We start from the raw sequence: 121896 nt of genomic DNA, 5'->3' as shown, positions 1-121896 counted from the left end.
CAGCTGACCTGGCTCTGTCTGGAAGTCACAAATAGAGTGGTGAAGTAATGAGTCCTAAAACGCACAAGTCCATTAGCCTTTTAGTACGTCCGGTTCCCTCGTCTTAAAGTCTACAGGTTTGTTTGAATGGGTTTTCGATAAAATGCCTTAATTAAGGTCTGTGGTTAACACAGGCTACGTATATTTCGACGTTTTGTTCTGCAACATAAAACACGTCTGCTTAAACCCGATTTTTAAGGTTTTGCTCGTCTTAAAAAAGGCGGTTGCTTACAGGTGGGTAAATGGGACTACAGTGTTTGTCGGGGATGTCAGATTTCATCACACCGGACACAGAAACTCATTAAACTCATTGTCCGCCTTTACAGCTTTACAGAGTTGCACTCGAACTTGTGGATTTATCTGTTTATAATATTTTTCGAGTCGTGCGACTGTGATGTAGTTTGTGTATAGCCTAACAATAGCTTTTTGCTTCTGGTGATTTCATTTACGCTTCAAAACACACAAAAATTGTGTTCCCCTGTAAATATTATCATGCTAAACAAAACGTGCAATTCTCATAAACTTGTGTTCATCAGAGAACTTATTTTTGGCGCTAATCACAAATCCCATTCAAAAATCTCATAAGGTTTTTGACGAGGGAACCGGTGCGATGCCAACTTCCTGGTTGGCCTACAAAAATACGTCATCTCTTCACTACTCTACAGTCCACCACACATTACTGCCACCTACTGGACTGGAGTGTGGAGCAGTAGATAAGCAGGAAGTAACTGCTAGTTTTATGTTTTAGATTTAACTTAAGCTATTTTTATCCCCTTTTCTCAGTCCTCATGCTAAGCTAAGCTAAGTGGTTGCTGGTTGTAGCGCTGCTTTAATCAGACAGATATGTTCTCTCAATCTTCTCATCTGACTCTTAAGAAAAGAACCAAGCACATTTTCTAAAATGTCAAACTATTTGTAAAAAACACTGATTAGTAAAAGAAATTTGACAACAATGAGTCTAAACATCTAAAAGGAAGTTAATGACTGAAAAGACCCGTCTGCTCTCCGTTGTTTTTCTTCTTAAGGCTCACAATCCAATCAAAAAGAGATGTACTGCTAACATCTGCTAGCATGATGGCGTGGTAAAACTAGTGCGGTAATACTGAAGGGTAGACAACACAACTCAACTGCTCAATCCATAGGTAAACCAAGCCACTTGTAGTGCACAGGATTTTTCTTATTTTCCTTCCAACTTAATAAAATACTGACTTTTTTTGTTCATTGGCAATAAAAAGGTATAGAAATATCTCCCAACTGTACAACTTTTTAAAGGTTAAAATATGAGTGATAAAATTAGTAACACTGATAAAAAGAAATGACCCAAGGTGTTTTAGTAATAAAACATTATCTAAAACGTGTCGGCTCTAGCTTCCAAAGTCTGTATAATGCATTTCCTTCGTTTGTTAAAATTTGTGTTCGTCTTCATCTTTTTCTTTACAAATTGATTTTTCTAACAGCGAGAAATCGTTCTCCTGCGGAAAAGTCACTAGTATTTTTTTTTCAGGCACACCTGGATTTCTACACAGTAGTGAACTGAAAGGAACTGTCAGAGTGACCAGACATCATCTCCTGCGTTCTTCCTCTGCGCGATCAGAGAGGAGGAATCTGATTGTGTCTCAGGGAGGAGTCCGATTCCTCTTTTAGTCAGTATCTCCTTTCTCCTGCGGCGTCTCGTTCTGCTCTCCAGAAACTGTGTCTATTTCGCCTCCGCTCTCCTCTGTGACCTCCCCCTCTTCCGTCACCCCTCCTTCTGTATCCATCGCCTCCGCTTCCCTCATCTTGACTTCCTCCTCTTCCTGAATGCTCCCGAGCACCTCCTCCTGCCTTGTGTCAGCCTCCTCTTCTTCCTCTTTCACCTCCTCTCCTTCTCCCTCCACCAAAACTCTCTCTATCTCCTCCTCATTCCTCTCTTCTTCTTCCTCCTCCTCCCCTCCTTCGTCCCCTATCTGCACCACCTGGATGTCATCCATGTCCACCGCGCCCTCCTCCTCCTCCTCCTCTTCCTCGCTCTCCTCGTCCTCTCTGGTGCTGCTCCCTCGCTCCTCCAAGTCCAGCTGGGAGTTGGCCAGGAGCTGCTGCACTCGGCTCAGGGCCTCCATCTCGGCCTGGGCCTCTGCGTCGTCCTCGGGGCTCTCTCGCCCTCCGCCTTGGCTCTGCGTCTCCTTCTTGCAGTAGGAGTAGCGGTGGTTCATGTGCTGGGAGTAGGAGCCGGAGTGCGAGAAGCGCTTGCCGCACTTGTCGCACTGGTACGGCTTCTCTCCTGAGTGGAGGCGCATGTGTTCGATCAAGTGGTGTTTGTGTTTGAAGGCCTTGCTGCAGATGCCGCACTCGTGAGGCCGCTTCCCTGTGGAGACAGAGAAAATAAATATTAACAACTCTGTTTAAGAAAAATTGAAGTGCTGTTGAGTTAAAAGGCGCAGACACGGGAAGGAAAACAATAAACACTTGCACAATCGCAGTGAATCCCCCCCTCAATGTTGCGTGAAAGGTTGACAGGCCTTTAACAGTATCTATCATCAATGTATCCAAGGAGAACATTTCAAAACAATGCAACAAAATCACAACAACTGCGCTTGCAAACCTTCAAGGAAACTTTATCCAGGCAGGGAGCAGCTAGTTTCACCTAGGGTGAGGTCATTTGGAGCTGAAAACTGTGGTTGCAAGCCAGGTATCAGAGTAATAAAGAAAAAAAATAAAGCGAAAACGCCTCTGAGAGTGTTGACCTGTACTTGGCCACAGAATCATCATCTTAGCGCAGTCCAAATCACTACCAGAGCTTGCCTCTTGCAACATTTGGTGCTTCACATGAGAAGCTGGCAGTGCAGAGGTGGGGAGTTGGCGGAAAGTAACTCTCAGACCTCTTCTGTGCATGTTGAGTAATACCTGCTGGAATGGAGGTGTCCACCCTGCTTTACGCTGTAGCTCAAAATCCCCCTTCGCTTGCACTCTGACTCATCTTTCCATAGACCCGACAGTGAGGGTGGTGAGACAAGTTCCGGTTGTATGATTTTTTTTCTTTTTTTTTTTTATTCAGAGCCCATCTGTGATTTTTGGCTGTGTTGGGGTGTGGAATTAGGAAACACATGATGTTTACCTGTGTGTTCGTATTTGTGTCTCAGCAGGGAGCTGCTCTTCTGGAAGATCTTGTCGCACAGGTCGCAGGCGTACATGCCGCTGTCCGTCTTCTTCATCTTCTTCCTCGGAGGGCCCGAGTCGGAGTCGTTCTGCTCTTCCATGGTGGACACGCCCTCCGAGCCCGTGTCCTGCTTCTCCTCCTGGACATGGTAGGAATTTAAAATGTTTGACTCAGTAGAAATACAAGTGAACATGTGTGAGTGCATTGCTGGAAATAATGCTGTGTCACATCCTGCCTACTGTGAAAGTCATATCACTGAATTTTCAGGTTAGGGGTGAACAATATTTTCCAACCATACTGTTCTCTTGTGAGTGTTCTCTTGTCTCTCACTGGTTAAACTCATCTACTGATGCACTGAGAGAGGATGTGGGGCAGTATTAAACAGAAGATATATACACAGAGCTCGTTTTTTAACAAGGCAGGTCTATGCCAATCCACTTAACACGAAAGTATAATACAACAACAATAAATCAATAAGGCAGGCAGAGGTGTGCCGTTTAAACAGATTCCATCAGATCAATAGGGGCTCTGCAGCAAAGTGCAGCCTCATGTCCTCTGGGTGACAGCCCAGGAAGATCACTCATACACCCACAGAGATCTACATCCATCATTACGGGCCCATTAGGTGTCTGCACAATGAAGAACTATTAAGGGCTATCATTTTTACAAAGAGCTGAATTCTGACATTTCTATATATGACTTATTGATTACATTTTGGATGGATTCACACTATCTATCATGTTGTGGTGGTTTTGAACAATAAGAACTAATGATCTGGACTCGAGGGTCTGACTGATTGCTTGAAAAAGAGAAAAGCCAACTTGAATCCAAACCACTTGCTTCTAAGAATGGCCTCCGTATCAGACACTGAAGTCTTTCCGGCACAGTCTGTAAACCCATTGTTTCAAAGTTTTAGTGTCCAACATCTTTGCTTTGGCTGACCAGGAAGGGGTCAAATCTTGAGCAACACTAGTGTAAACAACCTTTTTTGTCAGATCAATAAATCTGGAGGAGCAATGACTGTGAAACGCTGGTTAAGATATAAAGCTGTGGATTTAACTGTCCACAGGGATGTGACTCTTCTTGGACCAACCTTAACTTAAACTTGGTGTTGGTTTTGTTGAGTAGTCTTTCAGTATATTGTCTTCATTGATACATTTTTATGTCTCTGTGTATGTGCTATGTATTGTAATATGCGTATATGTGCGTGTATGCATGGATGCGTGTACAGACTACATAATCATGTAAATGACAGAAAATGGAGAACCATTTAGGGGTGGAGGGTTGATACTGTACAACTTATTCTTTTACTTTCCCAACTCTTATGATTTCTGGTCCATTTGTGACTCTATGCAAGTACCTCTAATGTCCCGTGGTAATAGTATCCCTATAGACAGTGTTTTTTTTTTTTTTGCTTCTTCTCTTATGTTTTTGATAAGTATCTTTGTACTTTTCTATTTCCTTTTTCATCATAATATTTTCAGATGCACAAATGGAAACCTGACAAGCTTTTGGAACTGTAATTACAATGTAATATGAGCATCTGTTCATAACAGTGCTGTAAACATTTAAAAATAACTTCTCCCTGTCTTCAGTAGGCCACACAGTAGCTGAGCAGTGCAGACAGGATGAATTCAAGCAACAGATTGATACCACTCTCATGTTTGTATCATAAATATATCTAGCCTGGCTATATAAATATAGTCAAATCTGCCTACCAGCACCTCTAAATTTGACTTCTTAACATGTTATATCTCATTTTTTTTTGTCTGAAGTTAAGTTAATTATAACATGTTAAAAGAAACTTTTGGCTCTTTTGAAGTGGGGTTGTATGAGGTACTTATCCATAGTCAGTATATTATGGCAGTCATCACCCCCCCAGTTTGGAGAAATACTGACATTAAAGCTAAGAAATGTACTGCTGTTGAGGGGGCAGCAGCGAAACATATTCTAGTCACTTAAAAAAGGTCCCACCTAAAAACTCAATACCAGATAATGTGTATGCTATGTTGGTAAAATATTGAATGCTTTATCTTGCTCTCTTCAAAGCCAGACTCATTTTAAGGAAACCAGTAATTTTAGCTCCCCTGACATGAGAGATGCTGGTTTATCTAGGCCTTGATCAGTTATTCTTGATCAGTTTTATCGTGGGACTCCGGTGATTCTGAACTAACCCTTTTAGAAGATAAAGTCAAAAAATAACAGCTTCTATGATCAGCGAGCTGAAATAATAATTTTTGTCGATGGAGTCTGTGGGCTTTGAAGAGAGCAAAGATAAGGAATTGAAGCCGTTAACGCCTCTCCCCTCCAGAAAGGGATGTCTGTAGCAGGTAAAGTGCTAGAAATATTCTCAATATCACGATGATAATGTTGTTCTTTTTTAGAGTGCTAAAATACATCTTGCTGCTGCCCCTCTCAAAAACAAAAACATTACATTACTTTGCTACCATGTCAGTACTAGTATCTCTTCTTCAAACTGGGGACATGTTGTACATATTGTATGTAATATACAGAGAATGGATACATACCTCATATAACCCCATGCCAAAAGTCTGAACTATCTCTTCCAAAAAGTTGGCTTTGGAGGTGCTTGTAAGTGTTAGTTGTCACCATTGGACAGAGCCTGGCTAACTGCTCCCCCCTTTCCAGTCTCCGTGCTAAGCTAACCAGCTGCTGGCTGTAGCTTTATGTTTAGCATACAGACATGCTAAACGACCATCTAACTTTTGGCAAGAAAGCTTACTTTTGAAAAAGACCATGAATCTCAGCTGTTGCCACATTGTGGGAAGTAATTGATTGCACACCTTGACTCCGTTGAGGTGGATGGTGTCCTGCGTCTCGGTCCCTGCGGGGCTGTTTGCTGTAGTGGTATAGGTGTAAGCCAGCTGGGGGATCAGGATAGTCTGTTTGTTGTTAGTGGCTAATGCCCGTAGGCATTGCATTGTGGTCACAATGTCGAGGGGTTTGGCACTTGGCTGGCTGGAGTACAGTGCGATGGGGCTGGCGCCCATGGCTGAGAGTGGCGATGCCTCTTTCTTTGTGCAAGTTAAGTTTAGGGGTTCATCCACATTGGTAGAGCCAGAGGAAGGGGTGGGGTAAACACAGGCTTTTGCCACCTCTCTCTCCGCCTCCTCTCTGGTGGGCTTTGGCAGCGACAGGTCTAGGGGTCCCTCAGTGCTCTGAGGAGGCTGGGCCGGGACGGGACCGCCAGCTGTCAGGTTTAGTGGTGAGGGAGAGGCCGGCGAGCTGTGGGCGCCGTTGACCTCCGCTGGGGTGGCTTCTGTCGGGCTGTCCTGGGTCACGGAGGGACTCATAATGGCCGTGTTCTTCCCTGGGACCAGAGACACCACGCTGTTAGCTTCACAGGTGTCCTCCTCCTCTGAGGGAGGTGTCGGGGCACCCAGTGATATCTGACCCTCCTGCATTTTGTCAAACCACTTCTTGACCACGTGGATTGGCAGGCTGACTGAGTCAGAGATCTTGGCCAGCTCGTCCTTGGTGGGCTCTGCGTTTAAGGCAAAGTAGGCCTTGAGCAGGGACAACATGTTCTTGGGCTGGTTACAGAGTCCACCCTCTGACAGCAAGGCAGCAACAGCAGACTCCGACTTATCCAGGCCCGCTCCGTTCAGCCTGAGACCATCCTTTTTGCAGTGCTTGAGGGCGTGGAGTGTTTCCAGCCCGCCGGGACAATTATCACACAGGAGACAAGTTTTAGTGGTCTTTTCCTCTTTTTCTTTAGTCTCCAGGGGCCTGGAGCCTCTTATGGTTAGATCTTCAGGGAGTTTCTGGGACTTGAAGGTGTCAGTGGTGGTCTGACCCGGTGAGACCGGCTCAGGCTCTTTCTTCAGGTTATGGGCTGTGAGCTGGCCCTGGTTGGGGTCCAAACTATAGTTTATAATGATTTTTGCATTTCCATCCTGACCCACAATAGGCAGACTGATGGCTGAGATGAGTTGCTGCTGTGCGGGATGGAGCATTCCAGTGGTTAACCCCGAGTTTACCTGCCCCTGACCTTTGGCGTTGCTTTCCAGCACCTGGCGGATGACGTTACCGTCCACCGCCACTTTGAGTGCATTCTGCAGGTCTGCCAGGTTGATGCTGATGGGCGACACCAGCCCAACAGTGGGCAGGACCACAGCCTGGACTGTGCCCTGCAGAGGAGCTGCGGCACCTCCGTTGAAAACCCCACCGTTCATGGCGGCCATACCCGGGGATGTGATCACCGTGGGTTTGTACTCGTAGTCCACGGGCTCAGTCTTGATCTGATTGAGTGGCAGCTGCTCCTGCAGGGGCTTGCTGTGCTCCAGCTTCTCCCTTATCTGGGTGTGGAGGACTGAGGGCGGCGTGGGCAGCACAGGTGACGGACCCTGGGTCTGGGTTTTGGCATTCCCCATGCGCGGTCTGCCGTTAACTGAGATGACGCTGATGCACTTCTTACTGCTGATGTGGGAGCTGTATGAGCCTGAGTGGGAGAAGCGCTTTTTGCAGTTGGAGCATTCATAGGGTTTCTCTCCTGAATAAAACCACAATGTGTAGAACAGAGAGAGAGAAAGGAGGGGAGGCGGGGGGTGGAGGAGAGAAACACATTTCCATTAGTGAATGAAGCTAAATGAGCAAGCTAGGCTACGAGCAGTACTGTAGGAAAAAGCTCTAATGCATTTCAATGATGCTTAAACGCTGATGTAATGGCACCATTGGGAAATGCCCTTCTCTAATTGCTGTCCCATAATGCCAAAAGAAACACAATTATGGCACATTAAGGAAGAGCACACAATGGACTGAAACAAAATAAAGGATATCTAAATACAGCAAATTGGCAAAAACATAAATAAAACATAAATATTGGTACAGAAGACTGACACTGAAATATCTGTGGCCAACAGAGACATCATGGTGTACAACAGGCCGGCTCACGTGCACACACACACCCATACACACACACAGAATGCTGCCATGGTGACAGGGGTGGTCAACTCACCGCTGTGGATGCGTAGGTGCTCCTTCAGATGGTGCTTGTATTTAAATGCTTTGCCACATTCAGTGCACTTGAATTTACGATTGCCTCCGGACTGTGTGATGTGTCTCTGTCAGATGAGGGGGAGAGGGGACGTTCAGCGAGGCACACAATGAAAACACAACCTTTGAACTGCTGCTAATTCATGGCACAATGTCATTAATCAATCGGGGGCAAAAGTTCATGTTTATTTATCGTGTTTGGAAGCGAGCCGCTGAAGAAACGGGATTCAGTATGGAGGTTTGCATAATTTAGAATCACTTTGATTTACAGTGTATAATTGCTACAGCACGATACTGAAACTGATCAGTTAGGTTACTGAAGTAACCTAACTGTCATTGACTATTTCTGTAGACTAATACATATTAATATTAAAATATTACACAGAAGCAGAGAATATCTAGTTTTTAGATATTTTTATGACAGTTTTTTATGAGTCAGTTTTACCCACTCAGTTTATTTCAACATAATTTATGAGAAGCAAGTCAAAATGAATGATCTTAACTTTATCCAATTGAATTATACTATATATACTTTATGTGATCAGATAAACATATGCACATAACTTTTACCAAGCACCAAGTGTTTTTAATATATGTCTGTTTTTAAAACATATTTATTCTCCCTATACATAACACTTTAATTGTGGAACTTGAACGAGTTGAATGCGTTTTTAAAAATCAAACTTGTAGTATTTTAAGCACTTCTAACATCAACTTTTACGGAGATATATGTAGGGTTGCTCCTTGAAATTCGGAGATTCAAATCATCAGGTGTAGACCCTCAGTCGACTGAGACTGCTTCAAGTCCAGCAGTCGTTTTGTGTGTGTGTGCGAGTAATTTACTTCTGGGGACATTTTGGTCCCCAGAGTTTCTTGATCTTCATGCTAGTCTTTGATAAAGAGGAGCTGCGGACATGCAGGCAGTGGCAGAGAGGAGGAAAAGGAGAAACCTTCTGCTATGAAGCAGTGAATTTACATCTCACAGCCAATTAATATGATACAGTTACTGGCTTTGTTTGATGTGTATTGTTTGCAAAAAATTGTTGTTGCAATTTTATGAGCCCTCGTTAGCTTGTTTACTATATTACATCCCTGAATGTCACTGTCACACTTAACGTCCCGCTGAGTCCATTCAAACTTTCAAACCTTGTATAGAAAACAAAATGAATTGTCAAATATTCGTGTTGAAGTGCCAAATCTGATTCGACTGGTATAACAAAGCCCTAGATATATGTATTTTTTATTCTTACATCATGCTATCTTTTGGTCCTTTTAAACCAACATTTCTTATTTAAATTTACTCAGTTTTCTTATGGCTTTATAACAGACTTTTTAATAAACTTTTAAAGTTTTTTAACACTTACAGTTCCCTTCTGACAGTGTTCTTTGTAGCGTTCATTTAGAGTACGGCATTTTAACCCAAACCTAACCCTAACCTTTTATAGAAACAGAGCAGTATGTTCCTAAAAGAGGATTTGATGAAATCATCTAGATGCATTAAGTATCTCAGTTTCAAAAAGCTGCATCTTCTTGTAAAACTGAGAGCAGAGAATCTAAATTAAACAAAACAACATGATAATTGAATTAAGACATTTTCCAGTTAGACCAGTGAAGCTGTTTTATCAGCATCCAGTCCTGACCAGTTTGTCAGTCAGTTTTTACCTGATCCCGTCCGCCCTTATGGACTGTCATATGCCTCTCCAGCTGGGCGCGGTAGGCGAAGCTGTAGCTGCACTCGGGGCAGTTAAAGCTCTCCTCGGTCTTCTCGTGCCTGTACTTGATGTGCTCCTTCAGGGAGCTGTAACGCTTGTAGCCACGCGCGCAGTACGGGCAGGTGAGCAGCTGAGAGAAGGAATCAGGCGTTCCTGTGTGGAGGAAACAAAGAGGAGAGTGTTATAATGACATGTGACAGAGAGAGGGGGTGGGGGAAAGAGAGGGTTAAAAACATATGGTCAATGGGGAGGGCTCTTTGATGTTACACAAGCTCTGCCACAGTCACACTCCTCTGAGAGTTCACCAATCAGCGCGAGATCCTCCCCCACAGGTAAACAGCCCCCAGGTAACCAAATGGATAAAAGCTGATTAGTGATCCTCAGTAACGCCTTCCTGTGTTTTTAAAAATAGCATGCTGGGTCACCGGTGCAGGGCTGGAGTTTATTCCAGCTTTGTACTGACACAAAGCGCAGCGATTATAGCTTTCACATGTCTGAAATTCAATCATTTGATTGCCTATTGTGCTTTTCTGAACACCCACATATGTAAGAATAGCCTGCTCGGTAAACAACAGCCGCCTGCTGAGATCCAACAGAGGGTCTCAGTCGGCCGGCTCCCACACAGGTAAAGCATTACTTCGTTAACAGGTAATGTATTAAGTTCCCCTTTGGGACAGGTGAGGGCCTCTGGATGGGAATGCACACACATTATCGCCCAGGTAGCCGTGAGTCACAGCTCGCACAGACGTGACAAATTTACTCAGGTGTTGCTGTTTCTCTCCCTCTGGCGCCCAGCCCCCCCCCCCCCCCCCATGTGGCAGCAGGTAAAAGCCAAAAGCCCGAGAGCCATAAAAGGCCCCGGTGTGCTGCACTTAACAAATAGCCGTGTGTGTAATGATGTCGGAGAGTGGCGTTAATGGGGTGGAGTTAACACCTAAGGTGAGACAGGGAGCAGGTAGATCCATCCCCAGGGGGCGAGTAATTACCGGGTAGGTGCAGTAATAGTGTGAGAGCTCAGCGGCTGTGAGCTCTCGAGTGGAAATAGTGGTGTGTGTTCCAGTTTGTGTGTGTGGGACTCTACACTTTGCTTTTGTGCACTACTAATAGAGATGTGAATGACATTTAAAGCTATCAATGCACAAAGCATATAATAGTATATCAGGAAAGGGATGTTTAACCCTTTGAAATCTGAGCAAATTGTTTTGTTTTATTTTAGAAACATAGTAGGTAGGAAACATGCAACTTTACAAGACATGGCACAAAAATCATCAAAAATTGTAAAAAAAAAAAAACCCCAAAAAACCAAAAAAAAACAAAGAAAGAAAATTATGTGAAAATTAGACAAAAAAAATGTAAAAACCAAAAACAAACAAGAAAAGGACCAAAAAAAGCACCAAACTTATTATTTTATATATTATGTTTTTTCTTTTTACTTTAACATATTTTTTTATAAAAAATATTATAATTATAAATAGGTAAAAAGGTTTTTTGGACTTTTTTTTTTAAACTATTCCACAATAATCCCCTCCCCTTGTTTAAAAAGTTTTTTTTGCTAAACCTCTCACCAAATTGGTAATTTCCCTTTTCCCACATTTTCAAAAAGCCACAAGCAACAAAGAACAAATGACCCAAAAATGTGCAATAAATTAGTAAAAACTAGCAAAACCAAACAAACCCCAAAACAAAACAAAGAAAAAGAAAACAATCAAGGCAGACAAGACTCAAAAAATGCTTGAAAAATATAGTAAATATTTCTTTAATATGTACTATGATAATTTTCAATATTATCATTTAAAAAAAATCTCACCAACTTGCTGTGCATCCAGGTTTCAAAGGATTTTATAAAAATGATCTTGTAAAGAGCGTTTTTATGTTTTTTCTGTGTGTACCGTTTTCGTCATGGACGCTGGCGTCAGGGGTGCCCTGGCGTTGAGGCTCGTCCTCCGGGGCTTCTGGGTAGATGACAGCCGTGTCTCCTTGCTGGAGCATCTCCTCCACCAGGGCGTCTGTGCTCACATCATCTTCAGCGTCTGACACACAATCCTCCTTCACTGTGAAGACACAAACACACGCTGATTAAAGTCATGCCTGCAAAAAGGCATTATCGATTGGCCCGCTCTGCCAAGACGAACGTGTTTTTCTATCAATGTGGGCTGTGCATATGAAACCTTAACCTTTGTATATGAAATGTGATAATCCAATAATGTCACAGTGAGTGTCATTATAGCTGAACCGGATCTTACAGTCCAAGCCCTTGATCATGACATGTTCACCAGCCTGGAATGAGGCATGCGGCGCCAGAGAGGAAAAAAAAAAACAAACATCCTGAAAGCTGCTGTTCACAATAGGATGAGAAAACTAATTAGCATCAAAGGCCACATGCTACTGTATGAGCATCAAGCTCTTTGTAAGAACTGAATGACAACCCTCTATTTACAATGTTAGGTAAGGTACTTGCTGAGACTGATAATTAGGTGATGAATCTTGTCCTGATGTATTGCGGCGTGTAGATATCACGCAGGAGCGGATGCACGCACACATGCCGCGCTGGGCTCTCTGGAGAGGCTTGGCCTTCAGACTGTGCTTAATATCCCAGCAAATGAGAGCCTGCATGTGGGAGCCGCGCGCGTTCTTCTTCCACATCACATGAGCCTGGCTAGCTAGTCTAACGAGCACTAATTACCAAGCAGCGGCTTATAGGAAGTGTAACCTGAGGATGGAGTCGAGGATGCGAAAGCTTCCTTCCTTCTTCCCCATCTTTGCTCTCCCAGAGCTTCCTGAGGTGGATACCGGAACAAAGTATAGTGTGTCGGAGATTAAACCGAGCATTATTCCTCTATGGATATGTTAGTGCGCCTGTGTGTATCATTACAGGGAATAATTACAATGGTGAGCTATCAGCTAAAAGCAAAGTTAGGCTACTGTGGATGCTGTGCAAGTGTTTGCAGGGCAGATGTTTTATAGACTGATTTTATTCCTCCAGCTTAGAGGAGATTTGAGGATTGTGTTTTGTGAATTGTGTGTGTGTGTGTGTATGTGTGCTGAAAGACGGGGCCAGCTGTGTTCTCCTCGGAGATGGGAACAGGTGTAGTGCTTCATGACTCACCGACGCACAGTGAATACCAGTACTCTTACTGTGGCTTCCTGTGGTGCACCTTAACAAAGCCGTGAAACAATACAAGCACAGTCATTTGTTGCTAGGGTTATTAAAGACCATTCGCAGAAACCTCCCACCCTGTAAGAGAACCCCAGAGATGAGAGATAATACAGAGAAAGAGGCCGTGCTGGTGAACATGTGTGTGTATGTATAGCAGGAGCCAACAGCAGGTGCTGAGAAAGTGGAGTAGTGAAATTCTCATCATACAGTGGAGTGTCAGGGACACTTTAGGGGCTGCTAACCCCCACATATCACACAGCTTTTCTCTCATGACCAACAACACCCCCTCTCATGTTTGCTTCATTTTTTTTTTCATTTTAAAGAAGTAGTTTGACATTGTGGGAAATATTTGTCTCATATTAGTCACAGTCCTGCTGGCTGTTGACAAGACAGGCCAAGTCCACACTATGTGTTTATTTTAATATGGCAATTTAAAATGAAAACTATCTCCCGACACACAAGCAATTAAGTAATGTTTCAGAAACAATCTCCATCCATACTAAGACTCCTGTAAACACATATGAACATTAACATCTACTAGGCATGCAGTATATGTCCAAGTCATTGGACACAAGTCCACACCTTTGGGAGTTACAATTTACATTTACGAAAGGTGTGTAGGCCTTGCTGTATCGTTTTGGCTTGATACGTTGAGACTGATATGACCCATCAGGGAAGCAAACATGGGTGTTCTGACGACACCATTTCCACCCGTTCAGACTAAATTGCAGCCCACGAGTTTTTGAACTAAATTTGGGTCAGCAAGATTTTCATAGATCTCTTATTTAAGCGTTCCAAAATGCTGGAGCAGTGGGGACACTGGGCGTAAACGTAGCAATGGTTCAGTTTTCAAACGAAAAATGTATGAGTGTGGATGTAGCCACATAGTCAAACATTGCTGCGTGTGGAAAAGTGCTGATCTGACTGTTTAGCTCCCTTTCACTGCTCAAAGGCGGCATCCAACACCTCAACAAACCTCCAGGCTACTAAATGTTGAGAGTGTGTGAGAAGTAGAGTCCCAGTCGGGGGTCTGTGGTGCAAAGGTATGACAAGCGGTTGTTTTCACTTCTTGTCTGTGTGTGTGTGTGTGTGTGTGTGTGTGTGTGTGTGTGTGTGTGTGCGTGTGCTAGCGCGTGTGTGTGTGTGTCTGCTCTTTGTTAAGAACAGAGTGAGGCCAGAAGGGTTCACAGCCTGGCTGAGGCGGCTCTGTGTTATCAGGCTGCTCCCCTGACATGAAACATCACACAGGCCATTTATGTGCTGACGCAGGGATGTGAATGCACCACTGCACACGTAGAAATCAGTTCAGAAACCCCTGAATGAAGGCCCCCACGAGGTTGTAGCAGGACATAGTGTTGCAGCTCTGATTCAATTTTTTTTTCTTTATTTGTTTTACAGTGTAACCTAACTATAGTACATTTTAGAACAAAGTCACCAGGCCACCCACTCTGTCCTCTTTCCCTCACTTCATTCTCATCCTCCTCTGCCTGCATCTCTGCAACATGATACAACGGCATCCCATGATGCATTTCCTGCCCTGGCTGACCTTTGCCCCCACCGCTTCCTGTAGTTGTGCGTTCAGACCCATTCGTAGATTCTATCTTGGATGGGAGAGACATATCAAAGATAAGATTTTGCACAAACAGCTCAAATATTCCACAATCATTAGTAAAGATGCTTTATCTCCCTTTAGCAGGGGGTAAGTCAGAGAATGCATGCGAGGTATTTCCATATCTAGGATGATTTGCTTATTCTTGGCTTGGTGCTATCAAACATTTGTGTGTCGACTGGACAGCTCTCTAGAGATTCTCCTTTTCCTGTGCAGAGGGGTGGCTCAGTTTCAACATCACACAGTGACGTAAGACACGCAGGAATGTAGGTGTTGCTGTGTGTCCACTGTGATTCAGCTGGATTTCAACTCTTAGGAACACTAAATATAATCAATGCATGTCAGGCCAACAGTGAGGAAAAAGTAAGTGCCATTGGGCGTGAGAGCCCTGCAACTTCACTGCAGTACAGCACAAGAGCACCAAACACTCGACTAACAACCAGCTCATCTTCTTAGGCTATATTTCCATGCACTTAAGCCCATTCATTAAGTGCCATTGCAGCCTCACCATATCAAAGCTCTGCAGGTCCACCCTGCCTGTTCTCTGAGATGTAATCATGCTCTACAAGTCATCACATATAAAGGAGCAGCCCTCCCAGGTCAATGCTCTCTCTACCTTTTGATCCCCTGGAGTTAGTCAGCCTGTTCTTAGAGGAAAACAAGCTGCAGTTTACTGCACCGACACCGGACTGCTCCACCACTACATAATCATTTAGGAGTGAATGAGTAATGACAGCGAGCAGGGTGCCCATGATACCATATAATCAAGAGGAATGATTCAGGAGAAGAGAAACAGCGAGAGAGGACGGGAGTGTAAAAAAAAAAAAGAAAAGGAGGGGAGGCAAAGCTCTGTGAAACCACCTTTTGGTTTTGGAGCGCAGCAGTCTCAGGAGAAGGGGTGTCGAGGTTTTAATTTGAAGCAAACTGGGCGACGCTGAGGAGAAGATTAGTGGGTGGTGGTCACTTTTCAAGGCTGCACCAGAGACTCGTCTGTTCTCAGGAGTGAGAGCGACAGAGGGAGGGATGAAGGGATGAGAGAAGTGTGTTTGTTTAAAGGACTGCGGCTTTCCCCATGTTTCATCAGAGTGATCCACAGTGACAGCAAAGATGTTGCTTGATGTATGATATGAGGGCTATAGACAGTGAGAGAGCAAGACTGGGAGGTGTGTGTGTGTGTGTGTGTGTGTGTGCGCGCGCGTGCTCATGAGTGAAAGCAAAAGAAAATATGCCTGATCAGGCATAAGTGTGGAGTGCGGCCAGCTCACTGAGCTGTTTCAGTGTAACTCATGCTTTTGAAGTGTTTAATGTTCGCGAGCCCCAGCCAAAACCAATGACATTATTCTTCCTCCAACTTTCCCTTTATGCAAGGAGGTACAGCTGGAGAGCGCTGATGAAAATGACAGCATGGTCTGGGGAATAGGTGGCTACACCGTGCACAGGTTTAACCCTTTGAAACCTGAGAAAACTGGCTTCATTTGTTCCAAAAACATGGGAGGAAGGCAATGAGCAACTTAACAAGAAATGACGCCAAAAAATTAGCAAGAAATTTGTAAAAAGTCAAAAGAAAATTACCTGAAAATTTGCAAGAAAAGGAAAGTAGAAAAAAAACCCTAAGAAAATGACTCGAAAAAATATATACATTTTTTAAAAAAATATATAGAATTATAATAACCAGAAATATAGTTTCTGGACATTTTACCCTATTTTTATGATAATTTTCTAATCTTCTTTGATCTCTCTTTCTCTCGCTCTCTCCAATTTTTAAAATTCATTTTCAGGTTGTTTTCTTGTCACCATTTTATCACCTTTTTGCAATTTACTCATTGCCTTTTTTCCATCTTTCTGCAGAGAATTAAACCTATTTGCTCTGATTTCAGAGGTAAAATGCTGCTTGTGAAAGGCATCTGAAAGCAGCATGATAAAAGCTGATGTTGATCCAGGTTTCAGAGGGTGAATTTAGGTCCACTTATGTGTGCACATGCAACTGAAACCTCGCAACTGAAACTGACCAAGGTGAAACTCCTCAGAGAGGAATTTCTAAAAATCCCTCCCTAAACTGAAACTGATAGGTCGCTGAACGTTTTTGTGTGTGCTAATTTGACCTCTTACTAAATCACTCTCACACATCTCTCACCCATGAACAATTCAGCCAAAATCTGCACGGAGCAACACCCTAAAGTAAATATTTTTGTGGCTGAATATCTAATTACCTTTCATATGGGGCTGTCACAATGTTGCACATACTGTACTTGGCACAGCAGCTAACACACACACATATTTATAGGCACATGCAGTGTGAGGTCAGGAGAGCAGCGCAGAGGCCTTGGGCCCAGGTTGAAACACCAACATCCTTCAGCACCTGCAATTGTTGTTTTGGAGAGGGGGGTGGTGACGTCAGCCCTTCCTGTGGCAGTGAGCTGCCTCTGATGTCACTTCCACATGGTTTGAGGTAAAAAGAAGTTCACGGCAGCCCCTCCAATGCCCACCAGTGCCATAAAGCTCTCCATCGGCTCTTTGCTTGCGAGGTTATTTTCTCTGCTTGAAGGTCTCTCCCTCTGTTGGCATTGTCTTTGTTTAATATCATGCTTCCTGCCTTAGTTGAAAGCCCACCACGTGTAGTACCTGTTTCCTCGCACTCTGTGTTTCACAATGAGACAAAGCCGAGTGCTTAACTGTGCGCAGACGTCAGCGAGACATTTCTTAACTTAGCCCGTGTCAAGTCGGTTGAGGTCAAAATGAGACAGCGGCAGTCGAACAATTAATGTAACAATAGATATAAAGGCTGTGTAACACATTTGCATTTATGTGCTGGAGGCATATGAAATAATGCTGTTATTCTGAGCCCACAGGAATCACGTTCAAAGCCACCCTAACGATGGCAGGACTGAAAATATACATCTTAAGAAGTCAATTGTTCTCCTACAGAAAAATCAGACAGTGATTTGGAAGATGATAGTGAAATACCTCACGGTGCCGCGTCTCAATAAACTGGCACTTGTCTAAAGACAATTCTGGCAAACTCTGAATTAAGTGCTGTTATCCCCCACTGGCATAATTTAAAATAAGATTTTAAAGCAGAAAATAAGATTAAACGAACACTTGTGCTGAACTTTACCGCACTGCAGAAAAGTAGAACAGAACAGTAAAGAGATGGTGGGTAGCAAGTAGGAAGATGAGTATTTGCATGTGTGATAATAATAACGCGCCCAGCGAGCGAGCGTGCGGTCTCACCTCCGTCCCAGCAGCGCTCCCTGGGGTGCTCCTCGTCTGGCAGGGTGCTGTCGCAGTCGGCCCCGTCCGCCAGGCTGCCCTCCTCCTCCACAATGTGCAGCTTGTCCTCATCGTCTGAGTCTGAGCCGGCCTCCACCACATTATTGTAGTTAGTCACTGCGCAAGGAGACACGGAGGACAGAGGTTATAATGACTGCTAAGATTCTGTCTATCTGTTTTAATTAGTCTTTATAGGCGAGGGAGCGGGTTACACACATTGAGTCTTTTTATCCTTGATAAAGATAATGGGAGGTGTACTGTATGTGCTTCTTGATTATGAGCATTCAGTGTGAAAGGCCACAAGTCGGAGAGGTTAAATATATGTACTATGTCATTTAAATGTCAAAGCTATTAAAGAGATTGTTTGAAGGAGGAGGGGCAAAGGAGCTGGAAACACCAATTAAACAGACCACAGCCTAACTTTATATAGATGAGATGAAACTTAAAATGATCCCCATAGGAGAGGTGGGTTGTTAAAGCAGGAGAGAATAAAACAGCTTGGGCACTGACAACAGAGTGAATGGAGGGCTCTTAAGAGGAGACAGCCCAGGTGAAAAAGGTTAAAAAATATATATAATATAAGAGATACCACCATGACACTTCCCTAGTTGATTACTTACAGTAAGAAAATTATTTTCATATTGAGTTAAGTTATCTATACATATAAGTTATCTGAAATTTGATCTTCAAATATGCAAATGAGACACTCACTTCATAAATCAGAAAGTACTCTCAACAGTCATTGAAAAAAAAATCAAATTTCCCTATGTTTTGGAGAATAGAATGATGTATAAATCAAGCTATATATAAACTAATCCCTCTGTACAAACCTTCAGAATGTAGATGAGAATAAAATTGGAGTTTAAGTGCTACTGAAGTGGAGATTGTGGCTCAGAATATGAGAAAAAAATCATTTTGAGAAAACAGCTTTTAAAGATATGTATTGTCCCATACATTTTTAGCAAAAAGAACCAAACAACAAAAATCAATTTGTTGCCTTAATAGAGTCAAAGCTTGTTACACAACAACAAAAATCACTCCATTAATCAGAAACCAGTGTCAACAGCTATAAAACAATAAAAACAATTTTCACCATGTTTCTGGAAATAAAATGTTCTTTATATAAGGCTATAAACAATATACAAACAAATCTCTCTGTAAAAAGCCCTGATATATAGATAGGAATAAAACTGGAAAATTTGGGGGTATTTAAGTGCTATAGAAGTTTATATTTCTGGCTCGAAGTATGAGAAAAATCTCATTTTGAAAAAAAGAAAATGACAAAAGAAATAAGCTCATTTTCAAAAAAGATATCACCATGAAACTCCTCCAGTCTGTATTACAGGTTTTCTGAAATGTTATGTTTTAATATACAAATGAGGCATCATCTGATTAAATGTTCTTTTTGCCTGCATTTCCAGAACAGAAACCTGAACTAAAATCAACACCTAAATGTGTAATTTGAACATTTTCTCCTCTAATCTGAAAAAAGGCATGTTATGGAAGCAAAATAGCACATGTCTAAATTGGCTGGTGCATGAAAGAAACCATGTTTTCACCTGAGGTGTTTCACCTTAAAAATACTGCAGCTGATGGTTTGGATGACTCCATGTAGTAAAAGTATGCAAATGAAGATTTGAGAAAAGCTATGAATCCACAGTGAAAAGAATCTGGGGAACAACAGGCTCGGTGTTGCAGAGAAAGAGAAAATTCACACTTTGAAACTTGCAGACACACATACAGTCCCAGCGTGTGAGATCATTAGATTGCAGGGCTGAAGTGGTGTGTGTGCTGTGTGGGAGTCAGTGTGACCTGGTCGGTTGTGTTATGGGCTGAAGGAGCCAGGAGACACAGAGACAGCCAGCCTACAGAGAGGGTTATTACGGGGAGTAAATTTTCCTGACCGACTGTCTGCCTCAGATGTGTGTGAGTGCATGAGTGTGTGTTCCTGTGTCGTCTTTTCATTTCCACCCAGTTCCTCCATCTCTCAATTCCACCTGTGTTACTTCCACCCACTCTCCTTCCATTTCTCTCTCCTCCTCCCCCCTCCATCCCTCTGTTCCACTGAGAGAGCTACAGATCCTCTTGGAGGCCAAATCAATTCTCCAGTGAGAGCAGCCCAGTCAGCAGAGGGCCCGGGCTGCAGCACTGAAACTACCTCTCCAGCTACTTTATCTCACATCATACACACTGCGCACTGAGCCTGCACGTACACACACACCACCTGCATTCACTCGCTGAATATGCACTGCCAGTACAAAGCACCTGAACATTTTTTTTTCCCTCTCTATCTTCACTCACCCCCCAACCCCACTCGCCCACCTCTTTCTGAAGTGGCTGCTAATGTTTTTTGTCGAGAGGAGGCGTATCTGGGAGAATCACGATCCTCCGTTTCAATCAATGAGAATTGTTTTGGTGAGGTCTCTCTGCATTGTGCAGGTCATTACAACCGGTTGGTATTCAGACAAACTCGGCAGACGTGCAAAGGTTCAGGCTGAGGGGGAGGCGGGAGGGGAAGGAGGCGTGGGGGAGGAGGGATGGAAGGTGGTGGTGGAGGAGGAGGAGGGAGAAGCAGTGTTATTTGGCGAGTCGTTTGCGGGGTCAACACCGCTGTGCCGCAGCTGCGAAATCCTATCGGGTTCATCAGGAGAGCTATTTCATTCTCAACCTTGTCCCTCTCTTCATACTCCTCCTCATATCATTTTTTTTCTTTAATATAATGTGACCACCACCATATTGTAGTTTTCAAAAGGTACATTTAGGGGCGTCGCACATCTTTTGTACTTGAATTGCTATCCAGGTCAGCCGATGGGACAATTAAAGCCACAAAGCTGGGATCCCATTCAAATAAACTGGTAATTAATTGAATTTATAACGCATTGTGAGACTGTATAAACCAGTCTGTGCGTGTTCCTCTCTCCCCTCTCCCTTGTCTGCCTTACACCACCGCTCTCTCCCTATCCATACCTCTCCTTTCTGTCAGAGAGACTCTGCCAGGTGATGTATTGTCCGTCCGGCGGCCCAAACAGGGTGCAACACTTCATTCTGAAACAGAAGGAGCTTTAGGACGAGTCTGAGAGGCTGTTTAGGGCCACAGCCACTCAGGTGTGGAGCTGAGGTCAGCGATTACAAAGGCAACACTCTCCGCCGGCAGTGTCAAGAGAAAATGATCAAATATAAAGCTGTAGAGAGAAAATCAATGTGCTGGTGTGTGCCGACGGGAGGTGGCAACGGCCACCGGGACAATAAAAGTAGGAGCTGCAAAGTACAGCAAAAGGGGGTGAGAAAGAGTAAAGGATGGCGAGTGGTGGTGGTGTGGAGGGGGGATGAGCAGAGATGGTCTTCCTGTGCCAAATGGTTGGCGGTGTTGAAACAAAAATGCGTGTTCCAACAGGAGATGTAACACCTAGCATCAACAAAGGCTGCAGTCCCTTCTGGCTGACCGGCTGAGCGTTTGGACAGCTGGCCTCATTAGCGCTAACATGCTAGCACACAACAGGAGGACTACTCCTACGCAGCTGAGAGAGAAAGCATTGGTAGGTGGAGGAGGTGAAGAGCTTACTTCAGAAAGTTTGCTTTCCTCCATAGGTTGCAGTGTGATGAACACCTGAGAAAATAATTGCCTGTAACCATGGCTTTGGCTTTAAGTTAGTCCGTAACCCCTTGACAAAGATCACACCTTTACAATATCCTCCCACACACACACACATACTCTCTGGATCTTGGTAGTAGGACACAATCAATTCAAGCCAAATAGCTTCGACATCTGTTGTTACAGTTATCTGCACTTTGTTTTAAAGGGACATTTCACCCCGAAAACAAAAATACACATATTTCCTCTTACCTGTAGTGCTATTTTTCAGTCTAGATAGTTTTAGCATGGGTTACTGAGTGTTGGAGATATCTACTGTAGAGATGTCTGCCTTCTCTCCAATGTGATAGAACTAGATGGCACTCGGCTTGTGGTGCTCAGAAAAATACATTTGAAAAACTCAACAGCAATATCTGAAATCATGACCCGGTTACTCAAGATAATCCACAAATCTTGTTGTGAGCAGCTTCATTTTTCCAAATGAATTTTCTACTGAACTACATCTGCAACCGTACCAGCGTGCAGAAGATGGCACGCATCTAGCTATGATCAAGAGACTCATACTCCCAACAGCCCGAGATGTAAACATGAATGGTGTCTGCTCAGCCGAGCTGTAACATTAGCTCAGTGGTGCTAGGTGAGCTAGCAGTAAATGTACACTTCCTCCTGCACTGTGATACGGTTGGTGGGTGTAGTTCAGTGAAAAGAAAAGCGTTCCTGCATTAAACTATTCAAGGTTCAAGGTTAATTGTATTGTCATTCTGTACATGTTGACACATAAAAAGAATGAAACAAGTGACACAGGTCCAGCAGTTGACTATAAAGTGACTGAACTAAAAACCTTAACCTGAGATTTATATCTAAATAACTTTTTTAAAAAAGTTCTATAAATTAGACAAAAAGGTCTGTGGATTATCCAGTACATTCTCATCCCATCTCATAAAATACAGCCACTTTGTCAGTGGAACTACATGTCAAAATGTGACGCGCTAGTTACCCTGCTGCGTGAGTTTTGGATGCTCAAGAGGGGCATGTCAGTTTACACTTGATACATGCATTATGATTTGTTTTTCCACAAAATGTACAGTTTCTGCTTACATGCATGTAGTTTCTTTTTTAAAATAATGCTGCAATGTATGTTAAAGCAAAAGCATGTAGTAAGGTGTAGAAAAAAAACATCATGGTTAGCTTAAAAAAATACATTTGTTACTAATGTCATGTGACATGTGTCACTACCATAACATGCTACATAAACTAGCACACTATGTTGGTATTGAAATTACTCCACATACTTTTGGTTTCACACTGGAAATGAAAAATCGTGAACTGTCCCTTAAAGCCGTGCCTTTACCTTGGAAGACCTAATGCATGCTGGTCTTTATCCTAACTGTTATTGATGGTAGCAAAAAAGCTGACGTGAAATGAAAGCCTCTCAGTATGTTATTTACTCATCACCTACACCTCTGCAACACGCTACAGATGCATACTGTTGCTGGAATGCCCCTGCAACACCTCAGTAAATGACTGAGGCCAAAGCTGCTTGAATTTCTCCACCTTCACCATCACTCGTCACCCCCCCCCCCCCCCCCACACAAAGTTCCCAGAGACTATTGAAAGACAGTGCCAGACAGTCCATGTCAGCCACACTTAAATATGCCTGCTGAAGAGAGGGCTGTGTTGTTATGACACCTGCCAGGCTGTATCAATTACTGGCAAAGGAATGGATGACTGGGTGGGTTACTCCCAAAACAGACCCAGCGTTACCCTGTTGCAGTGGATCACCTTGGCGGAGTGATCTGTCAGCACAGAAGATCAAGCGCCATGTGTCCCTTGATTCTGTCTTGTAATTATGTCAACTTGCTGGCACTTACTTCATGCTATTTGATTCTCTCCTGATTGATGAATAAGAGACATTAAAATCACTGTGGAGTCGTATTTGTACAACAGCAGATGGCTTTGTTTGTGCTTTGGTACACCGAGGAGTGCCAGATACGAATGGCAGTATCTCTGTGGGAGTGAGCTATCTCTGCGCTTTGAGGCCCTCAAGGTGTGAGTGACTGGCTTAATAACGGAGCTTTAGATGAGGACACAGAGAAACATATATAGCCTGTGAACAAACACATTACCGACTGAAGTAAGTGTTATCTTGATTCATTACCTATAAGGACATCTGTAAACCTATACAGGTCGACGGCCTCATACCAGAATGTGTAGGAGGTATGTCTGGAATGTCCAACCAAAACACTTTTCCCCGTCTTAAAGAGGCAGATCAAAGGGAGCGCTCTCTCCCTGCTACTAATTTCAGCCGATTGTCTGACACATATTCTGAGGTCTGCTGTTGTTCTGCTTGTGATTAGACGTATTGACTCATCACAAGCAGCAGCCACCATTTGTCTGCCCTTCTACCTCTCTTCTGTCTCTATATTTAGCCTTGATACTGGCTCCCCTCATTGAGGTACGCCACTTATCTCATTCGGAGCTCAGGGCCAGGCAGGCAGCGGTGAAACTACCACAGGCATCCTCAAAGAGCACAGACCTCTGTCGTCACAGAGTCTGCCCTTGCGGCTCCGCAATGGCATTTTCTCAGGGAAGCCAACCACTACAAAAAAACCCAGCTCGAACCAAAGTAAAACAAAGCCGTGCCATTCAAAACCTCAAGTATGCCGTCTCAAGGTGAGGTGCCTCATTCAGCACTGAGGTAAACGCTGCTGGTTTTGTTAAAACAACAGCCTTCCTCCCACAGAGTCAGGAAGGTCAACTCAAGTGCCTAAAACAAAACAAAAGAATTGGGGATTTTTTTTTCTTAGCTGGGTTGTTCACAGGCTGCTTCAAACTTGTGAGGCCATTCATGTCAGGCAAAAGCTGTTTTATTATTAGATATAACTGTGGATACGTAGCAGTGTCCTTTCACACACTCAGTTAGCTGGAGAGGGCACTAGGGGTCCCAAGAGACTGTGTCCTAGCAGCTAATGCCAAGTCTCTGCACCACAAGTATCTGCCAACCAAACCAGAGCAGGTCAGTCACATCTAGTCACATCCTGAGCAGTCTCTCCATAGATACACAGCACAACATTCAGCTCCCAAAACTCCCGAAACAACATCAAATGACTCTTACTCATTGTTCTAAGTCAGGCTGGGAGGACAAAAAGCAGAAGTATTGGTGTGGACCTGTGGTAAAAATAGCACCAAGCAGTCCTGAGAATTAGTCACTTTTTATGCTGTTCTGCCATAATTACAAGAAACGTCAAATGTTCAACATAATCCATGGCCACAAAAAGGGACTCTGTGGCCACCAAATACCCCCTGTAGGAGACCCCCTGTGGTCACTAATAATTTTTAGGTCTTTCTTGAGAACGAGACTGCGTGTGAGATTACCTGTCTACATGAAGGTAAAAAAATAAATAAAAACATACTGCAAGCCTTTGCAAAAGCAACAGTTCCACAGACATCTTGGATCATTCACGTAGTAGTTGCTAGCTAGTCATGGATATGTTGGGATTATTAAAGTATGGGTTTACTTTGGGACTGTTTACACGGCAATGGTTCTTACATGAAAGATTAAACTTTTGTTGTGGTTTGGCCTTTCGTTCACACGACAATGGCATTTTGAGGGCCTGAAAACCCAAATCTGGCAGTACACGGATCCTGTGAGAACAGTGACATCACAGCTGCTCTTTGTGCATGCACGTGGTGTTCTTCTGTGATGTGCTATTAGAAAGTTTTTTTTTTTTTTTTTTACAAAATAGATGAGTGCAGGTCAAGAAAGCAAACATTACACATTTTTGTTTCTGTGACCTTAAAAGCCATGTGCCAACGAGCCCCGGTCTTTTCTTTGGAGACCAAATCTAGAGGCTTTGTGGCCTATAAGCTCAGGAATATAGTGTTTATTCCCGTGTTTCATCCACAGCATCAGTTATTCAAGTAGGCAAATAACAACACACAGCTAACACAGATAGCCGGTTGAGATGATTTCATCAGAGCACTTGAACAACCTGTGGAGCACAGCCCTTCATAGGAATCATTTCAGAGGTGAGCTAGAAGACAATGGGCTCTTGTCTTCTTAATGACGCTGATCAAGGTTTTAGCACGTGAGCTTAATGGGCCTCCGCGGGTCACTCATCTCCCATCTGATGAGCACTTTCCATGATAACACTAATGCTAATGGAGCCTATTGTTCCCTTAATCTGCATGATGACACTTGGAGGTGTAAAGGAAGTCAGCGCTTGTTAATGAGTGTTAGGAAAAGCAAAAGAGACTTAACTGCACCTCAGAGATGGTGGAATGCTTTTCAAACAAGAAAATGACTAAAGCTTGTCTATTATGTGTTTTGCTTATTAGGCCTTGTGATTTTATTACTCAGGGTTAGTTATAATAGTGCTGCTGTACCTCAGTGACACCTAGATAATAGACTGCATTTCTACTGAGGGGAAGTCACAGGCTGTTCTGGGCAGGCGATGGTATTTCTCTCCAGGGCTAATGAGCATGGTGATGAGCCACACACATTCTGTTACACTGGGCGTCCTCGGAGAGTTGTTGCATCTGGCTCCTCTCAGCTCTTCTAAATAAGGCCGGTGGGCTGGTAGAGACCGGAGGGTGTGATCACACCACACACATACACAATCCACAGCAATGCCCAGTCCACCAAGTTTACACTTGTCTCCCAACTCCTGTTTATGTTGGAGGTGAGACAGCCCCTTCAACGGTAATAACAGCGGTACACCTAAGTGAGAGTGAAAAGTGTGTGTGTGTGTGTGTGTTCTGCAGTGGTGGAATGTAATTGAGTATATTTACTCAAGAACTGCACTCAAGTACACATTTCAGGCTCTTTTTTGTACTTGAGTATTTCCATTTTATGTCACTTTCTATGTCTACTCCACTACATCTCTGAGGCAAATATTGTACTTTTTACTCCACTACATTTATTTACTTGTTACTTTTCAAATTAAGACATTTGTTTGTTTGTTTTGGGTTCAGATATCTGGTTTTGTTGCAAGAAACATGGCAATTAAATGTCCCTATCTCATAAAAATGCCTGGTTTTGTCACCAAAAAATGTTTTGGTCTTCTTTTAATGTCCCGACGTTTCATTGAAAATACCTGATTTTATTGCAAGAAAAAAATCTGCTAAATGTCCCGTCTCATTGAAAATACAAACACTCAGTTTTGTTAAGAACTTTTACTTTTTTATAATTAAAATACATTTTGCTGATCATATACTTACATACTTTTACTCTAGTAAGGTTTTTGGGTGATGGACAGTACTTTTACAGCATGGTATTGGTACATTTACTTTATCTATGTAGAATCTGAGTGCTTCCTCCACCACTGCTGTTTTGTATCTTAAGCCGTTAAAAGGCATGCTTGGCATGCAGAGGGCTTTCAGTCATTAAGGCTGGTCACCTGATCTTGGCTGCATATCCATTAAAAAAACTTCTTAAAACTGACTACAAAACATCCAAAAACACATGCACCTAAACCCTACCCACTTACAGTATCTGTGCACCATCCCTCTCTCCCTCCCTTCATCACAGGCCTGCTTCAGTTCTCTAACACTCAGCAGGTCTGTGGTGAGAGAATGCCCACCCAGTCAACCAGTCCAGCCCCACACTGTACGAGCAGGTGACTGAGAAAGCAGCGATGTAGAAGGTGTGTGAGAGGTGGGTGAGCAAGGGGGAGAAATAAAGAGAGGCGGCGAGAGGAAACACCTGCTCTAGATTCTGGTAAACCCAGAAAAAGTTACACGCATGCTTCCTCTCGCTCTCTCTTTAACCTCTCTGCTACTTTTTATACTTTTTACGGTTGATCTGTCACTCTTTTCTCCCCTTTGTCTCACTCACTGCTTTTAGGAGGGACTGTTCATTACTAAAATAATAAACAATAACATTTCCCCACATGCTTATATTAATGGGATGCCTTCATCTTCGACATCTGTCACTATAAACTACACTTCGTTGCAGTTGAAGAGAAGGAAGTGCCTTTGTGCAGTGGTTTAAATCATTTTAAGCAATTCCTTCGGTGTAAGACCAAGATAATGAGAAAAACTTAAATCCTTAAGTAACCTAAACTTATGCTCTTTTTAAAAACTAGTCTTACTAGTTTTAATGTAATTTTCTTGTACTTTTTACTTATTTCTTGCTAATGTTTGTGTCATTTCCTCTTTTTTTGCTCATTGCTTTATTCCCATGTTTTTGGAAGAAACCAAGTCAGTTTGCTCAGGTTTCAAAGGGTTAAGGTGAAGGAGGGGTCATGCGTTTTTGCCCAGTCACTAAGGGAGGCTCACGGAAAAATGCATGTGGCTCTGGGGAGGGTCAAGACTAAAAAAATAAAAATAAGCAGCACCCCAGCCACCCCCCTCCTCTGATAAATAATAACAAACAGTCCCTTAGTCATGAGGCCTATATAGCAAGTAATACAAACTATATCACCTGATCTTGACTGGTATTTGGCATGATATCGCTCACACATGACTGCACTGGAAATGACCTCAAACAGAGAAACAACACCAAAAGAGCAAACACAAATATTTAGCCGACACAGGAAAGCATCAGCACACACCTGGCCAACAGTTGTTTCCTCTCTGTTAGTGGCTGTTTCAAGTTAAGTGCAAAGCCTCAGTAATACCAGGCAGACAAGCAAACACAAACCTGGCTAATGTTGCATTAGCCTCCGTCAAACCTCATTGGGGTGTCGCGAGCAACATGAAATGTCCCTGTCACCTCTGCTGTCAGGCTCCATTCAGGCTGCAGTTACAGACTGATGGGTTGTGAAAGCTGCGCACTGGTATAATGGTCTTCTTCCTCTTTGATTTTGCCAGTTTGTGTCTCGGGCTGACATTTTGAGTGGAGGCTCTGAGAGGATATTATTAGAGCAACTGCCTAAAGGTATTCAGCCCGTTTAAATGTAGTCAGTTACATCAGTAGCATCAAACTTCATTACATAGCTTGCTTCCTTTTTCTCCAGCCACTTGAGTGCTAATGACAGCAACATGACTGGGCTGGCAGATACCGTCTGAGCCCACATGTGTTAAAATCATCCACTGGTGCATCAAGGCCGGACAATAGGCAGATGTAGTCGGGGGTGTGAAAATCATTTGTCAGGTGGCGGGCCAAACTGTTGAGCCTGTTATGTGTTGTCAGACAACAGAATCCAATTTCACAGCTTGATCCAACTCTGTCATAGATACACACGGGTCAGCCTGCCAAGCTATGGCTAACACGCTACCAATGCTACCAGTCTTTGCTTCCAGTCTCTTACTGTACAGGAGCATGCTTTCCCTCAGTTACATGTAGAGACTATAAATACTACTCATTCGTACATTATTTATTAGCACAACACACAACATAAGTACAACAAACATCTATTACATTCATTAATTATATATAAATGCTTTACATAATTTTAGTTTCCACATTGTAGTATTGTGGCCAAACCAGTGGCTGGTCTGTCTGACTGTCTGGGGCACCAGACGGGCACCAAAAACTGCTAACTAAAATTCCCCTAATTCAATGGCAAACACATTTGCTCTCCTGTTGATTCTTCACAATAAAAGTCATGGGGGTATAGAGTATATGCACTTTTCAGACTAATAACTACACAATAGAAACCCAGAAAATGTTGAGAAAATTAACATTCTCACACCTATTTTGAAGAAATGGCAATAGAAATCTGCGTGGCACGACTTACAGAGCCAATGACACAGGCCCACTAGTCCTCCTCGTTTATCAGTGAGTGATCATCACAGTCTTGCTAGAGCATTTATTGGTATGGGAGAGTGAGATTTAGATCAAGAAATACGAAAACACAAAAGCCATCTTGGGCGCAGTATGACAAAAAGAAAAAAAGACGATGCTAAAAATTGCAAATGTTATTGTTTATTCACTATTTCTTGTTGGGTCTTGCTTTTGTTGCCATAAGCACATGTAGCGTCATCCCACCATATGCTTATATTGACATCATAGGAGCAGCATCCTGGTACGTAAATAGAAGACAGAAGGATACTTAGAGCGTAATATGTAGACACAGGAGTTCTCTGCAAAGCTTCAATATGTGACAACTTAGGATGAGAATGTGTTGGATAATATTATATTTTGGAGCGAGGGGGGGGGTTGCCGAGGGAGTTGAGTGAGTTAGGTCCGGCACTGGGCCTAACAGCTGAGCTGGGCCATGTTGAGGTGTGTGTTTAAATATATGCAATGAGCAATAACCGTGTTATCCAACCTGCAGGTCTATATTAGGTTAGTGTAGCACAGGGCTGTTGCATTTTAGGAGCAGGTGACTGGACATTCCTGCCTGTATTAGGCTTGACAGTTGACTGTGGGGGAGTGCAGAGCAGGGAGAATTACACCAGCCTATGAAGAGGGAGGGAGATACAAACTATTCTCCAACTGGAACATCTCATTAAATCTCGCTTACCTGTAAGTATACCCTACTGCGCAGATTCATCACTGGCATCAGTAAATTTAAACTCAGTTCATTAAGGAGACTGAACGTCGCCGTCATCAACACTGTCACATATTTACACTCGTCAGTTCTTCACTCTAGTCGAAACTGTGTTTGTTATGTAGATTAATACAAAGATTGCCAGTCAGCAGCGTGAGATACAAACACAAAAGAGGGCAGAAGAGGTAAACGGAGGGAACGCTGGCAAGGTGGGAGGAGAGGAACTGCTAATGGCTTAAAAAGACAAAGCTGGCCTGTCACATACGATGCTCATCTGAACTGATGGCTGCCCCAGGGAGGGAGTGTCACAAACTGTCAGAGAGACTGAGAGAGAGAAAGACGGAGGGAACACAGCGGAGAGGCGGAGGCTGGGGAAAGGAGACATAAAAGGTTGAAACGAGGGTGGCTGCTCAAAGAGGAAAATCAAGTGAATAATAAAATGAAGGCAAGAGACAACAAGGAGGTGACAGCAGAAATAAAAAGATAAGAACTAAAAGCGTGAGGGACGATATTTCAGTTGGTGTGGCTGCCTGCGCCGCAGTAAAGGTCAGTCGTTGACACTGTGGCTCTGCCTGACAGATGTCCCAGTGAGGGGACAGGCCGTGGGGCAACAAGCACTGAATGCACACACACACACACACACACACGCACACACACACACACATTCACAGACAGGTGGAAGTGCAGAAATAACCCACAAGTGCCTTTTTGTTTATTAGTTCCATCTAATTTTACAACCGCTCACCATTTATAGCAATCAGGAGGTCAGCACACCTCAGTGAAGCCTTGGCCAAGATCCATGTTGACAACCTACTGTGGCTTCACTAATTCTGACACTAACACGCAAAACTGCAGCGCGAGCGCTTCCTTTTTGTCGAAAAATCCTCCTCTTTGTGGCATTTTGACAACAGCTGACCACTCTCTCATTTCTCCAGAATGTCAACTCTGTCACAAGACACCCGAGGCCAAGCGTCCTGGACAACCCCTGACACACACACATAATCAAACACACTGCCTTGGGGCTATTGCTCAGTTGTCACAGTGGTTTTTTGTTATTCATGTGAAGCAGGGAGAGAAAGGGGTTAACGCCGTAAACTTACATCCACAAAAGCTCTTTTGTCACCTCAAGCCCCCCTCCTCCGCCTGACGTCCTTTCCTTTCACCCCGGGCAAAGTGGCTTTCCCCCGTGTGATCAGGAAGGGTTAGCCCCTTTCTCCCCACAACACAAGCCTCCAGGGCGTCTACAGCTGGAGTGCAGTCAACCAGTACCGTTCACACCATTACCCTGCTGTTAAATGACCATGAGGGTGGACTACAGGCGGCCTGTTGGACGGACGGCCATGTTAATCTGTCTTGCTAAACCAGGCGAGAAACAAAGGGTGCATGTATGTGTTACAAGACCTCACCTATACCCCTTTCCTATAAAAAATACCCCATGATGAGCCAGATCCTTCAAAATAGAAGCACCATGGGTTTCACTTTGATTTATTTAATTATAAAAATACTTTACTTAACTTAACTATGACAGTACTTTATTTAACTTTATACTTTACCTTATTTAACATTAGAACACTATTTCATTAAACTTTATTATAACAATAGTTTTTGTATGGTAGTAGCTACTTTATTCATTTAATAATTTAGAATTTTAGAATTTTACAGTAGTTTAGAGGAGATTTCAAAGCATCCAGATATATATTGTGTATTGTGATATATGCTAAAAATATCACAATGATATTATTTTAAAGCCATATTGCCCAGCCCTAGTGTGTGGGTTATTTTGGTGTTTCATGTTTGACATCACAGACAGACCGCAGAACAGGTAGCATGGACAGAGGTCTGTAAAAACGTAACAGTGGTTACTTCTCTTTTTTTAGGGCTTCTCTTTTGGTGCTGCTTAGGTGGAGACCGGCAGTAATTAGTGGTGGTGCGTCATTGCATCTTGCTGGTCTGGAGCTGAAATTAGCACGTTCACTCGGATGTTGTGTTTCCATCAATGTCCATCCAAGCTGGAGTCGATAAATACCCATGACTACTGCAGAGTCATTTGACCCGGGGGTGTGTGTCAATTGTATTTACTTTCCCATTGCATTAAAAAGCCAGACGACAGTAGGTGTTGGCGCTTTTTTTTGTGTGCAGTAGAATTGAGGCTCTAGAGTGTGTATAAGAAGGTCAGATTAGTCCACTGTGTCCCTCTCCCATCTCCTCCCTTCACTACTTGCAATGACTAACACGTAAACTATGATTTGTAGAACAGGGGCGGACAGATGAAAAATCACAGGCAGAGCAAGCGGGGCTGTTGTTAATGCACCTTCTCAATGCGGCGCTGATTGGTGAAATGGCTGAGGCAGCAGGTAAACGCGGTCCGTCGTGTATTGATGTATTGATGGGGCCCTCTTTTGTCCATTACACCCAGAGGTGCTGGGATGGTGCGTGGGCGTGTGTCTGGTTGCCACCGGCCCGGGAGACCATTAGTTCGCTGTGTCAGAATTCGAAGGGGAGTATCGACAGTCCAGCTGGGGCGATCGATAGACGCAGATCTCTCACTCCCCTCTGCCATCTATGGTAATGGGCCTACAGTGAGTCAAACACTGCTGCTGTGGGACTCTTGTGTACTCTGTTATATCACCTCGCTTAGTGTATCCCTGCGCTGTAAACAGCAGAAAAATGAACTGTTGCTTTTGAGCGTGAAAGGGGAACACAAGTGAGTCAGCCAGACTCCAAAGCTGAATTGATTGATTGTGTGAAAATAGTTCGGACTAATACAACTGCCAACCAAATACTGCGGCTACTTTCTGACCGTATGCAGTTACATACATCTGTCTTGTCCTCCATTCAGCTTAGTCATGTTCTTTTCTGCTCCTCCCTGAGGCTGAAAGATGGAGGCCAGACCAGGGTTTTTTCGTACGCGACAGCCAACAGGGTGGGACCTCGATTACCCAAGCACGCTGCAATCATTGGACCGGGCTCTCGGGACTATCCCATGTGATGTCACCCTCACTGTGAAGTCATTCGGCAGGGAACAGCCAGATGTTTTCAGGGATAGAGCCTCCTCGATTTTTCAAGTATCCCCAAGTAGAAACACTTCAAACATGTTTCTGATAACAGTTTTGTCCTAAGAGCAAAATCTACAAAGGGAATGGCCATCTATTTTCTGGTAAACAAGTGACTCGTGCTTGTGATCCTTTTTTTTTTTTTTTATGTATTACATAACACTACTCCACGTGGGAAAGTATCCCTTTTGGTTGTCTTTTTCCAGGAAGAAACTACCAATGACCTCTGTGGCTGTTCAAAGCCAACATTGAAGTGCCAAAAATTGCATTTCATCAAATGGCCACTTGAGGCTGGCTCCAAAAGTGACTCAGTCCCCAAAGATCTCCATGTTAAAATGCCCAACTTTACAGCAGAAATAATTACCTTTACAGCCTGGAACAAAAACCTGTTTGGGTCTCTTTGGCTAATTTTTCCATTCATAAGTTTATTAAGGCTTTAAGTTGTACATAATTTGGGGCATAGGCACTTGGTGTGACACGGGGATGCCATTTGTTGACAAGTTGCAACCACAGCAACAACACTGGTTAGATAACATAGCCATAGCTACTTCAGTGTGTTTTCAGTTCATTTAAGTTAATTGTAAAATTTTGGTTTTTCAGCCTGTTGTCATGAACAAAAATTAGCATTATCATGGTTAATCATAGGCCTAGCTGTAAATGCACTGTGCTAACTAAGCTAGCAGCCAGCATTAAGCTTAAAAAAAAAAACCAATATGGCAACAGTCAAAATGCAAAACGCCAGGCTTCAGAACGGGAGTCCAAAATCCAATGAGTGACTTGATCAAGAGTACAAAGAGTTTCAGCAGCTCTGTAACGCTAATCCCTTTTTTTGTTCAGCAAACATTAGTGCTGATACAACCAGTTCCATTACTGCTGCATCCAAATAACAACTCATCCCGCTGAAAAATGACACTAACACTGAACTGCACTTCCAGACACTTGAGGCCGGTTTTACAGCCTGGTGCAAAAACAGTTTTGGTCTCTAAAGCTTATTTCCCTGTTCATAATAACTGAACAGGGGTTGAATTTTTATATAACTCACCAAAAAATGTTATTAAGGCTTAAAGTTACACATAATTAAGGGCGTGACCATTTTTAGTAGCGTGGTGTCTTCCAGGTTTCACCACAGTCTATGAATCAGATCCACCCCTGACTCCTCCACAGCTCCACCCTCTGGTCCTAATATGGTCACTTCTGGCTCCAGAAAACCAAGATGGCGACGGCAAAATGCCAAACTCAAGGCTCAAAACCGAAGTCCACAAACCAAAGTGGGTGACACCACAGTGGCTACGTCCATTATTTTTTATACAGTTTATGGGTGGGACACTATGAGAGCTAAAACAGTTTTGGGGAAAACCAGCATAGATAGTAGAGGAGCATGCTCTTTGTTTCCCTGTCACTACGGTGGCTGAACTGGGTCAAACAGGGCTGTGTTTTACCCCTGTGGCTCAGGGGGAATTCCACTGGGCCGTGCGTGACCCTGAACACTGGCCTTCCTGTTCAACTGTGGTGATGTGCTCTGTAGCCCAGAGGAAGAGGAAAGAAAGACAGATCTGTCCAAAGACTGGCTCTTCTTGTCACACCACCAACATGAGTGTGACTTGTGTTGCTGGTTGTGTTGGAGCTCACTGTGTGTGTGTGTGTGTGTGTGTGTGTGTGTGAGTGTGCGCGTGCAGCTGTTGTCAGACAGATCAGTGATAACACTCTGGCTTTTAATAAACTCAGCAGGAGTGTGTATGCGTTAGTGTCTTGGTGTGTGCGCGCAGCTCGCTGAAAGGTCCTGGGCGTGTGATTGATAGGAGCTTTAGCACAGTAAACACATGCGCGCACACATTTACACACATACAGCGGCGGTGGGTGGAGAGAGGGGTGGTCATATGCAGCAATGCTCAGCTAACATTATTCATCCTGTGTTCATCTGTGTGAGCTGAGCCCACCGTTCCCCATATTGATGAGCCGAGGTGTGTGTGTGTGTGTGTGTGTGTTAGACACTTACATGACTGTACACACAGAAACACACACTAAGAGCAGAAAAAGGAGGATATTTGGATCATTTTGCCAGTTTTTCTTTTGGACTTCTTGTATTTGTTATTCGGACGATTGGGTGATTCAGAGAAAAGAAGGCTGGGAGAGGGCGGCCGAGAGGGAGAGAATGGAGGGAGAGAGCAGGCAGGGAGGAGGAGAGGTTATTTTGGAGTCTCTGAACTGTAATCACCACCTACAGCTGCTTCCTCCCAGGTGCTCCAACTGGACATGGACAGAGGGAGGGAGGGAGAAAGTAGAGGAGGAGAAACAGAGAGAGAAGCTTGTTCTCTAGAGGAACAAGAAATACTCATGTAGTGGAGGCACTGGCGTATGTCTTGTTTATAATTAGACCGTATTTCCATTTATCACTACATAACTAACCTTAACCGCATTCTAATATCTCCATTTTCCTCTGCTGAGCGACTGCAGTGTTTCCACACATCTTCTCCTGCTGAGCCCCTGCAGGCAAAGGGAAGTTTTATCTTAGGAGCAGGAGGAAGTTGAATGGGCTATCACAGAGCTGACACAACACTTCCAGTACCTGCCAGAGGAGACAGGATGGTGACTACTTTCAGAGGAAGCTTGTCTGCCTGTGAATTATGCCAGACAGAGTGTGACTCGCACAAAAGCAGCCAATGAGCTACAGGTGACAATAAATAACCAGCTGCTTAATGTGGTCTACATGTCTATTTGAAATACATTTATTTGGCCCAAAATGAGCGAGGAATTACCATTAGTTGATATAGAGTACATTACATACAGTGTAACATTGCTAGCGGTGTCAACAGTTAACCCTTTGAAACCTGGATCAACATCACTTTTCCTGTGCTGTGTTCAGACGCCTTTTTACAAGTATTTAAACCTTTAAGCTCTGAGCAAATTAGTTTGAATTCTTTCAGAAACATAGAAAAGAGGCAATTAGTAACTTGGCAAGAAGCATTGTGCAAATTGGAAAAAAAAGTAGTTAAATTACTTTTTTTTTTAAAGTTAGGGGGAGAAATCCAGAGAACTTTATTCATAATTATCAGAATTACAATTGATTTTAATATGAACGCAATTATTTTAATGTTCAAGCAGTTTTAAGGTTTTAAAGGTCATTCCTTCAATTTTTATTGATTTTTAACTTATTTGTACCCAGTTTTTGTTTGTTTTTGTGTGGAGCTTGCTAATTTTCTTTCAATTTTTTACTAATTTCTTGCTTACTTCTGGGCAATTTTTTTAGTTCATCATTGCCCTCTTCCCTTATTTTGTAAAGAAAAAAAGCCAATTTTTCCAGGTTTCAAAGGGCTAACCATAATCACTTAAGAATGTTGTTGACAGCTTACATATGTTGGTGCTTTTCTTCAGCTCACTGCACCTGGGTCTGCTGGAAATAGGTAGTAGCACCGCTAGTTTCACCGTGCTGACCCAAAAGTGTAGCTTTGGAAATATTGTGCCCAACCTTTGATCTCCCTCCAACTCGTTCCAATACAAACTCCCTTTAGCATTGTTAACTATGTTATCACTGTCAGCTCTGTTAGCACGATTAGCAGTGTCAGCACAGCCAGTGGTGGGGTTTTGCGGTGCAAAATGAAGCTGCTTTCCCCCGGGCTTTATGGGGGGACATCAGATGGTAGCTACCATGCAATTAAGCAGCATGGTTAGCTAGCTCCCAACCTACCCAGGTGATGCAGCATTTTCGGCTGGGCTCTGTTCATTCCCATGAAATTTGCTCAGAGGTGCATGATGTCAAAAAAGCTCTATTCTTCCGCCGTCCAAGCCAGCTACTTCTTTTTATTGCCCTGCTAACTTGAATGAAGGTAAAATGATATTTTGTGGCTCTTCTAGACTTTCTAAATGATATCGGGTGGTGTACATTACAGGGCGGCCAAGGTTAGCGTTTGCTAATCTGTAAAGACAGTGGGCACGATGTTTCCATATGTTTATGCAACTAACTATTTGTCAGCAAAGCCCAAAAGAAAAAAAAGGCAATAAATATGAAAGGAAAGACATTTCCATCACAAAACATTTCAAATTTGAAATGCTGTGCTAAAGCTCACTGAGGAGATTGCGCACTGACCTAAAAGAAAAAAAAAAACCTCTTGTATTTCTCATCTTTTTTTGTCATTAAAAATTAACCAGTTGGCTACTGGTTAATGAGTTTCAGCCTATCAAAAACACAGTTAAATGAAATTGACATCCTTTAACTTGGCTAAAGTGCAGGCCTCAGCGACTTAAACCTACAGTGTGGTAATGCCATGGAGGTGCGTGTCCAGGTTAATCTGATAACCTAACACTATTAACTGATTAGCTGGCTCCCTTCATCCCGAGACCACAAAATGAGCTGATGAGTCCTGACTTCTACAATGGCTGCTTTACTGTCCAGTTGAAATGGGTTCAACATGCAAGACATAACCTCAAGTCTTGTGCTGATTACTGGAACTAACATCATTGCAGCTTGTCATAACATAAGATGTATATTTTCAATTTATATGTTTTTAAGATGTGGAACTCTTAAAGCACCATGAATTCTTACAGGGCGGGACTCAGTGTAAAGACACTCACAAACACACATCTAAGTACATGAAAGCATAATAAGTAACCAACACATGTATTACCACTGATGTTCCACAGTGCCTCACCTATGATGCATGCAAAATCTTCCACTATGAAGCACAAACACAATCAATCATACACCCAACACCCACCCAGAGTTCTAGGTGTTGCTGTGTGAAGCGTCAGAGGCCAGAAAATACATCACACACATGCGTTACAACAGAAACCTTCCACAGTCGCACCGAGCGTCTTGTGTTCAAATAAAACCCCTCCATATGGAAGGGTGCGGGTGCGTCCCTGTAAGTCATCCATGGCAGCCTCCCATTATTGTCCAATAAAAGCAGTTGGCGCCATGTGAGCTGTACATGTCACCGCCAACAGCCCCACTGTCTGCTGCATTTCCAGCCTGCACGCTGTAACAAGGTGGATCCACCAACACATTTGGATTAATAACACCACTATAGTCAATACACAAGCACAGTCTATTACAGAGAGAGAGGTAAAGAGAGGTGGGGGATGGAAGAATACCTGAAAGACAAATGAAATCAACAATGCATTCTCATGTATAATGTATACAGGCAGCTTGCCATAGTGTTTAACTGTGCATTGCTGGCACAGACTGGCTAACCTGTACTAAACAAACAGCACAGGAAAAAGTTCAAAATCTTAGAAAATACATGATTTTAAGCTTTAAGGGATTGTTCAGATCTTTTTGAAATGGGGTTGTATGGAGTGCTTACACATATTCAGTATACTACATACAGTAGTAGGCATGCCCCCAATTTGGAAAAGCAGGCTGTGGTACAACACAGAGCCTACTTCTGTGGATGAGGAGCAGCAAAATTAACCACCCAAACAATCATTATCAGTTTAAGTGTGAGCTATATTGAGAGTTTTGTCACTGCTTTACATGTCCATAACACAGCGAGTTTCAACAGAGAAGCAATTAAAGGCCTCAGTTTCCCATTTATGCTCTCGTCAAAGCCACCAGACTCCATTGAGAAAAACAGTACTTTTGAACTGCTGAACATGAGAGCTGCTGCTCTATGGCTCCTTCAATCAGTTAGTGAGCATTTCAGTGTGTCAGTGTGTTATTGTATGACTTTGGTGAATCCAAATTAACCCTCTATAATGCCAAAGTCACACACAAGTGACACAAGTACGGTATCTGTTGGAAACAGCAGTACATAAGCAGCTCCTGTGTTCAGCGATGTTAAATCAATATTTTTCTCAGTGGAGTCTGTCTTTGAGGAGAGAGACATGATGACTTAATTTTCCTGTTGGATATCACCATCTGACATTTAGCTAAGCAGTGAAAGTACTCTCACTATAGCTTACAAAGTGGTATTGATTTTTTTAGGTGGCTAAAATATGTTTTGGTGCTGGCCCCCATCCACAGCAGTACATTGATTAGCTTCCATGTCGAACTCCAGCCTGCTTTTCCACACTGGGGGCGTGCCAAATGACATCTCCTGTAGGTAACACACTGTCTATGGATAAATAAATAACCCATAGAGCCCCACTTCAAAACATTTATCTACTACCCTTTTATATTATTCTTAAGTAAGTCATTACAGTATTGTTTGTATTTTTACAATACTTTACCAATCAACTGAAAAAAAACCTACAAAAACTCTCTCACTAAAATGCCTGCACACACACAAACCCAAACAATCATCAGCCCATTCATGCATAAATAAAAAACAGCAGCGGTGATACAAAGAGTAGCGCTGAAAACCTACCAAAGGTTAATCGTGCAACATTGTCATCCTGTTAAAACTAGCGCTCCGAGCCTGGCCAAACAAACCTGGCTGATAAACACGGTGGCGGTGGCATCAAAGCCTTACAGATTATAGATTACCATCAAATCAGCCCGTGCACGGCTGCGATGGACAGGCACCTGCTACTTTACTGTAATGCCCCTTATCCATGGGGCTGGTGATTAGGACAGGAAACGTGTGTGTGTATGAGATCTGGACCTCTGTACACAATAGCTTTTCATTAATGAGAGAGGTCTCTGTGAAACAATGGGATGACGGGTGATATCTGAAAAAGCTGGAATGTTTTTTTAAGCTCCCTGATGTTTGCGTGGCTGTGTGAGTGTGTGCCAACATGTTTCTGCAGATGCCAGCTTTTTTTTTTTTTTTTTACACGCATCTGCGGGTTAATATACATCTGCTCTGTAGTTATCTATGTGCATGTGTAGTTATGTATACCACGTGTCCTTCTAACGGACTATAATTAGTGTCAAGAGTTGTTTTTTTTAAATGCAGTGCTACAATGGCAATGTGCCAAGCTCAAGCCTCCCAAAAACATACTGTGACAGTAGTGCAGTTTGCTGCCTCTCTGCCCCCGTCACTCTCAGTGTGAGGATTAAAGGAAAATCCTGACCTCCTCATCCACCTCTCTTTAATGCCTCCGCTCATTTTAAATGGCTCCTCCAAAACTAACTGGCTGGATTACTGCACAGGTGCTCAGCCAATCCCCCGCCCACTTCTGCTCAGATTTTGTACAAACCAATGCACCCCATGACAAACACTCCTCACTGAAGCAGTGATACTTAACTTATGGCCTGCGGGCCAAATCTGGCCACCGATAGGCTTCCGGGTGGCACCAAACAATTTTCTTATTCACAATGAAAAGTAAGTGGTTAAAGCTGGGAATTGTTTTTGTATTCTTAGTTAACATAAGTTGCCAGAGTGCATAAAACAGCATCAAAATAGAGCTTGTTTATCAAAAAAATGCCGGTGGAGGTCCTCGCTACAGCCCCAATGTCCTGAATTCTTTCCTAAAAGCAGAGGAAAGTCCTAAAGTGCGAGAAATGTCCTAAAATCCTGTAAACATCCTAAAATCGTAGAAATGTCCTCAAACCCTAGAAACATCCTAAAATTATAGAAATGTCACAAAATCCAAGAAATGTCCTAAAATCCTAAAAATGTTCTAAAATCATAGAAATGTTCTAAAATCACTGAAATATCCTAAAATCATACAAGTGTGCTAAAATCCTAGAAACGTTGTAAAATCCTAGTAACGTCCTAAAATCATAGAAACATCCAAAAATTCTATAAACACATAAGGGGCTGCTGCGACTGGCCTCTTGTCATTGTGCAAAAGTGGCCGACAAGCAAAGCATGTTGAGTCTCCCTGCCCTACAGTCAAACACAAAATGCATACACATGCAAAGACGCACAAATACATGAAAGAGTTTCTCCGTTTCTTTACATGTTTTTTCTAACTGGACTTCAACCGATTGTACTGTTAACTGATTGAGATGCAGCGAGTTCAGTCCGCTGAGGGTTAAGAGGGAGAAAGAAACTGCGAGGATGACAGTCCACATGATATGCTGATATTCAATTTACCTGCCGCGCACAGCACACACCCCTCCCTACACCCTCAAAATTCCACCAGCAGGGCAGAAATGCTCACTCCTGTCTGTCTCCCCGCCTGAGTCGCTGGCGTAGCACTTTTCTCCATTTTCACCGCCATTCTTAACCTTTATCTCACTCCTCTCCTCCCATCGTCTCCTGGCCTCCTCTCTTTATCTCCTTCCTTTTTTTTTCAAACGGGCTCCTCACAGGGAAACAAGGTTGTAAAGGTGGGAGATGCTGATATTGTTTTGGCGTGTGTGTGTGTGTGTGTACTCTACATGAAGTACAATATAAGAGAGCCCAGGGGCTTATATTGTAAGGAAGATTTTGGCACACTTCCAGCTAAATGGCACTGCTGGAGGCATGTGTGTGCACATGTGTATGAGTGTGCGCTGTATTGTTTTTGTGCCTCTGCGCCTCTGTTTTACAGTATAAATATTTCAAAATGATTGCAAGCTTCCTCAAATGAGGATTTCAAGTTTTTTGCCACTTAGAAAGTAGCTGGAGACCAAATTTAATAAACCAGAAAACAACATGGATCTGAACTGAATAAAAATGGAGCTGATTTCTGACTGGTCTACTGAGAAACATTTTTAATACTCAAAGAGCCCAAAAAATCAATTATATTTTTTAAGACATCAAAGAAAAAACTACTCAAGCTACACCTGTACACCTGTATTGTGTTTATGTCGTCCTACAGCCTTGCTATACTGTCCGTCTTGTCATAAACTGGACTCACAGGTATCAGAAAAGCCCCAGCATGCATATTTCATCCACGCCCACCCATTAGTTATGTACGGAAGACTAGGTAGATACACTCGCTCTGCGGCCGTTTGTCTTTCTAATGGAGAGGGGGGGGGGGCAGCAGCGACTACAGGCAGAGAACAACTCTCATGCTCCTTTAATGGGAATGAATAAAGGATGAGTCGAGGCTCAGACACCAGGTTAAGACGCTGTTTAGCACCTCTGGCCCGGCGCCCAGTGTTGGAGGCAGGGAGGGAGGGTTGGAGGGAGGAAAGAGACAAAGAGAAGAAGACATCAGGTAGAATATCAGGATGCAGTGATGAGCTGGTGACTGATAGAATTAGCGGTGTGGCACCAAATGCTGGGTCCTATACGTAAGCAGTCTCTAGCCCTTTTTACATGGAGATGGCGCTATAGGGCGGCTAAAAAGTCCCTTCTTTATGCCACCTTTGCATTTATACACCGAACCAAACATCAGGGGCATCATTCTGCTCCAGTGTATGATTTCAGACAGCATGCCGGCATCGTGGAAACAAATGGAGACAAATGAGGCGACCTGTGTGAGGTTTAACACGTTAATACAACAACCTCTAGTGTGACATTTAACATAAATGTCTGCAAATGTCTAAACATTAACAATGATATAACATGGCAATAACAAGGTGTTATTTAGATGAATAGCACCGTCAAGGGCTTACGGTTTTGTTGCAATATTGGAGGGGAGGGGGTCCTCCTCTAGGAAATTTTGAGCATCAAAAGCCCCTTTCCCACAGAGACTGCGCTATAGAGCTGCTATGTAATTCCCTTTTTTATGCCACCTTTGCAATTTTGACACAAAACCAAACAACGACAGCATCCGTGTGAAATTTTAGATAGTTTGCTGGAATAGCCGAAGGAAAAGAGGCATGACGGGTGTGATGTTTACCACAACTGCGCCTGCCTCTCACTGTAAAAATAAACTATTTTAAGAGTCCAGGCTGCTGTAAATTTTTAGGTTGGCTGAATTTGAGAATACAAATTGAATCATTACAAAACGTCGTCAGAAGGCTTCTGCTATTTTTTTAATACAAAGTTCAGTCTTTCATTTATTCAGCCCATTTTAATTAACTTAAAGCACCAGGTAGTTAGAAATAAAAATTGCAAACAGAACCCCACACTTTTCACTCTAGACTTTTTCCAGGCCCCTCCCATTGGGGCCCTGGGTAATCGGTCCCACTTTTCCCTCCACTACGACGCCCCTGCATAGAACAGGTACACTGTTGGCTTAGGTGTAACATGGTGTAAGAAGAGGACATTGTGGCAAAAACATTGTGTTTACTGTAAGTGAATATATAGTGTTTTGAAGTTGTGAGGGATTTTTTTCTCCCTCACAGAAAACTCAGGTTAAGTAAGAGGCAGAGAATGCAGAGAAAGCTTGTTGTTGACACTGAGTCTGGTTCCAAACGCCTCCACAGACCTCCTCTTTGATCCACCTTGGGAGAAAATGAAAGGCGTTGAGGGAGAGAAAACAGGGAAGAACAAGGACATGAGTAGCAGTGCTTTTAAGTAGCACTGGTGGTTTTGGGGGAGAGGTAGGGAAGGAGTGGAGGTAGTGGGACACTGTGCCATGGCAGTGCAGCAGCTATGTCAACAGTCATCCATTGGTGGCCATTGTGGGCTGAGAGAGCAGAACAGGCTGGACAGCTAAACCTGCCAGTCTGCTACCTTCAGACTACAGAGTCATAATGGCTAACACCTGCCCCGGGTTACGGCAACTAGAAAGACCTCATGGCAACAGCTGGCAGCACCTGTGCTCAACAGTCAGATCACCACATCAAAACAAGCCTGACGGATTAGACTACTGCTGGGAGGGTTGAAGGGCGCATGAAGAAGCCACAGACAGACAGACGCTTCTGTGCCTGTACTGGGACCAGTGGAAAGACTGTCGGTGCTGCGAAGGCCAAACCTTTTCATAAAAAATAAATGATCTTTAGCACTGTGCCATCACGTTTTAAAGACGTATTTCATCGATATAAAGCGAGTCGTCACGTAAAACTAGTCTGTCTATGTAGCGGAAAGACACAAATATTTTTGAAATTGGTGCTACATGACCAGAGAAAACAGAGGAAAGGACTGTGGCTTTGGCTTTTGCTCAAAAGGTAGAAAACCTACAACTACCAGAATGCATTGGACCAATAAACGCTTGTGATGGTGGTTGACGTAATGCACTCTCATCCGTTTGACACAATGGCAGCAAGCCGGATCTCGTATTACAGTTTAACAGTAAGCTAAAATATGTTTCTGAAAATATTTGAGGCGAGAAATATGTCACTCGGTAACAGAATCTCGGTTTATATTTGATCAGTTTAGTTTTACTGTTTGTTCTCCATTTTTTAGGCCTCCATTTTCACAGTACACGAAGCAGTATGGCACCCACTTCCTGTTCAACTCTGACCAAACTCTCACCATTATGGTAAAACAGTGCATTAACTCTTAGACAACCTGTGCAAATTGGCTTGATTGAATTCTTTCCAAGAAGAAGGCAATGAGCAAGAGAAGAAGAAATGACCCAAAAATATCAAGAAATTAGTAAAAAAGTACAAGAAAATTATCTGAAAATTTCTTTAAAAACAAAAACAAAAACAATAAGGAAATTACTTGGAAAAGTGCTTAAAAATTATAATAATTTTGTAACATAATGATAAATATGTAATTGTTATTATTATAAGCTTTTCCTGGCTTTTTTGTATTTCCTCATGACATTTTCCCCTCTTAATTTTTAAAATATATTTTTTTGAAATCTACAAATTTCATGTCATTTGTGACACATTTCTTACCAAGTTGCTCGTTGGCTTTCTACCCATGTTTTTGAAAGGGTTCAAAGGTGTAAATACTTGTGAAAAGTGTATGAAAGCAGCACAAGAGAAGTGATGTTGCTGTAGATTTCAAAGGGTTAAAATATGTTTCTGAAAACATATTGGGAAAGAAACTGCCTAGTTTCACCATTTGATCATGTGTCAGTCTGAGTCAGAGAGACAGAGAGAGGGGCGGGCTGGGTGTCTTGATAAGCTGTACACTCAATGGTGTGCAATGGTAATGGTTAGCAGGCAGTATGAAAATGTGGAAGTACAACCTGTAGTTTGTGTTCATCTACACATCCAGTCCACATTGTTTTGATATCAATGAAGCTGGTTGCAAATCTGCCAAATATCCCTTTAAGAGTCGATCACGACAGCAGTCTACAATGCAATACTGAGCAAAAAGACAGATGCAGAGGCAGTACAATAGTATTTTTTCCTCCTCAAATAACAGAAAGTGGTAACAAAGTCTTGTTTGCTGTAAATGACCCAAACAGTGGTCTTTTCTCCCATAAAATGGGGACCAGTGTGAAGCAGCAGCCTCCTGCACTTTGAAGCTTTCAGAGTATCTGAGGAGCTGTGGGTGATGCCTGGTGCCATGTGACATGGTGTGAGTGCATCTTATTTTAGAGTGAGAGGTTGAGATAAGGTGTTAAAAGGAGGGGAGGGAGAGGAATGCTGAGCTGTCCTTGTAAGCCTCAATGCACGCTGGATGTCGTCTCCCCTCCCAGGTTCAATTCTTTGATTACAGCCGCTGCCTGAAAGCTAATGGTCGGAGAAGATCTTCTTTATTGCATTCAGACCATTTACTCTATATATTCCACTTCAAACTGCAAAGACCGAACTTTCACAGTCTGTCCTTTACTTTGAGTGATCCTGAACTCTTTGTCTCTCCTCCCTCTCTGTCTTCTTCCCTGTCTCTCTCTCTCTCTGTGTCCCACAGCAGTTTATTTAGCTGCCATGTTTACATTCCTGTTCAGTCAGCCTCTCCCAGGGGAGGATGGCTGGATGTGAGCTCTGTGGCTGAGTCCTTCTCTCTCTCATGGTTCAAGTCTGTTACATGACGGTTACCACAGATACTTGTGGCCGACACATACAAGCAGTCGAGACTTTGGGTATTTTGTTCAGACTAACATAGGAATATGCATATGCAAACAATGAAACACAGGAACAGCACAGCATCAATTAGACTTGCTGCTCGGGCATGGCGAAAAAAAGAGCACTCAGCAATGAGAAAGACCTTAATGTCTGTCTCTTAGCTGTCCTACAGGGTTAAAGTAATGGCGACTATGGGCGGGGCTGGGGGGGACGCTAATTGGATGGAGCTATAGGACGTCCTGAGCGCTCAGGTCCCTGGCACTTCACTGGCCTCATCATTAGACTGACTGGCTCCTGTGGCCTCCGGCAGAGTGCTGTCTGCACGCCCTAATGACCGCTGACTCACTCAGCACGCAGCAGCGCCGCCACATTAGTCCAGCCCGGAATAGCCCCAAATAAAGAGAGATGAGAGGGGAGCTGGGATGTTCGGCGCCCCTACAGTCCTGTAAGACATTACTTTGGGCCATGAATGATTTTGTTGTTTTCAGTTCAGGTCTATTCTCACCTGTTAATGGGTTCAGTTTAAGTCTAATTGTGTCTAAATTAAGACTATTTTATTCATTTTAGCATCAGTTACCTTGTGGGTTACTGCACCAACTTCTGTCTGTAGAATTATCATGAATTGTAAGAGGTGCTTAGCCTGACATCGCCAGACCAAATCCCAATAAGTCTAGAGCCTCTCATTCGTTCATTTTTGATGGATGTTATCAACAGCCATGGATCTAAATGCCTCTGGAAGTATTTGGATACACCTACAACTAATCAGAGCAACCTGATGTAGTCATGGACAACTGTTTACAGACTACAGCGTGAAGAGATGAGCTGTGACAGTGTAGCATCAATATGTCTACAGGGTTTTCCACACACTCATTTATTATCATCATTATCATTAATTGCCCATGGTTTAAGAATTTGCTTTCTCTTATCTCTGCAGCAGCTGCTCCTCTCATCCATCGATCAGATCAGTTACGCTTAGATTGGATTGAGTAATCAATTATCCAACCCGTGACTCAAACTCCTAAAACTGCTGCTGAAGGAAAAAAAGAACATATGAAGAGTTCTGCCTAAACAGCTCCTCTCTTTACTATGTTAGGTTTTTACTCACTGTAGTCTTCCTGTCGAGGGGGTGCACAAGCCAAAAATGACAATCTTTTTTTTTTTTTTTTTTATCCCTCAGCAGTTTGAGTGGATAATTGATCGGTTGATTCTGTCAGAGCTAATCACATTAATTGATGAGAGGAGAAGCGAAGTGCAGAGTGAGTGATTGCAAACTTTTAGACCCAGCACAATGAACAGTTAAGTTTCATTTTCACTGCACCTGGTGTTCTGCAGTGATAACAACACACTGATTATTGGTGCTCTGAGGGTGTGGTGCAGTAAATGTCCATCACGTATATTACAATAGCGCTAGAAAATCTATTTGTGGCAGCAAATGCTTTAATCGTGGCAGCCCGCCACGAAAATGAATGTGTGGAAACCTTGAAGCATGTTGTGATGCAAACTTAAAGAAATAGTTTGAGATCTTGAGAAATGTGTTCATTTACTTTCTTGACAACAAAAGTGACACAACTCTTTTGTCTGTACAGTATATATGAAGCAACAGCTTTTTAGCATAGCTTAGCATAAAGACTAGAAACAGGCGAGAAGAGCAAGTTTGGCTCCGTCTGAAGGTGACAACATCCACCTCCCAGCACCTCTAAACTTCACTAATGAACAATTTTAAGTAATTGGCCTAGCAGTGACTTCCTGGAGTCCTGCACATAAACCCCCCAAAACCACAAATTGTTTTCACACTTCGTTTTTTGTACTTAGTTAAGAAACAAGAGCTTTAGAGATGCTACCAGACTGATTCAGCTACCTTTGGACAGAGCTGTTCCCTCTGCTTACATCTAAGCTAAGAAAACTGCCTGGTAGTTGTAGCTTAATATTTACCAAGAGTGGTGTTGATCTTCTTTTCTAATTATCAGCAAAGCCAATGAGAATATTTCCCAAGATACCAAACTCTTCCTGAGCTAAACTAAGCTGCCGAACTCCCAAAATGAAACAGTGTGTGAAACAATATAGAGCCTGGCTCAGCAGATAGCTACGGGTTAACCGGGCTGTAAAACCCACATGATGTCAGGACAGAGGACTGCTCTGTGTTCCACTGACCGCGGGGGGTGGGAGGAAGCAAGTGAGAGGGAGCGATGGAGACAGGGAGAGTTTTGTTTTGTTGTCCTTCCAATAAGAAGACAGCAGTACATCTCCTCCAGCAACACAGCTCTCCCTATCTAACAAGTGCTTAGGTCACACTGTAGGTGGGGGAAATACATTTCATACAGATGGACAGGACAGATAAATAATTTCTCAATGTTCACCTGTGTGTGAATGTGTGTGTACTACGGAGAGGACACATCTGGTGGGGATTTTGGGATGATTTCACCTTCTGTCAGGAGAAAAAAGAAAGAGGGGGGGAGTGTGAAAGAGACATGGCCTGTTTAAGATACACCAACTGAGTGCAGTATCAGCCAAAAATACTCCTCCCTAACAAGTCAATACTGCAAATCGATTACTTCTGCGCAGGGCTTATGCAACATCACCACCTCAGTGTACAATTATGGTGAAATCAGTGTGTGCACGCAGGGGTTTGCACAGCAACCTGCCTGCCCCTGTAGAGACAGAAAAGTAAACTCTTCATGTGTGCCACCGGGTCCTTAAATCAAACCGCACAATGTGAACTAATGGCCTGGAAACACTGCGAGAACTCTCCTGGAGCCAAATATAGAGACAGATGCAGGGAGGGAGCACAAAGGAGGCAGGAGGAGATGGAGGGACACGGCTGTGTTAAATGTTTGCAGGGGTCTGAGAAGGCCTCCGCCATGGAAATGACTCAGTGATGAGAAATATTCCACCTTCATAAATCTAGAGGAGAATCAGAACATACAGCTGAGCTAGGTGTCCAGTTAAAGTGTTGGGGAGACACTTGATCACCTCCTCTCCTCACCTGCCACTCCTTTTTTTTCTCCTGCTCTTAGTCCACCATCACCTCCTCCTCCCTCTCCTGAAACCCAACGCCTCACTATTTCCATCGGGACTCTGATGTGAGCTTGGAGACGGCCGCGCTTAATCGATAGTGCCAGGTTGCCAAGACAACCTTGATTTCCTGTCGCCGCTTTTGCCGAGCGCCGGTGATTGCGCCGGGTGTCCGTTGCACCTGCCGCCCTCTCCTCCTCCTCCTCCTCCTCTTCCACTGTCTCATCAAGCGCTCCTTATCCCTCGCTTCACTCCCTCCATCATGCCATATAGCCACCATAGACAAAAGAGGAAGACAGATATACAAAGGCAAAACGGATTAGACCCAAGAGGTTGGCTTTGAACAATCAAAACACACTATTGTGCGTGAGGCCGCATGTACGCACACACACACACACGTGCATGCAAACATACTTAAACACACAAGCCCTGTCATCCTGAACAAAAGCGAGCTGTGACAGTTATCATATCTACCTTGGAGAGTGATGTCATTGCACCTGGAGAGCGTTTACTATCAGCACCCCCCCCCCCACCCCCCCCACACCCCCACCCACCCCCACACCCCCGCGCCCACAGACACCTCCCCCCTTGCATCTCTCCTACAGGAGGGGTTGGCACCTCCTGTTTTTTTTTTTTTTCATTAATGGAGAGCTCATTAATCGTGGCTGATAACGAGGACGTGGGACAGGGACATGATTAAGGGGCTCTCTCTCCTTTAGCTGGGCGCCCTTGGGGATAAACAGCCCCGGGTGTGTGTGTGTGTGTGTGTGTGTGTGTTCCTGTGTGGGCCGCATGTTAAAACAGGTAAAGGACACACACCGAGTGCTATCTCGAGGACATCTGTGGTTTAGGATACTACACATGTTTTCACTTTTTAGTGATTATAGCCACAGTCAGTTGAGTCACTTGCAGGCTGCTGAGAGTTTCACAGTCTTTACCTGTGTCTGTGCATTCATCCATCCTCCCTTCAATATCCAACTTGGTCTCTATGTGGAATCCCCTAAGGCTGCACTTTAATGCTGAGGGAGATGGATTGGGGACTCTGTGAGAGGAAGTTAGGACTTTAAACAAATCCTGTTATTCCAGCACATAGTCCCTCTCATAACTGCAGATAGAAATAGGAGAAGGAAAGGCATTTTTCTGCATGTTCTGTTAAAAGTAAAAATATGAATGTTCTGTGATTACTGTTTTCTTCAAAGCACTTTTAAAGTAGTCTTTTTTTTATGTATTATCTGTTAATTTGTCAATTCAATAAGCAGTCACATTAGTTGCTAGAGTGAACAATATGTACGCCAGACTGGGACTAATTTCTCAGTGTTGCGCATGCTGTAGACTATGAAATTGTTGATTGGAAGTTAAGAAAGTCATAAGACTTTTCATTTGCAAGCCCGTGCTTTGTATGTGTGTGTGTGTGTGTGTGTTTGCATGCATGTTTCCTGTTTTGTTTGGGTCCAAATTGATCTGTTTTAGACTTCCATGTCACTGAGATATCCATACAAAATATTTGGCCTGACAAATTGATGGTGTCCTCAACAGCAAAGTGTGTGGTGGTAAAAAGGGGCAAACTGTGAAGCGGCAACCTGCAGGGGTATTTGTCATTTGAGTCATCTGACTGATTTGAGTAAATGCCGATTGTTACTCTTCCCATTAAGCAAAGAAGCCAGTTGTTTGCGGGTGTTAGTTGTTTTCTGTCCAGTGGGAGAGGAGCTTAACTCACCTGTTTAAATGTAATTATCGCTATGAGTTATGCCTAATAAAGGCCTAATTAAATTTCATTTCATGAAATCAATTATTAATTATTAATTGTAACTTTCACTACGTGTATACTTTGTATACTTTAACTATTCATGACAATTATTTGACTATCAGAAAAGTTTTATTGAACTTGGACAATGACTAAATACACTAAGGTGTAGTTTGTCGAGTCATCACAACAAATAAAATATCACAACAGTACACAAATGCTACAGAAAGGCCATCCAATTTTTTTCTTGCAGAGCTCCATATTGCATCGAGTAAGCAGGTATTACATAATACTGAGAATAAGGTTAGTACAGGCTGTGAGGCACAAAAAAGTAGAATTACAGATGACTAACTAGCTGATATGGTGCATCAAAATAGAAGATAAATAATAAATCTTTCTTAACATGTCAGAACTGACAGACAAATGTAATGGATCTGAGTGATCCACAAACAGGATGTTATGACGTCTCAGCCAGAGAGGACAGATCAGTGTGCACATACATGAGGGCTTTGTAGTACAGCAATCGTTTAGTCTTACACACACATTAAATCCAATCTGTCTGGACCAGGACCCTAATCCCCTCTCCACAGCCACAGAGACAAGCAGACAGTAATCCTCCATATTTGTATATTAATAGCCGCAGTCTCAGAGGGGGCCTCTCTATATATCGTGATGTATGTTTTATTAGTTGGGTAATCTGCTTGTCGATCAGAGGACCTGCTCCATTTAAACCTGGGTTTTAATAAAAAAAAACACTACCCTGAGGGATAAGCTCCCCAAGGACAAAGGACAGAGCACGGCTGGGTTCAATAGACTCATCACCAACAATAAACAGCTTTACATCAATGTTATCTGTCATGGGGCAATACAATTATTAGGTGGAATTTAGCCCCGGGCCTTTGCCTTTTCCCTCATAAGAGAACCAGATAAAACCTGACCCAAATATGAGCCTGTCACCTTGTTACCATAATGCACACCTCAATCAACTCTAATGTCCATTCTGAGGGAGTACTTAAAGGGATACAATACCAATTTTTAACCAGCTTTGTATCAAAACAATGCGTGGATGAACCCTGGTAAACTTCTTTCCGTCTAAGCTGGGCCTCCATGCCTAGAATTTTGCAGAAACATGTTTTCATGTCCTGTTTAGCTGTAATAGTGAGAGTTTGTGAACAGGAAGTGGGAGGTTTAGGGTTAGCCATACTTCTTTCTGCAGTGGAAATGAAGGCCCACAAAAAATGGAGATCAAACAGTACAAATAAGCAGCGCTGATAAATATAAACCGAGATTCTGTTACTGTGTTGGCTGTTTCTCACCTCAAATATTTTCAGAAACATGTTCTACCTTACTGTTAAACTGTAATACAAGCAGACGAGTACGCATTATATCACCCACTATCGGAAGCGTTTATTAGTCTGTTGCAGCATAGTGCATTCTGGTAGTTGTAGTTTTTTCTACCATTTGTGTGAAAGCCAATTCTACAACCCTTTTTTCCCTTTTTTTCTTGCCATGTGGCACCAATCTCAAAAGTATTGATTCTTTTATTATATAAATTATTGATATTGCAAATACAAATTAAACCTTGGGTAGCCTACTGGAATGATGAAGTGGATTGGTTTTCAGTCCACTAGATACATTTTGCTGCAATTAAAACAAAAATTAAGTGAGATGAACAGACTGTATCTTAGTTAAAAAATATGTTGACAGTTTTTCCTTAATTTGCAGTTGAAAAGGATAGTAAATTGGAATACATTGCATTATATGTTATTGCAGAATATCACAAAACATTTAAAATCGCAATGATATTTTATTGTGACCTAAGAATGGTGTATCATAGAATCACAGTATTTTTGTGTGATAATATAAATAGCCTACTAGAATAATACAATCAATTGCTTTTTCAGTCAAGTAGAAACATTTTGCTGCAATAAAAGTGACTGAAGTGAGATTCACGGACTGAGAACTTCATCTTATCAGATAAAACCAATATTGTTAAAGTTTTTCTTCAAGGGCATAATCTGCAGTTGATATTATTTATCGCAATACTCAGCATATTGCAACACAAATCGCAATATTATTGTATCGTGACCTAAGTATAGTGATAATATAATATTTCGGGGCCTCATGTGATTCCCACCCCAACTGCACAGACGGCCTAGTTTTATACCAGTGAAAAACTTGTTTAAGAATCACTGTGTGTGTCCATAATAACCCACACTGTCCTGAGAAACTCTCCCTGTCCTCCTGAGGACTTGACCCTCAGACGCTCAGGTGGAACAGATTTGGTTAAAATGCAGTCAGCAGACACAAGTAAATGAGAGAGTCGGGATGAGATCCCTTTTGGATCTGAATCACGTCGTCCGCTCACCTCTCAGCCCGTCTAGACGCTGTGTCACTGCCACACCCCGCCGGACATCTGTCCTGATTCATAGATTTATCAGACAGCCATTCGATTAGAACAGCACTGCTTTAAATTAGCTGGCGAGTCAGGGAATGATGGAGGTGGGCTGGACAACAGGAGGACCATTACAGTCTAAAGGAAACTGTCCTTTTTGCTTACCACTAGTCGTCCGTGATCGCAAAGACGTCTGTAATCATTTCAACCACTACCTCTAATGCAATTTACCCGTCCGCTTTATACGATCTTCTCTTTAAATGATTTTACTCTGATCCAGAGGTATGTGGCCTCGTCTTGCCAGCACAGTTTTATGGTGGGCATCAATCAAAGTGACTTCCGCTGGATAAACAAACAAACAGCTTTTAAACATCTGGTTAAGAGAGATAGAGGGAGGCACCCCGGGGAGACGTGTGGTTTTCCTCTGAGATCTGTTGATTAGGAGGAAGCATGGAGGGAAGGGCAGAAATGTAAGGGAAAAAAAAGCTAAAGGAAGAGACAATTCCCACTCGGGTCAGAATTCAGGTGGAGGTCAGGAATGCGCTCACAAACCACGCATAACACACCGAGCCACACACACACACACACACGCACAGAATGACTCAAAAAACCTTTAAATGCATTGCAGACAGACCATGTGACTCTCACGGGGTAGTCTCATGGGAGCATCCCCCACCCCCTGATCTCCCTGACGGACTATAACAACAGGAAGTCAGCTTGGCCTGCAGCATCACACCACACCTAGAGATAACTGTCTTACACACACACACACACACACACACATGCACACATGCACATAGGCACCCTCATCCTTCATGTGTTACATCAGTCCATTTATCAGTCATCACAGTTAAGTTTAATCTCTCTAAAAGTGTGCTGTGTGGTGCAGAAGAATCAATGGCACAGCGCCCACTGCTGCTGGCGTCGGTGGCGAGCGAGACGCGCTGCAGCCTGGCACTGAAACAAGGAGAGACCGAGGCTGGCAGGGGGGCGGGCTTTTCAGTGACTGAATAGCCCTTGTTTATCTAGGCCCCCTTTGGGAAGTCAGGACACTGCAGTGAATAGGAGCCAGTTAGCAGCGATGCATAATAAGACCAGGGGGAGGACGGGGGGGGTCATTGAAATTCAACGCAGGCTACTGTCAAGACAAACCACCCTTGCCAGCTGTGGCAGCAACTCAAAGGAGCAAGGGAGTGTTTTCTATGGCCGAGGCTTTGGGTTAACAACACAACATTAGGAGAGCGATGAGATTTTGATGCTTACTCATCAGAAAGACCACATGAGAGGTGGAATCTTATGTTGAAATGGAGAGGAGGGATCTTTCACAACAACAGTTTCACTAAAGCTGAACACAAATGTAGCTCATTTAAAGGGCTGCTTCTGATTTCTTTGCAGTGGGGTTGTATGGGGTGCTTATCCACAATCACTGTATTACACACAGCAGATAGCTACAGCAGACTACAATACAAACACATGAGCTAAGCTTTGTATTGCTATGGTTGGAGTCAGCGGCAAAATTTATTTTAGCCACCTAAAAAAGTCCCACCAAAAAAAGAGAAAAAAATCAATATAAGTTCAACCCTTTCAAACCTGGAAAAGCAGTTCTCTTGTGCTACATTTAGATGTCTTTCACATGGATTTAAACCTTTGGAACCTGAGCAAATTGATTTGACTTCACTTCAAAACATGGCCAAAAAGCAATGAGTAACTTGGCAACAGATGTCGCACAAATTGCAAGAAATTAGGGAAAGATAAAGAAAATGGCCTGAAATTAAGTTTGAGAGACAGAGAGAGAGAGAGAGAGAGAGAAATGATTAAATGCTAATAATAATTTATCTAAAAAAGGTAAAAGTGTCCTCAAAACTATATTTAGTATTATTATAATATTATTATTAGTAGTAGTAGTATTAGCTACTTTATTTTTATTTTTTAATTTATTTTTATTTATTTTACTTTATTTGTATTTTACCTTCTTTCATTTTTTTCTGCTAAATTTCAGTTAATTAAGTCAAGTTTAGAGTTTAGCTCCTGTGTTCAGCAGTGTGAAATTACTGTTTATGTCAGTGGAGTTTGGCTCTAAAGTGAAAGATATAACTGCTTCATTTTCCCATTGAAAATCACTATTCACAATCATATATAAGTGAGGCAGAGAAAATACACTCAATATAGAATACACTTAAACTGATGTTGACTTCATTATGGTGGCCTTTTTTTAAGTGGCTAAAATAGGTTTTGTTGCTGGCCCCCATCCACAGCAGTACAATGCTAAGCTTCCATGTTGGACTCCAACCCGTTTCTCCAAACTGGGGGCGTGCTAAGTGACATCTACTGTTTTTAATATGGTGACTATGGATAAGTAACCCATACAACCCCACTTTAAAAAAATCAGTTCTGTCCCTTTAAGCATAAACTTCCTCATAGGAATGACACTGACGTGACAGGCAAACAGGAAAGATCTATTTTCTCTTTATGTGTCATACTGAGTTCAGGCACTTTTTTCTCTCCACAGGACAGCAAGGTACTCTGCAGAAAAAAAAACAACTGACCTTTCGTTCCTCGGCTCACCCTTAAACTCACAGAGCCAAATCTTTTTACTGTGTCTGAAAAGAGATGCTGTTTTTCTTCGCCCTCTGTGGTGTGAAACAGACGGGCCTGCAGCTTAGCAATAGCGCAGATTCTTTTCCCAGGGCTTTCATGTTTTCTGCCCCGGTTTGTGGTCTCTGCAGCCCCTGATGAGGAGCCTTAAATAGGCTGCCACAGGTGCTGGGGGCTGGGTAGGTGAAGGAGGGGGAGGTGGCCCTGGATGGGGAGCAGGACCGCAGGAAGCCTCTTGTTTTCACAGAGATAAAGGGGCTTTCAGGTTGCATCCTGGGCCGTAATCTCTCACACACTTCCTGGTTTTGTTCACGGTGCGGCGGGAGAAAATGACAAACTAACCTTCGCCCTGAGTGGCTGATCGATAGCTTCTGATGAGGCAGGATGTGTGTCTGGCGTTGGTGGATTTGAAGAGCATAAAATGACAAAGAGACAGGCCAGATTTGATTTGGAGCTGTGTTCATTAATAGTCCTTGATCGGGGGCTGATTTATGGGTTCATTTATTCCGAGTGCTGCTTCATTACTGATGATGATTATAAAAGTGCGCGTATAATTTCTTTCCTGACCTCTTCATTTGCTTTTAGAGCACAATTAACATTGTTCCAAGCTCTTACATCCTAATTACAGAAAAGATAACGCTCCCTTCCTTCATATTCAAGTTCCTCCTTAACCAGTCACTTAGTGTTGGCCTTGTGTTTAAAAAGATCCATTTACTGGAAATTTGCATGAAAGGGGTTTATTGAAAAGTTGGCATTGAGGAGAAGCGCAAACTTCAGAAGAACAGGCAACACATTCACACATTTACAGTGAAAAACACGCTCGCATTCCTCCTCTTTTCTCTGCCGCTCTCACATTTTCTCTCTCTATTCTGAACATGTCCTTCTTGAGAAGGCCAGCATTTGACCGTGAGCCACACCCTGTTCTCCTGCCAGAGGAAACTTTCAATCTCTGCCTCTCACTCTGGCTGTAGCTCTGGCTCTCTCATACTTTTGTCAGGTGTTATTTATGAGTACTGTATAGCTGAATTGCTGCATGCCTACAACACCTGCTGGTGTCGGAGAATCGGAGCCAAAGCAGCTGCCAGAGAGAGGAGCGGGAGAGAAAGAGACAGCGAAAAGGAAAGAATACATGGGACTCAAAGGAAGCCAAAGAGGGAGACACTTTGTGAGAAAAGCAGAATTAAAGGGTCACGGAAGGAAAGTGGAGGCGAGTACCTGATTGCGGGGCGATAGCGTGTGGCTTTGTTGATGCTGAAAGCGCACTGGCATGCAGCAAACACATCATACAACTAATGAAGGGTGTTATGATGGGAACACTAGGACAAAACAAACAAACAAGTGATGAGCAAGGACTAATTGATAGTGTCGTACAACTCCAAACATGATCAATTAAAGGCCATGCTTCGTTGACCTGCAGGCACAAGCACCGGCGCCAGTGTAACGAGAGAGGGGAGGGCCCTGTCAGCATGAGTAAGAGGACAGATGCATGATCGCCTGGCCGTGGAGATCCGAAGGTACCCACTCCCTTCAATACCTACTACACACTCATTACACCCACACATGTATTTATGGAACGTGCTCAGGGAGGCCCCAGTATGTTTGGACTGTAAACACCTGAACGCTGGTAGCGGTGAGCTGAGCCAGGACAGGTGGGCTGAGACAGGTCAAAAGTCACTGGCTTGATTCCAGGTCCCAGAGCAAGATAACTGCACCATGTACTTTGCTCTAGCAGCCCGTGTTTCACAGGTACATGTGGGGTTGACAGCCTAAATTTACAGGTTGGTCAACAAGAGCACGAACACAATCCTAACTGTATTGTAGAAGTTAAAAAACATGTGGAGCGACATGACAAATGAATGAACAGTTTATAAAGCACTGATGAAGACGAATGTAGCAGTTAGCCCTCTGAAACCTGGACCAACATCACTTTTCTTGTGCTGCTTTTGCATGCCTTTCGCAAGTATTTAAACCTTTGAAAGCTGAGTAAATGGGTATGATTGTTTTCTCCAAAATATGGGGAAAAAATTGGTGATAAATATTTCAAAAATTGCGAGAAATTGGTAGATTAAAAAAATTATTTTTAAAATAGCCAGGAAATAATGTCGAGGGAAAAATGCGAGAAAAAAACTATATTTATATTTAGCATTATTACATAATTAAAAATAAATTACAGAATTATTATAGCATTTTTAAGCACTTTGTCCAAGTATTGTTTGCTTTGTTTATTTATTATTTTGAATTTCTTTTTTTCTTTATTATTAATAATTTTCAATAGTTTTAAATTTTTTCTAATTTTCAGGTTATTTTCTTGTACTTTTTACTAATTTCTTGCTAATTTTTGGGTCGTGGAGGATGCAATGGCATGGCAAAATGTGATGTTAGCATTGGGCTCAGACACTGATCAGAAGCTTAAATATTTTTATGACCAAATACAAACTTTGTGGTGCTTTGTGGTTAGTAGCAGATACATAGAAGTCTGTGAAGACAAAGCACGCTTCCTTCTGCACATTTATACGGTTGGTGGGTGTAGTTTGGTAGAGAGAAAATAGTTCCTACATGAACCTGCCCATAACAAGGTCTGCGGAATATTTTGGGTGACCAGGTCATGATTTCTGGAAAGAGACCTTGTTGTTGACTTTTTCGAATGTATTTTCTTGGTGCTTTGAGCACCACAAGCTGAGTGCCATTTAGTTCTATTATATTGGACGGAGGCAGATATCTTTACAGTCGATACCTCCAATACTCGGAAACTCACAGCAAAACAATCTAGATTGACAAATAGCACTACAGGTAGGGTGAAAAACATGTATTTTTGATTTGGGGTGCACTGTCTGTTTAATGAAGCCACAAACAGACTTCAATAAATACACAACTGAGCTAAAATAATTACAAAATACAGTAAATGTCCATAGTTGCCCTAAGTGTAGAATGAAAATAACTTTTATCCATCTTTGTGTCAATCTGTTTAGCGCTCTGTGGCAGTGTTAGTTTAGTCCAGGCTGCATGTAATGTTATTCCTTTCTTTGCCTTTTGTTCATGCACTGTTTAATGTTTTCCATTCACAAAGACATACTGTACCTCTTCTCTTATAACAGTCTGTGAGTGTGTCTGGGCTTGGCTGCCTCCTTCGGTTAGGTCACACAAGCGGGGTCATGGGGAGCCCAACAAAACACTCATGAGTTAAATGGGGCGATGCGGATGCTCCCTGCCTCCCTCCATTCTGCCCTCCCCTCCGTTTTCAGGCTGACCATTCTCCTCTCATTAATCCTGTGTGGATGTTTATCCATGTTGACATTCAACATAGCAGCCGGCCTTCTCTCTGACTAACAAACAGGGTGACTAAGGGTTTTTTTTTGCCTGAGCTGTCACAGGGGCTAGCCTAGCCTTGCTAGCTCAACGCACGGACTTGGGGGGACAGAAAGGCACTTGATTTGTCAGTCACATCGCAGTCAGGCTGTGCAACTGGAATCAGTATGTGAATATGAATGCGTACCCCCTCAGGAGGGCCATTATCAGTTCTGTGTGCTACGGAGAGGAAAATCAATATGGTCATCATAACGGGCTGGCAAAAAGCCAACCACTAAGGCTATGTTCAAAGCACAATACATGGCAGCGGATTACTCCTCATCTGATGTCATCTAATTTCATCCCTGTAGACAGAGACACTGGGGGAACATAGTAAGGTCAAGCACGTTTAGAAGCAGGGTTCATACACATTTATATCCGCAAATCTCCATGACTGAAGCAAATTTTAAAGACCATGCATTCTCTGAAACGACCATCGATACTCTTTATTGCTTCTTTTGCATTAGTCCATAATAGCTATACTGTATATATATATTTTTAAAAGAATTCAGAATAGAGCTTACTATTTAAATATAACTTAGGGACTGTTAGTTCTTCATGGTGTAATTTTTGACATAGGAATGCGCTCACAAATAAGCCTTGGGAGGGACCTATGTCTTTTATTCTGGCAATAGGGGACAACCATAGAACTGTAAATGGTTGTGTTTTGTATAATTTTACTGTCTTGCTGCATGTTTGTAAGGCATGTTTAGTATAAAAAATTTTGGCCATTTTTCCCCTTAAAATTATTGCCTATTTTTATATAAATATAATATAATATAAAGACTGTCTTTATATTAAAAAAAATCACCCAAAATTATACTATTTATCACAGCCAAAAACTGCAAAAACAGAAAATTACTGTTGAATTTTAAAATTTCCTACAGTCCTTGAACACATTATGTGTTGTTAAACAGGTTTATGAAAAAAAAATCCGATGACTTTTTCCTAAAAATTTTCCGGGTATTTTTAGTTTTCCTAAACTTTTCTAGGCCTGTATATTGCCATATGCAAATTCCATGACTTTTCCACGTTTTTCATGAATCTGTAGAAGGGACTACATATCCAGCGTTTATGTAAAAAAAAGAGAGAGATGCACAGAGTGACAGTCAGGTGGCCTTTAGTGAAGCTGCAGCAGAGGTTTGCCCTGATGAGTTTTTGCCATAAACACAAGCTGGCGAAAGAGCCCCTTACCGTGCCCGCCTTCTGCCTATTGTGTCAGTCCAGTCTTTTTCATTAACCGCTCCACTGAGGACCACAAGGGAGGGGAGGGGATGGATGGGCGGGAAGGGAGAGAAGGAGGTGGTTGTGGTGGTGATGATGATGGGGGGGACAAGGAGGGGTCTGTATACAGACCCAAGGGGGACTCACTGTGGACCTGAACAGCCGCCACCAAATACATGATTAAAAACACACATCAGCAAGCAGCACTGGGCACACCATACACAATATTTACCTCCACCAGGATGGCAATTTAGAGGTAATCTCTCCCTCAAGTATACACACTACTCGAGGATATTATCTCGCACCCCCCTCACTTTTGAGGAGGGGCTGAGACGGAGGGAGAGGCCGAAAGGGAACGAGGGACAGTTAATGTGAAAGAAATGAAGAAATGAATTTGTGAGGTTGAAGTCATTCTGCAAACACACCTGTCTGCCCATGACTCACTGCTTTGGAGTCAGGAGAGGAGGGCAGAGGAGGCTTTTCTGCTCAGTTAACTTACATGATACACTTAACTGAGCTCTCCTCCCTTCACTGCAACAAATAGCTCGCCTGCACCACTTTGTGTGTCACTCTCAGTGATAGGGTCAGAGCTGTTGCAGACCACTCAGCAACAACAAGCATGTCTGTGTGGATGCTGTTCCACGTGTCATGTCATGGCAGCAGTTCTGGTTACAGTACCAGAATGATCTTTAACGCTGCTATTCTGGGGGGGGGGGGGGGGGAGGGGGCACTTTTTGCTCCAGAGCAACGGTTGTGTTCAGTTCAATGAACTGACGCGTCGCTACAAGCTCCCACCGCCTCTGTATTACCCCCTGCGCTCAATATTTTTGTCCTTTTTGGGACAGTGTTAGCAATCTGCGTCAGTTAGGGAGCCTCCAAGGCGCGCTGCCCCATCGCATTGTCCTGTCATGCAGATGGACCCCTCATGGGCCATGCCAAGGATTTGGGGAAACTCCTGCCTGCTGCACCAAATTAAGCCCTCACCCTGACATTAAAAATAGCACACTGGGTAGCACATTGCCACTTTAAAATACGCGGGACATAAATGCCATGGGGATGCGTAGGCGTTCGCGTTAAAGCGAGCAAGCGTGACGCAAGCGTAAGCTACATTTCGAAGACAAAAATGTCAAACAGAGCGCTGCAAAGCAGGCTCTTGAAGGCCCGAGGGCTGCGTGAGAGAGGGATTTGATGAATTCTGCGAACGTTCCGCGGATTCCTCCCTCACGGGGACCTTTGGGAAAAGAATGGGTCATATGCAAATGGCATGCACAGTATGGAGGAGAAGTTTCCCACAAGCCGAGTGTGAAAAGGGCTCTCCCTCCCCATGCCGGGCCCGCTGAATGGGCCTTTTCTTCTGCCACTGAAAGTGTATGAGGTAGAGCAGGCAAACTGCAAAGGTAACTAGGCTCTTTCTCCTCAGGCTTTCTCACTAAAGCCTGAACACACAATGGTTCATTTAAGCATTCATCCACACAAACCCCAATAAAGCACATCCAAGCGCAGTTAAGGGGGTTACTGAAACTGACTCTGGGTTTAAAACTCCTGCTTTACGAAGGGAGAGCACCTTTTTATAGGCTAATGCTCTCAGCCTCCATGGGAGCAGCTAATCATTAAGCTGCCTTAACAGAGGTGGGAGTGTGGTCGTACATCACATAATTTTAATTCTACCCAATGGTCAGATGAGGACAGACCTTTTCCCACACTGAGGGACATGTTGAGGGATGAAACTTGAAAGCAAAAAGTGTATGAACAAAGTGCAAGTGAAAGGTGTAAGTGTGTAATTGCAAAATGTACGTAGCAGGTATAAGAAAAATAAGTATAAAGTATGAGTGGCAGGTAAGAGTAAAAAGTACAAGTTTAAAGTGTAAGTGGCAGGTATAAGTACAAAGTGTAAGTAAAAGGTGTACATAAAAAGTGAAAGTAAAAGTAGTTATCTTTACCTGTATGGACACTAAAGCAGTGGTTCTCAACTGTTGGGTCGTGGTCCACCAAAAGTGGGTTGTGGGTCCGCTCTGAATGAACTGCACTGACTCATGAATGTGTCATGTTTGTTTGTTTTTGTTTTTTTAAAACACTTTATTTTGAAGTACAGTAAATTTTTGGCACAGAAATTTTATTTTGAAGTGCCCTTTCTATTTAATCTTGCAATATGTTCCATTTCTTAGTGTTCCAAGCCAACATGTTGTTCACATTTTATGTAATAAAATTAAATATGAGGTAATTTATTGAATTTGCGGACCGTGAATTAATGACTAAGGAGAAATATGAACCCCGTAGCTGGACCAGTTGTAAACCACTGCTCTAAAATATGTTTAGGGTTGTTTCTGCTGATGTGTGTGAAAAAACATACACCTGGTTTTAACCCTAAAACCCATACAGGTCTGGGAGATGGCGGCCATGTGTGTCATGCTTTTTATCTGCCAGCACCAGTCCCCTCAGTTGTCACCTGTTGTAAAATTCTTTAGTCACCTCAGTTGCTTCTCACCAACTCTCTCCATCCCCCCTCTCGGCTCCACAGGGAGCACGGAGCCCACAGTTTAAGGGGTCAGGGAGGACTGGACAGAGAGAAGGAGGGAGCAGAGACATAGCTGCAGCTCCACCATTTCCCCCTCCTCCTCCTCCTCCTCCTCTCTTCCCCTTTCATTGAACAGACTTTAACACAAACACAATTGGACATGCTGGAAGCCTCACAATGGCACAGGGGGGGGAAAGTGAAGTCATACTCTAGGCACGCATGGGTGCCTAGGTCAGGGGGCAATCAACAGCACCCCTGGCTACTGTGTCTTAACCCCTCTGAAATAAAGGGCGAGCTGTGGGAGGAGGAGCAAGAGGGACGAGAGAGCGACAGAGGCGGAGGGGATTTTCTTCTTACTTGGCACTTTTAAATGAAGCTGCTGAGGAAGTTGGTGAAAAGCAGTGAGATAAATGAAAAATTTCCTCCTCTGCTAAACTCTTCACACAACAGGGGTGGACCTTTTAAATGTAAACAGATGTCTTTTAAAACACTGAAGTGGCATGCGGAGCCACGGAGCCAATCCCCACCTCCTCGGAAGCCTTTCCAAAACACTGTCTCACCTAACAAACTGTAGCTATACGCTTGTTTTTTTTATTGTTCTCCCACAAACCTACAGCATGTGGTTGTATTCAATAGTTTCTAGACAGGGTGAGTGAGTCCAGGGCACTAAGTATAGTTTAAGTATAGTTTTACCAGGCCAATAAACACGCTCTTCAACGTTACATGAGTTGTTGCCAAGCCCACAACCTCATTTTCCTTATTTGATGGATGATTCATCAAGGTGCAAGTGTGTGTTAGTATGCCTCACAGAGACAGAGAGAGAGAGAGAGAGAGAGAGAGAGAGAGAGAGAGAGAGAGAATTACAAAATTACATGTAAACTAGTACATGTAAAATAGTGCCAGCACCATAGAAGCAGTGAGATGTGTCAATGCATGTCAGTCTAAGAGACAACAAACACAACAACATGCAACAGCTGGTGTTTATCTCCTCACAGCTCACACTCTGCCTTTTTATTTACTCTGTATACTCTATTCCATGCGTTTAGGTTGTTTTTGTTTGTTTGTTGTTTCTTTAATAACCTCAAACAAATGAAATTATATGTTATTCTATTTTATTTGCTAATTTAATTACTTATTTTACTCCATTTTACTAATATTGTTGTTTGCGTAATCTTCACTGCATCTTGATTATAATTGTGCTTTGGCAACATGTGTCAAAAGATCTGCCAATAACACCTTTTGAATAGCAGTGAGAGAGAAAGAGAGAGAAAGGAGAGAAATGACTCGTGTAATATCGTCAAATAAATAGAAATCCTAGCTACCTGTGCGCGCACTCATTTAAAAGTGTTTGTGCCTCGGCTCCCGAGCACGGGCACAAAGCTGTCCCAGCACAGCCCTGTTTATTTTTTGCAAAGAATGTTAACACCGGGCACATTCCTCTATTCCCAAATTGCTGTGTTAAATTACCGTTGCGGGGAATGGCTGCTATTCCTCAGGGGGAGCTGAGCGGGGAGAAGCGACAAAGGAAGCTGTAGTATCCCGCCGATTGCAAACACCTGTCGTCCTGCAGGCTGTTAACACCTCTCTGTTTACAGCGGGGAATGGAGCTCACCTTGATCTCAGCTCCCCCTCTGCTCACCAGGGACCTGGCACAGCCACCGGCCATAACAAGCTGGGCACAACTTGAGGGCTTGTTTAATTATAACAGCCTGAGCGATGGCTATTGAAACTTTTTTCAACATAAAAAAAGAAGTTATTAGGCTGCAGTTGGCTTCTTCAAGGCCCATTTTTAAATCAGTAGTGCATTATAACAAAGTAATAATAATTCATTACAGTACTTAAGTATCTGTACTTTACTTTAGTATTTATATTTCTGTCAACTTTCACTTTTACTCTTACATTTCCCCTGAGCAATTTAATTACTACAAAAAAGGGAAGGAAGGAGGGGACAGACCGTTAGACGAATGAAAGTATGAGAAGGAAGAAAAAATCAGAATTTCTTCTTTAAATCTTTAAGTCATAAAAAAAGACCTTGATTTTTATTCAAGTGTGTCATAGGCTCCACGTTTAAGGTGGTGTATGTTATGAAAAAAGAGGCCTGAACATCGTAATTCTCAAAATATGGACCACTTGCTTTTTTTCTTACCAGCATTTACTTGTACTTTTACTTTCAGTACTTTATTTAATACCATATCATGACTTTTGATACTTAAGGACAGTACATATCAGATACCTTAACACTTTTACTCAAGTAATGTTCAAATCGGTGACTTTAACTTCTACTTAAGTCATTTTTGGGTAAGAAATCTGTACTTTTACTCAAGGGTGGCTTTGACGTACTTGATGCACCACTGATAAAACTGCCAACTTGTAACAAAAACCAAGAAAACATGCAACCTCAATCTAACTAAACTGAGTGATCGAAAAGCAGATTTAGCCTACATGACTGATCACCAGGAGGTTGCAGGAAGTGAGGACTTAAAAGCAGACCTTGATGGCTCTTTAAAGCAAATGCAAATGAGGCACAGAGGTAAAAAAAAAAAAAAAAAAGGCACACATCTGTAAGGTTAAGGATGCGACTTTAAATATAAACAGGGCTGTCATTAATTCATAAAAACCAACAAATGCCCGGTCTCCAGAGTCAATAAACTCCCTTTCTCTCCTCCCTTTCTCTCACAAGACAGAGACATGTCCACACCTTGACAGCAGGACCGTTATCTAAGGTGTGTCCACCACCTTACACACACACACACACACACACACGCGCGCGCGCTCCAGGGACGGAATGCATAGCTGAACACACCCCGTGTAAAGACACAAGATGACAGTAGAAAACACCGCCATCAGAAAACGCTCTCACATCACTCATTAGGTATCCACAGAGAATTCACACGACAACAATCAAACATCGTTTGGTCCCATTTCCATCCGCGGAATACTGTTTATAACACCACAAAAAAGTAGCGCCTATATCTAAAAGCGAGCTCGTGCATCCCTTATCTGGTGGTTTGTTTTGACAAAATAATATTTCCTGCGTTACCTCAGTTCCTTTGAGCTACACTGGGTGGCACAACACATGTTGATAAACGACACATGTTGCCAGACCCACGACACAAAAAGGCGTAATATTCAATCATATAATTAAATACTAAAAGGACGTGTGCGTTACGGAGTCACAACAGCTCGCGACGTATACATGGAATTGTGTAGCGGGACAACAGACGGTAACAACTCGAAAAAGTCAGAAAAGAAGTGAAATGATCATTTAGGCTACGCGTGTCATACAAAAGCGAGATAAGGACAGTAACAATATATCCTTTAAAGAGAGCCCTACTTTGTAAGCATATAAACAATATTTAACACCACAATAAGGCTTAAACACCACTAAGCTTCGCACACCGACACGCACATAACGTATCCATTCGTATTATAAGTATAAATGCTATGTTAAAATACGCAATAACAAAAAAAGACGCGAAAATCGGAGTGTGTTAAGCTCGCGTCCACCGTCCTACAAGAATCAGGATTCCCAGCGCGCGACTGGAGAGGATCCGCTGTCCTTATATGGGCAGCGCTCGCCCTGCTCACACAAACAGCGCGTGAGATATCCCTCGTTCTCCGGAACCTCTTGTTACCCCAACCGTGTTTCTGCTCAGCTTTCTGCCGTTACTTCACTATCAAAACAATGTTTAACGCCAACGGTGCGACCAGCATGGGGCTATAACAGTGTAATAAGTTATACGGTGAAGAAAAGAGACCTGCCGAAAACGTGCTCCAACACAACAACACGCATTTCGTCTCTTTTTTTTTTTTAACCTTTAAAACAATGTAACGGTGCAGTCGATAATATTAAGCTACTAAGAAATACACAACAGTAGATATTAAACCGGGCAAAATGCCGTTTTGTCAGCCGTGTAGTGCAGCAACAGTGTCCTATCGCTACCTGCCATGAGTGAGCAAAAGAAAGAAAGAACAAACCAAACTGTAGTTCCTCTTGTTTTTAGAAACATAAAAAGACACCCCCGACGTTTTCGACAAAAAAAAACACAGCTACATTTTGTGTTGTTTTTTTTACACCCAAAATTGTGAACCAGTTTGTCGAGGTCCGCAATAACAATCAGGTAGCCCACTGAAACAGGTCCGAGTTTGGTGTCGAGCTCGAAAACTCGACAGAATGAAACAAAATCAATGAATGCAAACTCTATAAAGAAGGTAAAAGTGGGTTAAAATGAATAAACAAGTGTAAAGTGCACACAAAAGCTGGTCCACTCATAATAGGGTGAGGTGCGTATAACGGTCTCCGGTGCAGCGGACCGCTAGGCGGAGGGAGAGACGCGACCCAGGTATAACGGTACACCACATAGGGCTGGAATACAGCGCTCACTTGCTACTTCCCAGCACTTTCAGGGACTAAAAACCGGACTTGTGGGCTGCCAAACTTTTCGCTGAAATTACCAGCCTCCGGACCGTTCCCTTTGAAACAAAAGCTCCGAAGTAGTTGAACTCACCGTTGTTCCTCCTCGGATTCGCCTGCTTTCTGCGCTTACACCTGGGGCCATCCGCCATGATCCTTTCGTTGTGTCTAAATGCTGCCGGAGAGTCACCTCCTCTCTCACCCCCTCTCCCCCCCCTCCTCCTCCTACCCTCCCCTTCACCTCCCCTTCTCCGCACCTGGTTTACGACACTCAGCTTTACGACATCACCCTCCCGCACCTCCCCGACCCACGCTGCCAGCACCATTCAGAGGAAGTACTGGAAGTGAGAGAGGGATGACTGCATGCTCTGCACTGTACCTGCCCTGCCTTTCACTACCGTGTCATGCATTAAAAACAGGACATACAGGCTTTTTCTCTCTCTTTGTAGTGTGCAAGTAAAGGTAAAGCCCTAGGTGACTGTTGTTTGTTTATTTATTTTGTTTGTTTGTTTATTTATTAAGATCCCCATAAGCAGTAGCTTTTCTATGGGGGCTACATGATGACAAAAATACACATTCACACTACACAGCACAATTTACTGACATATTACATCAAACTACACATCTACTATAAATAGGACAGTAACAGTTGGCATTGTTTACATAACACAATAAAATAGACCATTACCAACTGAATCCATCATGATCTAACAGATACATATTTAACATTCACTGTAAAATCTGACAAGTTGAGTTTGACTTTAAAAAAACAATTTCCTTGAAAAATGTAAGTATATATAAATAGTAGTCTTTATTTATGCGTGCTTTATATCTAATTGATAAGTTTACTTAAAATTTAGTTATATTTACTTTTTTTCAGTTGTTAAAAATACAACTTAAAAATGACAAGTTAAATTCAAAAAATGTTGCTAAGTTTTAGTAACTTAAGTAAACCAAGTTCACTGTGCTATATATCTATGTATGTATATATGTTTTCTGCTGGTTGCAGACTAGTCAAAACAGAACTTGCAGCTCTCCTAAATTCGTCATTGGAAAAATAATCTTTGTCAAGATCAAATTAAGTCAGACTTGCTTGGTTTACTGAAGCTGTTAACACAACAAGGTACAAGAACAAGGTAGAAAATAGACCGTCTTCGAATGAATTTGTCATGGTAAAACAAAAAATGAATATCATCATTTAACATACAATAGAATGCCCAGAAAAAATATTAATTCCTTAATTAGTTAAGTTTCTTTTTATTCCCCTTTGGTAGTTTTTAAAAAACAAATATATTATTTTGCTGTGTATTATGATTTGGAAGAGAATTCTGCTATATATTACTTTAAATTAAACTGATGTGGTTCTGGATTATGGTCAAGTTAAACAACCTCCAGCAGCCTTCCTTGGTGGGGATGATGGTAGTGTGCATTGCTCATAACAAAACATAATCTGTAATATTGTTTTTATTTATTTTAATTTATTGGTTGACTAAATAATTTTTGAGAAGGTGGCATTGTTCTCAGTGGTGTAAGGTAGTGACAAGGGGGCCACATGCACGCTATCATGAGGGGCCCTGGTGCACACTAGTTACTAGTTATGCACCTAAACTAGTCACTCTATATTCTATATATTCACTCTATATCGTCTGGTTGCATGATCAATTAGACTTGACATTGGCTAAAATACATACTACCCAGAATTTCTCTTTACAAATATGACAAAAATATCAAAGAATGAGAAAAAAATCAATTTAATTTAAGTGTTTTTGCAGTTTATTTATAGCTATGTAGAATGAGCTACTTCATAACATATTTTTAATAGACTGCTATTGACTATCATACAAAAAAATAAAACAGGATGGAGATGAGTTTTCCTTTTCAATGGCAAATATAGCAAATGGCACCATTTTTCATTTAATGTGAGTTCTTCTTTGAACGTAGACATACTGTATTTCTAATATGGCAATCTAAGTTGATCCCAAGAGATTGTTTTCTGTCCAACATATTGTTGGAGGGTCCAGTTTGTCAATGGATCCCCTCACCCCATGGGCCCCCGGTGCAACCGCCATGTCTGCACTGTCTATATTTATGCCACTGATTGTGCTGCATTTGGCAATTTATCCCTTTCTCTCTCTTTTTCTCACACACACACACACACACACACACACAGACAAACACACACACACACACACACACGCACACACACAAAGTATATAAGTAATTGGTTGAAGATGAATTATTCTGTGACATAATCAGTGTGCATTATTATATTATAAGCACCCTTAAGTATGTCATTATGCTACACAACTTTGACCTGCAGACCTGTTGTTTATGTCATGCTTTTGTATGTGTGTGTGCGCGCGCATGTATTTTGCAAAGTGGGATAGAAATGCAGCAGACAGAGCACGCGTGTGTTCGAGAGAGGAAGAAGAGGTCATGAGACTGTCATCACTGATTCGATCCTCCACCTAAAGAAAAAGCCTGCTGTTCTCCTCCAGCGGATGTAGGCAAACCTCCACACGCACACAGACACACACACACACACACACACACACACACACACACACACACACACACCACTTACCACACTAGGCTCTGTGTAAAAAGAAAAAAAAAATCCACGATCACATGTTTGAGGTGAATTCTCCTGGAAACTTCTAGCGACAGGAAAGTTGAAGTTCAGTTTATAAACTGAGCACAGAATGAAACGATGCTCGAGATCCCATGACATGCAATTATAGGTCAGAGGAGCAGCAGTTGCTGCCGGGAGCTGTGGCTATTCTTGATGCGGATGACTATAAGGTTTCTGGTGCCTGGGCCTCTGGTATGTGAGATGTTGTCATCATTCAGTCCATTGTGGCAGCTAGACTGTGTAACCCAGTTCTGCTGCACGTTGGGTGTCCTCTGTTGCTGTGAAATGAGGCCGTGACATTTTGTAATCACTGGGCATGTTATCACTGTGACGTCTGTCTTTTTGCAGGTTATATTTGGATCCAACATTTCATAATCGCATGCGAGATATTATGTCACACATATAGAAGTAATATTAACGATCAAGTGTTTAGACTCCAGGTAACAAACTCCTCGTTGCTGGACAATCATCTTATCATTCAGCTACATGTGACAGCTTGTATACATAGGATGGCAGATCTCTGAGCTGAATAATTCAGTAGCAGTGGAGCAGTCCAGCTCTCAGGGCAGGCTGCCCAGACGGAGAGTAATAGCTTTAGCATAAACAACACCTCCAAACTTGCTCCAGGTGGCCTCTCCCACCAATAGTCAGCTTGCCTGAGAGGGACATGGTGAGGGTAGCACGCTCCCTCTCTCTCTCTCTCTCTGATGAAAAAAGGCCCCAGAAACAGTCGACATCAGCAAAGATCAATGATGAGACGCTCGGCTAACCGTGCAGCCGTAGCCGCGTTCCCTGCGCACCGAGCCTGGAAAAATAGGATGCTTGTTATCCAATGGAAAGTCCGATCTTTCCCATTTTCCTTGGATTGCACCGCTATTAGCATGAAGTCATTTTTCAGCGTCTGTGGAAAACAAAGAATAACAATTATACGACCACTACTAATACGGAATAGCCCGGAGACATCTCTGCTGTGTTTCAGAGGAGCCGGAGTAAAACAGGGTGATTTATTTTCACTGGCACATCTCGGTGTATGTTGTACCAGAGCAAATTTATACACCAGCTAATGTTATGTTGTTAGATACACCCAGGCTTCCTCATGACCTGTCTGTGATCTGAATGAATGCAGGGTCACAGAAGTCAATTGCAAGACATTGATCTGAAGTCATAAAAATAGCTACCTCACACTGAAACCAATATCTTTGCTAATAAAGATAGGCAAGTTTTATCATGAAGGCCTTGAAACTCTGCCTATACACATAGGTGTAGATAATGGGGGGGGGGGGGGGTGTTTTGTTTTGAAAAAAAAAAGACACTTCAACCACTAATCTAAGCATAAAAGGCACAAATTGATTCACATGACTTTGTGTATAGCCCCTCTCATCTGGCCTTTTCAAGGCAGTTCAATGTCATGCGGTTTTGCCACCTCACTTTTCTGTATAAAAAGTAAAATTGCAGAATGGGGGGCCAGAGTTGTCTGCCTTTAAGCCTGCAATGGAGGTAGTAACAGCACTACATCGAGGTCTATGTAAATGGGACAGCCAGAAGGGGGCCTCAGCTGTGACATTGTGATGACATGTTATGCACTCGCCGCGGAAGATTTAAAAAGCAGTTGTTAGCAGTTAGTGTCTCACTCAGAGAGCAAGAACAGCAACCAAAAATGTCTGTGTATTGGGAGAACAATGACATTCAGGAGCTTCTTACCCTCTGATTAGAGGATGAGATCAGCCACAATGTAACAGGATTGCCATACCCCTTTTCCACCGAAATTAGGACGTGCTTGCGGGTTTAGGTTGCTTTCCCCTTGCCAACAGAGCAGAGCCGTGTACACGGGTCGATGATGCCATGCCAGACGTGCATGTGTGTGTGTGGGGGTTGTTTTGGTGTGTCTGTACAACATCACGGACAGGCCGGAGAACAGGTTAACAGTTTACAGCCGCATGGACAGAGGTCCTTGTAATGGCATGTTGGTTACTTCTCTTTAAATGTCTCATTTATTCAGTCTCTCTTTCAAAATCGTTGCAGACCAAGTTTGATAGATGTTTTAGTGCTGCTTAGGTGGTGGAGGATGGTAATAAGTGACAGCGAGTTGTTGCATCTCGATAAAAGGAGCTAAAATTAGAACTTTTGCCTGGGTGTTTTGATCAATGCCAATTGGTGCCGGAGGCGTTAAATACCAGCAACTCCTGCAGAGTCATTTGACCCAGGTGTGAATACTAATTATACACTTTACGATTTCTTTAAAAAGCCAGATGTTAGCAGGAAAGAGGCATTATTCTCATGTTATCCCATTGTTATTGTTGGGAAAACCCTGTTGATGCATAAGTTATATGTCACACTAAAAAGAAACTGTTTTATCTTAAAAACGTGTCTGGGCTTCCTTAAAATTTTAAGCTAACTGAATTTGAGAAGACAAGAAAATAATTTTGTTTCATCTTGTCTTCTCAAATTCAGTCTATTTAAAAATTTAAGGCATCCTGGAGTCTGCAAATAGTTTGTTTTTACAGGGTGGTGGTAGATGTTGTGTTAACCCTTTCAAATATGGATAGACATCACTTTTTGTGTTGCCTTCTGACACCTTTCACAGGTATTTAAACGTCTAAACCCCGTAAAAATTGGTATAATTATTTTAGAAAACATAGGGAACAAAAGGCAATGGCAATCTATACTCATAATTATATATATAATTATAATAATTTCTTATTATTTCACAGAGTTATTGTTATTTTTAAGCACTTTTTCCCCACAAAATTTCCTCATTTGTTTTTTGCTTTCTCTTTTTTGCTAACCTTTTTTGTTACTATTTGCCAGCTAATTTTTGGATTATTTCTTTTTAAGTTGCTCATAGCCTTCCTCCTCAAGTAAATTTTCTCAGGTTTCAAAGGGTTTAACATCATGCCTGACATGCCTCTTTTGCTTCTGTGATGCTGGCATGCTATCTAAAATCACACACTGGAGCAGCATGATGTCCCTGTTTATTGCTTCTGTGCATAAAATGAAAAAGGCAGCGTAGAGATGGGAGTTTGTAGCGTCCCTATAGCACAATCTCGGTCTAATAAGGTCTTTTGATGCTCAAAATTTCCCGGAGGAGGACCGCCGTTTCAAATGCATCTCCCCCAACATTGAAATTAAACCTCCGCTTTGGGGTGCATTTCACCTAAATAACGCCATCAGCCATAAAACCGTGATATTGTCTTAACTAAAGTGGGCCATGAAATAGAATGAAAGGCTGACTCCTGCTCCTCCTATGGGGAGTTGAAACTGAGGCGAGGAGGGGGGAGAGAGTGAGGGATAAGCAGCCATCCTCCACTACATTAAGGGATCATGCTGCTCCCTGAAAATGAGTATTGATCCTCTTAGGTCCAGGATCGTTTAGGAGATTAATGTGAGTAGTGGTTGAGCTCCGTGGTGCTCCACGCAGGACCAGGGGATCAGCTCAGTGGGATGGCCGAGCCAAAGCAGCCTATCGCTGAGGGGGCACAGGGGGGCAGTTAAAAGGGGAGCAGCTCTGTCCCAGACCACAACCCCACTAGTGCCATCTGGGCTGTCAGCTATAAGAATCAGCTGGAGGTCCTGGGGGGGGGGGGGGTCATGGGGAAGAAAAAAAGAGTGTAAAATAGAAAGAGTCTGGAGGAAAGCGAAAGAGCTCAGTGTGTCAGAAGCAGGCAGGATGAATGGAAAGAAAGCAGGCGAGGGAAGGGAAACGAGAGTAGAAGAGAGGAACAGAAAGTGCAAAAGGAGGACGACGGAAAAGGTACACCCTGCCCTGCTCCAAATAGAGAGGAGAAGCAGGAGGCAGTGGCAGTGATAGAGAGAGACACAGCAAAGACTAAACTGCTTAATCTCTCCCAAGAGATGGCAGCTAAATGTGAGGTCCTCCTCCTCCTACTCTTTCCACAGACCAGCAACCCCCACTATCACCGCCATGGCACTCTGTTCAGCAAAGATACACACACTCACACCCACACACGCACTAAAAGTGCTCAGGTGGAGCCTACATTGCAACTGATACTTTTGAGAGGAGAAAAGATCAATTTCAGCCCAGAAGTGAAGCGCCACTCTGCGCAAAAAAGAGCTGCAGGAATGAGTTTGAAGGGAAACTCTTGTTTTTGATTTATAAACTTTGCTGCTTATAACAATCTGGCTCGCAGCAAATAAACAGATCTCATTGCGAGCCTGAGAATTTTTTCTCATGTCTCTCTCTCTCGGGGTCGAGTCGGCTCCTTGGGGGAACTCCCGAAACAAATATCAGCCAAAATATTCAACACTGGATGAATGCATGCTGTCAGGGTCTGAAAGGCAACAATGCAATGTTTTGAGGACTAGATGTCAATCTCTCGGTTTTCCTCCGCCTAACCCGAGTATTCTCGACTCATTTCCGTCTTCTTCTATGGATTTTTCTCAAGACAGGAAGTAGCTGACACACTGAGCCACAGCCCAAACATCGGGGGGAAGGTGAATAAGACAGGACTCAAACACGAGTCAGACATCTTACAATGTTCTAATACTCAACTGCTCAAATACTCAATTGAAGGAGCACTTCACAGACTATAAACAGTCAGGCTTATTTACCACAAGCAGAACTAATCGGCCGCTTAACCCTTTGGAACCAGAAGTGACATCACTTTTCATGTGCCGCCTTTTACGAGTATTCAAACCTCTCTACCCAGAGCAAATTTGTTCAATTTCTTTCAAAAACACGGCACAAAAGGCAAATGGCAATTTGGAAAGAAATATTCCACAAATAGTGAGATATTAGTATATTAAAAAAAGAAAGAAAGAAAAAAAATCTTGTGAAAAATGTCTGGGGGAGAAAGATAAAAGCTAGGAAAAATTATCATAACGTTGCCATAATGACATATTTTAAATGATTTTACAAACAATTATTAAAACTGTAAACACTTTCTCCAGGTTATTTATTTATTTATTTTTTCTTTTTCCCCTAACATCCAGGTAATTTTCTTGCATTTTTTTTATTTTTATTTTTTACCAATTTCATGATAATTTTTGGATCATTTCTTTTTAAGTTGCTCTTTGCCTTCATCCCATGTTTTTGAAAGAGTTAATCCAATTTGTTCAGGTTTCAAAGGGTTAATGCGTTTTGGTAACATCTTTTTGTGGCTTGGAAGGGAGTGTTTTAAAGTCTTAAAAAAACAACCCTGTTGATGTTGTTAGACTTGACTTAGACTAATGTTTTTTTATGTAATGTTTTTTACAGAAAGCCTACATGATAAACTGCAGTTTTGGAATTTGACAAAGTATTTAATTAATTACTGTACTTACAATTTGAGGTACAGTACTTCCGTTTTGCACTCTTTATTCAGTTTTTCAAATGTATTTTTTTGGCACTTTGAGCAACACAAGCAAAATGCCATCTAGTTCCTTTTTATTGAAGAGAAAGCAGACATCTCTACAACCAATATCTCCTACATTTGGCAACTTCCACCAAAGCTATCTAGACTGACAAACAGCACTACAGGTTATAGTGATTATTGCAATTATTGATCCATATAGAATAAAAGAACACCTTGGCCTTTGCTGCCTTTATTTTGATCAAATGTCTCATGTTATGGAAATACAAAGGAGGTGATTGGCTTGGAGGTGCCACAGACCAACAAGCCAATCATTAACAAGGAGCTGACAAGGCTCTGCAGGGATATCCATGGTAAACAGTGATGTCTTTCAAACCATGTAATGCTGTAAGGCTGAATTACAATTGTGTGACCCCTGTGACCATTATGGTGTGACGTTGTAAAAGGCCTCAAGCCCAGCCTCAGATAACCTCTAATAACATCATCAGGGTTATTTTCACAGATTTTACAAAGTTGCCCCAGAGTCACAGAAGACATTATACAACAGCTATGGATGCTGCAGTACAAATAAACCGACATTCATTTGTAAACTTGCTGTAGTGTACCTTTAATATAAGGCAGGGACCGAAACGTGCTTTGCTTGGGGGCCACCTTTGCAAAATTACAGGAGGCCAGGGGCCAGTCACAGCAGCCCCATACATGCTTGTGGTATTTGAGGACTTTTTGTGGATTTTAGGATGTTTCTAGGATTTTAGAACATTTCTTGGGTTTTTGCACATTTCTAGGATTTTAGGATAGGACACTGTAAAATCAAGGACTTTACAGTGTTTCTTGTATTTAGGGTGTTTCTATGATTTCAGGACATTTTTAGTATTTTAGGGTGTTTCTAGGGCTACAAGAATTTTTTTGATTTTCATTTATAGGATCTTGGGACATTTCTAGGACTTAGGGAGTTTTCTTCGGAATTTGCTAGGATCTCTGTCGGGGTTTTGGGGATCCTCCACTGGCACTTTTTTGATAAACAAGCTCTATTTTTTTGCTGTTTTATACACTCTGGCACCTTATGGATACTAAAATCACAAAATCTTTATCCCTTTCTTACTTCTCATTATGACTCAAAAATTAAGACAAGATAACTCATAAGGGAGGATTGGTGTACAACAGGGGTGAAGAAGAGCCCCCCCTCTGATGCTCAGAGTTCCACAAACAAACTCCCCCACTCCCATGATTCCACAGGGGTGGGTGGCCACGGGGCTGAGAGCTCCTGACCTGTGGGTGAACGTAACGCAGCCTGTCTCCACGGCAGGCCAAGATATATACTTGTTTTGGCTAGGCAGACGTGTGTGTGAAGCTATCCCAACACATGCATGCACATACACACGAACACACACAAGCTCAGCACTCCAGACAAGCTTGCCCTGGTCTTCTCCCTCCTCTTGTGACTGTCAAAAGGAGACAGCCATCCTCTGGAAAGCTCAGTGTAAATTTATACTGTATTCATTGGAGCGCCTGTTGCATTTTACTGTTCATTTGTCCTTGCGGCTGGAACAGCGTTTGTGCGCTCTGCATAGACATCAGACTCTGTCTATCAAGGCGTTATTTTTGGAGGCATCTTTTTTCGCAGTTGAAACCAGTGTGTGGTGAAATAATATGTGTCAACTGACGTGTACTCTAGTGACATTTTGATGTTAATCAGGTGATGCAGCAAAGACGAGTTTTTCAGACTCTCTTCCTCTTCAGTCTTCAGAAAGTTTGTCCGATTCCTACCTGTCCAGGATTTGAATTGTACATTTAAGTTACTTTTTGTACTCTCTGCATTGTTGAACTGTCATGTTAACCACATTTTTGAAAATGCATATTTTGAGCTAATAAGAGCATGCAGATAGTTTCTGTTTTATGTGCCCAGGTTTTGAGATATCTGTCTAGATATCTATAATGCCCCTATTCCAGAATTAGTGTGCATACAAAGTTTTTTTTTTAAAACATGGGTAAACCCACCAAAAATAGGCTATAGACTGCTTTCCAATTGCCAGTAGAGTAGAGCTGTGTACATGGCTCTGCAGCAGACACATGCGTTTCTCTCTCTCTCTCTCAGTGTGGACAGAGGTCTGTGAAAACTTTACGGTGGTTACTTGTTTTTATATATCTTTTACTTATTTAATCTCTTTGTCAAACTTGGTGCAGACTAATTTGGATCGATGTTTTAGAGCTGCTTTGGCGGAGATGGATGGTATTTTGTGATGGTGTGTCATTGCATCTTGCAAAATTATTTAGTTAAAATGCCAAAATTATTGTGTTTACTCATGTATCGTGTTTCCATCAATGATGATCACAGCTGGAGGCAATAAATACTTGTGTCTACTTCAGAGTCATTTGACCTGGGTGTGACTGCTGGAGTTCCCTTTCCCATTAAAAAAAAAAAAAAGCCAAATGTTATAGGGTGTTAGCAGGTTTTTTTTGTGCAGTGTAAAAGGGACTTAAGTAGATTTTCTGTTTGGTGGTAAAGACATTACTTGCTGATCTTACTGAACAACTCATTGGAACTATTTTCTATCAAAGAAATCAAAACTACATAAAACACATGTACAATATTCTGCTCCATTATAACTTGCAAGGGTTAGGGGGTAAAAAAAAAATACCAGGGTCTCTCTCACCACCTGGTAAATGTAAGTTCAATATACACTCTCCTTTTAGCTCTATTTTTGGTCTCCACCAACTCCTTATGGAAATATCTGTTTTGTTATTTGCTCAATGAGCCATCATGTTCATCAGCTAGTTTCTAACATTGCCTGTCTGCTGTTGGGTGCTGATGTTGTGAACATTGGGATTACCAGAAGCTGACTGAACTACAAAAGTAAAGTTGTTGACTGTAAAACCAAAACAAAGAGCTAAAAGGAGCAAAAACAGATAGTAGAACTGAGGAGTACTGCAGAGTTTTCATATTACCAACTTATTCTCATAAAGTGGTTCGTATGATATCCTACGAAAAGGAATGCACAGCAGTTTGTATAGTATCACGGAGTCAGTGCCCCACAAGTTGTATAGTTACATAATTAAAGTACAGTAATGGAGATTAGGTTTAGACAATAAAAGTCATTATGGTTAGGTTTAATAAAAAGAAAACATGGTGAGGACATACCTTAAAATGACTCAATTTACTCAAAATCTACATGGGTGCATTGCCCTTCATAGGAATAAATACACTTTGTGACAACAGCCTCACATGACACATTTTATTTGGGCTGTTGTTAAAACAAAAGAACAACAAAAAAATCAGTTAGTGCAGCTTTTTCTGGTGCACACCAAAAAAAAACCAACTCCTTTTAACTCCGTGTACCGGAACAGAGGCAAGAATCTCAGAGATTAAATCGGCTTCTCTTCACAAAAGTTACACGTGGCAGCTCACAAAATATGATGGAGTGCACTTTTTCATTGATGAATAATGTGACCTTTTATGCACATTAAAAGGTTGCATTCCCCTGTATGAGTGTATTTGTCAATACATAACATTTCCATCACAAGGAAACACATCTGAGACGGTGTGGCTATATACGTACAATGGTGAGGCTCGGTGAGTGAATAGTGCGTGGGTGGTTTATGTTTGTGTATGTGCTTATGTTTCATTCTGTGATAGGCCACCGCTGTTTTCACTGGATGAATATGAATACCACACACCTACTCTTTTCCCACACACACTCACAGAACATCAGAACATTTTTCTCTGTACACGAATAGCGGCGGAGCACTATAAATGAACATCCAAAATGCCAGCCAATTACTATGGTGTCCCTTTACTCAACCTCTCCATATTAAGCCCTGGTTGTCAAACAGATTGTCTCCGGTGCTCCGAGCAGCCTGCGCTGTGAAACAGTTTTCATTAAGGGAGGATTGCCATGGGCCTTAGGCTGCCGGCTTAATGTAATTTCACAGCTCAGCGTCCGTGCAGCCACTTCAGGGTCCAACCATGGCCACCCACACCTTTACAAGAGCCAGCGAGAGGTGCTGAAAGGGTGACAGGCCGCTAGTAAGTTTTAGGAGCGAGGAGGGAGCCCCAAACTGAAATTCCAGCACAGGAAATGACTGCAATAATAACATAACAGCCAGTAAGGCTTTGGAAATAAACATGTACAGAGATAGTGTTCATTTAGTGTTTGTAATGAAGTGTTTGAGAAGGGGAAACTCACTTAGCAGTGTTCAGTAATCTGATGGGAAAAGGTTTGAAGAAATCATGTGGGATTCTGCAGATATATTATGGAAATGATCAGTGATGTATTCCAAGATTTGTTTTAAACACTGAGTTCCTATAAAGACTTTCCTGGCTATATTTAAAAGGATAGTTTTATGTAAAGAATATGGCATAAAGCTCATACTGTAGGCCTGAAAAACATCTGTAAGATTTTCCTAAAAAATTATACAGATGCTTAGAAAGATGTTTTTAAAGGACAGAACTTACTTACACTGATCTAACTTAGTGGTTATAATAGATGCTTATGTGTGGGCTTTCTTGCCTCTGGTGTGCATACACATGCAGATTTATACATATGTATTTTAACTAGGGCTGCCACATGATCATTTTTTAATTTATGATTAATTGTAGAATTTCAGCAGTTAATTGCGATTAATCACATTCTTTTTTTGTTTTGATAATATGTTTTCAGTTCCATTATTTTGCATTACAAAACAGTTTTGAAGTCTATATTAACAAGGTAAAGTTGTTCATATGAGTTTGTCTTGATTAGGAATCAAATGACAGCAAACAACTGCATGGGACTAGCATAAAGTCGGCATGTCTGTAAGGGGGAGACTCATGGGTACCCATGGAACCCATTTTATTTATTAATTTATTTATTAGTTAATCAGGTATTTTTTTCCAATTACTTGCAATATGCATGGTATCTCTAGCCAAGTTCCTCATTGCCTCTTTCCCAAGTATTTAGAAGCAGTCAAACCAATCTGCTCATGTTTCAAAGGTATAAATGCTTGGGAAAGGTGCCTGAATGTTGATTCAGATTTCAAAGGGTTAACTGTGTTCTTCCCTGATCAGCTGTGGAGTATTCCCCTAAAGGTGTACGCAAGCATGCACCAAAAGTCCCTGTTAGAGACATGTGGAGAGCGTCACATATTCAATGTGACATCTGGACAAAAGTGAAAGTGAGATACACTAGTGTTTCATTTTCATGTTTTACAACCTTGGAAAGAGCAACAGGGCTTTGATTTCATGACTTGGAAAGGAGAGGAGGTCCAGAGAGCCATGCTGCTGGAAACCCCACATACAAATCCCTGCACAGACGCTAGGACACACACAATGAACAGGGGCAGCTATTCCAACAAGAAGAAAGAAAATATTACATTCAATTTGTACCTATTTTTCATTTTGCACTTTAGCTGGCTGTCTTTTTCTATTCTTCTCTGCCCCATGTGCCCTGGGATTAGTTGTTTAACCCTTTGAAACCCGAGGAAAGTGGCTTGATTTACTCCAAAAACATGGGAAGACAGCAATGAGAAACAAAAGAAGAAACTCATAAAAACTACAAAAAGAACCCCCCCCAAAGGCAAACAAGACTTGGAAAAGGTGCTTTAAAAAATGAAAAACATTAATAATAATAATAATTTTTTTTTTATTTTATTTTTTTAGATGAATTCTCTCAGACTACTGATTTCTTTGTGGAACCTGTCTTACCAAGTTGCCATACATATGAAAAGCTTTGAGAGCAGCACCAGAAAAGTGATGTCACTCAAATTTTTAAAGAGTTACAGAAATCTTTTCTCTTTCGGAAAGTGAGATGAGAAGATTTATGTTTGAGCGTTGGGTAAATAATTGACAAGTTGGGGGATGTGTTATTCTCTCTCTTGTTGAGAGTTCGATGAGAAGATTGACAACATGCCTGCGCTGTACATATACAGCTACTGCCAGGAGACAGTTAACTTGGCTTTAAGAGCAGTTATGTGCTGGACTATTTCTTGGCTGGGAATCTTCTATATACCTGGAGAATATGCTGTTAATGTGAGGCTGCCAGACAACCAGCAGACTCCAGTAAACCCAGCATGTAATCCCCAGTAAAACCACAAATTATTTATATACTTCCGTTTTGTACAGATTAAACAAACAAGATATTGTGTGTTAATTAGTGAGATTTAGAGGTGTTGGGAGACACATGTGATTTTACCTTTGCACAGAGCCATGTGAGATGTTATTCCCTTTTTTTAGTCTTTATGCTAAGCTAATTGGCTGCTTGCTGTTCCTTCATATGTAACTGTAAAGCAAGGACTCTCCGTGTCTTTGCTTGTCTGTCTGTCTTTCTATACGTCTTTGCATATCTTTAGACCTGTTAATCCGATCTACTTCGCACTTGGTGGGTGTTTTGCCGGATATCCAAAGAACTGCAGAGTCAAATTTGGCGCAATCTGAACACGCAGCATGTTCAGTGTTAGAAAACAAGTAAACAGCTCTGTGCAGCAGAGCTTTGCAACTGAGAACAGACTTTCTTGTCGTCCCTGAGGTAGCCGACAGAAACAGCAATCTGCTACTGCAGCTAAAATAGTGCATGTTTGCCATACTAACTTATAATACTACTAACATTACTGCACTGATAAAATCCATTGTCTACTTATATTTGCAGTAGTAACAACTTAAATGTATTTGGAAAATTTTACATCCTCTAAATGTTGTTATTTGCCAGTTTTTCTGACCACAATTAGCCATAACTTCGATGTGTTTTTAGGGACGTAGTTTAGTCATTTGTGAGCCTCCCTCCTCCCCAGCTTCCAATTTTTTGGTGCTAAAAACATTCTGAGAATGGTACAATGCAACCAATGCAATGTTTTAGTAATGTTTTAAGCCGCAAGTAGCTCCCAGAACATTCTTCTTAAAGTTAGGGTAACGTTCTCTATAAACATCAAAAAAAGTTTTTTTATTGTTAATATATGACATTTTATTATATTTTTATTAAAATAAACCCTCTGTAATCTTAGTCCATAATAACATGTTTTGAATGTTCCTTTGAATAGGTTTTGTCGTTGTTCTCATATAACATAATGGGAACGTTTTATAGAAGAACATTCTGGGATCTGTCACCTCTTAACATCACCAAAACATCTACAGAATATTGCAGTTAAAACATTACGTCTTACGTTATGTCTAATCATCCTTAAAATGTTCTTTGAACATCAGATTAAAATGTTTTCATTAAAACATTATTGTAACTTGTAGGTAACGTTAACCAATGTTGTGGGAACGTTCCCTGCTAGCTAGGTCTTGCCCTTTTCCTAATTTAGGGTTAAATTAACCATTATTTAGGGTTAGGGTAAGCCAATCTGAGGCAAAGTAAGGCAGAGTATAGGAGGTCATTCCTTTGCTATTCTCGGAAAAAAACGTGCTTATTGTGTCGACGAGTGTGGTATCGATCCTCTGATGTCACTCTCATTTTGAATATTTCCCAAAACGTTGACACGTTCCTTTGACATGGCCCACTGAAAATACCCCCAGCTTGACATGCTGATTCCTCACATGACCATAAAGCCACACACACACACACACACACACATACACAGGGATGTGACTTTCATGATGTTAAACAAATTTCACCTAAGGCACCTCGACCATCTGCTCATAATCCAGAGCACTAACTCATTAAACCACTGTTGGGATGGAAAGAACAGAGTATAGGTAAATTCTTTCTCTATATGACAGGAGCAAAGTCTTGACAAAAACAACGCATGACGCAGTAAATGAGTAAAAAGAACTACAATCAGCCCAACCTTCACATTATGAGTCACGAACAAGAGACGCTCATGCTTATTCAGTGTGTCCACTGAGGTGTGCAGCCTCTTCATTTAATATTTCCATAAGGTTGCATATGAGTGTACGCCAGGCAGTCCCTGTAATAAGGAGGTAATGTATTCCGTGCCAATGGCAAAAAGGTACGCTTGAAACATCCCTCATAGGAGCAGCAGTTTCCAACTTGACAGTGGACACATACATAATTAAGCCAACTAAAAAAAAAAAAAATGAATATTTCATCTCAAAGCATTTTCATCTCCAAACATCAAAACACCTCAACGTCTCACATAATGAGCAAGGTAAATTACTTCTATTCACAGAGGGAATACGCAACAAGGAATGCTCACTCAAAGTACCGTTCTTAAAAAATACATTGGCTTGAAAAGAAGATGGAGAACTTACACCCTTTATTTTTTTTTTTAATATATTGCCAACATTTTTTTTTGTCCTTGGAGGAAGCGGCTGTTTCAACATGCAAAAAGAGCTAATTCTTTCCTAGGATTGTTTGCCTAACCATTATTTTCGAAGCTGTAATTGTGTTATTATGTTATATTACAGTGTCAGCGGTAATGCTTTGTAGCCTGATCTGACCATAACTCATACTGACCTGTAATTCATGACATGTCATCCACAAGTTGCCTGAGGACTTTTGGGTTTACAGATATGTAGGCACATGCCAATGAAGAGGATAAATTATTCCACAACCTTGCAGTACTTGGATTTTACTAGTGTGGTCTGTCTGTAGCTTATGCCAAATTTTCTCCATTTCTGTGATGGCACAGAGGCTCTCAGATGTCTGAGTTTTCCAAAGAATAGGTTCTAAATTTTACTGAACAAAATATCAAAAACAACACTTTTGTTTTTGCTCCTATTTTTCACAAGTTTAAGTTAAAGATCTAATACTTTTTTATGCTCTCTGTATGTATATTTCTCTCAGACCTTGGTCGCAAATTTGGTAAAATCTGTGTTAGTGAGCACTTCTACTTTTTCAAGATAATCCATCTACTTGACAGGTGGCATATCAAGATCATCACAATAAAAGGCCTACAATGTGCAGTTGGATCACATAACACAATACCACAGATGCCACAAGTTTTAAGGGAGCATGGCATTGGCAGGCTGACAGCAGAAATGTACACAACAACTGTTGCCCATGAGATGTTTATTTCACTACTTTAAGATGTCTCCAATGTCATTTCCCTGAATTTGTCACTACAACCAATCAGCCTCGCAACCACACAAGTAGGTTATGTATGGTAATGATGAACTGCTCTCAATTTAAGACCCTGGTTTAAGACCCCATCTTGCAGATGAAGATGCTAGATGTGGAGGTCCTTGACTGGTGTGGCTACATGTAGTTAGCTGTTGTGAGGCTGGTTGGATGTACTGCCAAAATAAGAGACAATTTAACGTGGCCTATGATACTGAGATGAACATTAATTATTCATTTCACGATCATAAGCTATCTCTAAAGCTGCTTCCCTGAATTTGGCAGAACATCCAGCTGGTCTCAAAACTACCCGAGTGACAAACTGCTGTCAGGTCAAGACCCTGGTGACAATCTTGCAGGTGAAGACGCTGGATGTGGAGGTCCTAGGCTGGTGTGGCTCCATGTGGTTTGCGGTTGCCAAAATAACAGAGACAGCTTTGGAGATGGCCCTTGGATGGCCTTTTTCTCTTATTTTGGCAGTACATCCAACCAGCCTCACAACCACATGAAGCCACATCAGCCCAGGACCTCCACATCTAGCATCTTCACCTGGAAGATTGTCACTAGTTTGTCATTGTAACCTACTTGTGCAACTGTGAAGCTTGTTGGATGTACTGCCAAATTCAGGGAAACGACATTTGAAATGGCTTGTAGTTGTGAAATGTGACCATCTAACTGCACACCCGTGTAGTAATGATGCTGTTTAATCAGCATTTTGATATGCCACATTTGTCAGGTGGATGGATTAGCTTTACAAAAAATAAAAAAAATAAAAGAAGGGCTCACTAACATGGATTTTAACAAAATTGTGACCAAAATTTGAAGCATTTCTGTGAAAAATGGAAGCAAAAGCAAAACTGTGAAGTTTAATTTTTGTTTATTGTATATCGCAGTATCTGCTGCGTGGTTAGAGGGAAAAATGGGGTTGCTGTGCATAGTGCTACAGCAGCACCACGCTGGAGAGAATTACTTTGACCGTCAAACCTGACTCAGACTGGCTCCCTGAACACCTTCATAGATGGGAATTAACCTGCCACAGCTTGAAACGCTTTACTGAGCGCTGGTCGATACTGTCATTATCCTAAAGCAATTCTTAATTCTATTTGGCCCTGAGCTAAAGATCCTTGTATTGATCACAAAGTAGGGATGCCACAACTACTTTTTTCTATAGTTAAGACCTTTATGTGTTGTTTAAAAAAAAGGCTCTTAGCTCATATGAGCTCAATCCACAGCCGCACGCCACTAAAGCATCAAGTATCGTTTTGAATGTGTAAACATATGTTTTCAGAGTGATACCTGAGGATTTAATCAAGTGTTGCTGTCATAACGCACACATGCTAGTGAGTGCTACTTCAGAGTTTCATCAAGGGTAACAGAAAGAGGCAACTCTCTTTCATATCCTGTTTTGGGAGATGAGAAATATTGATATTACTTGGCGAGCACTATCAGCATGAAACAGAGCCTTTCAGAAACGCAGCAGTGACAACACCTGTACTGAAGTTCCTGATTACACGTCTTTGTTCTCAGGGCTTCTGTCACTGCTGCTGCCTCTCAGACTGTGTGCGGGAAACAGAAAGAGACACAGAGAAATCTTAAGTAGCATGAAACTGAATACATCTTCTTCTGTCTGTCTGTCATCCACACAAGCACACACACATGCACACACACAAACAGTCAGAGGCAGAAAGCATCGCCACCTGCCACAGACTATACAGCGCGGCCTGTGACAGTGGTTAACAGAACAGGACATGTGTAGCCCCAGGTGACTCAAATTGCAAAACTAACAACACCATGCTTCATTGCACCAAGAACGTGGTGTGAAATACCAGCAGAAAGGGCGTGTGTGTATGTGTGTGTCAATTCACATGCATGTCTGAATGCAAGTGTTTATGGCTATGCATTTCTGTCAGAAAAGATCCTATAATATATCACAGTAATACATATGGATAAGAATCATAACAGCTGACTGAACAATAGCGACAAGAAAAAACATTTTGTTACAACTCTAAATGTACTAAATGTAATCATTATATATATATATATATATATATATATATATACACATACACACACACACAAACACACACACACACATATATATATATATATATACACACACATATACACAAACACACACACGCACACACAAACACACACACACACACACACATATATAATATATATATAATATATATATATATACATATACATCACTATATATATACCATATGAGATATTGCCATGACAAGTGAGTTTTTTTTTTTAGTGTGACATTGCTGTATTTCCTGCCGTGATAGTGCCATGAAAACTGCTGTTTTTATTGAGACATCACTGCATTTTGCACTAAGATAGTGCCAGGAAAAGTGTTTTTTTTTTTATTTTTATGCTCTTTGCAAGTGAGTGTAGTATTTATTTATTCATTTGTTTGTTTGTTTATTTTAATTAAGGACAAAACACTAACAACACAGGGAGGACAGAGACAATAGGTACAGAAACCAATAACAATATGAACAAACATAACAATGAACTTAAGTGGTTACATGCTATATTGACAAGATGTGTGTGTGTGTGTGTGTGTGTGTGTGTGTGTGTGTATGTGTGTGTTTCACACTGTCAGTCTGGAATGAAGTCCGTAGGGTAGATGAGTAGATGGGTGAAACAGAGGCAAAGAGGCACGCTAAAGAAAAGCAAAAGAGAGAAGGGATGCAAAAAAAAACCCAAAAAGACTAATAATAACCAGAAGTGGTTGTTTTCACTGATGCATAGCTGCACTTTCTGCCAAGATAACGCCATGAAAAGCAGTTTGTTTTTTTTTTTAAACGACATTGCTGCAAGCTCATGCCACAAAAAGCGGTTGTTTTCTTTTACTAAAACATAGCTGCATTCCCTGCTGGGATTGTGCCACCAGGAATGGGTATTTTAGGCCAAAACATCTTTTCATAACCATAAACTAGTTGTGCCCACAATGTCAACAGTTATTCTGGTGATTGGGCTGCACTTTAAATGTATATATACCCTACTGTACTAACATTAACATATGATGTGTGCATAAATGAAAGCTAGATATTGACATGTGCCCACCAGACAAGGCCATGCCATTTGAGGAGGGCCAACTATGGCAGGAGTTTTATCCCCTCTGCCACAGCAGCATTCAATAAAATATCCTGATGAATACTACAGTGTATATAGATGTGTGTGTGTGTGTGTGTGTGTGTGTGTGTGTGTGTGTAAGTACATATGTGGGGATACATATAGGGCCATGAATGTACAATATGTGTGTGTATATATGACCACTTGTCTAACATATGTCTTAATTGTATCTGTATGCTTTCTTTACATAGGAGACATGAACATGTGCAGGCTGCCAAATCAACCCTTCCTTCATGTAAGTCATAAATTAGATCTTGATATTGTGTTTTAGTGGAGCAAAACTGTTGTGTTCTGTTATGTTACAGAAAAAAAATCAAATACTTATAATTTTATGGAGGCATGGTGGTTTAATGGTTAGCACTGTTGCCTCACAGCAAGAGGGTCTGGGGTTTGAACCCTAGGTGAGACAGGGTTTTGACTGTGGATGGGGGGACCCTGCTGTGCAGAGTTTGCATGTTCTTGCTGTATCAGTGTGGGTTTTCTCCTGATTCTCCGGCTTCCTCCTATGGTCCAAAGACATCCAGGTTAACTGATGAGTCTAAATCAGCCGTATACATGATTTTGAGCGTGAATTGTTGTCTTTCTCTATGTCAGCCCTGCGTTTTTCTGGGGACCTGTCCAGGGTGTACCCTGCCTTTGGCCCAGTGTCAGCTGGGAGAGACTCCCTTAAGAGGTTTAACACTCCAGCGATTTCGTAGCCAATTGCACTTTGGGTGACTTTCTAGAGACAGATGAAAAAGAAGAAAAATAATTTGTAAAATTGCTGCAGTGTCCCTTTAAATAAAACTGTACATAGAGGAGAGTTTCTTGTTTACATTTTTGGCACTGTGACTTAAACTGAAATACAAAAGTAGGCCCAATAGTTTCTTCTCTTTCTTGTTTGCATTGTGTAATATCACTGAAGTGGTTAAAATAAAAGAAGACATTTTTACATTATTGTTACAACGTCCTAAAGTTACCATTAAGCAGGCTTCTGTTGTGAAGTGTCTGCCATGCTCTCATCTGTCTGACAGTAACAGCAGCAGTGTGTTAGGCTGATCCAGGTTACTACACAGCCGCTCATTGGCTGCTCTCACCGAGCACAGCAAAGTGGGTCCCAGAATTTTTCGAGCCGTACCATGTCTGCTTGCGCGGGGTTTCACGGTAAATATTTACTCTAAGATATTGCTTCCTCGAACTTCTGAAACACACTCGGCTTATCGAAACACAAATTTAAGGTTGATTTAACCCTGTGTAATTGTTTTGTCACGCATAAACCCAGAATTTTCATTAGTTAACAACTTGCTCGTATTTGTCTCACCCCCCCGCCGAATGAAGTTGACGGTTTGGCTCAAAATGGCTGGAGAGAAACAGTTATGAGGATCGACGGTTTAACCAGATATATACGAAAAATGAGCCTGTCGTAGCTCCAAGGTGCTTCCTCCACATAACTGGGGATCCAGGTGAGCTATGTTTAAAGTTAATCCAACATTTTGACCCATCCCGCTGCTGTTAGAGGGCGAAAATGAAGCCAAGCTGGGCTCGTTTGCAATGTTATCACGGTAGCATTTCCCTGCAGCAGTGAGGACCTCTGGCTTTGCTCTGTATTTACAGAATGAATAACTGCTGCAAACTCAGATAACAGTCTTCGCCAAGTGTAGATGTGACGTGAAAGTGCACATGCAACAAACAGCGGGCAGATACACATGTGAAAGATGTCAGACGGTGTGTGTTGAGCTAATGCAGAGCAGGCCTGCGGCTAACCCTGCAGCTGTGCATCGCAAAAATACGTCATCAGGCTAGGATTCCCTGCAGTCAGGTCTGTACACACACACACCACCGAGAACTGAGAGATGAGAAACACACACTGCACTGTTATTGTTCTGTGGACAACCTAAATGCTGTCCTTAACCTCTGAGTGTGAGCAGTGCTGCATGTACACCTGTGCATTATATAGTCCTCAGAGGAGGGAGACAGGTTTGCTTTGTGATCATTTAGCCATTATAGTGTAGAAGAGTGAATCGTGGGGACTTTGATAGATCTCAGTTCTAACCAATACTGGGTTAATTTAAAGCATTTGGTTGCTGTGGATGTAATAACAAATGGTAAATGCAGTGAAGAACATGCAGCCCAGTTAGGCTGTGGCAGGAATACACCAGTAACACACATGATAAGCAGAAGATAGTACCTTACAGTAATTATTGTCTGACTCCTGTTGCACTTTGTATGATAAAATTTGCAACTGAATGTATGCGGATGGGCTCAGTTTTTGGGCATATTGATGACATATACTGCAAGATCATATAACTTCAGAGATGTTGCCAGTAGATGTTTAGACTTTGTTGATTTAGTTCTGGCTGTGTAGGCCAATGCAAGAAGTGTTGCAATGCAAACTATCAAATGCTTTGATTTTTTTAAGTTTTAATGTCCCCATTCATGTGTATGTGGCCTCTAAATCAAGAGTTCAGAATATGTGTCCCCTTTCTAAATTCGGACATTTTTGCTGGTCCATGAATGGAGTACAGGTGGTACTCTAAATTACCTCTTTTTTTTCCTTCTCAGCAGTAGTTTGTAAAGTTTGAGTCACAGCGTGGATAATTGATCTAGTCAGAGCTGTTGAGATCAGATAAATAGATGAGAGGAGCAGCTGCTGCAGCAGAGGCAAGTAAATGCAAACTTTTATACACAGGACAATTAATGATTAAGTTTCACCTTTGCTGTGCCTTGCATTCTTTCGCTCCATCTGTGCCCAGAGTATGCTCTGGGCTCAGGTAGTGTGGAAAAATGTAACCAAATGGCATATTGCAGTTGCGCTCCTCATAAACAGTCCAGCCCCCAAAACTCAAATCAGTTTGTGGTGACAGATGTTTTTATCGTGGTGGGCTGTCACAATAAATGAATGTGTGAGAAATCTTGTATGTTCTATGTAGAGATCCATTTAACTATAATTTTACTAGTGATTAATCTACAAATTATTTTCATGATTGTTATTCATTGATTGATATGAATTGATTAGTCTATAAAATGTAAAAAAACAAAAAGCTCATCACATTACCGCCTCTAAATAGGTTGATTTTACCCACGCTAGGCCAAAAACCAATGACTCTGTTTATTTTAATAAATGACTAAGAAAAGATGCAAATCTCACATTAAAGAAGCTGGAACCAGTAAATGTTTGAAATTTTTGCTTGAAAAATGACTGAAACATAAAACTTATCAAAAATTATCAAAATAGTTGGCAATAGGGTTGCAGCAGCACACCAGTTTCAAGGTATACAATGGAAATTGATGGTTGTCATACTGTGTACATTTGCTTATCTACAGTATTGAAAAAGATGTGACTGGATCTTTATTTTAGTAATTTTGAAAAAAAAACCCAAACTTTTTACGCATATTTTCATTTAAAAAAAAAAGATTTCCAGTTGTGATTATGGTAAGAAGGGTCATTGTAACTGATAATAATTTTGTAATAATTTGATACAGTGATTGCACGATATTTTCATGCTGTTGCAACCCTATTGGCAATTTTTTTTTGCTCGATTGACTTGCAGCTCTAGTTCTTGGGCATCTGTAGCTCAGACATGCAGATGCTTTGCTTCTCTGCTTTGGACATAAGATCGGCCTAACTGTATCATTAGTGATGCACCAGTCTGATGTAGCACAGGCACTGTTCCTACTAAAATGACTCGTTATCAGCTAGACTTGACATTACTCATTTACGCTGTTGCTTACTCTGCTGTCGCTGAGTCGCTGTCATGTGAAATTGTAACACTGAAGTTTTGCCAGCCTTAAGTTGATGCATCAGGAGCAGTATTAGTGAAATTAGTGAGTATTAGTGAAATTTCTTTGATGCAGCGATGAAACAGTTGGCTGCAAACAAGCTGTGGTTTGTGACGCATGGTGGAACATTCTTTATGTTTCTATTTTTCTAAAAATATTTGTGGCACTCCTCCACGGTGATGTCAATGGTCAGATGCAGTTTTAGGACAGCCTTTCTGTAGCTGGAAAGATGTGTTTTGTGTTATTCATTTGAAATGTTGCTGACATGTTGCTTAAAATAACCTTGTTGCTTCACTTGAGCTTCACTAGAAATGTTGACGGAAACTGCAAGAGTTCCTTGGTACACTTTTCAAGCCTGCTGTCTGTTCCATTGTAGGAAACGCTCTGAGAGCATGATTTCATAGTTGAATCTGATGCACTGATCTAGTCTAGTCTCGGCTCTGTGACCGCCAGTCTGAGACAATTCATGGTCCCTGAAGCGTTTGACCTAAGATCAGAGTCAGGAGTTGGATTAAACACTTTTAAGATGTTGAAAATGAGAACTATGATCCGCTGTGGTGAAATGAGGATGGATTCTGGTGAAGGATAAAAATTCCTTTCCGGTCAGATCCATCGTATTGGAGCTGGAAATCTCTCTCACTGTGGCGTACAGTTTGTTCCAGAGGGTGTTCTTGCTTTTCCTTTCCAGATACAACAATTTATTATTTTCACTATCTGCAGCAGCCCAGTTTTTGTCACATAAAAGATGCCATAAAGGTCAGCAAACCCCACGTCTTGGGTCTTTATGCCGGGAAAGTTGACTGAAAACAGTTTTCTTTTCAACTATGGTTTCACTTTTACAGTTAACACTAATTCACAACTGGGAGGTTCCCAGTACAAACACATTTTCATTTTTTTCTGAGGAATTTGGGCTTTAGTGGCTTTCTGAAGGGGTCTGGTGTTCATCTAACATGATTCAGTTTTATACGTGTCAGACTCTGACACAGGTCTGAGTCATTGTAAGCAACAATATTAAGACCTAGAGAGAGAAAAATACTTCACAGTTGCAACTTTTTTTTGTAGAAAAACTGCTGTCTCAGCAGTATTTTTAGTGCTCATGATAGAAAGCAGGTCAGTCCACACAAATCAGCAAACACTTTTTCGCATTTGGTACAACTTTCACACTCATAACAGAAACCCCCGCAGCACAGAAAACACCTACTCCATACTGGTGCTTGATTGTCATAGTTAACTGATACCATTTAGTTTCCCTCCATCACACGCTCCAGTTTGATGGTGGCTGTGGTGTTGGTGGGAAATTCTGTGCTCTGTTTGCCGCGATTGGTTGGCTCACAAAGACATGTTCAGATTACTCTGTTCTGTGTGTTCAGATTTGATATCTGTCACTCAGATTGCTGCCTCCACATCCAGTAAAAAGAATGTGAATTTGTTTGTAGTGCTCACAGCATTACGTTTTTTTAAACAGCAAGAAGTTTCAAGAAACACATGCCACGGTGCCTGTACCACCATGTGAGACTGGACTTGTGGGAGCTTGAAGAAAGAAGCTGAATTGGCAGCTGTTTTGATTGATACTGTATTTATAAGCACTTTTTGGCTTCCTTTCTTGGTTTACATTCTTGTAAATTGAATATTTGGAGCATTTGGACTGTTGGTTGGACAAATTAAGAAACTTGAAGATGTCAGCTTTTGCTTTGGAATATCGTGATTGGATTTTTTTATTATTTTCTTTTACTATTTTCCATTTTACAGTTCAAATGATTAACTGATTAATCTAGAAAATAACCAATAAATTTCTCAGTTATAAAAAAGGAAATGAAAACAACATGTCAGCATGGGAGGAACTTTTACTTTGTAACACCTCAGGGAACTAGTTTTATTAATTCATTTTTCAACTACTATTAATCAGTATCAGCCCTTAAAAACCAATATCAGTCAACCCCTATTGGAAACAGTGTCACTATTATTTAAATTTTGACACTGGGCTAACCCTAATCTGGCCAAATAAACCAACCATAACTGGCAAAATATGTTTTTTACTTAATTCGGCAAACTGACCCTTTAATGCTCTCAGCTCTATAAAATACCCCACTCTACTCTACACTCTGTCTGCTTTCTGTTTGCCTTCAGAATCAGGAAGTCTTGTCATGTTATATAAGTGCAGGTCACTCCAGTTAAGCAGAATAGCATACACAGGGCATCCAGTTCATCTGAGGTATTTGTCTCGAGTATGTGACCCAGCCAGTTTTTAAGCTAATCATATGCACATTAGTCTGCCTTCATTCTGGCTCCAGTTCATCTGATAAATTACCTTACAGTTACATTGTTTTGTTTTGTTTTCAGATCAGCTTACTGCTCACTCAGAAAATTGGTCTATGCCTCTTTTTTTTTTTTTTTTTTATTTTAAGATTTTTTTTGCAGACTCAGAGCAGCTCTCTGCCTTATAGATGAGTCAGTGTGAGGAACACCCTCCCTTCCCACACACATACACACACACACACACACACACACACACACACACACACAGCGCAGAGTTTGACTGTGCAGGGCCTCCTTTATCTCGCAGTACACTGTGGGAAAATGTCTCACACTTTAAGGTTCACTGCATACAATGAGTATGAAAGAAGAATTACACTGCCTGATATTTATCACCAGAATATGAGTAAGGGGTTGGCACGTCAGCCTGGCATCCAGTGTAAACACATGCCATGTGACCGGCCAGAGCGTTTACTTTGGCCGGCGTGCTGTTCCAGTGTGGTTTCACATGTGGCTAGATGAGGAGGGTGGAAGCAGGCAGAGGAAACTTAGATGCTTGTCTAACATTTCCGCTCAATCATAACCAAGATCATGTTACCATAACACACACAAGATTCTTTTACTCAGGCGCCACTCATTGCAGGCTTTGAAGTAACAGTCTAAGTAGTAAGGTAATAACAAAAGTTTACAAAAGTTGTAAATATCCACAAAAGTTGTAAATATCCACAGATCTTGTTGACATTTTGCACTCGAGGGTATGATAATATAGCCAAAAATTCAGCCATTCTGCATGGAGTGGCTTGCAGTGTTTCCCATCTAATTCTAATGTATATGTAGCAGGAGTTTCATTTTTTTTGCAGGTATGTAAATGCAGCGCAAGCGGAATTTGCATGAATTCTTAATTTCCTCAGCAGCAGTTTAAGAAATTTGAGGAGTTTGAGTTGATCCAGGCAGAGCTGATAAGATCAATGGTTGAGAGCTGCACATATTACAGTACAAGTGACAGCAAATTTCTAGACCCAGTACAATAAACGGTAAGTTTCACTTCGACTGTGCCTGGTGTTCTGCTGCTCCCTCTGTGCCCAGAGCGGACACTGCATCCATGAGTCTAGCAAAGTGAATAATTGAATGGTATATATATTTAAATGAATGAATGGTAGAGATCCAAAAAATACAAAATCAGTACATGGCGGCAGATTTTTCAACCCTGGAAAAACCTGGACACGGCTTGTGGGAAAAATGTGGGAGGAAAACAATTAAAACCTTGAGAAGTTACCCATGAATTAGCAAGAAATTATTGAACAAGTACAAAAAAAACCCCTGAAAATTATAACTCCCCAAAAAAGAAGGGAAATTACCTTAAAATAGTGCTTAAAAATGTAATGATTCTGTGGAACAATTATGATAATTTGAAATTTGTGGGACAATTTTTTTCCAAGATTCTCATTGCCCTTTTTTTTACTAAGTGTGTGAATGCAGCACCAGAAAAGTGATGTTGATCCTGGTTTCAAAGGGTTAGTCATGTTGGGCCGCCACAAATAAATAATGTGTGGGAAACCCTGGGACACACATTGTGTTTTTTGGAGTTAAATTTTGCTTTAAGGCTTGGCCTACTTTTTTAATTATGGCATCTCTACATTATGGATGTAATACATACACTGCAAGACTGCATTAAAATGCAGCTCTCCCCGAAAAACCGTAATACTCATGCTAATTCATTGATGCATTCAAAGACAGAATCCTCTTGTGCAAGTTTTGGAAGAAAACCTGAAGTCCTGATACAAAATTAGAAAGAACATCAGCCTATTTAGCCTAATTGATTAAAACGTTGAAGTCATCTTTTAATTTAAAAATATATTTTTTTTTTACTTATACCTGAATTCTAAGCAGCTGATTTGTATCCCGTCTGTTAAGTGCTGCCCAAAGATGTCATGAGTGGAGAGTTGAAGAACAAGGAAAGTGCATCTCCTGTCTGAATAATGAATGGAGACCATATTGTGGATGGAAAAGGGAGGATGTGGTTCAGTAATAGTCTGGTGAACATTTCTCTCTCTGCTAAATTGTTGGTCTTGCTAGACTCTTGTTTCCAAGAAAAGTTAATGAAAATTACATGTGAAGCCTAATGACTGACTTTTACAGGATTTGTAGGCTGCAGGCAGCTCAGCCATATTATTATATTAGGCTGCTCCTTTGAGCATTAGCATAGTTCCTGGCTATGTTCCACTTCTAGCAAACCATTTTGTTCGCTGTGTGCGTGGTCAAAATTCATCGTTGTGTGGCAACATCATAAGATGTTGATGAGAAGAGACTGTGGCATCGGACCTGTACGGTCATTTCAGATCTGTCATTTCACTTAGTGTAATGATGCTTTTATGATACATCATAAGTTTCCTCTAAAATAAAAGTAAAGTCAGACAGGTTTTAAAATGGAGACAGTTAAGGCCGGCTTTTATAAATTTGGGTAGAGAAAGGGGCTTTTTAGCTGTTAACCCCAAACTGTTGGAGTGGCCAACAGCAACAGATAAGACTGTGGTTGTGCAGACCAGTTTCAGGGAAGTCAAAGTGTGGAGCAGGCTGTTCCTGTAAAACATTTGTGCTCAGTGAATAAAGGCTTAAAAAAGGGAAGTTGCGTTCTGCCACCATCATGAAAAAGTGGCTAAACTCTGCTATGAGTTATTGCAATCAGGGTTTTTTTCCCCATTGTCTATTTTTGTTTGGGTAATTTTAGATGTATATTCAGCAGTGGTTGTTGTTTTTGGCAGGTTTTTTTCTAAAGAGTAATGTACAAAAAACAAAAGCTTATTTCAGTTCTTTAAAATAATGTTTAGTAAGTTTTTCCAATTAATTATATAATCAGTAACCAAAAAATGGTTTTCCTTCAGTTTACTCCTCTTAGAGTTGAAACAGTTAATAAACTGATAATTAAACAACCACAATTTTGACAAATGATAAATCTCTGAAAGTCATTCAGATCATCAGCTGGAGACCCCTCAGTTGTTGGGTATTCTTCAAGTCAAGCAGTTGTTTTTTATTTAGTTTTTTGTGCCAGTTAGTGTGCAGTTTACTTTTGGTGATGTTTCAGCTCCCATTTTTTGTTTTGTTTTCTTTTTTTGGGGGGTGTTTTTGCCTTTAATTGATAGGTCAGCACAGCCACTGCGGCAAGGACACAGCCTCTATACATGGGGCGCCCGCTCTACCCACTAAGCCACCAGGTGCCCCCAGGCCCCAGTTTTTGCTGCAGTGAGTGCTCCTCGCTTTCACACTGCTCTTGGGTAAAGGTAGCTGCGGACACAGACCCAGAGTAAGTCTGAGTGAGGCAGAGGAAGCTGCCTGAAGGTAGAGAAGCTTTGCCTCGTCAGACTCTGAGATAATGTTAACTTCTGGCTTGTGCTTAGAAGTGGTGAATTTACAGTTCACAGCAACTTCATACAATACCTGCCCAGTAGGGGTGTCAACGTTTACAATTTTTTCTACACGTATAAACGGGACTTCTAACTGACGTGTACCCGGTCACACGATTTATGATCTTTTTCTATCACAGTTGCGCTATATAACCACTAGATGGTTCTGTCTCCATTCAAATACCTCCTAATCTCATTAAATCAAAGCCATTCCAGTAGTTAGTTATCGCACAGAAACGTTTATTCAGCGAACAGAACTTAAAAAGTAGGCAGTCCATTTCACCATTTAAGGCTTAGACCTACTGACAGAAAGTAAAATGGGTTGAAAATAAAATCATCAATTTTGACAGACAAGAAAATGTACAAGTGAAAGCTGGAAAAGGTTTAACCTTCTTTTTTAATCATTGTTTTAACTATTGCTCACTTTTGTACAATATATTTTTTTAAGCTCCGCTTGTTCATCGCTTGTTGCTTGTTGTCCATGCGGCCCCGAGTCAACTTGAAGTGACGCGACACTGGCTGTGGCTGCGTTTTTTTTTTAATACTATTGGTGAGAAATGAACGAGGAGGAGGAGAGGAAAAAATGACGTGTAAACGGTTATTGATTTTTCTGAACGGTTATGATTTGTTATCCGTGTACCCGTTTACACGTGTAGATGTTGACATCCCTACTGCCCAGGCTCTTGATGATATCTAGTGTTGGCAAAAATTCTTGTTGCACTTTTCTGATCTGTCATCAGTGTAGTTAGCACACATTAGCTCAGAGGGCGTACTTCGCTTGTTTATTATGGTATGTGAACATCACTGTCACCCTGAATGTCCTGGTGAACCCTGTTCACACTCTCAGATTTGATATGAGTCCCTGCTTCCTCAGCAGCACTATGTGGAGTGTGAAGCGTAGTTGATAAGTTGATCTGATCAGAGTTGATCAGATCAGATTGATGGAAGAGAGAAGCAGCTGCTGCAGAGGCGAGTGAAAACACCTTTTTAGAACCAGAGCAATGAACTGTTAAGTTCAGCTTTCAATGCGCCTACTGTTCTGCTGCTCCATCTGTGCCCAGAGTACGTTCTGCAGCCAAAGATTGTCGTGCAATGAATAACCAAATGGTTTATATATTCCTATAGCGCTCCTAAAGAACACTCCAGCTCCAAAAATAGAAAATTAACACGTGGCGCTTACATTTTGATGTTGTGGTGGGCTGCCTAACTTTTAAGCCGTTAGAATGTTTGCCTCTGAAATGTGAAAATTTGCTGCTTTTCTTTAATTTCTTTGATTCCAACCAACTGAATACCCCTCCCTTTTCACGCTTGTAGTAGAACTAGAATGCCCTTCTGGCCTCCTTTCATTTTGCAGAAGTGGCCTTCAAAGCAAGCTGAGTATCCTTGCCCTAAAGCCCACACACTGCTCTTTTAAATGATAGCAAAGTGAACATCTTTGAGTTTTGGAGTAAATAATCAGAACTTATTATTTTCTTTTTTACAAAGACGACAGCTATCCTCAGTACCTTTAGATCAGGTAGTGAAGCTGGACCCAACTTCAGGTCCTTGTCATGACAGTAATGATGTTGTTTCATGGTGCATATTAACACATTTCCAATTAAATTAGCACAAACATGTTGGCACGCGGTTGGCCTGGAGCTCGGTGGACCCCTGGAGTTCTGGAAGCAGTCCAGTCCTCTATGAGTGCTCTGTGTAAAACTCAGCTGTGGTGGAATGGATGGGTTGACTGGATGCTATACACTATCTCTGAATTGGGTCTTGATTTTAGGACTGTCTGGAAAACAACATGGCAAGAAGCAAAATAAAAAAAATATACATTAAAAAAAAAAAAAAGTAGGCTTTAGTTATAAGAAAAGTGATTCTCCGTCAGCCTATGGAGCGGCAGGGCAGGTTTATTTCTGGTGAAATGTTTTGGACTATATGAAGAGGTATACATTTATTTATGTCTGCCAGCCCTAAAATTCTCAATTAGTCTCAGACATTAGGGAAAATCTAAGTCATTTTGGGCCTACGCGTGTTTATTCTGTCTCAGACAGGCTTGTGAATTTGAAACCAGAGCCCACGCCTCGTCATTCCTCTGCGGTCCCTCCTACCCGAGCGGTGGGCGCAGCACGTGCATGAAAAGCAGCAGAGAGGCGTTCACTTTCATCCCCTGTCATTTGGCCGCGTCCCAAATATACCGTCCAACTGCTGCTCATTTCTTTGCCTGTCCCACCCACCGTCTCCTCAGCCTCTCATCCCCCCCCCTGCGTATCTTTCTTGCAAACACATTTGTGTCTCCCTCTCTCCCATCTCCATCTCCATCCCCACAGCTATGATTTTGGCGTCAGGGTTGGCTCCCACTCCCTCCCAGCCCTGGATCATGTTACCCTGCCATTACTCAGTCGTTCCCCCTGCGAGGGTGCTCCGTGTCAGGCGTAGTGGAGCCTGCCTGCCTGCTCCACCGCCTGCCTCTCCGGACCTGCGGACGAGCTCGGTTCAACCACAGACGCCCCTGGTCAGTGGAGGCGCTCCAGCTGTGGCACAGACTCCCTGGAAAATGATGCAGCGGTGGGGAGCGGGGTTAGCTGCAGTTTTAGAGCTGTGTTTTCAATTTCATGTGGGGCGAAGGAAACTCCACTTGCTTCCATCTGACTGCAGGACAAATGGGTTACATCAGAAATCTTTGTTGTTGTTGTTTCTACCCGTACACCCACAAACATGAGTGTTTCCTGGCAGAGCTGCACAACAAGCCCCAGCCCTAGCATGCGTCACAAGTCGGCTGGTGATTTGTGGACCTCTCCGTTTACAGTTATGTAATGTCGGTTCCCTTGACGAGTAAAACCTCTTGTTAAACCCCACGCCGCCCTATTCCAATAAAAGTGAGTGATGCAGGCGTTGGGCCTTGCTTAGGCTGCTCTGTCTTCCCCAAGTCCATGTCATGGGACTGGATGGGATCTGCACAGGTGGCTCAGCCAAAACATGACACTGCAGAAATTCCACCGACTTGGCTTTATCGCTTGATTAATGCACGCTGAGTTAAACTCTTAAATCTGCCGAGGAGTAGCGGGATCCTATAGGTGTAATTTACGAGAGTCAGCGAGGGAAGGTGTGTACCTGTGTCTCAGCCCGTGCCCTTTCATAGGGTGTCAACTTTTATAGAAGCTACAGCATCCTCCTCCTATTAAGTCTGTTGTGCACTCTAGTGGAGCCATAACTCCCCTTTCTGCTCTCGCCAAGCTTTCAGCTCCTCCGTAATTTATTTAGGTCTGACATATGGCTGTCCCGCGCGATGCAAGGTAACATATCGCAGCGCAGGAAGGCCCGCTCAGGCTAGGCTAATCCTTTCTAATTGAAAGGGAGGCTGCGTTTTGGGCCAGTGGCTTGTATGTCGCTCATCTCACTGCTTGTTTTACAGTAATGAGACATCTGGGGCTGGAGAGCAGAGCTGTTTGGAGAGGGAGAAACGGCTCCGGAGCCCGAGGGCCTGCAGGGCTGTCACAGACAGAACAACAGAGCCGACTGCGTGTTTACTTCTGTCTCTGTGTGGGCATTTTATTCTCCCTGTGCACTGTCTCGGCAGTCTCATTCGCCAAGATAATGTTAGGTCAGATTTATATCATCAGAAAGGATAATACATTTGGGATATTTAGGTCAAGGGTAAGGCTATTTAGGGGACATCTCTTTGCCCAAAAGAGTCTGCTATTATTAGGCCCACATTCCTGCTGTCTCTAGTATTAGTCTGTAGGTTTTTTGGGGTTTAAATTTGTTGCTGTCACTGCAAGTATAGTTGCAAAATTGAAATTGTGGCAGTCAACTCTCAATTGTGTGGAGAATATCAATGGTCTTAAGCAGTAAATGTGACACTTTTGTGACGCACATTTCTGCATCTTCATAATCAGAAACAAGGAGTTTGGGGACGTTATGCGTGGGAATGCTATTATTGGCACAGCAAACTACGGTGATTATTCAAATTTGCTTGAAAAAGGCGGTGATTAGACAAAATTGCAAGGTCGTGCAGAATTCATGCGGATCATTTGAGTTAGCGTTAATTATGTTGTGATCGCAACAGTCCAGTGCTGTGCAGAGGCCGGTATGGGTGTCAGAGGTCAGCCAACCTGTTACAGTTTCACAGCACAATCTTATGGCAGCTGTATTTGTGAGCAAAATACAATAAAATTATATTCTTTTGCCCTTAGTGCAACAGTTTCAATGGATTTGTCACGGTTTGGGTGTATCGACTGATGGTTGTTTCTCACAGGCACGCTGTCTGCGATGCCTAAAACAGCCTTGATAATCTGTAGACCATGTTGTGACTGGCTTTACTGAGAACTTTTCTAACAAGGTACACATACAAGTCAGCTGATTGTCTCATAGGGTTTTTTCCACATATAGTCCTCTTTAAAAGAACCAAACTCAGTGGACCAAAGAGTGGACTAACTGAAAAGGGACTCAGTTCTTTTTGTGTTCACATTGTCAGGTCATCTGAAAGTGGATTCACTTCTCTCTCTAGTCCACATCGGCTCTTATGGGTTCTCAGCCCCCTTTCTGTTTGCACTACAGCCTCTGTCAAAAGGTGTAAAAAAACTTAAATGATAGATTAGATAGATAGATAGATAGATAGGCAGACAGACAGATAAACATCAAGAAGGCCTTATGAACCCACATGAAGCTTGGTGACCCTAATAGCGGTCGGGACACCAATGTTGGGAACAAGTGGAGTAAAGTGTGCAGTGACAGCGGATATATATGTATAATTACACTGAGGGAGAGGGAGAGAAAGAGAGGTGGTAAATCACATGTCATAAAATACTTTTGACAGTTTTTTTCACTGCAGTGCGCTTATGAAGCCTCTCACTTTCATACTGAAAACTGGAGGAAAACCCTCACCTTTCTGTGAGATGTAGACTATTGCGGTTTGATGTGTTCTTCATTAAATCTGGACGCGCAGTATGTACCACGGATCAAACTTCCTCCTTGTTCTCCTCCTTGTTAGCGGTACCAGCTGACATGGTTTCATCTGTGTGGTTTCTTTTTTGAGCATCCTAGCGGTAGCATGTGATTTGGGCTAAAATATGAAAGCAAAGATCAAAACAAAGCGGGAGCACTTTGCACAAATAAAGCAGATGGCACCGCAGAACCAAACTCAAACCACCTTCCAAGGTGGGCAAATAGGCTTGATTTATTATTTAGAAAATTCATTATTAAATTATTAAAAGGAAGTTTTAAAAAAAATAAGGAGGTATCCTGTAAAAAGTACTTAAAAATTACAATTCTGTCAAATAATTTTAAATATGTAATTTTGATATTAATAAATGCAGTTTTACTGTAGCTTTCTTTTTTTTCCCCTGGGCCTTTTTTCCACGCTTTTTAAAAAATAATTTCAAAAATCGACTACTTTCTTGGAATTTGTGGAACATTTTACACCAAGTTGCTCATAGTCTTATTCCCCATGTTTTGTTTTTTTTTAAAGAATTTTTTACCAATTTGCTCAGGTTTAAAAGGTTTAAATACTTCTGAAAGCAGCACAAGAAAAGTGATGTCGCTCCAGTTTTCAGATAGTTAAAACGTGCATCTTAAGCATCGACATTTCTATTAAAATGAACACCTCTGTGTGAACACCACACGTGTGAGCCACAGCAGTTCAGCAAGGTAGCCATCAAGCGCAGAGAGAAAATTCTACTTTTGTGGAAGCAAAACTATATACCCCTGGGTGGAAAACAATGACTGTGGTGTGTTTTGTATAGTTTTGTATATCAACATTACATATTAATAGCTAAAGCTAAACAACCAAATCCAAAGGGATCTATACTGTCGTACATATGTATAATAAATCACCAAAGTTATGGAAAAAAGGTATTTTCATTTTTTGGCTGCCGGATCTGTGAAACTACACAAGGGGCCAGTAAAACTTTGATCTACAGGCTCTGGGGGCCACTGGGGGGAGAAAATGTTATGTTGGACAGTGATGTCGCCCAGTAATACTTCGGCACATATATATGTAGTGTTGGCTGTCTGAATTTGAGCTCTGATCGGGCCCAAAAAAATCAGGTTGGAGCCCGATCCATGGCAGCAATTTTGGCCCGAGCCTGATTAAAAACCTGAATTTGTAGTGTCAAAATAGGCCTATAGTATATGACATTTTCTCTATTTTAAAATGCCTATTTTTTGAATATTAAAACATGTATTACAAGCTCAGGGCTGGCATGTTTCTCGCACCACTTCTCCTTCTCTTCCCTCTGTTTGTCTGTCATCTCGTGCATGACAGGTTCGGCAAAGCTGACTACGCCTCTCGGTGCGTCTCCTACGCATGGCAATGGCCATGCAGCGCGTAGATGTTGATCGCCACTCTCCACTGCATGTTATTTACGTTTCCTCCACTGTTGGGGTGGCAGGAGCAGAAAGTGCCGACCAATTCGCAATTCAATTTATCTCTCGTTTTCCATCCCGCTCTCACCTGAGCTTTTTCTCTCTCCCCCAGTCTCACCCTCTTTCTCCCTCTTTCCCTCTTGATTCAGTCCATTAAAACTCCTGCCACAGTGCCATTTAAGCACAAGAAAGTTCCTAACAGTTTCATTAAAAAAAATTGTAAAAAAAAAAAAAAACCTTTAATTTGGCCAGAGCCCGACCCGATTCAGGCCAGAGGGAACAGTTTGAAATACAGCCCGGCCCGGCCCGGCCCGGCTCGAACCTGGCAGGTCGGGTTGGGCACAGTTGGATTCAAGCAGAGAATCAAAGCTCTAGTCTGGAAGGCAGGATGACCCCACTAATCACAAGGCTGTTATGTTCCCCCTTAAATGTGCCAGCACCAGTCCTTCAACACTTCTTCTTTCTTGCACAGCTCCACAGTTTGGACAATACTGCAGCACCATTTATTTTTAATTTACAACCGTGTCCTGACACAATTTTTTAGTACTCCATATAGATAAAGTCTTACCTCTGGCTGTCCATGCTGAACACGGAGCTTGAGTGGCAGAAACACTTTGGGCAGTGGCACTAACTATATGGTGTGTTTTCTCAGCTTTTAGCCGGTACTTCCACCTTATTTATATGCCCAAAGCTACAAGCAGCCATTCTGGCCTTGTATTGCCATTTTCACACAGTACCGGTGACCTGGCAGTGCATTAAGGCAGGTCTGCAGCTACACTCCAGATCCAGTTGGACACGCTAAGCCCTCTACAGCTCACCAGAGACCTCTAAATTACTGCTTTTCACGAGCAGAAAAGCACCTCACATGTTTGAGGAGAGATTTCTCTGTGTTTGCTGTGATGTTTTTTTTCCTGCCTCAACTACAGTACACTCACACAGAGAGAAACAACTTGTACATCTGATATCTTTGCTCGTGCGAATAGAATCTACTCAAATATACTCACGTGTTCGTGCCACACCAGTATTACTTCATTTTTTATCCTACTCAGGAAAATATACGCTCACACTCCGAAAGGTATGAATCTGACTAACCTTGGCAAAGATACTTGAGAGGCTTAAGGTTAATACTAAACTGCTGTAATCCATTATTTGGTTGGTTTGAGAGCAGAGATAGCAATGGTTCAGCATGTACCTGTCAGTACTAAATGATTGCTTATTTCCTGCCTGAGGAGGGGGGTGGTGTGTAGTAATAGCAAGCAGCTGCCTCAGCTGGACCTTACCTTTCCTTTCTGTCAGCCTGCTGTTCTCTGGAGCTAGCTGCATGCCAAAACACCTACTTGTGCTCCGGCTCTGCACTGCCCGTTCGAAAAAGCTGTAGGTGGTGTGTAATCAGGAGAGTGCAAGAAAAAGCTCCATCCACCTTGATGAGTGATAACTTCCTGTGAGGTGGCGTTGGAGTAAGCATTACAGGCAGATGAAAAGCATTGAGTACGTTTACATGCACAGAATAGTCCAGTTTTTGCCCTTATTCCAAAAAAGATAATATTCCTACTTAGGTGCTTACACGTGTAATAAAAACGAATATTCCACTCACACTTCTGTTTACATGCAGCTCTGCATATTCCGATTAACGTGCCCTAACATGTTGTTTATCAAGTCAAAATGTGGAAAAGTAGAACAGTTAGAGCAGCTTGTCATTTCAGTTTTCTACTGGTGGCAGATAGGGCTGGGTGATAAAATGATCTCAATACAGGATCGCGATAAAAAGTGTGTCGATGACGATGATAAGCTATGGTGATTGTTACTCGATATGGATAGACCTAGATAGATTCAAACAGCTTGCCCGCCGTCCTGTGTCATATAGCAGAAGTTGTTAGACATCTGTCAGTTAGCAGCAGGGCGGATACACAGTACACGCCCATTTTTCACTACAGGTTTAGTTTGTGCTGACGTGAATGTGCCGAGGTTAGGAGAAATTCAAAACAGCGTATAATAGGCCCAGCGGGCTGCCATGCCTGACCTGACCCCCTGCTGGGCCAAGCATTGTTTCTTTTGCTCTTTTCTTTTTTTTTAAACTCTTGTTGTGCAATAATACAACATTTCCACGTCCAAAAACAAACAAACAAGACAGTCTGAGGTCCCAGGGTGACAGGAGAAGAGGACTACTAATGTGCTGACTTTATTGCTATTAAGCGGCTTTTCGGACCCTCTCAGCGGCGTTATTTTAAATAAAAACGCAACAGGAGAAACACTTAGCGGCTTATTTAGAAACATCAGGGAACACTGAGGAAATGTAGGCTATTGTCATTTATTCCCATGCTTGCTGCTCTCAGTAACCGCAGAACACCACCGACAGCTGTCGCCAGGCCAGCGTCGTGCCAAAAAGTGATTGTCTGCCAGAAACCGATTGCCATCTGCTGGAGTGCGCACAGCCTGTTAAAGCTGTATGGCCCAGTATTCACGTCTTCAGCTGCTCTCACATGGATAAAACAGTTGTAGCATGTAAATACACATAACTTTATTTCCGCGGTAAGAGCATAGGTATGTCTTTGTGAAACTTAAATGTTTCTTGATACCCAATTTTCACGTGTTTGTGATTTATAGTTTGATGAGGCATGACATTTACGCGATTATAGACAATATTGTCGTTCCTGTTGTTTGTATGTGTATCTTTGGAATGTAGTCTATCATGCTTTACGGATGGATAATGTAAAAACGAAGGTATTATCTGCTATTATCCCTATGAGCCTGCATTATATTACCTGCTCTGTGCCGAGATTAGAACCAATCCAGTACTTTTTACCTCTTTTTACCTGTTAAAATACCTTTCAAGAGCCAATGCAACACATAAAAACCTGCCATAAAGTGATTGCAGCTCCTATCTTGTCACTAAACTTGTCACTTCTGTGCCATTGCCTGCATATCTGCAGCTCTGTATCAAAGAATAGCGTGAAAGTAAAATGTTCACTCTGCAGCAAAATCTGGGGACCAAAATGTCCCCAGAGGTACACTACACAAAAAAACAAAAACTAACTAAACTAACTAAGTAACTAAACAAACATAAAAAAACAACACCAACTGCTCGACTTGCAGCAATCTCAGTCGACTGTGGGGTCTCCGACTGATTATTTGAATCGACTTTCAAGGGGCAGTCTATGTTGGACTCTCTTTCCTTACCTCGCCTTCTCGAAAAGGTTGGTGCTGCCATATTTGTGCGTACTCGAAAACCTGCATATATCTAAGTCTTTCATAAAGTTTAAAATCAGGTGTGTTTCTTCTTTTGACCAGAAATGTGGAATTTTCTGTTGCATGTGTTTCTACCCCAGCCTTGCAAATTGTTGGCGAGTTTGTGTAGAACGTATCCATGACAACGTACAGAGCTGACTGTAAACAGATAAGAGCCGGTGCGTCACAATCTGTGGTAAAAACCCAAATAATAGCAGCATATCTTAGATGTCAAAATTGGAAAATGCTTAATTCAGAAAATGGCCTGATTTGGAATATTTAAACTACGGCTGTACCCGACTCCAAATTTTGCCAGCTGAACTTATATTTGGCTGTTTAATACAAATATTCCACGATTCGTTTTGTTTTTTCATACATAGTTTTAAAGTTAAACGGGCTCCGCGGGATGTTTAATGTGACAACAGCATTCATGTAATGTAGTAAATGAGCTAATGTCGCTAAAGACAGGTTGTGTATGTGTGTGTGTGCTGCTGCCTGCATGTCAGCAGCTCCAAAGAGTGTTAAGAAAGTCAGGGTTACAAAGTGGTTACTCTGCCGCAAAATCAACATCAAATTCAGAATATTGTCATATTTGAAATAATAGGGGAATATTTGTGTGCATGTAACTGTAGTCATCGTTTGTCCGGCGAGTTCATTCAATGCCCCTGCTTATGACAACCCTCTCTGCGGCGTTCCTTTGTGATTAGCTAAATGCTCCATCGATCCGCCAAGTTGAGGCACCCCAAGCGAGGGAGCCGTATTTATCACACAGCGAGAAGAGCATGCAGGATGTTGCCCGGCTGTCCCTCTTTCATTGGAAAACGATAAACATAAATCTGTGAAATGCGTCTGTGTGATATAAGTTTTCGGTGGACTAGGGAGGGAAAGGGGGGAGGGAAAAGGCCCGATCTGCTCGGCTCTCCTCAGGCAGTGGAATTAGAGAGCTCTACGGGGTTTGCTGACATTTGAGGTGGGTGGGGGGGGCACCTTCAGCAAAGGCAGACTTGCAAATCAGTCTCACAAGTGCAGGATTGTGGCTCTGAAATGGGAGTGGGATGTGAGGGTTTCTGAGGAGCCCCCCTCAGCAATGCAGAGGGACTGTGTATAGGGCAAGGCTTCTCCCTGTGAATCACAGCTAATTAACGAAGTAATTAAGATCAGAATCTCTGCTCGGAGAAGGACTCTAAATTGTCTATACATTCAAATAGGCCATCAAAAGGAAATCCCTTCCATTCATGAAAGGGGTAAATTAAAGCGTTCAGACCCTTTCCTCTCTATTATCCTCGCCGTGTGTCACACAAGGGACATCTGTTGAAAAGAGCAAGCCAGTGTTACGGTGAGTTAAGGCCCTCTCTGCGCCATCAGAAGCACTGTTCATAATGCATTCGCTATACATATTTCAGCTTGAGTGAATTTATTTCAATAAATAATGTCACTCCAAGGACACGCTTCGATCTTTCGGCGGCGGCCGCGCTGACTGTAAGCCACACCATATTGTTATTGCATTCCTCTTGTGGCAAATGATAGATTAACAAACAGTTTATAAACAGGGCACTGAGCATGTCCACAGTTTTATCATCACGGCACACTGAAAGAACAAGCTCTCTTTATGATGGATGTATTTTCCAGGTTTACTCTGCTGCCACAAGCTGCAGGGATATCTATGGGTATGGCCATAATGTTAGGGCTTACAGGGAATTCCATATAGTGGGTGCACAGTGGATGGGATTTATAGCTGGGATTAAGTCCAGTGGGCTTTTTCTGGTAGGTAGTATTTAGATGGTGCTGTCGTCTACTTTGTTGGCTTTTTAATGCTGCATCTTTTCCCTGAACTGCTTCTTGAATAGAATGTTTCATGAAACTTGGAAAGTGCTGTAGCGCTCTCTCATGTCATGTCAGTGTCTCAGTCAGTAGTTGATTTCCACAAAGTAGACACAAAGCCACTTTAACCCTTTGAAATCTGGGCAAACTGGCTTGATTTCTTTCAAAAGCATGGGGGAAAAGGTAATGAGCAACTGAACAAGAAATAGCCCAAAAAATAATATCCATTTTTTTCTGTAACATAAGTTGGAAAATATAATTATGAGAATTACATACATGGTTTTCTTTTTTTTTGGGATACTATCTAATAACCCCCCAGTTAGTTTTCAGATAATGTTTTCATCACCTTTTACTCATTTTTTTGCAATTTGCAGAACATTTCTTGCCAAGTTGGTCATTATCCTCTCTACCGTGTTATCAAAAGAATTAGAATGAATTTTCTCAGGATTCAAACTGTGATGACAGCAAACTGATGTCAATCCAGATGTTAAAGAATTAAATGAGGCACATTTCACCGTTTTTAGCCAGCGGTGTGGCTGTAGGGATGGAGTTGTTGGTTGGTCAGTATCGTAATATCTTAACAATTACTGGATGGTTTGCCATAGTTTTTTGTATAGATATTCATGGTCTTAGCAGGATTAAACAATAGTGATTATATCACAAAATTGTACATGTAGCATTAGACACATACCCCTTTCCCACCAAAATTAGCCTGTGTACACGGGTAAACCTGCTAAATGTAGGCGATAGACTGCATTCTTACTGGTAGGGAACACACCGCTACAGCACATGAATCTGACTTTCTGTTAGCTTTTGTGTGTGCATGTGTGTCGTTTTGTTGGTGTATCCATGTGAGATCATAGACAGGCCGGAGAACAGGTAAACTGTAGTCAGCAGCAGGGACAGAGGTCTTTGAGAACTTTTGAGTGATTTCTTCTCTATATATCTCTCACTCCTTCAAACTCGGTGCAGATGTATTTGGATTGGTGTTTGAGTGCTACTTATGAAGAGATGGACGGTAATGTGTGATGACCCGTTATTGCATCTCGCCGGTTAAGGAGCTGACATTACAGCATTCACCCGGGTGTTGCATTCACATCAATGCTGATTGGAGCAGGAGGTGTTAAATACCCGTGAATCATTTGACCCGGTGTAGATGCAGATCGCATGCATTCTCATTGCATGAAAAAGCCAGATGTTAGCGGGACACAAGCCAGTGTGCTAACTTCAGCCTGTTGTTATAACAGATTGTTTCTGCTTTGCACAACTTGTAAAATCTGATTGTTTTCTCTTTTTTCTGACATTTAGGCAGGCTGCTTTGATTAATTACAAATGTACGATGTGATCGATCGGTCAATCACCTCCTGAGCTGAATCAGACAGACCCTGATTCATCTCATCTCAGTAAATGGCAATTTAAGCAATTGCCTCACTCATTAAAAATGCAGCCATTTTGTGTCATATACTGTCGTTTCAAGTTTTCCCAGAAGCTTAATAAGCTTAATACCATATTTCATAAAACTTTAATTATTTCCTTTGACATTAGAGCAGGCATGCTGTGGGAAACCATACAAAGGACACCACTTAATGCTGAAAAATCAGGCAGGAAATCAGACATGTTTACATGCTCTGTTGGGTGCTGTAAATATGCGTATATATGCACCATATTACATGTTATGATGGCTTGGTTATGCTCACTCTTATTCCCCCAGTGTGGCTATAGACTCCTGTGTTTGTGTGTGCAACTCTCGTTCCCCATGCTGGGTCACAGGACGGCGCAGGAATAGGCCTCTTACAGCAGGACTTACGGCCTGATAAGTGTTCTCTGCTCAGGGTACAAAGCAAACCCCTGTTTCCTGAGCTGTCTTGTGCAATTTGTGCTGAGCTCAGTTCAGCGCCAGAACATTTCCACTTATGTTTCACTTCAGTCTATATACTCTGCCGAAAGACACACCGGGTTGAGACAGTGATGGGGAAATTCAAGCAAAGTCTATGTTGAGTTTAGAGGCCACTACCTTTTTTTTCCCAGTGCTTTTCTTGTATCACATTTGAGCCCTGGGTCTTCACACATCGCTTTTCTGAATGATGATGGAGGTAGAGATCAGACTCACCAAGCCAAAAAGTGTTACTTTTAAGAGAAGTGAAACCGTCTCTTTTCAGGTTCTTCAAAAGGTCTCGATGTTAACTGTCTAAATTTAGCATTTCTAAACACTAGTATACCTATAAATGCCAACAGGCTCCCTTTCAGGTTACAGTCGAAATCCGTCACATAACCCAAATCACTTCCTCTTCTCTTTCCTTTCAGGCAGGAAGGGGTTACTCTCCATGTTTCCTGTCCAATTCCCAGAGCGCCGGCTACGTTCTGATTGCTTTCTTGATGTTAAACATTCCCAGGCTCCTATAACCTTCTAGCTTGCCTCTGCCGTCCAAGAGCCGTCCCAGGTGAACGAGTGGGCGAACCTCCTGTTTTTAAGGATAAAATCTCTACAATTTTTTTTTCTCACAGGGGGTGGGACATACAGGGACTGGAGGGGCAGGGAGCTGTGCGATGGGAAAGCATTCTTTCATTGCATTCCGTTTAGTTGGTGTAAGGCTGTGGGAAAGCATGTTTTCCCAACCAACGGTTCATTTCTTGTGAAATAAGGCTGAAGGTTTGATTGTGAAAGAGCAGGCCATTTAGAACTATTTAAAGTGTAAAAGTTTAAATCAGGAATAGTCAGCTTGCTTTGTTTGGGGGCCACTTTTGCAAAATGACAGTAGGGCAAGGGCCAGAGCTAGCAGCCCTATACATAGGATTTTAAGCCATTTCTCATTTTTTTAGGACATTTCTTGGATTTGATGACATTTCTCATATTTTTGGGGTATTTCTAGGATTTCAGGACATGGCTAGGATTTTAGAGCATTTCTATGATTGTAGGAGGTTACTAGAATTTTAAGACATTTCTAGGATTTTATGATGTTTCTAGGATTTAAGGATTTTTCTAGGACTTGAGGACATCGCTAGGATTTCAGGATGTTTGTTGGATTTTTGGACGTTTGTAGGATTTTATGTCATAATCCCAGGTTTTTAAGACATTTCAGGACATTTCAAGGACTTAAGGTGTCGAAGATTCAAGACATTAGGAGCTTAGCTTAGACCTCTGTGGGGGGGTGGGATCCTCCACTGGCAGTTTTTTGATAAACAGACTCTATATTGATGCTGTTTTATGCACTCTGGCACCTTATGTACACTACAAGTACAAAAACAATCCCCAGTGTGAATCATATAGTGAATTAGAAAATGGTTGGGTGGGCCACATGGCACCCTACCAGATTTGGCCCACGGGCTGAAAGTTGAGTATCACTGGTATAAATAAATATGAGTCAGTCAAGTTTAGGAACATGCTCTTCCGACTCATATTTTCTGGATGCATTGAGGTTAAAATGCGCTTCCTTTTCAAACGTCATCCCTTTTCTTCTACGACTCCTTCCCACTCACTTCCTTCCCTCCCGAGACACCTGATCGACGGCTGAGTTATGTTATCTCGTCTGACTCAGCGGAGCCTTCACATCAGTCATAAAACAAACGGGATCCAGATTGAAGTAACATGCCTGCGTGGAGGCTGTGGTGTGGATATGACCCAGGAGCAGAGCTGGGCCAAGCCGGACTATATTTAGCCCAGCGTTGCTCAGGCTAATTGCCCTCCCAGGCCTAATCATTTCCAGGCTCTGCAGCTCACAAACGACTGGAGGGGAGGCCAAACACCCACTAACCTCATGTTAAAGAGATGTCGGCATCAATGGGGCTGTCAGAGAGCTCCGCAGACAAGACAAATTAGCACAATATCCTTCCTCCTCGTATGCTATTAGATGTTGTATAAGCGGATTGGATTGGAGAGTTCAGTACCGCTGTCTGCTGTAGTGTATTAATTGAATATGTTTTCCTGTTAGTGTATCAGTAATGTGAAGAGTCTTGGCAGCATCCTCTATAGGCGACATTGGGAGGTAGTCTTGCTTTTGAGGCCTTCTTGAGCAATGCTTTGAGAATGATAAATCCCTCCTACAGCCAGCTTAGCTCCTCTATGTGGGCCTAACCTGGCCTGAAAAGAGAAAATGCACCTCCGCCCCGTTAAACTGGCCTTAGCTGCGATGTGGCGTTGGTGGAAAAGTTTACTTTGTGGAATTTTTTTCTCGCCGATGCCCCCCCCGTGTGAGATCCATTTGGTGTCAGGTTACACCATTTCCTGTGCGGTTCCTGTCCCAGAGACTTGCCCAGGTTAAACAGCGGGCACACGATGGCCCGGGTCAGGGGGCGAGGGCTTTGTGGTGAGGGAATAGCGGGATGAACAGGTTGGGTCGCCTCTTTGCCTGATAATCAGAGTTTCCTTCCTGGTCTAGTTCCCAAAGGCATGCTGGGAAACCTTTTTTTCCCCAAGGCCTTTTCCATGCTGCACACCTGTAGTGAGACCAGGTGGACTGCCAGTAATCACTGGCTTTCATTCAGAGGGAGCACATCTGACATATTAAAAGATTTCCTTTGGCTTGAACTTTTACATTAAGAAATCAACAAACAGCATGACTTAAAAAGACTTAGATCAAGTAGAGCTTTGATCAAGCCCAAAAACAGATCTGATCCTACATGAACCTGCACAGTTTCTGCTCAGCGTGCCCACAGTGTGGTGACAACAGACTAATTATTGACCTCAACAGCTTTATATTTGGGACAGGCGTCTATATGTGATGGGCTTTTATTTCCTTTCACACAAAACTTTTGCTCAGTTAAGATGGGAAATACAATCAAATTATTTGTTTAACCCTTTGAAACCTGCTAAAATCATCTGTATTTATTTATTTTTTTCAAAAACAAGGGAAGAAGGTAAGGGGCAACAAAAGAAGAAATGACCCAAGTACAAGAAAATTACCTGAAAATTTGCCAAAAAACTTAAAAAAAAACAAAAACAAAAAAAATTATGATAATTGTGACTGGACATGTTTCCTTATGATAATTGTGACTAGACATGTTTCCTTAGTTTAAAAAAAAAAGACTTCTACATTGACTGATCTCTTTTTTGCGTCTCTCTTTTTTTACTATGCCAGTAATACAGTCCTCTTTGGCGCTAATGGTGTCAGTAGAATTAACTGAGTGATTGAATTGTGAAAAATCTTAGTTACAAGCTAACATTTGTCCATATTGACAAAACTTTAAACATATATACATATCGTATGCGTGATCTAAGTATCTCCAGCAGGTAGCCAACAACTTGGTTTTATACATCTAAAGAACTATAAAAATGAGCTGCATGGTAACCGGGCTTCTAATAGAGACAGGCCTTCAAAATGTGTCACCACAACCAGCTTTTAAAAGGGACTAGGTGTCTAATTGGGACAAGGCTTGTATTTTAAGTGTTACGGTATGTGATGGTGCAGTTCTTCAAGGTACTTTGACTGCATAAATCATATAACAATTAATGTACATAGAGATGTTGTACAAAGTATAAGTGGTTATACATGCTGTCTGTTAGTTTAATCCACATGGATAAGGTTGATTCAGGAGTTTTTTTTCTGAAATCAGAAATGAGTAACATATTTTTCAGTTCTCATCAGCCTTGGTGGTATGAGGCATAGAAGAGCTATCATGAAGCTATCTCCATGTCTTTGAGGTCGTAGGCTGTGGAGTCAAAAGGTGAGCCGAGAGCCAGAAGCAGAGAAGAGAGGGAGAGAAAGAATAAGTGAACTGTGTTTGTCAGCTTTTTAAACCCTGAAATTGATTCTTCTTCTGCGCTCTTTATTCTAATGACAAGCTAATCCCCTCTCCTGTTTCCCTCTGTTATAAATAGAGCCTCTTATTTCCCCGCTCCGCCGTGCGCTGCTCCTGAAAATTAGCACTCATGATGAGTCTGCGCTCTCGGCAATCAATTTGCCACACTAAGTCCCTCCAAAAAGGTTACCTGTGGCAACTGAGCCCCGGTCACGTAACTCTCCAGCCTTTTTTTTTTTTTTATTCAGCTAGTTAAATAAATGGCTCTGTCTGGAGAGTCAGCTGAATGAAATGTCAAAATATTGATGTTGAATAGTTGTGTGATCTCAGGGTGTTTGTCACAGAGAGAGGAGGGGGGGTTGGTGCAGGTGGTGCACGGGGATAAGGGGGCGTGTCAGCCCCAGGGTTACTTTAATGGTATTAGTACAGATCTGCTTATTTATGAGGCTGTAAGTTATTCATGCTCAGCGCTGGCTATCCATCAGCAAGGTTGACTAATTTTAGCCTGCAAGAGTCAAGGAGCTAAGAATTCCTCCTACCAGTGTGTCTAATAATAATAATAATAGTAATAATAATAACTCTTCATTCACTAGTTTAACCCTTTATTTCTAACAAAAACAAATGAGGAAAAGGCATTGAGAAAGTTAACAAGACATGGCTCAAAAATAAGCAAGACATTTAGATAAATTAAAAAAACAAAAACAAAAAAGAAAATCATCCAAACAAATATATTTATTTTAATTCATAATATTATTATTGTTTTATATTCTAATAATCCTCCCACCTTTGTAAAAACAAATTCTCAGGTCATTTTCCTGTCACCTTTTACTCATTTCTCACAACTTGAGATGTTTCTTGTTGGCCATTGCCCCTTCACGTCATGTTTTAAAAGATTAAATACCTTGTGAAAGGCGTCTGAAGACAGCACAAATAAAATGATGTTGATCAAGGTTGCAAAGGGTTAATATCTAGACATTCGGATCATTATAGTTAAAGTGCTGCGATGCAAAAGGAATATATTTTTAAATTATTTCCTTTACTCCCCTTCCCTCACAGTATCTGAGGTGTTGAGGAACACTGCCTGTTCTAGCTCCCTCTGATTTCACCTCTGTCCCATGCCTCCTCCTCGCTCCCTCTCACAGGCTCAGTATGCTTGAAACCAGCAAGTTTGCAAAATGTGTCTGGCTATATCTCAATGTAAAAGTGTTTGTAGCTGTTCTAAGCAATCAGAGTCTGCCATCTAAGCACAGACTGCATTGCACTGCCTACCCAACTCGCTCAGAGTTTTTTCTGTTTGTAGTCTTGATGCACTGAATAGTGCATATGGATATAAAGGTGCAAGTAGGCCTATAACTCCAACAGAAACGCTTAACGATTGTGGCTGACACATTTCTGCTGTCCAAATTAGCTGGGCTGACATTCATTTACAGATCTCAAAAAAAAATCTGTGTACATGCACTGGTGCATGTAACTTTGGGAATTACGTGCATCAGTTTTTGTCTTTACTTGCACTGATTTTTTGTTTGTGATTTATACACTACACCATTTGGTTTATTTGTAGCTCTTTTTATGCACTTCCGTCATGGCTGTGGCCAGACTGCTAACTTGACTGCTTGAATGTGAATGAATGAATGAATGAATGAATGCTTGAATGTTTTATTGTAAATTGAGTGATACAAAAGCTTTCTGTGACAGTGAAGCCTGTGAAAAGTCTGCATGTGAAAGGTGTCAGTTGCTCAAGTCTCACTGTTAATGCATGAGGGTTGGCAGCCCTGAACAGTTACTTGCACAGTTGCATGTAGAGCAAAGAATAATGTGCTTGGCTTAAATTTACATGCACTATTGTGGAAGCGCATGTGGAATTTCAAGCCCTGATTTAACATCATCATAATAACATTATCATCAAGTTTCTGTGACAGCCAGCTTTTCCCTTGACATAGTTGAATGACACATTTATGAACCAGTTCTTCTGAGTATATTCTGAGCTTGAGGGCCAACAAAACATCATCAGGCAATATGCCTGTTTTGGCAAATCCAATACATGCAAACACACATTATGGTAACTTATCTTGTAATGTTTTTTTTTTCTCGCCATCATTTGGACAGATTATGAAATGATTGCAATCCCATGATCAAGTTTCAGAGTTGTGAAAGCCAGTCTCACAGTGCTATAAACACATCCACACACAGTGTGAATAAGCAGCTGATAAGCTATCAAACACATGGCTCCATCACTCAAACCTTAATCTTTTTTCATTGTCTCACACGTACCTGATCCAGCTTAACAACATACAGCCCTGAGCTGTGAACAGACCTCACATGTTTGTACCAGCAAGGCCTTGCAGTGACATACCTGCCAAGCACGGCTATGACAGGCTAAAGACAAAAACTATCATTGACCTTTGACCTTCTTAACAAGGGACAATCAACTTGCTTTGGCTGGGGGTTATTTTTACAAAATGACAGCAGTCCAAGGGCCAGTTAATAAACAAACACTGATTATATTTATCGATATATATAATAAATTAATTCCTTGTTTTCAATTTTTTGACATTTGTTGTCCTTACTCATCTCGGTCAAGAAGCAAATCCATTCGCAGCAGCCTCACATAGGACAGGTGTATGTAGGGGCATTTCTAAGATTTGGAGTGATTCAGGGCTAAGTGGTTCAGGGCTCTGTCAAGTGGTCAGGAGGATCTGCCTTTTTTACTTTTTCTTTTAAATTAAGCTCTATTGTTATTCTTTAAAAAAAAAAACTCTGGCACCCTATGTAGTTTCAGAGTACAAAAATAAATTCCCAGTGAAAATCTGTTTATTTTTTATTGTAATTTTTTTTAAATAAAATTCCCTCACATTCATTGATTTGTGGCGGCCTGCCATGATTAAAACATCTGCTGCCACAAATAGATTTTCTATTTTTGAAACTGGACTGTTCATTAGGAGCGCTGTTGAAATATAACCGTTTGGTTATGCAATGCATGGAACTCGTGGAGCGCAGCGTACTCAGGGCACAGACAAAGCAGTGGACCGTGTTGTGAATTGAAAGTGAACCCTGTCTGTGCTGCGAGGTCTAAAAGTTGGCACTTGCAGCAACTGCTCCTCTCATCCGTTGATCTGATCAGCTCTGAATTGATTGACAGATCAATTATCCACCCCGCTTAAACCGCTGCAGAAGGAAAAGAACTCATAGAGAGCTCTGGTCTCTGCGTTGGTGTTAATTTATGAAATATATTGTGATATTAAGTGTTTTCTATACAGGGAAATTCACAAAATGCCAATAATATCTGGGATTTATTGGCCCTTTTGCAGAAATATGAGAATATACTTTAAACACATTCTGCATACTAAATGTTTTTTAGTTATTTGCCTACATTTTGTTGTCACAGCTTAACCATAGTGGAAACCAGGCTGTTTACCCCTTCAGCATGTTCAGAAAGAGACAAACAACGTTAGAAGGAAATGAAATTTTTAGTTTATGGAAATGGTTCAGCCGTGTTTTGAAAAGTCATGAGAAAGCTATGGATCTCTGCTGAAAGCGATTAAAAAGAAATAATACAGTTTAGATTCCATCTCATTTGAAGATAATCATTTGCTCGTTTGGCTTGGCTCATCACTTTTAATAGAACAAGTGAATTTTTTGTCAATTTTTTTCCTCTTCTGATGACTATGGACCTGCTGATAATGACTTCGTATTGTACCGTTAAACACATCCATTGAATTGGCGCGAACACACACTCACACACACACCACCTTATTGTGTGTTCCTGTTGGTGGCTGGGCAGGTCTGCGGTGTGTCTGGCAGGCTGCGGGGTCTCTGGGTTGCTCTGATAGCGCTTGTTCCTTTGAGGCCCCAACATGCTGTGGATAACGACACCGGCCTCGTCCAGAGTCTGATCTCAGGCCAGTGCGAAACCATCCAACGTTTGAGCTGCCAGGACCTGGGCAAAATAAAGATACACCCTCGGTTGTTTCGTTGAGCTCATCATCAGAGGTGTAACACGGGTTTGATAGCTGATAGCAGCGGTCGTCCCCGTGCTGGCTCTTTGCTGGCACACAACGACGCCTGGATGCACCCTCGGAGAACGAGCCCACCCCTCTCGTCTCCCTCATCTCCCCTTGATCTGCCTCGTATAGCTCCTCTCCCCCTCACAGTTCCCCTCTGTTCTTTCTGTGCCTCTCCCCCCGAAACCGTCTTTCTTCTTCGCCTTCTCCCCTCCCAGTTCCTCGTCAGATCCACAGGGCCAGATTTTTATCGCTTTTCTGCGAGTCCTGCGAGGGGAACCTTGAGGGTCTCAGTGGGATCAATTTAAAAGGGAAGCGCTTGTCTCTCCTCCTCTCCTTGGCCCTCTCGGCTGATTGGGTCCGCTCGCCAGGAACTTGCAGGCTTTTGATCTCAAACCCCCCCACCACAGCCGCCCCCACCCCCCTCTGCTCGAAGTTTTTGTCGGAGCTCTAAAAAAAAAAAATCCTGTTCCACTTTCTGAGAAATGTGGGCCCCATCCCCTTTCTCTGCACCTTTGAGAGAGCGAGTAAAAGTTTTGTAAACCCACTGGGTGGTACTAACAATCTATGGCGTGATTGACTTCTCTTTGAAGATGTGAGAGCGATCCGTCTTCAGGTGGAGGTGCACCGAAGAGGACTCGTGGTCCTTGGGCAGCTTGCTTGAACAACTGGTGAGAAGTTGCTGGAAGCTGCGATGCATAATTCACAGTGTAGGGAGCGGCTCACTGTGTTACAAAGAGGAGAAAGGTACGAGGTGGTGCCTGGGAGCGTTCCCATGCTGAGCTGTGTTCAAGTCGCTCCCTCCTTTGTACGACATGAAGGAACAGTGACCCTGCAGCAAGAGGGACTACAGTAGACTACAATAACCAGAGAGTGCTGCGTCCAAGCTTTAATGTTTCTGTTGGCATCCTAGAGCACAGTTAAAGGATAATCCAGGTTCATTACATCTTGGGTCTTATTTTAGTATTTTTGGCCCTCATTGCAGTCAGTCATTGTGGGAGATCTGGGAACACAGTAACATCACTCACAAGGCAAGAAATATAAGCTTTCAGATGATACAACAGGGTGTAAACTAGCAAGTTTTGCCACAATTAACATGACTGGTACCAAAATAGATTCCTAACTAGGCTTGCACAGTATGTAATATTTCATACCTTCATACCTTCCTGATATTTCACTGGGTATAAGTCTTGGTTGTTATTGTTCTTAATCTAGTTAGTAAGTCCACTGTTTCAACAATCAATTGCTCCAGTCTGAAATAAAGCCTTAATTTTCCAAGTTAATTCCCACCATCTCTCTCTGCCTGCTGTCCGCCAGCTGTTTACAGTCCTGTAACTTATCCCTCTACCACTAGGTGTCTTTTAGCTCAGCTGCTTGTTCTACCAGTAGAGACCAGAGACTGAGCTCTGGTGGTGCATGCTGTGCACTACATTTAATGAGTTTAATAGAAAGAGGAGTATCTGTATTTATGAAAAATATACCTTTTGGGATTTCTAAATACCCTTGTATACCATAATACTACAACACTACCCAAGCCTATGGGTAACACTACTTCTCTTCAATACATGTAATAATGCTTTATACAGTTGTAAAATGTTTCATGTAACTATTAGATATTTACCTTATATCAGGCAGAATAGTCAAGTCAACTTGTTAAAATGTTTGCATATTCAGTTTGACACTGCATCCACTCAAACCAATTTCCATGGGAGAGGATTTGATTTTACCTGGCCAATCGCTATAGACCAACATGTCTGCTTGAATCTCAAGCAATTTTAGGTCCACACAGTTATGTAGCCATGCCAATATACCTGTTTTACAAGGGATTTAGAGTAGAGCAGAGTGACATAAAACAAGCTACAGTGTCAACGCCGATGAGAAGACATTTCTTCTGTGTATTGATTTAGAACAACTTCAGTTGCAGTGTCTGTCTTGTCTAATGCTAAACCATTGTTCTAGTAGCTCCTCATTGGTTCTGGGGCCCAGCTTGACAACAGCATAAGGCCCTCTGGTCGCACTGATTGATCAATTTAGTCCCCCTGTGGCACTTAAAAGTAATTTTTTTTAGCAGAGAAACTGCTGTTTCTTGTCATAACACTGGACAAATCAGTCGACTTGGACTTTGTAGAATGAGCGGATTCAGTGGGGTTCAGGTTCTTTCGACGGTGAGAAAAGTGGCTGTTTGGCCTCACAGTGTTGTTGGTTGTTGACAGTGTTCACGTCATTGAATTACACTATTTGCAGGAGCCAAGACAACCTAGGATAACATTAAACATGTTTGATATTGTTGAGAAAAAGACTGACCTAAGACAGCTTGGACCAAGTTTTATGACCACCTCACACCAAGTCATCGTGGTGACAGAGTCACACACCAACTGAGACGAAAGTCTTGGGATTTTGTTACGACATTGGACATTTCATTTCATCATCTGCAGCAGTTAAATTGCTTGAAAAGTCATTTGGTGTAAGGCCGGCATTATTCTGTATCAGCAGATGTTGAAGTAATGGAATGCCATATCTTCTGCTTTACTGCATTTGACATATGACCAAAAATGACAACACCATGTCTTTCACTATGCTTGTCTCATTTCTTGGTTTCCTCAGTGCAGACAGATGACTTTAACCCCTTTAACACCTGGATTGACATCAGTTTTTTTTGTTCAAACCTCTGAAACCCAAGATAATTTGTTTTCTTAAATTTCTTAAAAAAAAACACAAAAAAAAACAGGAGAAAACATAATGAGCAACATGGCAAGAAATGTGCCACAAAAAAAATAAAAGAAAAAGGTGACAAGGACACTATCTGAAAATTAGCCAGGTGAGATATTAGATATGATCAAAAAATGAGGAAAAAATTCCCAGAAAACTATATTTTTAGTTCTCTTAATTATGGGTATAAAATTATGTTACAGAAAAAAAGAAAAATAAATATATATATATATTTTTGCACTTTTCTGAGGTCATTTTCTTGTTGTTTGTCTTGTGTTTGTCTCTTACCATTTTTTGTAAGAAATCAAATATATATATATATTTTATATATATATATTTTATATATATATATATATATATATATCATTTTTTTTTTTTTTGCACTTGTTGTTTTTTCTTGTTGTTTGTTGTTGTGTTGTTGTCTGTTACCATTTTTTTGTAAGAAATCAAGCCGATTTACTCTCAGGTTTCAAATGGTTAAAAACAATTTTAATATTCATTTAGAGCCATGTTTTGGTCAAAATGCCAATTTTGCGAACATGAGACCCAAGCTGTAGTAAAATGGGAATGTCCAGTTTTAGCTCAGTGTCTACAGCAACCAGTGAAACCTCCTCAGCATATGATTATGTGAGTTAGTTGTGTAATAGAAGTGGTTTTCTGAGGAATGGGCAGTAGAAACTCTCTGTGAGTGTTTGGACAGGAGCCAGGCCCCGTCACCCTCCTCCTCCCTCCTCCTCCTCTTCTTCCTCCTCCTCTGTCTCCTGCCAGGTCACTGGAGGTCAAACAGGAGTTTTTCTTGTCCTACCTCACTGACCTCTCCACTCTTGGGAAATCTCCAGTCACGACTCAGGATTAAAATTCTTGGTAAATTTAGCCGAACCCTGCCACGGCTTCTTGTGCTTTTTTGTTTTTTCAGGCCGAGTCAAAAGAACATCACCTTATTTCTTGCCAGCTGGATAAAATAAACAGCTTTTCTCCGCTGCCGAGCCGCTCAGAGAGGACCTGAAAGTTTGAGGTGGTTCGGTTGCGAGAGCTAACGCTGTAAAGCAAAGCACCCCTTATTTTCAGGGCTCTTGGGTCCCTCGGTGATGACATCATCGGTGTAGTTGTGCACTAATTGAGGTTTAATGCTAGAGTAGAGAGAGCAGGGCTGTAATTTTCCCGCCCCGGCCTGGAATAGAGACGACAGCTTTTCATGTGGTCCGGGCTAATTTAGGTTGCAGTGCTGCAGCAGTGTGGGACACCTCACACTTTTGTCCTTCTCATTCTGCCAAAAGATTTAAAAAAATCTATGGAAAAAGAAGCTTGTTTATAAAGTAATGTAAAGGACAGACTTAGACATGCAATAGGACTAGTCAATAAACTGTTGCTAAGACATTAGAAGATCTTTTGTCCAACAAAACACGGACATGGAAATTGGACTTTAAAAAGGTTTCGTAATATTTTTTCCAGTCCTTGTTGCAAAACCACCAACGTTCTTAATAAGCTTCGAAGAAATAGATCTATCTCTGCCTCTGCCTAAAACCTGAACTCTTTTTGAATGTATATAGGCCTACGTAGGTGTAAGAGGAGCAGCGTAAGGAAGATGCAGCTGTAATATGCAGAATGGCATTTGGTGTATCATTATGATTGTATGTCCACAGAGCCTGGGCGTAATAACATTCATCCTCCCATCTAGACAAAGAAACA

General features: G+C 41.9%; 2 protein-coding genes and 1 long non-coding RNA gene across 4 annotated transcripts in view; 2 read left to right on the top strand and 1 right to left on the bottom strand.

Annotated features, from left to right (window-relative positions):
• Positions 1 to 346: 346 nt before the first annotated feature.
• On the bottom strand, positions 347 to 67061 carry zeb1b (zinc finger E-box binding homeobox 1b). Its single transcript, XM_042510368.1, has 8 exons — positions 66968 to 67061; positions 17901 to 18056; positions 11793 to 11954; positions 9854 to 10056; positions 8154 to 8259; positions 5980 to 7688; positions 3134 to 3314; positions 347 to 2383 (listed from the first exon to the last, which is right to left on the bottom strand). Exons 1-8 carry the CDS (start codon positions 67023 to 67025, stop codon positions 1680 to 1682), a joined length of 3279 nt encoding a protein of 1092 aa, XP_042366302.1. The 5' UTR covers positions 67026 to 67061; the 3' UTR covers positions 347 to 1679.
• On the top strand, positions 3251 to 67191 carry LOC121960586. Its single transcript, XR_006106995.1, has 3 exons — positions 3251 to 3323; positions 56793 to 56889; positions 67149 to 67191. It is a non-coding gene; the product is annotated as an uncharacterized LOC121960586 (long non-coding RNA).
• Positions 67192 to 88271: 21080 nt separating this feature from the next.
• znf438 (zinc finger protein 438) overlaps positions 88272 to 121896 on the top strand; it is a 63370-nt gene continuing 29745 nt past the window's right edge. The window contains exon 1 of one of the 2 annotated variants that reach the window (XM_042510432.1): positions 88272 to 88396. The gene's annotated coding sequence lies outside the window, so the exon portion shown is untranslated. Of the gene's footprint in view, positions 88397 to 88672; positions 88753 to 121896 lie in introns of those variants that run through there. The other variant, XM_042510433.1, reaches the window with a different exon arrangement.

This window comes from Plectropomus leopardus, chromosome 21 (genome assembly GCF_008729295.1).
Source record: "Plectropomus leopardus isolate mb chromosome 21, YSFRI_Pleo_2.0, whole genome shotgun sequence".
Taxonomy (NCBI): domain Eukaryota; kingdom Metazoa; phylum Chordata; class Actinopteri; order Perciformes; family Serranidae; genus Plectropomus; species Plectropomus leopardus.
The sequence above is the reverse complement of the archived record's forward strand: the minus strand, read 5'-3'. Positions and strand labels throughout refer to the sequence as shown.

What these genes read in the sequence shown, in the direction of transcription:
- zeb1b (XM_042510368.1), bottom strand. Translation starts at nt 67,025, where the DNA reads ATGGCGGATGGCCCCAGGTGTAAGCGCAGAAAGCAGGCGAATCCGAGG. An exon ending in ATAAGGGCGGACGGGATCAG is followed by an intron (nt 8,260 to 9,853) that starts GTAAAAACTGAC and finishes CTCATCTGACAG; the next exon opens with AGACACATCACACAGTCCGG. An exon ending in GCACCTACGCATCCACAGCG is followed by an intron (nt 7,689 to 8,153) that starts GTGAGTTGACCA and finishes GGTTTTATTCAG; the next exon opens with GAGAGAAACCCTATGAATGC.